Here is a 144179-nt window from a genome sequence, read left to right on the forward strand (position 1 = left end):
GAATTCAATAAAAGACCTTGTCCTGTTGCAAATTCCGAACTATCGGCTTCATTATCTTCCAGACGATATTTCAGGACCCGCGGTGCTCTCCGTTTGCCTTAACGAATTGCGTATCGTAGGTTCTAAGAAATGAGGACCAGGTCGAAGGAGTGAGATAAGATTTACATTGAGCGATGCAAGGTATCTTGTTACCTTTGAAATATCTATGCATTAATAGTGTGCAGTTGCCTTTTTGTTCAAAATTTGACAAGCATGGAATTAACTGTATTTCTTCTACGTCTTCGTCTGGACCAATTCAAGGCTGTTGTAGTCGCTTTCTTTTTCACCTATTTAATGCGTTACTCTTTCTATGCCAGGGGTAAGAGAGAGTTAATGCAGTAGGAATCGAACAGCAGCTCCTTACTTTAAGAAACTAAGACCTTTTTCTGTTTATAACTGCCAAAAGAAGGATGGGCCACGCAGTGCTCATTGGTGATCCAATACGGCGTATATCTGATTCACAGACACAAGCGTCCTTCCCCCAATGTCCTAACGAGGAAATTTCCTGCTTCAAACTGGAAACTGGAGGAATTGCAGAGCTCAGCCTAAAAGGCTGCCAATTTTGCTCTACGAGCAGCAGTAAGCAAGGTGTGTGCAAGACGTATGAATTTAGTTTAAACAGGAATATTTTGAATTTTCTTCTTTGATCTTGAATCAGCATGAATTTGTTTGCAGATATGACAACGACAATGCTTGAAGTAAGCAAGAAGTTTTTCTCAGATCCTTTACAAGGGTGGGACAACAGATCTAACAAAGTGAGTGATTTCAATAGAGGGCAAGCTTGGTAATTGTAGGATGTGATGCTTCAATCCGTAGAGTCATGAGAAGAGGTGATCACTGTACATTTAGGTGGTAGATTCAGGGCTCGGTAAGTCTTTTTCCACTGTTGTATTGCATGGTTATATGGTGTCATAAGGTGCATTCAAGGCTTTGTGCTAGGGCTAAGCATGTCTCACCTTGTTGCCAGTTCTTAGTCTAGATTGTGTGCTGCTGCAGAGGGATGCAGGGTTTCCAGAACTTTTGCATGGTACAACCAAGGATGCCTTATGGATTGATGACCGGGTTAGGGGTCAAGAGCACTTACCTGCTGTGAAAGAGAAAGAAGCACAACTTGGAAGGATACTAAGATCGTTTTATTTGGTAGAGTGTGATATGGACTGTAGTGCAAATGGAAGATGCGACAGGTTTACTCTTGAACAATTTCCGCAATGCTATTTTTAAACCTCCTGCATTGTCTTAAGTAATTTGCATGTATTTTTGCTGTAACACTCTACGTGACAAAATGATGCAGGGTTATAGCAAAAGATTATTCCGTACTATCTCAGGTTGTAAAAAATTTATGTGAGGAGGGGCGGCTGCATTCAGCAGTCTGTGCTGTTGATTTGATGGACCAGGAAGGGATATATGTTTCCAGTGACATCTTGTTATGTCTTCTGCAGAGATGCATCAACACAGAAGACGTTGTAGCAGGTAGGAAAGTGCATTGCCTAATTGTTAGATTTGGATATGACTCAGATGCCCATTTGGGGAGCCATCTTATCCGCATGTTTGCTTTATGTGGGAGTTTATTGGAAGCCAACCAAGTATTTAGCAAACTGCCTAAGCCAAATGTGTTCACATGGAGTGCAATAATTTTTGCACATGCTAAGCTTGGGGAAGATGAGCAGGCCATCAAATTGTTCATCCAAATGCGATGTTCAGGGGTGAAACCAGATGGGCATGTTTTGGCTGCAGTCTTGAAAGCGTGTTCCAACTCTGCAGCTCTAGATCAGGGCAAGTTCATCCATGACTATATTATCAGAAGAGGTTTGGATTTTGATGTCTTCATTGTTAGCACGTTAATCGACATGTACAGCAAGTGTGGGAGTATTGAAGATGCACGAAAAGTATTTGATAACATGCAAAAGTGGAATGTGGTAACATGGAATGCAATGATTGTAGGATATGCACACCATGGCTATGGTCTGGAAGCAGCCAGGGTTTTCCACCAAATGCAACTGGAAGGCATAAAACCAGATAGAATCACATATGTTGGCATTCTTAAAGCATGTTCCATTGCAGCAGTTCTAGATGAGGGGAAGCTGATACATCAGCAAGTCATTGAAAGAGGCCTTGATTTAGATCCATTTCTTGTTAGCAGGCTAATTGACATGTATGGAAAATGTGGTAACCTCAAGGATGCACGCAGGGTGTTTGATGAAGGGCCAAAGCGGAATGTTGCTACGTGGAATGCGGTGATTGCAGGATATACTGAGCATGGGCTTACTTCAGAAGCTCTCTACCTTCTCCAGCAAATGGCCCAGGAGGGTGTTGACTCAAATACGTCAACATTTGTCAGCATCCTCAAAGGAATTTCCCATGTAGTGGCCCTGGAGCAGGGAAAGCTTATCCATTGCCACATCGTTAAAAGAGGCTTTGACACTGATGTACTTGCTATGAACAGCCTGATCAACATGTATGCTAAGTCTGGAAGTCTAAAGGATGCACACAGGGTTTTTGATGACTCGTTACGGCGTGATCTGGTGACATGGAATGTAATGATCGCAGCATATTCCCAGCATGGGCTTTGTCAGGAGGCTCTTCATATTTTTTATCAGCTGGAAATGAATGGCTTGAAACCAAACAGGGCCACATATGTTAGTATCTTGAAAGCCTGTTCTCACACAGCAGCTCCAGATCAGGGCAAGCTGGCACATAACCTCATCGTTCAGAGAGGACTTGAGCTGGACGTGACTATTATCAACAGCCTACTCGACATGTACATGAAATGTGGGAGTTTCAATGATGCATGCCGGGTGTTTCATGATTCACCAAAGCGAGATGTGGTGACATGGACAACGACAATAGCAGGGTATGTTAATCATGGTCTTGGTGAGGAAGCTCTTCGACTTTTTCAGCAGATGAAACATGAGGGCACAGAGGCAAACCAGGTTACACTTGTAACCACCTTGAAAGCATGTTTGTGTGTAGCTGCCTTAGATTGGGGCAAGCTGATTCATGAATATATTATCAAGGGAGGTTTTGATTCTGATGTGTTGGTTATCAACACCCTGATTGACATGTATGCCAAGTGTGGGAGCCTTGAGGATGGGCACAGGGTGTTTGATGAATCATTGAACCGAGATGTGGTGACATGGACAACAATAATTGCAGCATACGTTCAACATGAGTGTGGTCAAGAGGCTCTCCATCTATTCCACAGAATGCAACAAGAAGGGATAGAGCCAGATCGAGTCACTTTCTTAAGCCTCCTGAAAGCGTGTTCCATTGTAGCAGCCCTTTCTCAAGGCAAAATGATCCACGATCACAGCATTGATAGAGGTCTTGGGTCAGATGGTCCAATAGTCAACACCCTAATTGACATGTATGTGAAATGTGGAAGCCTAGAGGATGCAAGCAGGGTGTTTGACGAGTCGTCAACTCGAGATGTGGTGACATGGAGTGCAATGATTGCAGGGTGTGCCCGGTATGGGGATTACCACTTGGCTCTACAATATTTTCATGGCATGCGCCAAGAGGGTTTAGAGCCAAACGATGTGACATTTCTGTCCCTTCTTTCTTCATGCAGTCACTTGGGTCTTGTGGATGAATGCTTTCTTCATCTGAACACAATGAAAGACTTTGGCATTGCACCAACTTTTGAGCATTTTACCTGTATCGCTGAAGTTCTTGGCCGTGCAGGACATTTGAGTGCAGCAGAAGATTTATTTGAAACAATACCATTACGGTCTGATATGGTAGGGTGGAAGTCTTTGCTTATTCACTGTAGGAGACATGCAGATGTTTGTTTGGGAAGACGATGCTTTGATCGTCTAGTCACAATGGATTGTGGAAATGGTGCAGCCTATGTGTTGATGTCAAATATTTATGCTGTTGCTGGTAGGTGGGAGGATGCAGTCAACATAGAAAAGCTAAGAAGGTGTGCAAATGCATGGAAGAAGCCAGGGCAGGCCTTCATTGAGGTTGATAACAAGGTTCATAATTTCACTGGGGGGGACAAATTCCATCCAGAAAGTGATATCATTGATGCAAAGATTAAAAAATTGAGTGTCCAAATGAAGGCAGAAGGATATAAGCCACATTTGGACCTTGTGCTGCAGTCCACATCAGAGAAGGAAAAGGAAGATGTATTGTGTGGACATTGTGAGAAGCAAGCCATAGTTTTTGGCCTTCTAAATATGCCACAAGGAACAACGATTCGTGTATCCAAAAACCTTCGCATGTGTACTGACTGTCACGATGTCACACAATTGATATCCCAAATTGAAAAGCGTGAGATCATTGTAGTGGATGAGCAGCGTATACACCTATTTAAAGACGGATTATGTTCTTGTAAGGATTACTACTGACAGAGAACTCTACACAGTTTTATAGTCATTGGGTAATGTATAACATGCCTATGAGCTGATTCTGTACCATTGCAGTCAAACTCCACCCAACATTAGCTACTTGCTGGCAGGAAGTCCAGTTGCCTGTCTGCAATACTATGGGGTTGGAGAAATTTTTCCCAAAGCATTGGATGAATGCTCAAGCCTCAATGCAAGATGCAGTAAATAATTCTGACCTTGCACAGGACTATAGTTCCTTTTGTACATTATTTTCCTTGACTAAAGGAAAAAGCTCTGTTGTAATTGATTTGACACAGTCATCAAAATGTTATACCAATTCTTCAAAAAAATCCATAGACATTTGCTGTTTACTTTTGTTTTCTTCCTGTCTCTCTAATGTCTCTTCTTCAAGTTGATTTTTCGGCAAGCATACAGATCCTGAAAAATCAAGTCTACATAAATGTTGCTTCAACTTACTGGAGATCCAGTTGGTTTAGTCTAGCTCGTTCTTCTGATAAGGGATAAGCACAATCTTCAGGATGATCTCTGAGGGTCAAATATGGTGTACCATACGATAGATTCATTCCACTTGATCAAAGTATAGTTGAATTTAGAGTTACAAACACCAGCTGGTTATCATCCCAAATCTAGTGCACTGGTCTCCATACTGAAATTGTGGACTAAGGTTAATTTAGCCACGCGTTACTTGTTTGACTAAAAGTTCTGTTTGGGTGATCAATACTACTCCGATTTTACTTTTTTTTTCACCCCTAGTTTTCTAGCAATTAGCTCTATTTAAAATGCTTCCATGTATGGATGGCATGAATTACAACCAACAACTCTTTCTCATAGATTTCCAGATATCTCTCTGCATCCCGGAGTCTTCTGCTCTCATAGGCCACCACATGACCATTTTGATGCAATGCAGCCTTAACACATTCCCCACAAGCATCACAGTCCACCTCGAATGACTGATACAAATTTGGAACTATTAAGATTGGCTCTATGGCCGAGAATAGTTTCCCCTCCATTCCTAGCAACTACACGATGTACTTTGCCCCTATGTACAAACTCTAGCACTCTTTCAGGAAGAGTCAACTTCATTGCCTTGCGATGAAACCAAGGCATACCCAAGACTACATTATGATGTTTCAATGGAGAAATGAAGAAGATTTCCTGATCCACATAACTCTCTACATGAAGATGGAGCTTCCCTATCAAGGGAGTGACTGGCACAGGGTTCCCACAGAACATCTGGTCAGCATTTAAAGCCCTACCCAACTCCACCGTCTTTATTCCCAGCCTCAGGGCTAAATCCTCTGATATAAAATTATTGGTAGCCCCTGGATCAAATAAAATCAGCGCTTGCTGGTCTCTGACTTTGCCCCATGATAGCAGCAATCTCGTTCCTCTGGTTTTGAAACATGACCCAGTATGTCAGGAATTCCTCCTACCATTAGCTTGTGCGGTTCCGTGGCTTCTCTGCCTCTTTTTCCTTCGGAGTTGAAGGCTTTTTTGGGCACTGGGCAACCACATGCCCCTCTTTGCCCCATCTGAAGCATTTACCCTCTTTACTAAAAGTTTCAATCTGTTCGAGGGTAAAAACTGTGGTCTTCCCTTATAGGACCTTTGTACCTAGTTTCCCTTCGGCTTCTGAGGCTGAAATCCCCTCTTCTGAGCCTTGGGATACTCTCTTGTTTCAATCTTGGGGGTCGTCGGCTTTTTCTCACAAGGTATCCCTACTTGTAGTAAAGGCACACTAGTAGGATCCTGCATGTACATGAGACTAGCCACATTGGCTGAATGCATAAAATCTGATATTTCTTTAATATCTTTAGTGTTCACTTGGGCATGTATCTTTGGAGTGAGTCCTGCCCGTACTTCCCGAGTTGAGTCTTGTCAGAGATTTTCTTGAAAGGTGAAACTTGCAAGTAGGAGTCCCAAAATTTATGGTTGTAAGACTCAACTATATATTGTGCTTCCATATGTATGCTCTCCCAACCAAGGAGGACATGATCCCGAAACTGTTTGGCAATAAACTGTTTATAGAAAGCTTTCTTGAAGTCCTTCCATTTCCTGGGGGCTACATAGTTGGCTGTTTTAGCTATCCACCATGCACTAGCTGTACCAGTCAACTGCAAACCAACCATTGGAAGCTTTGAGGACTCACTGAAATTTTCCAGGCTGAAGGCAGCATCAAACTGCCTTATCAACTGCATTGCCTTTTCAGCTTGGCCATACTGGCCATTGTAAGTGGCAAATCTTACTCACTTCCCACCATCTTTGAACTCTTTAGTCTCTGCCTTGTTGCCGTACTTCTTCTTCTTCTTATGCTTTGGCCCTGAAGATCCAGAAGAAGAAGATGATGTTGAGGATGAAGAGGTAGAGTTAGAAGAAGAAGACGAACTGGATGAACTGTGATGATGCTTAATCTTTTTCTTATTGGGAAGAGGACCTACTCTTTTCCTCTTTTTTGTCGTTCTTATGGCGAGACTTGTTACTCTTTGCCAATCTGTCATCTGTGGAAAGAGGAGTAGAACTCAAAGATCTCTTTTTGCCCACCACGTCTTCCTGATCTGCTCCAGAGGGAGGCTTCTCTAGCTTTTCCTCAAAAAGAGGTTGTACCATCCTGCGAAACAAGGGGTCGCTTGTTGCCTCTCGCAACTGAGTAATCAGCTCTTTGTAGGCATTCTCTTTATTTATCTGTATAGCGTCTGCCTGTTGTACCTGATCAGACTCTGCCATTCCCTCATGGGATGATTGGACATGCTGCTGGGAAGCCATCCCTGCAACTTGTATGAGATCTGCAAATTCTCGAACACACTGTGTATCCAACTGATGCACTCATCCTTTGTTTTTCAAAGAGAAAATACCTCAACAAGAGGTGTATTGCACCCACAACAACTTGTGCCAATACCGGGCTGTCAACTCAAAGCATAAACCCACAAGGTTGCTAAAGCATCAACAACTGTGTTGCCCCTTTCCTGGTTGCTGCAAAAAACACTCAGAATGCATCTGTTTTCCCTTCTCTGTGCACAAAGGCATGCAGTTCTTTACTTGTGCAAATCTTTGATTTTACTGATTTTATGCTATTTTTCTGACAGGAAAAGTCTGACAGGTAGGTGGAAACTGATGGCAGAAACTGTCTGTGCAACTGTCCTCTTTTTTTCTTTTTCTTTTTGGGAACAGTAACTAGATGAGTAACCTACTGGTTACACTAACCAGATCAATCCTGTTCTAGTCTGTTTAGATTGACAGACTAGTTGGTCTATAACTAGACCACTAATTGAACCAAACTGGTTAACTAGACTAGTCTAGTCCTAGTTAGTCAAACAGTCTCGTTAGTCTATGACTAAGGCTCTAACCAGAGTCCCTAACCGTGGTCAATTTAACAACTCAACCACAAGTTTGCGACGTGACTGCCACATCATCTGTGCACATGCATGTGCCATGTCAGTGCCACGTCAGCACAAGTTGCCACGTGTCTGCACCATCTCTGCACATGCATGTGCCATGTGCCATGTCTCACTGTTTCCCTGTCTGAACCTTCGCGGACGCCTCTGCGTGAAGGTCACCGGCGAGCCTTCCTCCACGACCAACATACGGCACCGTGTGAGCATCACCGGCCCAAATTATCTACGCAAGTGTGTATCTGTCAATTCCCTTGCTTATACAACTGGCGATGAGTACATTCGATCAAAAGGTATGCCTTATATCAGTGCGTCTGGTCGCTGGCATGAAGAAAATACAACAATCGATCATCTGCTCCCGAAAATCTATCAGCAATCCACCGCACCCTGCGTGGGTTCTCCGTTAGACACCTCTAGCCTCTTCATGGCATCGTCACGTGTAGATGCCTACATCTCCGTCAGAGCCATCAATGGCCTTTCTTCAGCGAATCACGTACAGCACCACGGGTGCACAGAGCCTTCAATTATGTTCATTAGCCAGAACTAGCAACCGATGGCCACGAACCAACATTTGCTTTCATCAAAGGTTCCGCTATCAGGCTCTTGCCAAAACCTTCCGTTGGCGGAACAATTCAGTTGCCTACGCTCGCGAATAGGCTTCTTTGCGCAGTTCCTTCTTGCATACGTGCATTCCCAATGGACCGTGCTCTTTTCAGAAACAGAGCAGGCCTTGGGCTCTAATACCAATGGAATTCGCTTGCTGTACAAATGACAATTCTCTCTATATCTCTCTTCTGCGTACCGTGGCATAACAGCAAACAACTCTCTCTCTCTCTCTCTCACAGCAAAACTCCTGAAGGTACTTTATTACTCGAAAGATTTTTAGTACACAGAGAGTTCAGCGTTGAAGCTGTCTTACAAAAATCCCAACATGAATCAAAATACGAAGGAGCTCAAGCTCATCTTCTGGCAAGTTGCCACTTGTCTATTTCCTAGCCTAATTCTAATCCCATGTCCATGGGTAAGGTCTTATGGGGTCTTCTTAGCACTTGGTCACATGAATAGCTCCTAATCTCTCACGAGGCTCCGCAATGCGCAAGTCTAGAACCTTTCTTATACCTGCAACAATTAAATAAAGTGCATGACCATGGCACCCATTAATTGTTAGCGCTGCGCATGCGAAAAATAAACTCTGGACTAAATCCTAGTCAGTGTGGGCATCCCCACTGAACACATGTGCACACGTAACATATATATATATATATATTTATTCTGTATATATATATATATTCTCTGGATGACCGGAGTCAACGCTCTAGTTCATAATGAAGGGGGCTTTGACCAACGGTCGGGGCACCTTAATTATGGCCAAGTCTCTCCAACCAAAGTTGGCACATCTCTCCAACCGAAGTTGGCACAACTCGATAAACTGTAGTTAACCCTCTTAGCGCATGTTGAGTCTCGTTGACCGAAGTCAACACTCTCTGACCGTATTCAGCTCTGGTTAATCGCAGTTAACCCTCTTGGTAATAAACCAAGTCTCCCCGATCGAAGTCAGGCTTACTTGACCAGAGTCAAGTATCTTTAATCATAGTCAATTCTTTGACCATTAAAGGAACTCTTTGACCATAATTAACACAAATGGAAACTCTTTAATTATGATCAAATAAATAGTCAACTCAATACTTTGACTTAGGATATTTACAGCTTGGTGACACTATCACTAGGTGTGACTCCTCTCTTTGGAATGCAAGCTTTTTTGAGCAATAAAAGGCCTCTTAGCAAGGAGTGGTAGATTCCTGATTCTAATTCCCTCTTTCCTCCTAGGCAAGAAATCCAATTGTTCTCTTAGATAAGAAAACCCATTCTCACACAATCTTCTTGAGTATATTGAGCTAGCATTTGTTCTCCATATGCTAAACTTAATTGTTAGAATGATGAATAGCACGGATTCTTTATAATGAAGGGGGGGAAAGGGCCAATTTAGAGGCCTTTTAGGTGGAACATGTGGAGGGACTATATAAGTACCCATCCACCCCTTTTTGTACACTTTTTGATGTGACATCTAATCCTATCTACTCCCACCTCCCTCCTACGTGTTGCCCACACTCTCTCGCAATCTCTCTCCCCTCACCCCTTTTCTCTCTCTTCCTCTCCCTCTACCCCTTCCCTCCTATCTCTCTATCTCCTCCTTCCTCTCCCCTATCCTCTTCCCCATTTCTGCCATCTCTAGCCCTCCACCAATTCTGCCCCTACCCCCTTCATTGCATTGGTACCAGAGCCCTTTCCTTGGGATTAGTACCTTTCTCTTCTATCGCTGGTGACTTTCACTAGTGTCAACACATCTATGTAACGAAAGATTGCTCAGATGCAATCGGGCAGCTCCACAATGTCAACACCCAGTTTGGAGAGCTCCTCAACTCGGGTTTCTTGCCCTTGTAGAAAACGCAAAGCACACTCAACGCCAAAGCACATTCAACACCTCTGCCAACACCAGCTCATAGGCACTCAAAGAAGTAATTAGAGCGTGGCACAAAAGGCAACACGAAGAATGAGCGTGGGGAAGAAGCCATCCCCAGCCATCATCTGCTCGCCATCGCCATTTATGCTTTCACCCCATGAGCCACCGTGAGCCGAGCCCTGTCTGCCACCGCAGCCCGTGCACTGAACCGAGCCTCTGCTTAGCTCGTGCACGACTGTCTACATCAACTAGTACCCACGTGCAGCAAATATGCCATTGTACAGAGGTCGTCGCCGCCCGTCGCCCCCCACCCGCGTCACCGTCATTCCGTCCGTCGCCTCGGGTCATGTCGTCGCCACTCTATCGCTTCCCTGCAATCCAAACCTTCATTAACTAGTTGTTAGGTTAGTGTGACTTGGGTTACTTGGATTAGTTGGCCAGGGTTAGCTCTAGCTAGGATAGGTTGGGTTGGTAGGTTTGGTTAGGTTCAATTAGTCGGTTTAAGTTACGTTAAGGTCAGTTAGGTTAACCTAACTAGGGCTCATTTAGTAGGTTAGGTTGGGCTAGACTAAGTCAGTGTCCTAAGTGTCATAGAGGTCTTAGGTTAGTGTTGTCCTAATAGTCCTAGGTGACATAGGGAACCCCCCCATGTCAGCCTAAACCTTTATTAATTAGTTGTTAGGTATGATCATCCTAAGGTCTTCTGCCCTCTCTTCAGGGCATGTGGGAAAGGGTGTGACTTGGGTTAATTGGATTAGTTGGTCAAGGTTAGCTAGCTAGGATAGGTTGGGTTGGTAGGTTTGGTTAGGTTCAGTTAGTGGTTTTAGGTTAGGTTAGTTGGTCAATTAACCTAACTAGGGTCCAATTAGTAGGTTAGGTTAGGTTAGACTAAGTCAGTGTCCTAACTGTAATAGATGTCTTAGGTTAGTATTGTCCTAACAGTCCTAGGTGACATATGGAAACCACCCCTCCCCTAAAAAAAGGTCAACTTTTCTAGCCTTTTTTAGGGGCCTCTCACAACCCCGTTTGGAGTCTATTTGGCTCTGTTTCGAAGCCTCTTCGACGACCTTCCTCTTGAGCTTCTCCATCAGCCTTTTTTATGGTTCTACACACTATATCAAGTGCTCATTATAGCATGGTTTTACTATCCACATCTCTAAGTCCACTTTATTTTCTTCTTGCATTTGAGCTTCTTGCTTCCATGATAGTCGCCATGGCAGCCAAGCGTGCCCCTCGTGATACATTGCATGACAGTGATGAGGTTGCTCAACATGAGCAATTGCCCTCCACAGTGGGTGCATCCACTAGTGGTACAAAGATCCCTACAACTCGGCCTCCCTCTCCTAAATCTCGAGAAGCGCAGGCACAATTTTCGGATGCCCTTGCTTCTATATTCAAGGGTGCTTTCTCCCAGATTGGACAAGAGTTCACCCAGTAGCTTACCACGGTGGCTATGCAAGATACATCATACGGCTCTTGTCCAAATGGTACAGCGGATTGGTCAAGGACTCAAATCTCCCATTGCTATGCAAGATAAGGGTAAACAACCCGCACCTTAGCATGGGGATCAATTCGATAACCATAATGAGTTTTCGAGGCCCCAGGGAGGGTTTATACTGATGCACACCGTGCATATGAGCACCTATTTTTTGGACCCTTGTCCCTTTTGGCTCACAGTTTTCTGCTTCTACGCAAGCCTATACGGGGCTGATCTACAGGTATGCGTTCGTTCAATATTACATTGGCGAGTATGCCTGGATCTGGTTTTGAGTTGCAGGGCAGTTCAAAGTGAGGTCATTCCTCTTCTCATGCTTTTACTACATATTTTGAGAGGGATGCCTTTGGGAGGCAAACTCAACCAGGGTTGCATGCTTTTATGGCTCTGACAGTAAACTCTTTTAGCCAGACACAGCTTGTGCATCAGGCAATTGTGGTTATTATATGCAACAAAATGCTTGAAATGGGCAGCAATTGACCACGGATGATATGCTTTCAGATGCCTTACACTCTTATAGGGCTTTGCTTGAGGATGTACGTGATGAGATGCCTTTTTCTCAGTATGTGAGCCTTAGCGTTAGGACGCTCCATATTCTGGTGGGTAAAACAAGACTACGCAGCCAAGGAGGATAAGCTCTCAGTCCATAAGTTTAAAGGGGACACTCACACTCCCAATGAGTTGGAGGAGTGGCTCATGAAGCTGGAAGACTATTTTTGCTTCTACCCTAAGATTGATGAGGAGCGCATCATCTTTGCAAGTATGCATATGGAGGACTATATAGGCTCACACGTGTGGTAGTATATGAGGGATTCAATTCAAAGGCCAACCACATGGAGGGGTTTTAAGAATCGATGGTCACTACCTTCGTATCCCCACTCATCTTAGATCAATACTTGCTTGAGTTCTACACATTGTGGCAGACCGATACGGTCCAAGAGTACTTGCAGCGCTTTCCTTATTTGTGATGGACGTATCTGTAAAAGGGAAGCTGCTGCCTTTCATCCATGGATTGAGTTCTTCCCTAGCTGCAGATGTGAAGGCACAGATTGAGAGGCAGCCCAGATTGCAGAAGTATTTGAGCCAAAATATTCTAGCAAGTATAAGAATGTAACGAGTAGCATGCATGGTGTTCCTTAGGAAACTGAGAAGAAGCCTAAGTTGGGTGATTGGAATGATAGGGAATGTGTAGCAACACGGGAGCAGCACCCTTTCCATGGTTTCCTACTGTTTCAAGGGAGTAAAATGTCCTATGCTAAGCCATACAGGCCATCAGATGCCAAGCCCAGGAACCAAGCCTACTGCTGGAAATGAAAAATCAGCAATTCAGCAATATACCAGGGCCATAATGGACAGCAAGAAGAAAGCAAACTTGTGCTTTAAGTGTGGTGAGAAATGGGCCCTGAGCATCGGGATGTGTATAAGATGCGGAACACTGGTTCAGCCAAGCTTAGCATGATCATTGAACTCTTTGATGATGAGGATTTAGTTGATGCCACAAAGTCCTTGGATGCCTCTCATGATGAGATGGCAAAACACATGATTCGGACGAGGCTCCAGACACTAGAGCTACAAAGGAAACTGATTTTCCTTTTGAGGTGGTGCTACTGATCATGATGTTCATGATATGCAATCACTTGACATTTAGCACACTCGTGGCATGGGAGGTCGTAGGCCAGGACATGTGAGTATCACTAAGACATGTGAAAAGGTCAAATAGAGCTTCATTTGGGATGGCATGTGGCGGGATGTGGTTCAATATGTCACTGAATGCTTGCTTTGCCAACAAAAAAAGGTGGACATCTAGCTACCCACAGCAGGTCTTTTATAGCCATTATCTATTCCAGAAGGCAAATGGACTTACGTAGCTATGGATTTCATCTTAGGGTTGCTGTCTATAGAGAGGGGATTGGATAACATGTATGTGGTGGTGGATAGAATGACAAAACAGACTTACTTCATACCCACTAAGACCCGGTATTCAGCATCACAGGTTGCTTGGCAATTTATTGAGCATGTCTTCATGGCTTCCCTTAGGAAATTGCCAGTGACAGAGATGCAAATTTTATGGGTCACTTTTGGCAAGAGTTATTCATAGCAGTGGGTACTCATACCTAACACGGCTTACCACCCTAAGACAAATGGACAGTCAAAAAGGGTGAACAAATGGGTGGAGGAATACTTGAGGCACTTTTGTCATGATACACAAAAGTCCTAGGATAAATGGTTCTCTTGCTGACTTTTGTTACAACAGTACTAAACACCTTTCCATTGGCATGAATCCTTTTGAAGCAATGTATGGATGCAAGGTTGGGATGCCACCTTTTATTTCAGACATGGCTGTGAAATTAGCACAAGCAAGAATGACTTGGAAAAAATGGATGTCCTTTTGCAATTTGCTAAGAAGAATATGCAGGATGCCCAAACCAAGTAAAGTATGCGGATGAACACAGAAGGAATCTGTCTTTTGAAGAAGGAGATTCTGTGCATTTACACCTCCATAAGAACTGTTATGCCTCATTGAAAGGTAACACCAACACGAAGCTTGCTCACAAGTATTATGGTCCCTACAAGATCATCTGCAAAGTTGGAGAGGTGGCATATGAGTGTGAAGAGAGTGGGAGAGAAGGAAGGAGTCTCACTTGCGGCTTTCTCACATACACAATGGGGGAATACACACAAAGGTGGAGGCTAAAAACAGTTTTCCTCTTCTTAGTTGTGAAAGCCAAAAGAACTCTAAGTACAAAAGAATAGGTGAACCCTATATGTGGCTCTCAAACCAAACTCAGCTAACTAAGGTGGCATACTAACTGAGCCACTAACTACAGTACATAAAGATAGCTATCATCCAGCTATTATTCATGGGCAGTGTACCAACCGCATCTGCAGCTAACAAGTCGATGACATAAATGGACAACGGTCACCCTGGCATATCATGAGTGGAGCTCAATATCTCAACACTCCCCCTCGAGCTCAATCCAATTCCTGCACACCAAGCAGGTCTCTGAACTTGCACAGCTTCTTTGCGCCCAATGCCTTCGTGAATATGTCAGCTACGTGGTCCTCTGTGCTAACATAAACTAGATCAATAAAACCTACTAGAACCTTCTCTCGCACATAGTGATAATGCACCTCAATGTGCTTTGTTCTAGCATAATAGACTGGGTTATTTGCCAAGTGTATACTGCTCATGTTGTCATAATAAATGACAACTGGCCCATCTGTAGACTGATGCATATCATAAAGTAGCTAATGCAACCAAGCTACCTCACATGCAACCATTGCTGCACCCCTATACTCTGCCTCTGTGCTCGACAAGGCAACTGTAGGCTGTTTCTTGCTGCTCCAAGTGACTGCAGCACTCCCAAGAGAACACATATCCACTGGTAGATCATCTATTAGAAATACTACCAGCCCAATCAGCATCAGTGTATCCATGCAACTGTATCTAAACCCCAATCTCATAAAATAGTCCATACTGCAATGTGGACTTCACATACCTCAGTATGTGTCTAGCCGTATCCAAATGTGGTTTCCTTGGAGCTTGCATAAACTGACTTACCAAACCAACAGCATAGCTCAAATCTGGCCTGGTAATAGTCATATAAATCAAACTTCCTACTATGCATCTGTACATAGTAGGGTCTTTCAGAAGCTCACCTGCATCTGCGCGCAACTTCACATTCTGCTCCAAAGGAACTGAAATAGGCTTATAGCCTGTCATCCCATATTTGGATAGCATGTCCAATCCATACTGCCTCTGTAAGAGCCATATCCCACTTGTGGATCTAATCACCTCAATGCCCAAGAAGTAACGCAACTCTCCCAAATCCTTCATCTCAAACTTCTACTTCAATAGCATTCTCACATGAAGGATATCTTCATCACTATCACCTGTGATGATCAAATCAATGACAAGCAGCATAATGCCTTTCTCTGTTTTTCTCACATAAAGTGAGAAATCTGCCTCGGAAATCTAAAAGCCAATAGTGACAAGATATTGTCCTATCTTGTCAAACCATGCTCTGGGTGCTTGCTTCAAGCCATACAAGGCTTTCTTCAACCTGCAAACAAACTCAGGATGAACAGCATGAACATAACCTGGTGGCTACTCCATATAGACCTCTTCTTGCAAATCACCATGCAAGAAAGAATTCTTTACATCCATCTGATGTAAAGACCATCCCTTTGATGCAGCCATAGCAATGACTACTCTTACGGTTGACATCCTTGCAACCGGACTAAATGTTTCTTCATAATCAATGCCATATGTCTGTGCATACCCCTTGACAACTAATCTTGCCTTGTATTTGTTCACAGAACCATCTGCATTGTGCTTCACCTTATAAACCCACTTGCAGCCAATTGCAGTCTTGTCTTTAGGCAAATGCACCAATTCCCACGTAGCATTTGCTTCCAAGGCATCCATTTCTTCATCCATGGATTTCTCCCATTTTTCTTTTCCCATGGCTTGCTCAAAAGAAGTGGGTTCTGGTTCATGTATCACTTTGACCATATAGGCATAGTGAATGGCTATAAATCCATCATATTTCAACCTATCTACAGGATACCTAGGTCTGGTAGACCTGTGCAAAATAGGCTCACTACCAGGTGCTCTCAAAACATCCCTTGTCTTCCTTACTCTAGTGGGATAGTAACAATTTAATACAAAGCTCAATCTCTTCAAGGGCCCTGTGAGTGAATGTTCTTGTCCATTTAAATCTATCACTAGGGGGAATCTCCTTGGAGTTGCCACCTAGATAGATTGTGGCTTCATGGCTCATCTCTTTGCAATCAAAGATTGAGTGTCTATAGGCCTCTCAAAGGGATTAGTAGATCCCTCATTCCCACAGGTTCCCTCTCCTCCTCCAAGATAAGAAGCATGATTGTCCTATTATGTTGGAGACCCAATACTCACACAGTCTTCTGAGCATCGGCTTAACTCTTTGAGCTAGCATTTGTTATTCTTATGATAACCTTAGATTATGAATATGCATACCAGGGATTCTTCAAGGGCTAAGCATATAGTGGCTCAAAAAACTAGTTTAGAAGATACTATCTGTCGTGACCTTATGCTCATTCACTACGTAGGCCCAATGTCTTCAGAAGGCAACGTTTTTTGCTAGTTTGCAAGCTTCCAAGCTTCATAAAAGATTTCCTCATGACCCCCTTAGTAGCTTGAAAGGGCCACTTTGCAAGGCATTCTTGTGAATTCTATAGTTTGTGAACCTTATCTCACACGAGGTAATCTAAACTTTAATATTGAAGGATTCTTCTAATGATTTTTTCAACCACAAGGACCCAAGTGGGACTTTATTAGCATTTTCTTCTTGGTTTCATTTTTTCTTACTATTCTTGAATTTGGGTGTAGTAACTTTGAAGTAAAAGACATGCACCTATAGAAATAGGGGCACACACTTGATGCAGGGGATGTTAAGAGGCTGAAATGCTAATGAAGAGTTTAGGGAGTCTAGATGTTCATATACATATAAATTTAGTGATATTGTTCATATACATAGAAATTGAGTGTATAGCTATGCTCTCACACAAATGAGTGTCTATTTGTAATTTGGTCATGGTTATGTCCTATTGAGATTTTTCATCAGGATGACTAGAGTTATATAAATCTACTTCCATGCAATTGGAAGATGTAGATGGGATTTGGATTAGGAGATGAGGACTTGGTTCCTATTTAATGGATGCTCAAATATAGCCTTCTATTTGTGAAGGTGAAAGTTAACATGATCTTGATATGTTGACTTTCTTCTTGTGGTCCATTCTCCATCTCTCCCGTGAGTTTCTCCTCCATTTTAGCACTCTTATAACAATTTTCTAATGGTATCACAGCCTTGGGCTCTCACATCCATTTTCTATCATGGTATCAAAGACTTGGGGCTCGCTTCCTCCATCTCTACTCTTTCCATAGTTGAGCACTCTCCTAGATTTCTTTTTTATTGAAGATTCATTTGGTTGCCTAAATTTCTCGAAGGCTTTACTTTCAAAGGCTTGAAACGTGAATAACAATTCTAACACATACAATAGCACCAAAAATCGAATATGCACGGAAACTCGTGAAAAGACAAGAGGCACAATCTCCCCCCTCGAGGTGTGTGGCTCATGATCCCACACCAAGAGTATTTATAATATTTCAATAAGAACATGAGCCATTGATACAAAGTCATGTATTCATCTCTTGAACAGTCATTTTCCATACTTTTCTCTTGAGCATCCTTTTACCTTACTTTTCCCTTTCACTCCTTTTCTCACATACTCATCCAAAATTACATGTCAAAAGTGGAAGGCTTTTAAGCACTCTCCCTTATCAAAATGTAATGACCCTTGGCCATCTAATACATTACATAATGCGAAGGCATTTAGCCTTTATTCCCTTAAGCGTGTTTACTCCCATCCATCCATGTCATTTCCTATACTCAATAAACCAATCCACCATCAGTCAAATACTTAGCGCAATGATATACATCAAGTGATAGCCAATCATGCTAAGTAATGGTCTTTACAAACTACCATCCATTAATGTGAGTATTTCTAAATGGCATCACCCATGATACTTATTAATGGCACATGTTTAGTTAGGCATCCCTGACTAAACCAAAGTATTAAATAGAGCCCACCACATTTGGTGCAGTCCTATAAATACTTTACATCATTTTAAACAAGAGCTTCGAGAAATACTTTCTCGTAACATTCCCTGTTGCTTAAGGTGCAAGTGACCTCAGTTATTTGCTTCCCATAGAGACAGTGCTCACAAAATTCAAAATCAGAGAAACTCAAATGTGGTACATAACCCAAACGGCATAAGAGTTTCATCCCATTTTGGCTCATATGGCCCAATCAGCAATGCCACAAAAAAATGCTTGGCTGCTCGGTTATTGCAACAACATGATCAAACACCCCTGATACATGTCAAGGATACAAAGTCCCACACTTGGCACCCCTGGCCAAAAGCATAGAGCCCTTCTGAATTTTCCAATTCCCAAAGCCAAAAATGGTCTGAAAACCAGCATCATCTAGCTGACTCGTTGAAATGAGACTCTTGGTCAGCTTAGGCACAGTCTCACATTTTTCAAAATGCAGACCCATTTGCAAAAGAAAACTTTATGTCACCTACTCCCACTATGTTACATGCATAGTCATTTCCAAGATGCACACCTGTCTTTCCACTATCATAAGTGGAGAACCATTCCCTATGGGGAGTAACTTGGAATGAAGCACCAGAATCCAAAATCCAATCCTGGGAATATGCATCATCTGAAGTGGTAAGCAACTCTGTAGATGAACTAGACATGAAGAGAATGTCATATGTGACTACATTGATCTCTTCAATCTTCACTTTCCCTTTGTCCTCCCTTGGACTCTCTTCCTTCTTATTTGCACCCCAATTTGCATTATTTTGCTTATTCTTTTGCTCTCTTTTCAGCTTGTAGCAATCCTTTTTGCTATTTCCCTTCTTGCCACAATGGTAACACTCAATGTTATGTGCCCTGGATTTGCTACGACACTTCCCTCTTTCTTGGGACTTCCCCCTGAACTGTGATTTCCCCTTTGCACATTTAAGGTTGCATCCTGCTTGTTGCCGTCCATAGACTTCCATCTAATCTCCTCGGCCAACAAGCTACCCACAGCATCATCAAACTTCAGTACTCCACCAGGTGCAGAGTTACTGACAGCTATATGGAAGGTATCCCATGAGGATGGCAATGAACATAAGAGAAATATTGCCTTAGTCTTTGCATCAAAATTCATCTTCTGAGCCTGAAGCTGGCTAAAAATAATATTGAATTCATTCAAGTGAGAGTAATGGAGACCCCTTCCTTCATCTGTAGCTCAAACAACCTCTTCATGAGGTAAACTTTATTAGAGGCAGTTTCCTTCTCATAAGTGGCACACAGTTTCTTCCACAAATCTTCCATAGTGTGCTCATTTACTACTGTGAAATAAACTGACTCTGCAAGATGAAGTCTAATAGTAGACTTTGCTAATGCATCCAACTCATTCCAATCATCCTCATACATATCTGTAGGCTTAGCTTCAATCCCTACCAAGGGTTTAATCTGCTTCTTTTGAATAAGCACATCCCTCGTCTGTTCTTTCCATAAAGAAAAGTTTGTCCCATCAAACTTTTTAATGCTGAAAAACTCCTTTTCAAACATGGAAGAGGATGCCATGATGCAAATGAAACAAAATCCCAAATGCTAGTACGTGCAAAAGAGAAATCACACCAAATACCAGGTGCACCCAAATGTGTATGCCACAATAGAGTGAAATATCACCAAAACTCAAAGCTCAAAGCATCAAAAGATGCAGCTGAGTCATGTGCATGTACTATGCATCCATATAAGCAAATCTGGCCCAAAAGAAAATGCCAACTACAATGGCAATCCAAAATGCCAATAAGTGCTAAATCGCTCAAGCATAAACACCATCCATGGGCATATGCATCAACAATATCTCATCCAAGAGAGCATAAAGCTATCAATGCATCACTTACAATGTGTCAAAGCTATCCCTCAGCATAAAATAGCATCTATGTGCAAAGCGTCCATAAAAAATAGCATCCCACAAGGCAATCTGGGCCTATCAGTGCATACAATAAGGATCGCAATGCATCTAAATGGCCTATAAATCATCCACTGCAACCTAATGCACACCACAAATGAGCGCACACGGCTCAAACTACAACCACAGTGATCTGCATAAGGTATGCTCAAGAAATCATGGTCCCATGGTAATGACTGCTACTGAAAATAGAACCTGAGATGCCTCAAAATATGGGGGCCATTGCATAATCAGACTCAGTAAGACAATCTACAAATATCTCTCTTCTGCTGGAACTCCAAAATCCCAATCGATAAGTGAGAAATGGGAGTCAACACTTATTGCACTAGGACCTCATTGCCTCATCTATGAGCACTGTCTATGGTGCAGACAGAGGTGCTTGAGTGGCTTGCAATGTATCATAGTTGGGTGGCCCTTGGGGTGGATTGTAGAAGTTTGTCGGTCGGATAGGAATTGGGTTCACTAGTCCTTGCCTTGTGGGACTTGGAGCCAACATGCATGGTGGGCTCAGGTCTACTGGCCTCACCAGTATGGGCATTGGCATAGGTACGTTTACAATAGGCACACTCCTATAAGATGGGGCTATGGGAAAAGTACCCTTTGGAGCTCCCCCCAAGTGGTGTACAGATTTGGACGAGGGACCGTTGGATGTGGTAAGGTGCTCTCTCCAAAGTCCATTTCATCATTCCCCTACTAGACTCTAGGTACCCAGGGCTCAGACGTCCTCGTGAAGGATGGCTCACCCTCATAGAACTGAACACGCAGCCTTGTAGGCTCCCCAATTGAGATGGGTATAGGATTGCTTTGAGCATTACCTGATATGGACGTTAGCGAGGGGTCTTGCTATCCTTCAGCCACTCCAGTTTGCCTAGCAAAGGGATTGACTAGGTTGGGGTCAAAAAGCCAAACCATCCCATGAGATTGGACAATGGCTCCCTCAAACAAGAGGCTATATTGGAAGGAGTAGGAGATTGGGGCCTTATAGAGCTGGAGTTAGGATCCATGGAGGCCCCAAAATTCGAGTTCAAGTTTTCTCCCATTTCAGCGTCGAAGCTCATAGAGTCCTCTAAGCTCGAGGACTCCGTGTGTGTGGTAGATAGACCAGCTAGGATATTATTTAAAGCGTTATCCTACGGTTTGGGCTCGACACCTTTCACCCTCCTAGACCTCAGGTGCATGTGTCACCTACTTCGCTCGGCTGCCCAGTCAGAATCAGTTGAGTGAGAGCCCTTCCACATAGGACTCCCGAATTAATATGGCCAACCTTCATCTCTGTTTGACTAGTAAGTCTTACAGTCAGGCAAGCTTATACCATTATGCTCACAAGCTGTCAAAATATTAGTTTGAGCGCTACCTACTGGCCCGAGATTTGGCTCTTCTGCCAAGAAGCTGTGGCTCCTAAGCTCTATCAATTTACTCCTTTCCAAACTTCTCTATAGAAGATCGCTGGTAGCACCCACTTGTTCACTGTGCAAGCATGTTCATGTGTGTGACCTTGCTCGCTTCATTGACTAAGACGTTACCACATCACATATATCAAATCCTCCAATCCAATGTCGATAAGTTTTGATTCAATTTTCCATCGGGCGGATTAGGAAGATGCCAATCTCTGTGCCTTTTTGGCCCTTAAAGGAGCAATCGATGCGTTAGCCTTAATGTAGCGACTCAAGGAGTCATTGCATTGCCAGTCATTGCTGTGTTGGCAATATAGCAATAGTCGCTATGCTAGCAATAGAGAAACAACTCTTAAAGCAGAGTGACAACTGAAGAATGCAACGTGCAATTAAAGCAACGACGAGTATAGAAACAATGATTGGTAAAGCAATGATTACTTAACGTAACGGGTCAAATATAGTAGCAGTGACTAATATAGCAACGGGTTGCAAGTTGCTACATTAACATTAAGGTAGGGGTTGACCTCTAAAGTGACAGTTGTGAGTTCATTAAATGCCATGAGGTTTTAGGTGAGGTGGGTAGGGGTGGGTGGGTGGCTAGTTGGCATCCACGTGTTAGTCACATTGAGTTATAAAGTAGGACTAATTGAGTCACTACGTTATTACTCTCTGAGGATTTCTGAGTTTTTGTGGAAGTTTTATGAGCACAATGGATACTATACTACCTATTCTTCCTCCTCAAACCAAAAAAGCACAAAAAGCATCAAACATGAGATTTTTGAAGGGGGTGGCTGAGAACTCACTCTTGTGTCAACTCAATCTAATTTGATCCAAACTCATTTTTGAGTGTTTTTAAGTGAGATGTGACACCACACACAATTTAGCAATCACTCCAACTAGCTATTCCTACTACAATAGTGTGACAACAAAAAACATTAAAAAACAAGCTCAAATGTGTGAATTACATTCTATGGGTAGAATTAATCGTTCATACTTTTCTTACTCCAAACTCTCACTTTCCTCCTTCAATCCCATCCTATACACCACTAACAACACGTCTAGATAAGCTAGGAGAATTGTGCAATGGTGGGTAATAAAAGAGGTCTTGTGTGATACGAAAGCATACCTTGAACTCCTCGAAAACGGTACCAAAAATGTGTAGTCTCCGAAGGTGACTCACGTGTTGTGGGGATCTTGGAAGAATGTTGTTGAAGCCTCTACTCCCAAACAACTCCTTGTGGGAGCTTCGCATGCACAAGCATCACGCTTGTGTCACCTAAGTGTCTACCAGATTATGTGGGAGTGATTCCACGAGGGGTAAGAGAGAGAGAGGGGAGTGGAAGAGGAGAAGGAAGAAAGGGAGGAAAGCAAGAGGGAGGAAAGAATGGGGAAGGGGGAGAGTGGAAATCACAAGACAACTTAGCAAGAGGAAGCAAGAAGACTCAATGCAAGAGAATGAAGAGAAAGAGAGAGCCTTTTCGCCTTATATATATTCCACCTTTTGAAGGGTGGGCTAACCCTTGTACTCTTATGTACCTCTCTCATTCTCATTTTACAACTGCTTGGGCCCTTTCAGCTCCAAGGCAAATGTCATATGCTAATCCTCATGCTCTCTCCTACATCTCTGCTTGCTTAATATAGTACATGAAATGTTAACTGTGGCGACGACGGTTAGCATTAAGGAGGAAGGATGGATCTATTGTTGTCCTTATCATAATTTTAAGTGCAGAAGTATGTACTCATATACAGCATTAATAACAAAGACCAACTCTCTCCAACACACACTCAACAATACCTTGAATATGAACAATATATAACAATGAAATATTGAAGATAGAACATCAAGTAAGAGCCTCCAAAAATCTTTATAGTATCATCCACATAGTGGGAATATAGAGCTCCAAATTAAACTCAGAACTCCAATGAAGGGCAACGTCAAATAGCAGCAAGGATGGCTATGCCAAATAGGGATAGAGTGGGACTAATGCTCAATATGCCTCTGTGAAGGAGGTCTTTCATTTGAACAAGAATAGTGAGGAGTAGCCTCGCCTTTTATAGGGAAAGGAAAACCCCAATTCAGGAAACCAAATCTACCAACCTTGTAACAAAACAAATTGGCCAATTAGATCAACCCTCAGTCTAGTCAAATTGATTGCTTGGTTGACCCAACGAATAGGTCTCTTTTTCTTTAGCTTTGCTACCATTTTTTTATGCCTATCCAAGAGCCTCTATTTAGACCAAAATTACTTCCAATTTATTCCCAGATTTGGTTGTAGATAGCAACCATGATCTATGCTAATATCGTCAATGTGAGCTCTATAAGTATCTCTAACGTACTATGCCTACCTTGGCTCACATGTGGGGTTAGTGATCTATAACACCCCCTCTCATGATGTGTGCCAATCCCCATGCATCAAATTAGATGCTCCATCTGCTTAGGACAAAGATCCCTTGTGAATAAATCAATATGATTGTCTTTTGTGAGGTAGCAAGTTAGCTAGATCAACTTTTCCATGAACATCTCCTTGATGAATTGGTAGTGAACCTCAATGTGCTTCATCAGAGCATGGAATACTAGGATTTGCGAGATTTCAATGTAAGTTTTGTTGTACTTATAGAACTTCTTACTCTCTTAGCATAGTTGGAACTCCTATTGAAGGATGGGAAATCAAGCATCCTATTAATACTTTCAATGTAAGGTGTAAGATGCTCCATCTTGCACATTTGGGGGGAGTTGTTGAAGGAAAACCAAACCCTTTGAATATAATTTAGATAACTAGCAAAATGTACTCACTTAATATATATTCTATTACCCAAGTGTACTCTCGCACATTTGGTTGGAGTGTTTTAGGGAAACTCAACCCTTTGAAATAGAGATCTTAGATATGCAAAGAATGCTGCACAATAAATTAGAGGACGCCATCTAAGCATAAATAATTCTTCTATTTCATAGAGCAATAGCCATTGAATTCTCATATTTGAGGAGGATTTCTCATAATAGAAGAGCAACACTCTAATGTATTCAAATGATCTTCAAAGATTCATACATAAAATCTTGAGTAACATGATTTTTTGAAGAACTTTTTGGAAAGCGTCAAGCTCTTTCTATTCTATGACTCTTCACATTCCAAATGTTTAGATTTTGACTACTAACTATTTAAAGACAGAAACAAGCTATAGCCCTAACACTTGGCACACCTGTTGGGTAGAATACAAAAATCTTCCACCTAAAACCCACAGTGTAAAAGAAGGAAACCCACAAATTGAAGTTGTATTCCTAGAAATAACTACGGAACATGATCAAGTTTTTCTACTATAAATGAGAAGGATTCCAGGAAAACATTAGGTTGCATATTGTCTGTCGCATGTTGCTCATGTTCATCTACATAGTAAACTAGTTTGAATGTTTTGTTCATTTTGGTGTTATCTCTTGCATCAACCCCGTCGACTTTTTCTGCTATCATCTCCAAAATTATTGCATTAAGGTCCTGCAATGTCTCTGTGATACTTTCATGTTATGTTGATGCATGTGTTGTGTGTCTTGAGAAACTAGAAATGTTTGTTGAAGCTATTGGACTTGAGACTATAACTGTTCAATTTTTGCACATTCCTTTGCATCAAATTCATGTGTGGCCTAAAATTCATAAGGACAGTTTGCAATTTGAAACATTCTATTCTTATATTATTCATACTTCTTATACAGTTTTCTATTTGCTTGAGTTGATCTTCCTTCTTTCTAATATTCCAAAGATGTTTAGCATTATTGAGAGAAGTGTAGGCCACCATAAACCTACTTGCATTATCTTTTTGCCAATTCTCTCTCCTAAAAAATGACCTGTAAAAATTCCTTGATGGCCTTTTGAAAAGACTATCTCTGTCTCAAATTCAAGAACACGTCTTATTATTACTTGATCAATACCTCATTTATACAAAGCACCAGCAAAATCATTAAAAAATATCCACTCCTCAAAGCTAGATTTTCCCTTTGATCCTTTATAGAGATTCTAGACATAAACCATCAGTTTAAAAAATAATATCTAATCATACTAGCTATTAAAATTGAGTGGTTGAATGTGAAAGAGAGATCCATCACGTAACTAATAAAAATGTCTTTAGGTGCTTTCCCTGATTCAAGTCTTCTCATACAATTTGTAATGGCATGTTATTTATCCAAGTTATGAATAACTATGTAATCAAATGTATGAATAATTGTGTAATCAAATTTTGCAATAAAGTATCCATATAGCCAATGTGCCGGATAACTGTTGTTTGTCGATCAAGTAAATCAAAGCTTGATGATCCACACGAAAAAATGATTTTGTTTCCCAACAAATAGTGTCCAAGTTTCTTCAATGAGTACACAATAACCAATGCTTCTCCTTTGATTACAAAATAATTTTGTTCTACTTTATTCATCAATCTACTTGGATAGCAGATTGGTCTATATTGATTCTTAGTCAATTCTCCAACAAGCTTTGTGAGGCACCCACAAAAATATGAATTGATAATTCCCAGCCCGAATACTATAGAATAGGAGCAAATATAAACATTTTCTCCAACAAATTAAAAGCCCTTTCTTACTTATCAATCCAGGCTAACACTATGCCATTTGATTTCCCCAAATAGATCTTCCTCGTTGCTTCAGATTTTTGGGTGCAGGGGCTTTTTCAATTGCCTTGAATTTTTGAGGATCAATAGGCATATCTCTTTTGAATTAATATGACTTAATAAGACTTCCCTTTTGAATCTCAAAGCACATTTATCAAGATTCAAACTCAATTTAACCATTTGACATTTGTCGAATAGAGCTTCACATGTTGAATATGATCTATATATTATTGCCAAAAACATTGAAATAATCTAAAAATACTCATAAAATTAGTTAGAAAAAGAGCAAAAACTTGCTGAATCCATTTATAGAAAGTATGTGGAGCATAAGTGATCACACTACTAGCAAATACTCGCCATTTAGTGATGAAAATTTTATTATTTTTACCTTACCAAGCTCTGGTTATATCTAATGAACCCATGAAGAAAATTGTACATTTCATGACTTGCCACTGCATCACATATTATCACAAATCAAAAGTGGGAATGATCTGTGCTTGTTGTAGCATTTATTTTGCTATAATTCACATAGATCCCAAGTTAACCTTTTTTTGGTGGGAACAATCACAATAGGTGATAGCCATGTTACCTCATTCAGCAGATAGATAAAGCCAACCTACAAAACTTGTCAAGCTCTTCCTCGAATTATTGGGCATAACTTGGATGCATCTTGTACCTTTGTTGAGCAATGGAAACTGCATCTTCTTTCAAATTGATCATTGGTCTTAAGCTGAAACAGTATTGGATCAACGTGCCATGCAAAAACATCTTTGTACTCTCATAATAAAGCCTTTAAATGCTCTTCAAACTCACTTTGAGTATGGACACTAATTTTTATCATATGTGGAGATTGTTATGATCCCAAATTCAACTCTTGAAACTCATCTTCCATGACTTTGGAACTCTTTCTCATATGTTCTACATAAGCTTTCTTTGCTTGAATGACTGCCTGACTTTTTATTTGTGACCAAATATGTGTTCATCTTTGTCTACATCTTCTGTCTTTTTTTTAATGGGTTTTATATCAATTCTAAACATAGGAACCAAAGGTGGACTACTATTAAGAAACCTGTCTTCTTCATCTTCTTCAACTTCAACAACCATCTTAACCCCTTCTAAATCTAGAGGTTTAACAGAATTGGGTATTTTTCTAAGTATCCGATCAGCATTGTCACCTTCTTCAAGCCGAAGAATCACAAAATTGATTACAAAAAAATAGTAAGCTGCAACCTCATACAACCCCCAAGGGTCGAACTCTTCTTCGATCTACCATTTTCAACTAAAATGATGCAGGCTTCATACCAGACAAATTAAATTGTTTGTACAAAGATTAAGGCAAGGTGTTAACCCCTTATCCTCCATTAAGAAGAACACCTCTAATACGTAGATCTTACAACTGAATATCAATTGTCAGAACCTTATCCTCAACATGATACTGATAAACATGCAAATCTTATATTTTTAGCACTGTATTAACTATGACGTTTCTACAAAGTCTTAATAGCACTGTATTAACTGACGTTTCTGCAAAGTCTTAAGATATTTATCCCTTATCCTCTATCAAGGACAACTCTAATTTTGATCTTTGAATGAACATCAATTGCCAAAATTTTATAATGCACATCCTCAACTTGAGAGTGATAAACATACAAATCTTTAATTTTTGGCAGCATATTGACTATCTATACTTCTCTCTTCGTGTAACATGCTCTTTGTTCCACCAACGTAGCAATTAATTGATCACAATAATTTGGAAATTGATTCAAAATATGATCTGACTTTTGAAAATGGTTTAAAATTCACTCAAGAAATATCAAAAATTATTTTTCCTAGTTGGTCTAAATTTTTAGCTGCACCTTTGAGACGAACCTCAACGGAGAAACACGTTAGAAGGACAGCCAGAATATAAATCCCCGACTTATCATCATAAACAGAGACAAAAACATGTTTTGTTTTGACTTAATGCACCATATTTGCAGAAAGTTGTATAGAGATTGAAAAGAAATTGCTTGCCGTTTTTGCCTTGAACTCCCTTTTCCTCCTACTCTCAAAACAAAATTGGACAGCCACAATCTCTCACATTATAAGAAAGCATCTCTGTTGATGTCACAAGGGCAATCCAACACTCAAGACAGCCCTTGCATTATTGGTAGGCTGACCAGTAACTTTAGTTTGATCTTGCATTATCATTGGCCACAAGACGCACAATTTTCCCCTCAACAATGAGCTTCCTATATGAACGAATCTGCACAGTTGGACATTTTCATTAGTACAGACTAAAAGCTAGCAGCTGACTTTATTTTTCAAAATAGAGAGACCATGGATATAACAATTGGTTCGAAAATCCACGTCCATATACAAGTATCATGCTTGCTTGCAGTGGTCAGACTATCCACAAAACAAAACATGCAGAGAGGCAGTTCTGCTCTTAAATGCAATTCTCAAATTCCTAACCAGACTTTACAAATTCGTATACATGCACGCACATGCGAGTAGAGCAACTCAACAACAGCCTACAATGGACACCTCTAATGCTCAAGCATGAATCGGTCACCCTCCACACACAATTACTTGAGTAATTTAAGGTTGTTCTGAGAGAACTGCTACAGGCTCATTAATATCACGCCAATGATGAGGGTATTAGGTGTCCCTAGCCATCCAAACCTGACAACAATGTATACAGCAGTGCCAGGCATTCTGCTGGTGAACAACTCGTAAGAATCCTCAAATGTACCAGAACACAAGAGCAAAATCCAACGAAGCAATCTACCTGGCTGTCTAACTCCTTCCGAAATGACTCTTTGTCTACTGAAAGTCCAGATGTCTCAACGGTCTTCATTACCAGAGGAAGGAGAAACTTGGAGAGCTTCTTCGTTGTCAACGAACCACCACAACCCTGCAGAACCAAAAAGAGTCAGATAACGAAAAAAATCATTACATAGCAACCCTTCATTTATACCTCCAATGACACACCGCAGCAGCGCAAAGATAAGAGCTATGCTGATGAAACTATATTCTTAAGTAAAACGGCATCGATGGAAAGTCATCATGAGAAAGCACAAACCATCTTAGCAAATCAAGTATGGTTCTATTTAGACACGTCTCTTCATCACCTCTGTTTTTTAGGTCTCTGCTAGACTTTAAGAAACCTATTAACTTACATTCAATGCTCTCTTGATAAGCTTTTTCCATTTCACCAATCTTGACCAGCTCTCACGTGAAGAATCCAATGTTTGTTTTCCGACCAAAAGTTGACCATGACCCACGGCTATGCTTCTCTCTTTCATATTCTGCATGACCCCTGAATCATCGTTAAGCTGTTCCCAAGAAACGTCGGACTGCTCATGCTCAGGGGGCTCGACGAGTCCATTGCTTTTTGTCTCCGCTATCTGCCTGCTGGAGACTCGGTGATTTTCAACCTTTCTGGTCATTTTTTGTTTTTGAAGATTTTCATCCAGAACGATTTCCGCTGGTCCTCCTTCCAATTTTTGGCCCTCACTGCCACACAATACTGCACACATATCCTTTGTCTTTTCCTCTCTGGTGTTACACTCCATACCTCTAAATTTTTCACCAATTATTTCCTTTTTCCTAAAAGAACTTTCATCGCCCTCCTCCGCAATCTGTCTCTTCCTTTTCCGCTTTGCTTCCTGGCCATATGAATCTCCACCTTTACTACAAACATGCGACAAAGTAGTACCATTAGGATCTAATTTGACACTGCTAGCCTTCGCCATATGATGTCCTTCAAAGTCATCAGCCTTCTTACTGTTTTCATTTTTGACCAGCTGCTGAACCTCAACACTATGATCAAGCCTGATTTGAAATTCAGTAGCTTTGTTGTCTCTCTTTGTCAAGTCCAATGACTTTTCCAGTAGAACAGATGCCACTGGCTCATTGAGTGCAGCTGTATCATGAGAAACAAGCTCCATTCCTAAAAGTGCTGGTGATTTATTTGACATCGCTCTGGCTTTGGATCGGTGCTTCTTGCCTTGTGAATGTAGAATTAAAGTTTCTTGACTAGTTGCTTTAACATTGCAGAGACTGCATGGATGAAGCGTTTCAAGCACACAAGTTAGCTGACATGTGAAAAGACACCACAAAACTCACATTGATTCAAAGATTCAGTTGCAATACAAAAAATACTCAAAATGTGCAATTCCACATAAAGAAGTATCTATAATACATCGAATCTAAAGCAATTTCAAGGACAGGAAATTTCAGTAAGCTGCAAAATGGGCAAAGAATGAAGAGCCAGCAGAACCCACCCACCTCCTCTGGTGTTTTTTAAGTGAAATGCCTCAACAGGCTGTCTGGCAAGTTTGAACATATCAAGTGCTTGCAGAAGACAGTGTAGTTACAGAGAAATTTTCCATAAACAGTACAAAAGGACTTCGGAATGATCCACAAATACCACTCTACATTCTGAGCCAGAAGGGTGCTCTTTTTGTTGCAAAGACAAATGTGAAGATAGTCCTCGAAGCCCTTGGATAGATCCAGGAACATGCCCAAACTCATCCTCTAAAAACACAACACAGTGTGCAGTTTCAATCTCATTATAGTCACTCCCAAGATTGAAAACCATAAACTCCATCACCCATAGTAGAATGATAGGGCAGAGGACACGGGGGGTGGGGGAGAGGGGCACTTAAACATGGGAAACAAGCATATCTCTCTTATGAGAGACGTGTGAATTTTGTGTCCCTCCTCTCCGCCGCCCCCCCCCCCGCCCCCAAAAAAAAAAAAGTTTCCTCTCCCCACAATACCAGGATTAGATTAAGCCCTATGCATACAGTTAGTTTGGATTGTAAACTGATCTTCACTTACACATTGTTCATCTTATTTCCTTCGCTTGATTTCTTGCAAGAGGTGTGCATTCTTTATGAGCTGCATGGGTTCGTTCTGATCATCTTGGAAATGCACTAGAAATCAAGGGATGTGAATTCTGTATGAGCTGCATGGGTTCGTCCTGACATTGCATGAATCGAAAGAAGAAATTTACACAATTGGGGGCAAACAGAACAATTAGATAATAACTTAGTTCACCCAACCTGTGCTTGTGAGAATGATACATTGTCTATACCCTCCATATGGCAATTGGAGTTGTCTCCCACAATGATAAATGATCTTGATCCATGAGTCTAAGAGAGTTGTATCATTCCCTTTTTCTGTTCCTGTGCTTGGTGGCACCACCATCCACATACCAAAAACATGCTTTGGCTCTCAAAGGCCTTTTTACCATCTCATGTTGATAAAAGGTGATCAAGTGACTCCAACAATACCCAGTGTTAGAGAATTGGGATGATGCCTATTTTGTAAAAGGCGAGGTGGCTACGCTCACTCCACTCTCTATCCTCCTCCCATTTCTGACATTTGGTATCAGGAGCAGATTGCCCTAGCCTCCCCTGCACCTCCCTGCTCTATTGCAGCACCTCGTTGCTTCATTCCAAGCCCAGGAAAAAAATTCTGTTGCATGAAATGCATGTTTTTTTTCAGCAGCCTGCTGTACGAGCTCTAAAACAAATTCCTGGCTGAGTCACCTGCTGTGCGGCACTTTTCAGCTCAGCCACCTGCTGTTTTGGAGTTTTCTAGGCAGGCTGCCTCAGATTTAGACCTGGACGCACATTTTGAAATGTTGAGCATCCTTTCGTCGCAAAGAAAGCAATTTGGCTGTCATTGTTTTGAGTTTTGGCTGCTGTTTTGATCCTCTCCTAACAGGCTGCCTATGTTTCAGTCAAAACGACCTCTTGGCCCTGCTTTTCAGACTGGGTCGAGCACATTTCTGGCTCAGCCAGTTCAAATTGTGCTCTGTTTGGTTCAACTACTGCTCAACCAGCTCTTGAAACCTTTGTTTTGTCCAAATTCTTCTACAAGCAGGAGTCCTTTTCAGAGTTGCTACATCTATTAACCAATTCCATCGGATTAAACCTGTAAGCTTCCACATTCAAGACTGCCCAGCGCATCTCAAAAGCAAACTTTTTCTCCAAACATGTGTTTGATATTCACCAATTGGTGCTTTAGAGCAGACACAAGCTAAGTATTAACACCAAGCCAACAAACATAGACATAGTGTTCACTATGAAGTGGGTGACATGGTTTACCTTCACCTTCAAAAATGAGGCTAAAAGACTCCTTTATTATAAAAGTTCAGCGCCTGAGATACAAACCTTTCACGATCTTCAGGCATGTCTCTGACAATGGCTATGCTTTACACCTCCAGCCGCCCTCTTCCTCCAACATGTTTTCTATTTCAAATTTCTCATCCTTACTATCCCCCTCTTCTTTCAAATGATCTCAGTCCCATTCTGCATTCTTTACTTCCTGTCTTTCAGCTCCCTTTTGAAAACGATACTTTGCTGAACTATAAGGTTGGGAACACCAGGACAGGACCAAGAGACTTCTGCTTTGTGTTTAGGCAAGACAAGCAGCTCAGATGGACATCGCACAGCATTAGCATTCATTCATTATGCATTGAGTTCTTGCATGCATTACCTTAGGTTGCTATGGCCATCAAGCCTAACTTGTGCAGCCAAAGAATAAACTATAGAATAATGAGCCATAATATAGCATTAAAGTACATCTGGTAGACTAGACTTAAACCTACTTGGGTGTTGCATCAATCATCACATTGTTGCATAATAACCATCCCTAATATTAGGGCTAGAAACCTAATGTACACAAGATAGGAGGACACATCCCAGTTAGCCTTGCCACGTGGACACCAAGATGACACATACCTATCCAAGCTTGCCTCAGGTCACGCATGGTATATCTATCAAAGGACTTGGCCAGTGGAGGAGATTCGCCTCATATTTCGAGCTTCCCCCTTTTATCCACTAAACAAGGTGAGAAAACTCATCCTGATGGAGGCAACCTTCTAAGAGATCCAACCGTTAACTCACCAAACTCCCTTTATATGAAATAAAGCTTACATAGAGTACATCATCTTTCATTAGAGTGATTTGATAGATGTGCTTCCCTTTGACTGTGATCAGCTAAAACCTAACACACATCATCTGTACTTTCCAACAGCAATCAAAGACAGCTACTCATTGTAGGTCTGAGTTCATCCTTGGCCTACTACAAGTTGTTCCGCCTCATCTAGGGCATCATGCAAGTTAAGGACATTGTGTTACAATTGCTGATTCACTCATGCCAACATCTTACTCATTTTAACTCAAGTTCTCCAGCCTCAACAATGAGGTCATGCCTCATTGTTGAGACTCTAGAGACTGTGCTTCTAGGCACACTTCCCACACAATGAACACGAGGTCCCTCCTTTTAGACTCTCTAGTGTGACCACCTCTCTATACTCAAAGGCCTTTAAGGCAATAGATCTTAGAGAGGATGAGTGGGGTGGCCTGAGAATTGCAGGTCATGATGCATGATTTGGGGAAAGAGATGTACCCCACATGACATTATCTTGGCCGAAATTGCAGCAAGACCCATCCACATACTCCAAATCATCACATAGCTGGACTGAGTCAAACAATATGACTTGACAAACAGGGATAGACAAAGATTACCTTGGAGAACTCATCATCATCTATGCAGCTTGCATCTGAGGAAGCATGTCAATCGATCATTTTACCTCCATACCAGGTCATCTGGGACGACCTATGGCATGTCTACATTTCAAATCATCACATACCTGGACCCAGTCAGACAGTATGAACGACATGACAAACATGGGCAAACTAAGAATCTACTAACACACGACTCATTAAGTCACCTTAGCAATCGTACAGCTTCTCACTAATACAAAAGTCCATGTCATTTGGGTCCAATACTCATTGATTGATTGAGAAACAATATGGCTTTCATATTTTAACATGAGCAACCTAAAGCTTGGCAGCAAGACAATGTCTTACAAAAAAACAAAACGATTTTCTCACGTCCTTCTTTGATTGACATGGTACACCAATACAAAAGCACATGGAGCATAAAGATTCTTTCAAAGATAGGCTCAAAAACATGACTTCAATATTTTTTTCGCACCTGCAATTCCATGGCACCCTTGTGGAAAGCCCTAAGCTGATGTCTACACCAGCTAGATTGAAATTTTGCTCCTTGGGGCAGACTTTGGGAGTTTCGGTGGCAGACCCAATGCCTTTTGGTCCATACTTCTCCTAAAATAAATGTCAACGATAAGCTTAAGGATTTACACACCCTACAATTTATGCAAAAAACTGAGCAATGAGAAATGATTAATACTTGCAATCCCACTATGGATAGTCACTAGAAGCACACCTTTCACATTTAAAGATGCAAGTTGCTAATAAAATTGCCCTACGTTTGGGCTGACACACAAAGACATACAACAATGAAATACCTGGGTTCATTCCCAAACCTAGCATCATAAACACAAAGACAATGTGTGCAGTCTAGACTAAATGAGAGTCAACTCACAAAGCCTCCACCCATCAGGTTATCTCATATGACATGCTTATATGCTATCCAATGCTTACATGGCTAGAAGTACGAGCTGATAGTTGTGTCCAATACAGTACTTTTATAAAGAAATAGTGACCCACAAGCCAAGTTTCTGGCACTTCTCCAAGGGCAAACCGAAGGCTTTGCCAAAACATTTTAAAAGCACATAACGATGTAATGTGCAGTATTGGTCACTAGTTTGAGATGATATGCTGGCTCTAATGAGGATCGTTAATGTCCATGTCTAATTCAAGTTCAACATAGATATGTGGTGGAGTGTCGCTCAATTTCAGACGATATGCTGGCTCTCAGAAGTATCATTAATGTGTCTATCTACTTCTAAGGCAGATGATTTTATGATTATATAACACTACCATACGTAGGATTAGTATCCCAAAAAAAGTACATAACCAAAGGATCATAGTTGAAGGAGCAAATCAACAAACCCATTCATCAGCCCAACTTAAGAACAAAAGAAGCAGATCAAAAAGTTGCATCAATGGCAACCGTACATCATGTTCCTATGAGCAGTGCAACGGAATCTGAACACAGTGAGAGAGAGAATAGAATAGAATAGAATGTTGTATTATCATCCTCTGGGGGCCGAAAAACGACCCATGGGACCTTATCTGATTAGAGAAGATACAAAAAAGGAAGTCTCTATCCTCCAAAGAGGAAGGGGTGATAAAGTAACACAGTATCACTGCTTTATAGCCTACGACATCGTGCATTGTTCTCTGTGCTTAAGAATCCTACCAATATATGTGCCCAAGATAGGAGGATGTACATGCGTGAGTAGGCTCACAAGATTTGAGTGTCTCTCTACCACATTCTGAAAATCTTTCCTTATGTGGGCATACTGTGGGCATGTCAATAAAACATGTGCTTCTGTCTTCACGCCCTGCAAATCACACATTTGGCAAATTCGTCGATCTCTTGAAGTATCTCCCCAGGGTCCTCTCTCCACCTCTAGCATATGAGAACGGGTACGCATACTTGCAATATTACACCTGACATTAATAGGTATGGGCATGCTTATGTATCTTTGAACATTGTCCTTTGCTTGGGCATATGTGCTCCAATAGCTCGGACTAATATGTTGGCAATAGTATTCAAACTTAGCTCTTTTCTTAGCTGATTGCCATTTGTGATGCAATGCTTCAAGGAGCACTTTTTGCAGTGCCTCCTCATCCATTTTGTCTGAGGGGCTATCTAAATATGAGGCAACTTCCCACCTTTGGAACCAGCCATGAATATCTAGCCACCATCCTGAGGATAGTATCTTACTCTTATTTGTTTTTTGAAGTCTTCTACTTGCTTCCCATGCCTTTCTTGGTAGTCTGTGTATGTCCATGGCCTTGACCTCCTTGATGTATTTGAAAACTCTTTCCAATGCCCTTATTTCAATTGGTTTGGTGCCACAGAGAGAGAGAGAGAGAGAGAGAGAGAGAGCACATTCACACACACAAACTGCTCACAAAGAGAGAAAAGGACAAGAGAATGCAAGAGATCTCAGGCCAAAACCCCACAGCTTGCTAAGAAAAACCTCTACTGAAGAAGACTACCCAAGAGCTCACAAGGCTGCTCAAAAGGCTCCAACTGAGATGAAAAATGAGGGAGGAGGGGGGTCTCTATATAGCCCCAGCCCCCCGCCTTGGTCGGTTAGTCTCGGTGGGGCCCACCAGCATGCCTAAGTGGGCCGACCCCACCTGTCGTAGGGCCGACCCCCTCCTATTGTCCATAGAGGCTGCTACATAGTGCTATAAAGGGGCTGGCCCCCCCTGCCCCTACTCCGACAGGAGGCCGAGTTGATAGGACCACAAGGGCCGACCCAACACCCTGGTACAAGGCCTCCATAGTACAGAGCAGAGGACACCTCCAGGCGCTGCTCACATATCACACACATAAGCCCAAGAGGTGCCCTGATTAGCAGGGATCTAACCTGCAACCCTAGGCGCCTCGAAAAACCGCCACACTGCACATAGGCTCACCAAGAGAGCCTATCCCCTGTCTGGAAACCTCTACCTGCAGTACGTTGATAGGTCAAAAAATGTAGTAAGCTCTTGTGCACTGTACATAATAAAGGGTAGGCACATAGATATGCACTTTTATGTTTTGGTCTAGGTTATGGGATACCAAAGTCTACTTCTGGAACTATGATGAATGGTTGTATATATTTCAAGATAAATAAAGAATGTTTTTTTTGCAAGGGCACATGGAAAATGATGAGAAGCAATGTGGGTACACCCATATCCAGAGCATTTGTGATATCCAATGTGTGACAAAGTTTTTTGTGTGTGACTTGATAAATGTTCTTTTATTACCTTGTGTCTTGGGTTTCCTTTGTTATGAGTGGTTTCCATTTGTTGGGGCTCATATGAGTATTCCGTGTGTCAAGGATGGGTTTATTATATGTGATAGATTGTGAGTAAGTGCTAGCTTGAAGGGAATGTGCATTAAATGTGAATGTGGGGCATTTTTTGCCTTGGTGTATGGGAAAGAGAGTGTTTTAATGCATGAGATGAGGTGGCCAGCAAATGTGGGAGTTTTGCATGGATGTGCACGCTGGCTACGTGATCAGGTGAAACGCTCAAAGGAAGTGGGGAGCTGCCATGTTACATGGTGGAAGATTTCTAGAGTTTCCAAAAAGGTGATGGATCCATGGCTGTCTCAAGGAGGGGGTTGGCATGCAAATGGGGGAGAGCCTAACATCGTAGAAGAGGAGAAGTGCGATGGGAGAAGGAAGGAGTGGTTGCAAAGAAACGCAGTTCAACGTGAAATGTTGGTCTTCTTCAACGATGGTGTTCTAAGGGAACTAGACTCATCGTGAGGGTAATGAAAGGCCAGTTGCTGATTGTGATTAGTTCTAAGGAAACTGAACAACTTCTTTGCGATACGTTCTTGTTGTTGTGATCATTTGTTGATTTGATTGTGGGATATTTCTTGAGAAGAAGGCTTGAGTGACAGGCTAGTTCACAACAATGGTTTCGCGATCGAAGGAAAAATGTTCTTGCTGTTGAATTGAAAGGTGATCCTACGTCATTCTCTAATTGACTCTGACTTCCTAATACTAAGAGAGAAGAATGACTTGCTGCTGGTGTCTTTCCTCCGTTGGTGTGGTGTGAGAACGATCAGTATGCCAAATAATTGATTGAATTGCGTTGAGTCAAGAGTTTATCAGGTTGCTAGCTGAATTACTAGATTTGAGAGTTCATCTGAGAGTCTCCTTGGCTGCTCTTCTGAAGTGACTGGATAGCCATAAGGCAGAGGCTATTTAATACAGGCGCTGATTTGTCTATGGATCTACCTACGACCACGTGATTGGTCGGTTGCTGAGTTGACGAGAAAGCTTGATCGCTGACTTGTGTACATCATTAAAAGAGTTTTCTTGCTGGCTCCATGTGCAATTTGTTCTGAGACAAGAAGACATCTGTGAAGCTGTACGTGGTTGGTTCCTGATGCAGATACAGAGAGACTTTTCCCAGTGAGTTGTGGGTTCATTTCCTATATTTTGCTGTTTATTGTGCTGTTAGAAGGTGCTTGTGGGTGTTACGTTATCATGAGATTGCTTTTTTTTTTTGGATTCATGGTTCGTGGGCTTTCTGCTTTGTGTCTGGAAAAGTTTACAATGAGATTGTGTCTGGCACGATTCCTGTAATTTTGGATCCATGCTCTAGATGGTGTGCTAAGCTATTGTCACTTGGAGCCAGATCACACTGCAATTCTGATTCCATGATTGCCCCAGCCTCAATATCTTCCAATCTGAAGATTATTTGTTGTTTTAAGCCGTGTTCCTCTTTTGTTTTATCATCTTTTTTGACGATCCTACTGCAGACACAAAAACACTGTGGGTCTTGGATTGAGATAGTGTGCACTCGAAACAAGACAGCCTGGAAGGGTTGGGTGAGATTTAATCTGTTTTTTGTGGATTGGTTGAAGATTCTCTTCTGAATCTTGGGTGTAATTTGATGAGCTATGAAGACAACGCCTCGCATGTGGGTGTTACATTGTTAGTTATGTAGTGGGTGTGGGCATAGAAGGCAGAATTGCATTGATCACAAGCTTCAAGTGATTCGTCTCCAAGCAATAATTAAGAAAGTTCTCAAGAAGATTGCCCTGAAGAAACAGAGATCTGAGTTAGCTGCAAGTCAGAGCACTACTGAGGAATAGAATGATTTGTTTTCATGTGATTGGTTGAGTTTTTTCCTGTGTACAAGATGGCTCATGAATTTCCCAGATTTTATGGGTTGCTCAATGAAGATCCTGAGAGGTTCATTGAGAGTATGGAATTTATTGCTTTAATCAAAGACAGAAATGCTCCTGAAGTGCTTTTGCAGTTTCTTTCCTTTTGCTTGATGGGAGAGGCTCGAAATTGGTTGCAAGAGTTCCAAGCTGGTTGCCAAGATGAGCAAAGGGTTCATAGAAATCCGAGTTATGCTGAGGTGAGGGCTGCCTTTTTGGCACGGTTCGCATGTGTGCGTGATGCTGATGGGTTGTGGAGAGAGCTGTGTACTTTGCAGCAGAACTCGCACCAATAAGTGGATGAATACTCAGGGAGGTTTACCATCTTGTGGAATAGATGGCAGACTGCTTTGCTGCCAGAGGTGCCTCCTCGGGTGATAAAGAAGGACAGATTCATAACTGGACTGAAGTCTGAAATTCGAATTAAGGGAATGTAAGGAATTGCCCACTTTTGAGGATGCTCTAAGAGTAGCCAGGGAAAAGGAAAGGAAACAAAAGAGATTGATACAGCTTAGTAGTGAGCTTCCTATAGTGCAGGCTAATCCTACTACTACATTTTCTTTGCCGGATGAGCCATTTAAGTCAGAACCTAAAAAGGAAGAATCCATAAAGGAAGAGATTCATGAAATGTTAGTACTTATGAAGAATCTTTCTCTGAATCTGATGAGTGGTAGGGGAAGAGGTAGGGCTCCAGCAGGGAGGGGCACACGTGGATTGCCTTTACCTGGTGGTTCAGCTCCATGGCAAGCGGGAAGAGGACGAGGGGTTTATGCTCCCAATGTTCAATGTTTTAAGTGTGGAGTTATGGGTCATTATAGTTCACAATGTGATAACCCACCATCACTGCTGAAGAAAAGGGCAAAGGAAAGCTTGTGAGTTTACTTGGAATAGAGGAGGATGATGCAGATGTTATGCCTACACGGAAAAGAACCCGTGAAGAAGAAGCAAGTCCGAGTGCAAGGCAAGAAGAGCATGCTGAAGAGGAAGAAGAGCAGAAGAGCTAAGAATCCCAGAAGAAAATACACGGTGTTTGATTATCCTATTGGAAGAGAACAAGGAGAATATGATCTTGTGGGAGATCTCTCCACGAGAAATCCTGATATTACTTTTGGGCAAATGATCAGCTTATGTCCCAAATTGAAGAAGGAATGGAGGCGAGCAGTGAATCCTTGCAATAGGGCTGCCTGAAAGAAAACAGTGAAGTTGATGTCTATGTCTGAGCTTTCAAATATTTTGCGCCGTCAGTGGAGGCCTGGCATAAAGGGAAGGGACTTGGTGAGGCATATATTGATGGGGGAGCCCAAATATGTGTGATGTGCTGAGAAATTAGGATTGAAGATCTCTTCTCCTTCAAGGTTTCGGATTCAGATGGCTAACCATGCAAAAGTCAAAACCTTGGGGATTGTGGCTGAATTGGATGTTGAGGCTTTTAAAGTGCATTGCAAGATGGATTTTCATGTGATGCCAGCTGGTTTAGGGGCTTATCCTCTTATTCTTGGAAGACCTTGGTTACGCAGGGTGGGGGCAATTCAAGATTGGAAAAATGGGGTGATTACTGTTCATGCTCTTTCAGGAAAGAGAATGAGATTTGATATGGTTAGTAGGGCAGAAATTTCTGATCCAGAAAAAGGGGAGGAATAGGGTAGTGAAAGTGATTCCAGCAGTGAAGAAGAAAGCAGCTTTACATCAGGAAGTGATATGTTGATGTGGCTTTTATTGGTGGAGTAGAAAATCTGCAGATAGAACATAATGAGATACCTGAAAGCAGTGAAGAAGGGGAGGTCATAGGTGAAGTAATGGAGAAGTTCATGCAGCCCAACAATTCTCAAGAATCAATGCAAGAAAAGGTGGAGCAGACTTTGAACCCCGATCTCACTATAGAGGAGAAAAGGGAGTATTCTACTATGCTCAGCAAATATCCAAATTTGTTCATTACTTCATATGAACAGATAAGAGGATTCAAAGGTAAGCCATTAAGGATTCAGCTTAAGGAGAATGCAAGGCCGATATTTCAAAAGATGAGAAGACTTAGTCCTGAGCAAACAGAAGTTCTGAGGCTGGAAATAATTAAGTTGTTGAGGGCCGATATCATTTATCCTGTAGAATTCTCTGATTGGGCCAGTCCTGTGGTGATAGTACCCAAAAAGAATGGCAAGTGGAGGGTGTGTGTGGACTTCAAGCCCTTGAATGCAGTAACGAAGAGGAATCATTATCCCTTGCCTCATTTAGATGATATACTTGATAGAGTGGCTGGGCATGAGATGTATAGTTCATGTGATGGCTACTCATGCTATTTTCAGATTGGTATTGCACCGGAGGATCAGGAGAAGACCACATTTATCACTCCATGGGGCTGTTTTAGATATAGAAGGATGTGTTTTGGCCTTTCAAATGCTCCCTCTCATTATCAAGAAAATTCAAATGCGGTAATTTTGTAAAAGTTTTTATTGATGATATATGTGTGTACAGTAAGCGTAGAGAGCATTGTGAAAAGCTGGACCAAGTACTTCAAAAGCTGGATGATAGTGGAGGGCAGCTCAATCCAAATAAGTGTTATCTGGCAAGGACAAGAATGAAAGTGTTGGGTCATATTGTTTCTGAGCAAGGGATCAAACCTGACCCAAAGTAAAATCAAGGTGTTGATTATGCTTGATGCTCCCGCAAACACTAAACAGTTACACACACTTTTGCAAAAGGTGAAATACTTGTCTCGTTTTGTTCATATGTTATCTCAGGTGTTATATCCTCTTCAACAGGTGGTGAAGCATGAGCCATTGAAATGGACTTGTGAATGTGAAGAGGTATTTGAAGCAGTGAAGGAAATGCTTGGTCATATTTCAAGTGTGAAGGTACCAGACTTCCAAAAAACTTTTTATGTGAATCCTTCGGTGGGTCCCGATGCTATTGGGGCTTTACTTTTACAACAAGGAGAGGGCTCAAGGTATATGAGGCCAGTTTATTATGCAAGCAGGGTAAAAAGTGAGGCTGAAAGAGAATTCACAGCAGCTCAATTGATTCTAGCCAGCTTGGTTAATGCTTGTAGAGGTTTCGTTCCTATCTATTGTCTCAAACTTTTGTGCTTCTCACTAATTCTTCTTTACTTCCTCATTTGTTGAATAGCAACCACCTCTCAAGAAGCATGATTAAGTGGATTACTGAACTTCAGGAGTTTTCATTTACTTTTCTTGTTGAAGACTCTACCAGGGCTACGCTGGCTGATTTGCTCACTTACAAAGACAGTACGATTCTGGTGAAGGAAGTTGAGGAGCATACTGCAAAGGAGGAAGAACAGCCATTAGATAATGCATATACCCTGTTTTTTGATGGGTCTTTTAAGAAGAGCTTGTTGTGCATGATCCAGATGGGAGGCAGATTCATAAATCGGGTATTCAGCTTAAAGCATGCAGTAATAATGAAGCTGAATATGCAGAATTATATGAAGGCTTGAAGGTATGTATCAGTTTGGGGATCAAGAGATTAATGATCAAGGGTGATGCCTTAATAGTTGTCAAGCAAATCTTGGGAGTCTGGAAGACAAAGCATTTGCATTTAAGGAGTTGGCTGAATGTCATTAGGAAGCAGTTGAAACAGCTTGAGGCCTAGAGCTTGCATCATGTAGAGAGGAGTCTAAACTTGGAGGCTCATAATGCTGCCCAAGAGTTGGCTGAGCCACATATACAAGCAATGAGAGTACAAGAACCTCTTTATAGGGGTCGAGAAAAGTTTCTGAAGAAGTTCCCAAACAAAAGAGATATAGGTTCGTGAAGACAAGTCAGCCTTATTGTTTGATTGGTGATGTTTTATTCATGAAGGGAGCTGACCTGATACTCAGAAGAGTACCTTGGCGTGAGGAGATCCAGCATATACTGGAAGCAAATCATGAAGGCATCTGTGGTGGCCATTTTGTGTTTAAGATCATGTTAAGGAAGATTTTGATAGAAGGCTATGTTTGGCCTTCCTCACAGAGAGAGATAAGACATTGGTGTATGTCTTGTTTTCAGTGTCAACAAATGGGAAAGAGGATCTTGCATCCAAACTAAAAAATGTAGTGATTGCTTTTAATATTTTTGAGAAGTGGGGAATCAATGCTGTTGGTCCACTACCAATGACAGCGAGAGGGAACTGTTACCTACTCACAGCTGTTGATTATTTGTCTCGATGGGCTGAAGCAAAAGTGGTACGAGCAGTAAATGCAAAATCAGTTTGCAAGTTTGTGTATGAGGATATCTGTTGTCGTTATTGCATGCCCTTAGAATTGGTGTCTGACAGAGGACCTGGCTTTAAGAGTGAATTAATGGATTTGCTTTGTGATAAACTAAAGATCAAGCACCAATATGCTACTCCTTATTACCCCCAATGTAATGCTATGAATGAGCATTTTAATGGGGAAGTTTCAAATGTCATGGCTAAGATGATGAGGACTAATGAGAAGAGTTATAATCTAACTTTACCTTCAGCTTTGCGGTCATACAGGATTGCAGTAAAAGAGGGAACTCAGTTTCACCTTTTCATTTCATTTATGGGAAGGAAGCACTATTGTCACTAGAGGTAGTGATTCCAGCTCTCCAAATGCTGATGAAGATGGAAGAAAAGCCAAGTACAGCATATCAGAATCGATTGCTTGACATGCAGGAAGCTCAGTTGGATAGGCAGAAAGCTATAGAACACTATGCGATGGCTCATGAGAAAAAGATCGAGGAAGGGGATTTAGTTCTGCGTTATGATAGTAAGCTGGACTTCACATTCAATACAAGGTTTGTGACGAAGTGGGAGGGACCGTACCGTGTGTTGAAGAGGTATTCCAATGGCTCGTATCAGCTTGAAGACTTGGATGGAAAGATGCATAAGAATCGGGTTAATGGTTTAAGATTGAAGAAATATGTTGTCAAGATCATGCAAGTAAGCTCGTGTGGACCAGTGGTGATGGCAGCAAACAAAACAGAAAGTCTTATGGATGGAAATGTTTCATTTGAATTGAAGCACATGTTCGACTCCGAGCTGCAAGACATGAATGTCTGCAGTCTTGGTGTGGGCGAATATGATAGGTCAAAAAATGTAGTAAGCTCTTGTGCACTATACATAATAAAGGGTAGGCACATAGATATGCACTTTTATGTTTTGGTCTGGGTTATGGGATACCAGAGACTACTTTTGGAACTATGATGAATGGCTGTATATATTTCAAGATAAATAAAAAATGTTTTTTTTGCACGGGCACATGGAAAATGATGAGAAGCAGTGTGGGTACACCCATATCCAGAGCATTTGTGGTATCCAATGTGTGACGGAGTTTTTTGTGTGTGACTTGATAAATGTTCTTTTATTACCTTGTGTCTTGGGTTTCCTTTGTTATGAGTGGTTTCCATTTGTTGGGGCTGAGTATCCCGTGTGTCAAGGATGGGTTCATTATATGTGATAGATTCTAGGTAAGTGCTGGCTTGAAGGGAATGTGCATTAAATGTGAATGTGGGGCATTTTTTGCCTTGGTGTATGGGAAAGAGAGTGGTTTAATGCATGAGATGAGATGGCCAACAAATGTGGGAGTTTTGCATGGATGTGCAAGCTGGCTACGTGATCACATGAAACGCTCAAAGGAAGTAGGGAGCTGCCATGTTACGTGGTGGAAGATTTCTAGAGTTTCCAAAAGGGTGATGGATCCATGGTTGTCTCAAGGAGGGGGTTGGCATGCAAATGGGGGAGAGCCTAACATCGTAGAAGAGGAGAAGTGCGATGGGAGAAGGAAGGAGTGTGGTTGCAAAGAAACGCAATTCAGCGTGACGTGCTGGTCTTTCTCAACGATGGTGTTCTAAGGGAATCGGACTCATCGTGAGGGTAATGAAAGGCCAGTTGTTGATTGTGATTCGTTTTAAGGGAACTAAATGACTTCTTTGCGATACGTTCTTGTTGTTATGATCATTTGTTGATTTGATCGTGGGATATTTCCTGAGAAGAAGGCTTGAGTGACGGGCTAGTTCACAACAATGGTTTCCCAATCGAAGGGAAAATGTTCTTGCTGTTGAATTGAAAGGTGCTCTTACGTCATTCTCTGATTGACTCAGACTTCCTGATAGTAAGAGAGAAGAATGACTTGCTGCTGGTGTCTTTCCTCCGTTGGTATGGCGTGAGAACGATCAGTATGCCAAATGATTGATCGAATTGCGTTGAGTCAAGAGTTTGTGAAGTTGCTGGCTGAATTACTAGATTTGAGAGTTCATTTGAGATTCTCCTTGGCTGCTCTTCTGAAGTGACTGGATGGCGATAAGGCAGAGGCAGTTTAATATAGGCGTTGATTTGTCTATGGATGTAGCTACGACCACGTGATTGGTGTATTGCTAAGTTGACGAGGAAGCTTGATTGCTGACTTGTGTATGTCATTAAAAGAGTTTTCTTGCTGGCTCCATGTGCAATTTGGTCTGAGACAAGAAGATATCTGTGAAGCTATACGTGGTTGGTTCCTGATGCAGATACAAAGAGACTTTTCCCAATGAGTTGTGGGTTCATTTCCTATATTTTTCTGTTTCTTGTGCTGCCAGAAGGTGCTTGTGGGTGTTACGTTATCCTAAGATTGCTATTTTTTTGGGGATTGGTGGTTCGTGGGCTTTCTGCTTTGTGTCTGGGAAAGTTTACAATGAGATTGTGTCTGGCACGATTCCTGTAATTTTGGATCCATGCTCTGGATGGTGTGCTAAGCTACTGTCACTTGGAGCCAAATCACACTGCAATTCTGATTCCATGATTGCCCCGGCCTCAATATCTTCCAGTCTTGTTTTTAGCCGTGTTCCTCTTTTGTTTTATCAACGTCTACACATGAGGCTGAAACGTGGTAGCACGTGGGCCCTATAGGACCTCTCTATCCTACTCTACCCTCACGGGGGGTAGGCACACCCACAAGAAGGCTCTCTCTCTGGACTAGCCTCACCTCATGGGGGGCGCTCTCTCTAGACTAAGATTAGGAGATGTTGACCTCCAGCACCCCCTCTCAGCCCCTGGATGGAATGTAGACGCTAGGGAGCTAGGTGTGCAGCTAGAACAATTGGAGAAATCTGTAGTGTGATACTCCATTGCTGAACCACCACAGCCCTTGTAAGTTGTCGAAGAAGCCCCCTCTTGGCCAAAACCACCTCAGCACAATCAATGGAAACCCAGTACTGTTGCTCCCAAGCCATCAGTGCTAGTTACACTCCTCTAGTGCAGTACTGGCACACTGGGTCATCTGGTCCAACTGCTGGTACTGTGTACATCACTCCAACAGAAGGTACTCAAACAATAATCCAACTAATACTGCCCCCAGTGCAACGTCTACTTCACTGCATGGGACCTATATCTCGGAGCTATACAACCCCCTCTTAGGTCCAAACTGGTACACTGACACCACGTCAATGAACCTTAGTGCTCCACTAGGCATATCACTAGTCACAAGGATCAATCAACTGTGTCTGGATTCCCGCACTGGCAATCTTCTGACCCATCCAGATCTTTAGCAGCTCATCAGACAATAGCTGTAGCAGAACACTAGGAGACCCCTTCTAGATCTGCCAGGTCATAATGTCCAAACAAAATAGATATTGGTAACATACTGGCACCTCAGTCAGCAGGAACAACTCCTCATAGCTCGAGGTCCTTCCTGAAAGCATGCCTCGCTGAAAGACTTCCTTCCCGCTGCACCTGTTTGGCAAGTACCACTGCCACAAACAAGCATGCAATCCTCCGGATGGATCCACAAAGCCTGCTGGCAACGCAGCTTGCCGTATGCTAGAAGGCTAGTGTATATGTCGTAGCGGCGGTCACACTGTCTAGCTAGTTACTGGTCCCCTCACCGTTCCTTTGAGGACACTGCTGCCAATAATGACCTTTCTGGCCATATCGGTTACATGTACGTGACGCCTTGATTGCTTCACTTTCCTCAACTATCAACTCCTTCATTCCTTTCTACTTAGCTGCCAAAGTTTGAAGCTAACTCTCATAGCAATCTAAACATCTCTCCTCCTAGTCAAGCATCATCGGGACCAATACCTCCCAGGTCGACGCATTCATCCTTCCACTGGTAATCAAGGAAGAATACAAGTCACCATTATGAGAGGACAACTGGGATAGTAGAGTTACCCTTGCACAATATCTACTTCCCCACCTGGAGGATCTCCTATTGAAGTTCTTGTAGCTTCTTGATGTGCTCCCGCATCGATGAAGACTTCTTGGGATCCAACAATCTCATCTAGACTTCCAGGGAAACCCTCTTCATGGGAGAGGTTCATGTGCTTCACGTGATTAATCACTTGAGGAGTATAGTTAAGATATGTAAATGACCTTACCCTTGCATTGACTCGGCCCTAGAGCTGAGACATGTTCTTGGCCTCCTTTTGCTCCAGGATGCCAAGGTTGGACGCAAGGGAATCAGGACTGGCAATGCCTACCAAAATGAAGTCTGCCAGATCATACGACTATAACACAGACTCCATCATGACCTGCCAGACTCTGTTATTGAGTCCATCCAATTGGCGGTCAATCGGGAACGTGGGCAAAACTGGAATTTTTCTCTGCAAGAAGCTTAGTACAGTCAATACGTATAAATCTCTCTCTCTCTCTCTCTCTCTCTCTCTCTCTCTCTCTCTCTCTCTCTCTCTCTCTCGTCGCTCAGCCCCCCACCGTCGCTCAGCCCCCTCCCTCGTCGCTCAGCCTCCCCCTCCCTCGTCGCTCGCAGCCTCCCCCTCACCGCCGCTCAGCCCCCCCCTCCCTCATCGCTTGCAGCCTCCCCCTCTCCGTCGCTCGCAGCCTCCCCCTCACCGTCGCTCAGCCCCCTCCCCCTCTCCGCCCCTCCCCCTCCCCGTCGCTCGCAGCCCCCCTCCCCCCGTCGCTCAGCCCCCCCCTCCCCGTCGGGAGCCCCCCCCCCTCCCCGTCGCTCGCAGCCCCCCCCTCTCCGTCGCTCAGCCCCCTCCCCCTCTCCGCCCCTCCCCCTCCCCGTCACTCGCAGCCCCCCTCCCCCCGTCGCTCAGCCCCCCCTCCCTGTCGCTCGCAGCCCCCCCCTCCCCGTCGCTCTCAGCCCCCTCCCCTCCCCGTCGCTCTCAGCCCCCTCCCCCTCTCCGTCGCTCTCAGCCCCCCCTCCCCGTCGGCAGCCCCCTCCCCCTCTCCATTGCTCAGCCCCCCCCCTCCCCGCCGGGCAGCCCCCCCCCTCACCGCCACTCAGCCCCCCCCCCCCCCCCCCCGCTCAGCCCCCCTTCCCCCTCCTCGCCGCTCAGCCCCCCCTCCACGTAGCCCTCCCCCTCCCCGCCGCTCAGCTATCCCCCTCCCCGCCGCTCAGCCCCTCCCCGCCACGCAGCCCTCCCCCTCCCCGCCTCTCAGCCCTCCCTCCATGTAGCCCTCCCCCTCCCTGCCGCTCAGCCCTCCCCCTCCCAGCCGCTCAGCCCCTCCCCACCACGCAGCCCTCCCCCTCCCCGCCGCTCAGCCACACTGTGCCCCCCCCCTCCCGTAGTTCTAGTGTGCCCCCCCTCTCCTGTAGCTCTACTCTGCCCCCCTCCCGTAGCTCTACTCTGCCCCCCCCCTCCCGTAGCTCCACTCTACTCCCCCCCCTCCCGCAGCCTCTGCACCACCTCCCCCTCCCGTAGCCTCTGACCCACCCCTTCCCACAGCCTTCCCGTGGTCTGAGGGCCCTTGTCTGCTGCAAGCCTTGGCTTGCCACTGGCCTTGCGCAGGCCTGCGCACCCCTACAACAATGCTGAACAAGATCTGCCTCCCCTGGAAATTGTGCACTTGAACAAGTCCTACAATGGCCCACAAACCCAAACAGTCTCCGAAGCCAATTGTGGGAGAGATCACAAAGCGCATCTCCAGGAGTGGATTAGCAATTGACAGCCAACCAGCCCTGAAAACATCGGGTGCAATGGACACCAATGCAGTTCTTTCTCCCCCAGCCATCATCTCTACTCCAATCACTGCCCCCCCCACCACTGTACCACTCAGCCTGCCCCCCACAGGAGAGGGTCACAGTTCCTCACCCCCCACACAGCTCCCTTCTGTCTCCACCACTCTTATGTCCCCCCTTCCCCTCACCCAGCAGCCTTTCTCCACTCCTCTGCCATATACAACCAGCCTATCGCCCACGCCCCCACAGCCATACGCCATGTCCCAGTTCGCACCCTCCCGGGTCCCACCTGAGACGATAGATTACATCTTTACGGAGCTACATCGACTACGGGATCATACCGTAGCACAAGACCAGCTTATTCAGAGCATGCGCCAGGAGATCACTCACCTCCGTCAGGAGGTTGTCTCTCTCATTGCTACAGTCACAGCGGCCCCGCGCACTACATTAGAGGTAGAGGAGCGGATCGCTACTATCCAGACTGCTATTGCGGAGACTACCAGATGGGTGGGCGTTGCGAGACAGGCACCCAAAGCAGCAGTCTCAGCCACCATCGTCGAGCAGGAATAGGGGGCCAATAAGGCTCTCAACATCCGAGTACGAGGTATCCCCCGCGCAGATTCACTCACCCCCTTAGCGGACGCGACTGCTTTTGTGACCTCTACCCTCGGCCTCGTCGAGCATGGGATCGAGCATGCATGGCGCACAGGATGGGACCCCACAGCCACTCATCATCCGATTCAGGGATACTCAGGCTCGACTTGCAGCACTCAGGCAGCGTGCTACACTACGGGACCACCCTACTATCTTCATGGATGAGGATCTCACACCTATGCAGGTGGAAGAGCAGCGCACCCTGCTTCAGCAGCGAGATGTAGCCCGTCAAGAGGGGAAGTGGGCTGTCGTCTGAGATGGCCGCCTGTTAGTTGGCCCCCGCCGCCAATCCCCACCAAGTACTCCAGACACGGTAGCAGACTCCCCCCCCAAATAGGGAGACATGGTCTATGAGACTCAGACTCAACACACAGTACCCTTGGCATGCACCGTATGGAACTGTAATGGTACCCTATGGTCTGACCCTGGGAACTTCTCAGAGTCATACACTGGACGTGACATCGTTTTCTATACAGAGACACATGAGAGCCCCGAGCGCCCTCTCCCCTCGGTCAATGGCTATACCTGGGAGTCAGTATTCCGTGAGGAGACCAGATATACTGGGGGGGTCCGAGGGTCAGGCGGAGTTGCAGTACTCCTTCGCTCAGCGCTCACGAGCTTGACATCCGTGGTTAGGCGGGATGTCCATGCCCGTTACCTATGGCTCCGATTCCGACGCCCCTCCACACGCGACCTCTTTATTGTAGTCTGCTACTTTCCTCCTGAGACGTCACATTTCGCACGGATGCTTCGTGAGGATACGGGGGTATCCCCCTATCTAGATCTCTACTCAGACATTGTAGAGTTCTCCAGACGCGGAGAGGTCCTCCTAGTTGGGGATTTCAACGCAAGGACAGGTGCACGTCAGACATCACTCCTGGACTTCCAGTCAGATCCGTTCCTATACCTGAGATGGACACAGAGGACTCGGGCTTCCCCCGCTCCTCGGCTGACAGTCGCGCTCCCGTCACTGGGTATGGGCAGGCTCTTTTGGACCTTGGACGTATACATGATCTCGTCATCTACAGTGGACTAGATCGGTGGCCTGCCTCCTCTGGTTTCACATGTTTCCCACATGGCGGAGGAGCCAGTGTCGTCGACTATATTCTGGGATCTCCTGCTTTAGCCCCACAGATCACTGACTTCCGCACTGCACCCTTACCCCTAGGAGCCGATCACACTTACCTTTTCTTTCATATACTTGCGTCCCGAGCCCCTCCCAGCCACACCCCGCACTACACTACCTATCATGATATACACTTCGATCATAACCTCTCACCTGATTACTCAGCCCACCTAGCCTCCCTCCTCAGACACATAGACACCATACCCTCTCTAGATCACCGAGCCACCCTTATCACCCACTCCCTTCACAATGCAGCCCGCCACATCTTTCCTTCCACTACTCGGTCCACCCGCCCTCCACCCGCTGGCTCCACCCCTTGCAACAGATGGTATGATGACGAGTGCAAAGCATTACACCGCACACTCCGACTCACGACCCAGCGAAACGCTAGGGCCAACCCACGTCTCACCAGGGATTATCGTCGACTAGTCCGTCGCAAGAAGCTAGCCTTCCTGCGCCAGAATGAGGATACGCTACTGAACATTCTGTTTAGTAGCAACTCCAAGGATTTCTGGAGGAAATTCCTAGAACGCCGATCCCCCTCCCCCCTCACGGACACTTCCCTCTGGCACACCTACGCACGCACACTCTATGATATCCCTGATCAGCCTCCTCCCGACCTCTCAACCACCCCCCGCCCCAATTCTTGTATCCTCTTCACAACCCAAGGAGTCACCCACGCAGCGCATAAGCTTCATAACGGTCGAGCTAAGGATCATGAGGGCCTATGCACAGAGTTTGTTGCCTATGGCATCAAAACTCTAGCCCCCATCCTGGCAACGCAGTTCAATGAAGCTGTCTGCCACGGGTTCCCCAGAGCCTAGACCCTGAACACTATCACACCCATCCACAAAACAGGAGATCCCATGGATCCAAGGAATTACAGGACCATCATGGTTGGACATGTTATGTCCAAGATCTATGCATCAGTGTTAGATGGCGAGGTCAGTGCTCGCGCAGAGGTACAGGGGCTCAGGGCATCCGGATAGGCTGGCTTCAGGACGGATCACTCGACTTACAATCACATTTTTACACTTAGAGGGATCATTGAGGAGGCCAGACACAGGAGACAGAGAGTATATTGTTGCTTTGTGGATTTCCGCAAGGCATTCGACACCGTTCCCCGCACCCAACTCATCAGACGTCTGTAGGAGTTAGGCTACGACTCGGCGATTATCTGAGCAGTAGTAGCTCTCTATGAGCTGGTGACGGGGCAGGTCAGGATTGGCACCAGCTGGACCCCAGAGATCACGAGCACTATCGGAGTCAAACAAGGATGTCCCTTGTCACCGACTCTATTTGGCCTCTACATCGACGAGCTCGAGACCACCATCAGGACACTCGGAGGTGCAAGCTGCTCTCTTGCGGAGACTGTCATCCAGATTCTCCTATACGCAGACGATGTAGTACTACTATCCTCTTCTGCTACTGGTCTTCAGCGACACTTGGATGGACTTCAGGTCTTCTGTGATACACATGACTTGAAGGTCAACCTTGGGAAAACCAAGGTGGATGATCTTCAACACTTCCAGACCCGCTATGCACCGAGAGCAGTTCCTCTTCGTCGGCGACCCTGTTGAGATAGTTGACTCCTACACATACTTGGGCGTTGTCTTCTCAGGCCCGATCTTCACGATGCGCCCGGCCATGCAGGCCAGGATCAGCCGAGGATATGCCGCTCTTGCCAGGCTGGAGCGACAGTGCTACCACTCCCACTTCCAGGACCCGCGGACCAAGTCTCTCCTTTTTTATTCTTTGGTCCGCCTAGCAGGCATGTACGGTAGCCCTTGGTGGGGAGTCGACCTTTCAGACACAGAGTGGGCTCGAGTTGAGCGCCTACAGATACTGATGTTTGCTCGGATGATCCGTAGCAAACCATCGGTACCACACCAGATCATTCTAGCAGAGTTCGGCGCCTCACCCCTACAACTTGATGCGGCTTTTCAGGCTATCACCTACCTCCACAGAGTCAGGGATTTTGGCTCCTCCGCTGACGGTCGCCTCAGCCTACCTTGGTTAGCCCTATCCTTCTCTATGGCCTTATCCGTTGATGGGGACCAGCGATGCTGGTATAGTCGTCTTTCCAGTTGGTTCACCCGACTGGGCCTCGACTTAGACCGGTTGCCTTCTTTTCAGTACAGCCTCGACGCTCCACCATCTCCTCTCTCCCCCACTGACCAGGAGGTCAACCGGCTCATTCGGGCGGATCTGCTCCAGCTCCACACCTGGCGGACATGGTTTCTTCACTCCGAGCTTCCTGTGAAGCTCGACTTCTACCGCCGACACTGCCTCCAGATCTCACAGGAGGGCTTCATCACACCTCCGGGTTACACACAACTTCATCTACCACATGCGCTCCGGATCTCCCTCGGTCAGTTTAGGGTCTCGTCACACCGATTACGGATCGAGAGTGGACGCGCAGAGGGTATCCCACGAGAGGACCGCCTTTGCCCACTTTGCGACTTGCAGGAGATCGAGTCGGAGGAGCACTTTGCTTTCAGATGTCCTATCTATTATGCCATTCGAGGCCGATACCACTGCCTCTTCTGCAACGGATTCCGCTGCCTCCCACACATGCTGCAATTCCCGGATCAGCGATGCCTAGCCGCTTTCTTACATGAGATGACCCGCCACCGAGATACTTCTCTCCGAGCACGGCGACACGAGCAGCACACACGACGTGAGGACACCCAGCGGCCTATCACTGACTTCTTTCAGTCACAGGATACCTCTTCTCAGTCTAGCCGACGACGCGAACGTGAGCGAGAGCCAGAGCCACGACAGCTGCGTCAACGGACAGACTCACACATCCAGGTCCATGACATCTCGTCTCTGCTCTCGGCCCGCCCCACTGGGGTTACCGTTGCCCTCATCCACAGGGCCACCCGCCGCCCCCGACGACCGACTAGGCCGCGTGACGTCAGAGGCCAATCATCTATCGCAGGGTTTTTTCCGACTTCCCATTTGACGGCCCCTCTATGATTGGTCTCTGACGATCACCACCTGCACATGTATACTGTATCTCCCCCCTCTGCCCCATTTTTGGTGCCCCCCCCTTCTTCTTCTTTGTATCATCTGGAGGTAGACACATATTTTTTGTATCAGGACTAGACACACAGTCCTTCATAACCTCTTTTTTGTAGAAACCGTTGGTTGGCCTGTTTTGAGACCACCACCGTTATGCTCATTGTATCAGTTATCTTTAGTCTCATAGACCTTCACGGTCTCCCGAAGACTTTAATAAACTTTCTTTCTTTCTTTCTCGTTCTCTACCATCTCGAATGAAGTCACCATGTCGGAGTGAAGAGGGAATGAAACTGAGAAGAGAGGGTGGATGGGATAGAAGGAGAGAAGGGGATGGACGAAAAGAAGGGGAGAGGGGGCTGGATATGGTGATGAGCCTACAAGACCTTCACTCCTCGCTGTCCCACCCTTCAGAAAACCTCCCTTCGAATCTGAAAACACCCTTCACAATTTGTGTACCTTCCTTGACTCCCAAACAGTCCACACCTCACACAATCCTCCTCACCAACACCTCCAAACAACAGCCCTATACCTCCTCTCTGTGTGCTAGCTCAACACTCTTTTTTTTTTTTGGGGTGAAATCTTTGATTGATTATATTATATGAGTAGCAACCTCAAAATAAGGTGCTACAATTACATCAACTGAAAATTTCAGTATATGCCAAAAAGACCTCATGGTCTATGCAGCGGGTCTGCAAGCAATCAAAGAAAGATTGCTGCAAAGAACACCTAAAAAAGCCAAACAGAGAGAAAGTAGGATCACCAAAGACTTTACAATTCCTATATGCCCATAAAGTCCATAGTGCCCAGTAGCGAACCCAAACGAAGAAAGATGAAACTCTGGTCTGGATGGATGAAACCCAAATAGCCAAAAGAACTTCCCAAACGGAACAAATGGGAATCTCGCGCGCAGGCACTGTCGAAGCAGATCAAAAAAGCCAAAACAAGTGAGGCACAGTCTCCGAAGAAGCAGAACATCTGTGGCAAAGTGTAGGAGCAATGTGTCGATGAGCTAATAGCTGTCTAGATGGAAACACTCCCAAAAGAACTCGCCAAAAGAAAACATGTTGCCAAAGCGGTACTTTATAGGCCCAAAGTTGCTGTAATCTTTTCCTCCACCACTTGGCTAGGCGATGCATTCGCCAAACAGAATCACCTCTCTCTGAAACCCAAGGTTGAGGCAAAAGGATTTTATACAATGCAGGTACAATAATCTGAGATAGCCTCAAAGGACGAGAAGAGGACCCTAGAGAAGTCAAAGTCCAATCTTCCAGTCGGTCCTGGAGTTCCAAAGGAGGAATCGGAACAAAAGGCGAAAGCATAGAAGTAATTTGTCACCACAAAGGACGATAATGAGAGCCCAATCCATATGTAATGGCTGCTAGAGAAAAGGGGAGCACAGTGCCAGCAGCATCTATAACATTAGCAACCAAGGTGATGCCTTTAAATGAGACAAAGTAGGAACGTCGAGGTTCCTATAAAGCCAAGGGAGGCTGAAAGACTTTCGACCAGTGAATGCTTTCAGCTCTTAAAAAATTCCCAAGCAATGATTGCCGTCCATTCCATTTCAAATGAGAAAGAACATGCTTCCAGTCAAGAAGCAAGCGGGAGATAAAAGGGCATCCAGGCAAAGTGCCATCAGTGCAGCCAAAAAAGAAATCCCAGTGATCGAGTTGCCAATGATCAAACGCAGAAATACTTATATGAGTGACCAGAGTCTGAATCATGAGAGCCCAAGGCTGATCACCTTGCAGAAATTGCAGCAACATTTTTCCCCTGTGGGCAAGAATATGCACATGAATATCCGTGATGTTCAATCCACCATGCATCTTGGGAGAACAAATGTGATGCATCGAAAGTAGCTTGAGACTTTTTCTGCCATGTTTGGATCGCCAGAAGATTTCCATAAAGACAGACATGAAAGATGTAAGATCTGCCTTAGTGAACATTATCAATGGCAAGTAAAATTGAATATATGCCACAAGGATGGACTGCACTATTCGAAGACGAACGTGCAAAGGCCAAGTTGCCAGTTTCCAATACTCAAGCTTTTTCCGAAGTTTAGCCAAAACCCAATCAATTTATTGTTGGCGAGTGAGTTCCCACCCCAAAGGATAACTGTTACGCTCTAGCCGAGGTAGCATGACCTCGGAAGAATCAGTCGACATTTCCCTTAAAGAATCTATCTTTGTAATATATGTGTTTGCGCTTCATGTAAATGATTGGGAGGGATTTAATGTCAAGGTCCTAGGTGAGGGTTGATAGCACCAGACTAGATAGATCTAAGACCAAGGGCCTAGTGCTAAGATTGTGCCTAGGGGCAAGGAATTAAATGCATCCCAAGAGAGGGGTGAAATGTTGCATTAGGAAGGCCCTATATAGATGACATGTGGCATCTAGATCTATCTAGGGATTTGGGGTTTGCTGAGGCTAGAGAGAGAAGAGAAGATAATGATTCATGGGATTTTGTAACGTAGATCTCTGTCTGGCTCGTGAGCTTTAGCAAAAGATGGCTGGGAGGAAATAAATGGTGCTACTCCCGTGATCTTAGAAGAGAGAAAAGTAGAGAGTGTATGACAATTGGTATCAGAGCTCAAGGCTATGATTAGGATGGGATTGACGAACAGCATGGTGATCATTTGACGCTGACCTACGAACGGGCTTACGCAAGCAAGTATTGGGAGATAGAAGGTCTTCGACGTAGAGAGTGGAGCTGTCGTGACGACGGACGATAGGCGGGAGCGTACGTGACGGGTCGACAGCCGATGATCTGCGAGGTGTTCCACAAACGAAAAGAGGACTATTGACGAACCATAGCTGGAACTCGAAATTAGGCAGGTCTTTCGACATGGGCAGTCCGTGATTGACCGCAGATCAACGGAAAGCCTGGCACGAGAAACGTGACGTGCGTGGAACGGGACACGCAGGTGTCTGTGCTGTTGCTGGAGCGGAGGGGTCTCGTAAGGTGACTCGACGAAACGAGGTAGATGAAGAGCGCAGGAGGGTCCTACTACTTGTGACCTCCATGCGACGGACTCATCCGACGAGTTACAGACAAGTGGATTGGACGATGCGTGGTTGACGAACGACATGCTCCAGTCAAGGCCATGCATGGTCGCGTATATAGTTCGTGGGCAGAGGCTTGTTGACTGTTTCGTGGAGCGTGGGGATCCCAGGTGACGCAGTGCAGGCTGGCTAGCCGTGGTCTGCTTCGTTGGCACACGTACGTGCAGCGATCTGCAACACCAGCAGTCTGTTCGTAACTAGTGATTGGGGCTACGATCCAACGACAGTCTGGGACACAAATAGGGCGCAGAAGCGCAGGACTTGACCAGGGAGCATTCTTTGATCTCCATTAGTTTCGTGTTGTTTTTTTCCCTGCTCGATTTAGTAGAGTGATGCGCTACTTTCATAGACAAGATAATGTGAATGATCAGCATGCATGAGGCTTCAATGTTGTAGCAAGGACAGATTATGCTTGTGCATATGCCTGTGTGCTTTAGTCAGAGTCAGATTGCAGGAATTTCCCTAGTATAGGGAAAAGCGCCATCTGAGATATATGCCTGTATTAAATGCCTGATCAGTGGGAATGTGGGATTGCAGGAATTCCCTAGTATAGGGAATTGTGCCAGACTGTTAGTACACTGAATTGTGTCAGAGTGTCAGTACCCTGAATCGTGTAAGCGTGTAAATACAGTGTTCTAGCGGTGTTTTTATAAAAAAAATAAAAATAAAAAAAATAAAACAAAACAAAACGCCCATTGAACGGAATGGAAGCAAAAGAAGGGGCTTCCAAGAGGGACCCTGGTGAATCAGGAGTCCGGCCGACCCAGCAGGGATCGCGCCCAGTAGCTCACACTTTATCTGGCAGGATTGCATTGCTGGAGGATGCCTTGCAACAATTGTTAGCGCAGCAATTACAAGCCAACGCAGGGCAATCTGAACTTAGGAGAGCGTTACAGAGTATGTCTGCCAGACCTTCTCGAGAAGAGAAGGGAAAGGCTCCAATGGAACTGGAGTCTAGTGTCCATACGGTCGAGCCTAGAAAGGCTAAAGTGCCAAATATTGCAAATTACAGACCGGAAAAGTATTCTGGTCGGATGAATGACCGTAGCTCCGATGTCATTGAGACCTGGTTACACAAATGGGACGAAGCGTTCGCCATTTGTGAAATCAGAAATGACATCAGAAAGATCCGCGAGGCCACCCACATGTTTAGTGAGGCAGCGGATCGGTGGTGGATTAAACAACAAAAGGATGGCATAGCATCCACTACCTGGGAGGGGTTTAAAAGAGAGTTCAGAAAACACTTCTTACCTCCTGACGAAGCATCCCGAGCTTGGGATCAATATAGGAACCTTCGTCAGAGAAATTTATCAGTGGCAGAATACACTGATAAGTTTCGAGAGAGTGTAATGAAGGTTGATGAACCCCTGCCTCAATCAATCCAAGTGAAAGATTTCATATTTGGATTGAATGATTGAATAAAAATGGAAGTTCGGGCTAAGTACGCGAACACGCTAGATGATGCAATAGCTGTAGCCCTGAACTACGAGGATGCCAAGGGCAGCAAGCCAAGTGGGTTTGCACAGCAGGCCGGAACCCATTATGGGTATCCGAAGAAATCTGGGTTTAAGAAGAAGTGGGCTAGTAGAGGGAGTGGTTCGCAGCCGAGCGGTCAAGCCAAGCAGGCGAGACCGGCTGAAACTCCTAAACCAAGTACCACCATTGGAGAGATTGTCCACGTAATAAAGATCGTCGGATGGCTGAGATGGTGAAAAAGCGAGGAGAGAAGGCTTGTGCTTTGGTTGCCTTCAACCTCATCAGTGGAGAGATTGTCCACGTAATAAAGATCGTCGGATGGCTGAGATGGTGATCTCAGAGTGCGACGTGGAGATGCAGGGAAGTCCCAGAGCGGAAGAGATGCAGATTCAGCTAGCGGGATCTTCTCAGAGGTTAGTACCTTGTTTGTTCTGTGTGTCTGTTGCTAAGTTAGTGACGAGTGCACCTGGTAACATCCTATCTAAGCCCGCAGCAACGGGGTATACGGCCTTCAATGATACGGAGTTAATTAAAATGAAAGGGCAAGTGGCCAGTCATGATGTCATTGTGTTGTTTGACTCGGCGTCAACTCACAATGTGATTAACTCCAAGCTCGTGAAGAGGCTGAAACTAAAGACAAGTCCATCTGACTATGCGTATACAGTCAGGATGGCCGATGGAAGTTCAACCGAAGTATGGGACCAAAGGGTTACCCAGTTGGAGCTTCCGATTTAGGACTATGCTGAGAAGCTTGATTTTGAAATAACCAAGCTTGCTCATGCGGATATAGCCCTGGGAATGGCGTGGCATTCTAGGAAGAATCCAGCCATTGATTGGAAAAAGCACGTATATCAATTCAAGATGAATGATGTGCTTTATGTCTTGCGAGGGGAAAGAGATATACCTCAGGGACCGTTGGTTTCCGTGATGGAAATCAGAAAGGCTCAAGTAGAGTTTTTGTACCTTTGCACAGCATCGGTAGAGTCGGTGGATGATTCTTCGACTAGCACTGATGTTACGCAAAGTGGTGAGATGGCCAAGCTGGCTAATCTTATAACAGAGGAGTTCTCTGAATGTTTTAGGGATGAACTACCTTATGGGTTACCTCCAGAGCGGAAAGTTCAACATAAGATTGAACTAATCCCGGGGGCAGAACCTGTAAATAGACCTCCTATAGAATGAGTTTTGCTGAAGAAGCGGAGGTGCGTAGACAACTGGAAGAATACCTCAAGTTGGGGCAGATTCAACCAAGTTTCTCACCTTTTGCTTTGCCAGTGATATTAAAGAGGAAAAAGGATGATACGTTTCGCCTCTGTATAGATTACAGAGCATTGAATAATATCACTGTTAAGCACAGGTATCCGATGGCTCGGATTGATGATTTGCTAGATGCATTACATGGAGCCGTGATTTTCAGCAAGATAGATCTTAAGTGCGGCTATCATCAGATCCGGATTAGAGCCGAGGATGTGCATAAAACTGCTTTCAGGAGCAGGTTTGGTCATTATGAGTTTTTGGTAATGCCCTTCGGACTTACCAATGCTCCAGCGACCTTCGTCATGCTTATGAACGATTTACTACGTCCGTATATCGGAAAGTTCGTAGTACATTTTATTGACGATATCTTGATATTCAGTAAGAGTGTTACTGAACATCGTGAACACTTAAGGATAGTGTTCAGTACTTTGAGGAAAGCCAGTCTTTATGTGAATAAAAAGAAAACTATACTGTGTATGGTTAGGCTTGAGTATTTAGGGTTCATAATTACTCCACAGGGGGTAGAAATGGATCCGAAGAAAGTGGCTGCGATACTAACTTGGCCAATCCCTCAGAGTCTGACCGCGTTGCGATCATTCTTGGGATTTGTCCAGTTTTATAGAAGACATATCAAAGGATATTCCGGAATAGTATCGCCATTGACTGATCTGACCTCAGATAAAGTACCTTTTGTTTGGGGACAGAATCAACAGGAAAGTTTTAACACCATAAAACAAGCTGTGGTCACAGGACCGGTGTTAAAAATAGTTGATCCCCAGAAACCGTTGTTCCTAGAAACCGATGCAAGTGGCATTGCGGTAGGAGCAGTCCTCCTTCAAGAGGGAAGGCCAGTAGCCTTTGAAAGCAAGAAGCTTTCTCCCTCTCAAAGGAATTGGCCAACTCATGAATTGGAGTTGTATGCAGTTATCCATGCTTTGAAATCATGGAGACATTACTTATATGGTTCAGAGTTTTATGTGGATGTGGATCATGATACTCTGAAACATTTTTGTAAACAGCCTGACTTGAGGGGCCGCCAAGCTAGGTGGGCAGAGCTCATGCAGGAGTTTAATCTAACGATTCGGTACCGAAGAGGAAAAGACAATAAGGTGGCTGATGCGTTGTCTCGCATTATGCACAACCTGAGTTTCACGGTGTTAGAGAGTGCTCTAATGACCGAGATAAGAGAAACTCAAAAAGTGGACGAGTTTGTCCAGAGCTTATGGCCTAAGGCTCATGTGTTAAAACCCGGGGAAAATGAAATGGATGACCTGGTATCCAGAAAAGGCCAAACTTATGCAAGATATGCCATAAGGGATGGTATGCTAGTTAGAAATGGCAAGGTTGTAGTACCTGGTCAGAATGATCTCAGGCAGAGAGTCATTCGACAATGCCATGATAGCCCGTGTGCGGGACATCCAGGTGTCGAGAAGACATATGATCTCGTGAGGCGAGATTTCTTTTGGCCAAAGATGAAAAAGCATATTCATGAGTATGTGACACGGTGTTTCTCGTGTCACGTAAGTAAGGCCGAGCGGGTGAAGCCACCCGGACTTTTACAGCCCTTGGAAATACCACTAAGTAAGTGGGAGAGCATTTCCATGGATTTTATTGTAGGGCTACCTGCAACACAAGGAGGGTATAATTCTATCCTTGTGGTGGTTGATCGTCTAACCAAGATGGCTCACTTCATTCCGACTAGAGAGTCTGTTAGTGCCACGCAAGTGGCGGACTTGTTCATTAAACATATATTTCGTCTGCATGGATTGCCTAGATCCATAGTGTCAGACCGAGATGTCAGATTTACCGGTCATTTCTGGACAGCGGTATTCGAGACACTGAGGACTGAGTTAGGAATGAGTAGTGGGGATCATCCTAAGACGGATGGTCAGACGGAGAGAGTCAACCAAACTTTAGAGGATATGCTGAGGGCATATGTGTCATTGAGGCAACATACATGGGACAAGTGGTTGCCATTGTTGGAGTTTGCCTACAATGATAGGAAGCATTCATCTACTGGGTTCAGTCCGTTTGAGCTGAACTATGGTTATAGGCCAACTAATCCAACTATAGTTGGAGTACCTCAAAAAGTGCCTAGTGCCGCGAACTTTGTAGTTCAGATGCGGGAGATGCTAGCACTTGCGAGAGCTAATATCCGCCAGGCTATGGATAGAGCCAAGGTGTATGCGGATGAAAATCGGTCTATAAGAGTATTTGAAGAAGGAGAAAAAGTTTTTCTCAGAATTCCTTCGCACTCGAAGTCGTTGACTTCAGGAGAGTGTGCTAAGTTATCACCTCGATACTGTGGGCCGTGGTTAATTCTAAAGAGAATAGGCAGTGTAGCCTATAAATTAGAATTGCCACAGGGGTGTAAGGTGCACCCGGTGTTTCATGTTTCACGCTTAAAGAAATTTTTACATACCGGTGACTCACTAATCGAAGGTGTGGTTTTGTTTCAGGAGATAGAGGATATTGCAAGGCGCAAACCAACAAGAATCCTGGACCGAGGAACAATGCAAATACGAAATCGAAAGATACCCACGGTGTTGGTTGCATGGCATGGTCAGCCTCTATCCGAAGCTACCTGGGAATCCGTATATCAGTTGCGGAGAGTGTTCCCAGACTTTATCATCGAGGACGCTGATGTCTGAAGAGGGAAGAAATGTTACGCTCTAGCCGAGGTAGCATGACCTCGGAAGAATCAGTCGACATTTCCCTTAAAGGATCTATCTCTGTAATATATGTGTTTGCGCTTCATGTAAATGATCGGGAGGGATTTAATGTCAAGGTCCTAGGTGAGGGCTGATAGCACCAGACTAGATAGATCTAAGACCAAGGGCCTAGTGCTAAGATTGTGCCTAGGGGCAAGGAATTAAATGCATCCCAAGAGAGGGGTGAAATGTTGCATTAGGAAGGCCCTATATAGATGACATGTGGCATCTAGATCTATCTAGGGATTTGGGGTTTGCTGAGGCTAGAGAGAGAAGAGAAGATAATGATTCATGGGATTTTGTAACGTAGATCTCTGTCTGGCTCGTGAGCTTTAGCAAAAGATGGCTGGGAGGAAATAAATGGTGCTACTCCCGTGATCTTAGAAGAGAGAAAAGTAGAGAGTGTATGACAGTAACCAAGATGACGAACAAACTGAGTAGATGGAATGATATCCCCGAGCCATAATAGACTATGCCAATCTTTGGAATGCAAAGGGAGCAGCTTAGACTTCTGAAAATTAACATGAAGACCAGCTGCCAAACCATAAACAGAGAGGGCCTGCATCAAGGCACCAAGATCATGGGGCGTATTCTTCGGGGTAAAGAAAGAATCATCAGCATAAGCTTGAGCAACCACGCTGCGATTAGCATCCAATTGCAAGCCATGAAGTGATCATGGAGCCACAAGATGATCAATATATTGCAGCATAGGATGAGTAGCAACGGCATACAGTAAAGCACTGAGAGGGCATCCCTGGCGGACCGAACAACGAAGAGTCCACTCATCAGAGATATCCCCAGAAAGAATACAAGGCTATCTCTGTAAAGCCAGTAAATAACCCTGCTGCATTTTTTGTCCAAACCCCAAAGCTCGCATAGTTTACGAGATGAAATCCCATTGAATTGTGTCAAAGGCTTTTGCAATATCTACCTGCAAGAGTAGAACATCCTGCTGCGTGTATTTGGCATATTCAATCCCAATATTAGAATTGGCAATGTTATCTATGATATGGCGATGTGGAACAAAGCCATATTGAGAGGGATGCAACCCATCATGCAAATAACCTTTAATCCAATCAGCCACCATTTTGGCAATGATTTTGTAAATGACTGGCATGAGCGTGATTGGCCTCCAATCACCAAGTTTCATCACATAGCTGCTTTTTTGGAATCAGCTTGAGAAGACCCTTTTTCCATGACACACGCATCTGCTGATTTTGCCATGCTATATTTACCATTTGGAGCAAGGTGAATTTAAGAAAATCCCAGAATGCAAGAAAAAATTCAACAGTGAGACCATCCCATCCTGGAGATTTCTATCTGCCACAGAATCTCAGTGCATTAGACAATTCCCTTTCAGTGAAGGAATGTTCAAGTTCCAAAGCCTCAGCATCAGACAGAATTGGATGAATATGCTGCAAAAGAAGCTAACGTGCAAACACGACCCGATGAGAAAGAGTATCCAAATGCCCAAAAGAGAAGTGCTGCACACATAAATCAACAAGCTCTGAACGAGATGTTGACCAAGAACCATCAGGCATCCGGATCCGACAGATATTGGCAACCTGTCTTTTGTAGTGTAAACACTTAAAACATTGCTTGGAAGAGCAACCTTTATCCAAGAATGCCCATTGTCTGGATCGAGTTTCCCATTTAGCAAGCCTTTGCGATCATTGGATTGAAGAGAGAATTGAGCCTGACATAAGAGCATGCTTTCCTCTGAAGACAAAGGGCAAAGATGAGCAAGCTCAGTCAAACTCTGACAAGTAAATTTAGCATGCGCTATAGTCTCCCTTGTGGCTTGCATATAGGATTTGCCATAATCTCGAATAACTGCTTACATCCGAGCAACAAAAGCCTGCCAGGCATAATCCAAACCAATGTGTATCTGACGAGAGAGAGGCTGAATAGCATCAGAGACCAAGGCTTTAAAGTCAGCATGCTCCAGATAACTATTATTAATCAGCAAAAGCCTTTGGCAAGGCAATCTATCAGTGGGAAATTCATGTAAGGAAAGCCTCAACCAAAGAGAAGCACGATTTGAATGTGCGAAAGCATGATCAACCCAAATTTGACAAGTAAAGGCATCACAATGATGTGGATCAATCTGATACCATCTGTCCAAGCGTGCCCAATAAGAAGGTTGAGCATTATGCTGAAAGGTATAACCCGGAAGCATGGGCTGTAATTCCAGAGATCAACCAGGCGCAACTGAAGCAAAAAATCAGACCATGCCTGTGTTTCAGAAGCCAACATATGAGTGTGGCTTGAGGTGTTGTCACCCGATTGAGGGGCATTATTAAAGTCACCACAAATGAAGGCATGTTGTCGCCATGGATAAGTATGCATGGCAGCCCAGATCAAAGCTCTATCACGAGAAGATTGGGAGGCATAAACCGATCCAAATTCAAAAATTTCCCCTTGAACAGGGCATTGAGCAATAATCCATCTACCATGGCGATCATTGAGAGCCACAATAGGTTGAAGGTCGTGCTTTACCAAAAAAGCCACACCTGAAAAGGACTGCTCTCTAGCATAGAAGATATCATAACCAGCAAAATGGCCTATTTGACCAGCATACATATGCTGATTATGCTCTTGCAAAGCAACTATATCAGGCTGCAATTGCCTGATATACATCCAGACCAGTTTCCATTTGCAACCATCACACATTCCCTGTACATTGAGAGTAACACACTTCAGATGATCAAGCATATTTACAGTTATGGGACAGGTATGTACAGTAACTAACGGGCTGTCTACGTCATCACACATTCCCTGTACGTTGAGAGTAACACACTTCAGATGATCAAGCATATTTACAGTTATGGGACAGGTATGTACAGTAACTAACGGACTGTCTACATCTGCATTTCCATCTCAATGTCCGGGCCTCTGCCCTGGGATGAAGCATCAACCTGAGAAGAGGACAAAAGTGCAGCAACTTCTTGTTCAGGAAACAAGGTCCGATTTGCAGTCACAGCAGCCCAGGTCAAGCCAACACTAGAGTTTTCAGCAAGTGTTTTCCCATGAGAGGATGCACCACTCCAAGTCCGAGAAGGCAAAGGTCGCCTGGGGGAGATCACTTTGCGAGGAGTTTGCCATCCATTAGTCAATTTTTTTTCCCCCTTCCCCTGAGGTGGAGAGGACAAAGGCACGGGAAAAGAAGCATTACCATTTGAGACAGCCGGGGCTTTGCCTTTGTCTTGAACAAAGAAAAACTGTTTGACCCCTTTGTTTTTTACCACAGAAGAGGCATTTGCATTCTTATTCAAAGGCTGAACCATTTCAGCTTGCACTAGCATCCGTGGAGCTCGGGAAGGGCATTGTGAAGCCATGTGCCCAAATTGCTTGCATTCAAAGCAAGTAGCTGCAAACAGCCCCCACTTGAGCTTGTAAAAGGCACTCCCTATGGAAACATTATTCACGGTAACCGAATATGAACCTGGAGTGGGATGATCCGTATCCCACAAAATGCAGAGGCGATACGAATTTCCATTCGATCACGATGGACATACCACCTTACCGAGGGAAGCTGCAATTTTAGGTAGAAGAGAAGACAAGCGTTGAGGAAAATCCACAACTTCTACCCAAACAGGGCAAAGATGCCAAATCAATGCCTGATAATCCACGGGTCTCTAACCAACCGTGGCTCTCATAGCATGTGAGAAGTGCAGCAGCGGAATCTGAACACAATGACAGAGAGAGAGAGAGAGAGAGAGCAATCACACACACAAACTGCTCACAAAGAGGAAAAAGGCAAGAGAATGCAAGAGATCTCAAGGCAACCCCCCACAGCCTGCTAGGGAAAATCTTTACTAAATAAGACTGCCCAAGAGCTCACAAGGCTGCTCAAAAGGCTCCAAACTGAGATGGAAAATGAGGGAGAAGGGGGCCTATATATAGCCCCAGCCTCCCCCCCTTGACCGAAGTCAAGTCTTTTAGCCGAAGCTAAGTCTCTGTGACCTTTAGTCAATGCTTTAACCAAAGTCAAATAGAGAAGTCTTTGACTCTTTGACCGTAGTCAAAATGAAGAGAATACTCATTTATTACTCGGGAAATTACAAATCGATGACATTCCCCTTGGCTTTTAAGCAGTTGATCTCAACTGAAAAAGGCTCTTTATAGAGATTCAAAACTTGCGGTGATCAAAGAGAGTCTCTCAATCCATCCACTTGGCATGCTTGACAAGATAGTTGTACATCACCTTGCCCATGGGTCCCTTCTTGACCATATGGTGTTGGGATATCTCAAGGTGTATGCCTCAGGCACACCTTATGTTTCTATGTGTGAGTGCTAGAGGCACAGTTAGGTGCCCACAAGCACAGTTAGGTGGTGGAAAAGCCACATAGGATGATTGAGTGAATCTAGGAGCAGATGGAGGAGATGATTGTGGAGCTTTGAGGTCATCAGTGATGTCAGTGACCTTGTATGAGGTGCCTACTTAAGGACCTCTTTCTTCTTCATTCTATAAGCAAGTATTCTGATTTTGTGTCCACTCTACTCTTTCCTTTCAGTATTCCAACATGGTATCAGAGCCATTTGATCCCCCTTGAGCCCATTTCTGCCACATCACCATCTTCTTCCTCTTCTTCTTCTTCACCATCTCTCCCTCTTCTTCCAAAAATTTGCTTAAGCTTGTTCTCCTCTGATTCTCACCCATTTCCCACGCCCTTTCTGCTGGAGATCCCTCTTGTTGGGGCGAGTTTCGGGCTGGAAGGAATTGAAGAATAAGACGCGCTGCTGGTCGCCATTGCACGAAAATCGTCGATTCTTCTTCCTGCAAGTTCTCTGCGCCTGCTCTGTCTTTGTCTAATTCCTTTCAGGGCAAGCTTCTCCATACCTAGAGCTACCTTGTGCTGAAATCTGAGCAGCAATGGCTGCATATTGAAGGAGAAAACAGAGAAAAACCAGTCGACTTTGTTCAAGAAGGTGAAGGCGACCTGACGCATATTTTCGCCTCTTCTTCCCAGAGGATCTACTGTGGTATACCAGCTTTCTTTTGCCTCAGAAAGCCCCCTTTCTTTTGCTTTGAAGAGTGTGATATGAGCCCTCCAAGTTCAGCTCTCTAGTTTTGACAGTTTTGACATACTTTTGAAAATGATGCTACATAAAATGCTACTCTAGCATTTCTGGTCTTTTGAAGTTTTCAATAACTTCACTACAAGTGTTGCTTCAGTTTTGTTTTGACTTGCTAGACCTGGTTGTGATTGGAAAGTGTTTATTTCATCCACTTCTATGAAGCATGCAAAAAGTAGCATCATTGTTTGAAAACTAGTCACTACTATTTGCTACATCAAGTGCCTATACTTTGGAAGTATTTCAGTTCTTTTTGCCTTGTAAGAGAGATAGACACTGCCCAATATCTGGGTTAGACCCTCTCATGGCTACCTTATATAATCTTGAGAAGTTCAATGGAAAGGGCTTCCATACATGGCAAATGAAGGTAAAATTTGAATTGATGCGGGAGAACTTATGGGGACTGGTCAAACCTACTCCTACCGCTTCTTCTACGGCCTCAAATGCTGGAGAATCTTCAGCTCCGACACGACCGGCAAGGGATCCAGCAAGAGAAGAAAAAGCATATGGTATAATTGCTTTAGCTTTGGGTGATGATTACATACATCATATATCTGACTTGGAGTCTCCATCGGAAGCATGGCAGAAGCTAGATTTGATTTTTGGTGCAAGCTCTCACATATCTAAACTATCACTTAAAATCTCTTTCTTTGAATTAAAGATGGCAAGTGATACTACTTTAGCTGCTCATGTCAACTATATGCGGAGTCTTATGACTCAGTTAGCTTCTATCAACTCTCCTATCACCCCTGATGATGCTATGGCAGTGCTACTTAAGAGTATGCCTGAAAGTTTTGATCACATTGTTAGCACTTTGAAGAATCTTCCCAATCCAAACCTTGAAGGCATTATCTCAGCTCTCCAAGAAGAAGAAAGACACGTGGAGCTAAGGAAAGGCAATGACACTGCTTATGTTATGAAATTCCAAAAGGGCAAGTATTCTCCTTGCAATCACTGTGGAAAGACATATCACCTTTCAAAGGACTGCTTCAAAGTTAATCCATGCAAGCACTGTGGCAAAAACAACCATAGTGAGAAGTTTTGCAGAGACAAAGCAAAGACAGAAAATGCAAATCTACTTACAGTGAATTTGCCTCCACAAGATGAGGCATTCCATGAAGATTATGCATTTTAAATCATCTCTATGTATGCTCCAGATCTCTCTTTTTATGTCAAGGTACTCAGCCTGAATAGTCCTCCAAAATGAATGAAAATAAACTATTGTGTTTTGTGTGTTTTGTAAACACCTCTGGTCACCTTATGATGTAGGCCATGTGTATGTTTTGTTCCATGGTACCTCCTACAGACATTGTGTGCATGTACATGTAGGGGAGATAACCATTGGAAGGTCTGTTTGTATCCCTTTCTGTTTACCTTACACCCAAGGGAACCCTTGCTAGCATGAGAACCTAGCCATAGATTTATCCTTGACCACCATGAGATGGCATGAGAAACTATGAGACTAGATGTATCCTTGACATAGCCTGAGGCATTTCCTTGAGGGGGGGTTTGTTGGGATATCTCAAGGTGTATGCCTCAGGCACACCTTATGTTTCTATGTGTGAGTGCTAGAGGCACAGTTAGGTGCCCACAAGCACAGTTAGGTGGTGGAAAAGCCACATAGGATGATTGAGTGAATCTAGGAGCAGATGGAGGAGATGATTGTGGAGCTTTGAGGTCATCAGTGATGTCAGTGACCTTGTATGAGGTGCCTACTTAAGGACCTCTTTCTTCTTCATTCTATAAGCAAGTATTCTGATTTTGTGTCCACTCTACTCTTTCCTTTCAGTATTCCAACATATGGTACAGAATCTGTTCTGCTTGTAGGATTTCCCCCAAGTCTTCCACCTCGGGTGGCTCTTCCAGGATATGATCAGTAGGATCTGGTCCTTGGTATCTTTTAAGAGGCTCACATGAAATGCATTATGAATCCTCCAGTGGTCCCTCCAGTGGTTTGACAAATCCAACCGCACTTAATTCAGCATGCACATTTTTCCCTGAAAACCATGTACGCAGAAATTGCTGATTTTATTGCTTTGCCCATGGAAACATCAGACACAATGGGGATGGTCTCCCCTTCTTTCTTTGTAACAATGTGATGCATTCTACCCCTACGAGTAAAATCTAAATGTCTCTGTGGCATAGACAAGTGTACTCCCCATAAATACCCAGAACTACATCATGATGCTTGAGAGGTGAAATATAAAAATCCTCTTGGTCTACATAATCCTGAACATGGATTTGGAGTTTCCCAATCAAGGCTGTTACTGGAGCTGGGTTTCCCTGGAACATCTTGTCTGCATCAAGTGCTCTGTCCAACTCCTCTCTTAAGCCCCAGCCGGAGAGCTAGATCCTCTTATATAAAATTATTTATGACCCCCGATCAAAGAGAATAAGATCCTGCTGATTCCTTACGTTGCCCTATGACAGTCATAAATCTCTGGCCTCTGGATCAGCCACTCATCCCAAAACATCTCGGAATCCTCCTGCCACTGGTTTGGGCCATTCCTGTGTCTTCCTCTACCCTTCAAAGCCCGAAGGCCTCTCAGGACACTGGGCAGCCATGTGTCCTCCATTGCCAAACCTGAAGCATTTCCCTTCCCTACGAAAGGCCTCAATCTGCTCGAGAGTATACCGGCATTTGCCTTTATAGGGTATCCACATCTAATTACCCCACGGCTTCTAAGGCTGAACCTATTTTCTCTCTGGATGAGATGTGGGCCGCAGCATCCTCTTTCATCTCAGTACGAGGTGGGGCAGAACTTTCCTTACTTGCTGTCCCTCCTTTAGGCTTCTGTGTAGACATGGGTTCCTCCATGTGCATGACTGCTGCGTATTTACAAAGGCTCTGAATTTTGGTGTCAAGCCAGCCATATGAGCGGAGTCTTCCTAGAGACTTCTTAAATGGAGCGCTTCCACTACTTCTCCGGGACCTCATCTCTGAACTGCTTAGACAAAACTGTTTATAAAACCTCTTTTTGAAGCCTTTCCAGTCCCGAAGAGCTGAGTTATCTGCTAACTGGGCACTCCACCAAGCACTAGCTGTTCCAATAAAATGCAGACTAACCATGCGCAATTTGGAGGACTCAACAAAATTGTATGTACCAAAAGCAACATCAAACTATCAGATAAATTGCGCCCCATCATAAGTATGAAAGCGGACAGCTTACCTCCCTCTTTGAATGTCTGTTATGGCAGATATCAATTGAGGATGAGGGTGAAGAGACATTGGAGCTAGAGGACGAATCTGAGCATAAGTGACTCCGCTTCCTCTTATCAAACTTTCCGCCTTTGTGCTTACGCTCAGCACAATCTCGCTTCGAAGCGGTATCCTTAGCAGAGAAATGAGGGGGAAACCTGGGATTGGGGCTTTGGCTGTGGAAAGGCCACAAGCGAATCCACCTCCTCCATGTGACCCTCATCGAAGAGGCTTCAAATGGGGATCCTTTTTTGTACTCCTCAAGCTTCTACATCTTGGAACGAACTGCATCCTCCAGGTCCGCTTGTGCTAGTTGCCTCCAGTGTCGAGCAATTGCCGATTCCAGGCTGTTGACTACCGCTCTGCTAGTTGCCGGTCAATCTCCACGCTGTGCCATCCCTACTAGGTGAATAGGCCGTACTATGCACGCCTAATAGCTATTGGACAGCTAAAGGTGATTGGGGGGGAAAAAGGAAAAAGCAGCAAAATTGCCAATCAAAATTCCATCAAGTACTCAGATAGCTACAGCTAATCTCTTGACCGCATCGGACTTTAATTAAATCTTGGAGGATGGTTGACCGCGTCAAACGTGACAATAATGAGCAGACTTTTCAAGATGGATTGATATCGGCCTTCTCTAATCGTCGCATGTGAGCATGATGAGCGATGGTGAATTCCCCAACGATTGTGTCTCTCCTCCAATCATCGCCTATGAATGTAATTTAGGTTCGAACAACCTTAGTAGCCTGCTGCTTCATAAAAATAAGAATCGTGCTACATCTCTACTTCTACCGGCCTAATGATTGCCAAAGCGCATGTACTTGTGGAGAGTCTCTCTCTGCCCCTCACTTTGCTATGTGTCTAGGATCGCCACAACCTCAAAAGGCACTGAACGAAGGCTCTGATACCAATGTAAACAATCCGATCCTAATCTCACGCTACATGGAGAATCTCGATAGCTACAGGGAGAGTGAAAGAGATGCGCGCCCACGAACACCACACTAGGGCCCAATACCAAATCGGGCGGACCCCTTCGAAGGTATTCCTATTGCTTGAGTAAAACTAAGTAAAACGTTGACCCAAGGTGGCTGACCAATCATGGAACTGTGTACAAAAACTGGGGAAGACCCTCTTACTTTGGCAACTGCTATTCAATGTAAACACCCAATAAGAACTAATTTTAGTTACATGTCATAATTAGGCAGCTTCTAGGGCCTTCCAAGCCTGCGGTCACACGCCAAGGTGAACATCTCAAAATGGCATAGCTCCTTAAATTTGGGGCTGTAACAATTAATTCGATGCACACAATCATGGCGCCCTTTAATTGTTAGCCTTTCGCATGGGAAATTACAAATGAGTGACACCTAGCAAGCAAAGCACTTATTCTATTCTGAATTTGGATAAAATCGTGTAATAGTGAGAGACTATAGTCAATCTCGCTCTCCCTATAAGCATGGCACACCAACAACCATTGTCTGGTTTATGTGATATCAATAACAATGCTATTGTATAGGCCATGACAGTCTACCAGGTGGCCTTAAGCCAAGAGACAGGGTATCATCAAAGGGAGGGTCGATCACCCTTTATGTTTGCCCATAAGAACTCATACTCAAAGCAGTTCCTAAATTTATAAACATTCTTGCCAAAAGTGCTCAAAGAACTTCGGATATCTGGTACTGATTATATCACAAGGCAACCCATATAGCCTGAACAATTGCTCAACAAGTTGATGAACCAGTTCATGGGCCCTTACAATTGTCTTTGTGGGTAGAAATCTAGCCACCTTTGTCAATCCATCCACCACAACTCAAATAGTATCATGGCCCCGCTGGGTTTGTGGTAATGCTACGATGACGTCCATGGACATATTTCCCATTTACTTCCAGGAATGTTTAGAAGATATAACAATAACAATCCTCCATCCCAAAGGCGTTCTACCTTATTTATTTGACACTGCTAGCATTTCACCACATAGTCAGTAATCTCGGCCTTCATCTTAGGCTAGTAAAACGTTCGGTCTATTAAGTCATAGGTTCGACGAATTCTCGGATGACTTGCAGCCGGAACATCATTCCGTAGCCCTCTCAAGGAATCATAAAGATCAACACCTATCTCCGAAAAAACTTTACCTCACCAATGCGACTCAAATCATCGGCAATCTTCCCATCAGTACCTAATTTCCATATAAAAAGTCTTCAATAAGTTCAGCCAACCGTGCCATTCTTCCCCTCAACTCAGGCCTCTCACATATGTATTTAATAGACACAACCATCCAAGGCTGGAGCAAGAACTATCAAAGGCTGCATGGGAAAATGGGGGGGCTGAGGCCCCTTTTATAGGGCCTGGCCATGCCGATCAACCAACCTAGTCAACCTAACTGGCTGACCTAGTCCAACCTAGTTCAATCAACCCAAGCTCGCCAAAATGGGCTGCCTACTAACCTAGCCTTATACCTAGCTGGCCTAGGCCTGAACCTAACTAACCTATGCAGTTCTCCATCGGTACAAGTGGACTGGGACTCTTGCTAAGGTTCAGTGAGACTGACCTACGAATCTCGTGCCTAACTCGTCCCTAAACTAGGGCTCACAATGCAGCCACGACATACGACAAAAAGTCCTAAATGGGTTCTACTTTTGTACATTTGTTGCACTTGATGATGAGTCAGTGCGTCACAATGCACCCAATACAAGGGCTCATGTGGTCTTCCCTCCCCCTTAGTTGGCTATAGATGCATGGCCTCCAAGTAGTCCGCCAATAATTGAGGAAACTCCTAAAAGAATACTTCATCACTTCGTCCGTACCTCGATTGCAAAACTTGGTGTAAAATTCCTCAATCCGTCATTCTAGCCGATGCTTCCAATCGTGGAGAAGAAATTTGTTCCGGCTCGATTACTTCAGCTTCATCAATCACATTGTTGCTCATCATGGACATCATTGAGTCCTCGTTTTGTAGATGGTGGTATCCGTCCTTCCACATCCTTGGCCAATAAAATAAACCCTCAAGCTTCTCCAAAGTGCTATTGATGCCTCTCTCGCCCCTATAAGAGAGTCATGTGCATCATGAAGAAGTGCATGTCTTTTATCCCGAAGTACTTATATCATGTTGTTGTAGAATAACCAACCATCTTGAACTGAATAATGGCTGGGATCAAGACTGGTACCCAATTGATGTTAGGTGTCGAACTCCTCAGAGTCCGCATACTGTGCCTTCATGCTATCAAGATCCTTCTCTTGGATCTCAAGCACAATAGCCCCTTGAATGGTCTGGATGGAAGTCTTGTGGCTAAGAGCAAGGGACATACTCAATGGCTTGCCCATCGCTCCACTGAGAACTAGGCATAGTCTGGTGCCACTTAAGGGTTTGATGATCACTTTTGACTATGAAGGTCCAACCATAAAGAAAGGGCTTCCAATGCTTTAATGCTTGAATAATACCGAGTAATTCATTGTCGTGGACTGAGTAGTTCTTCTCAGCAGCATGTGGCTGTAATAACCCACCGGCCGGCCTTCTTGCTGCAAAGCTGCACCAATCGATACATTGCTCGCCTCAATGATGACCAAAAATATTTAAGAAATGGTGCTCATGAGGACAAACGTTGCAAATCATGATAGGCCTGTAGAGCTGGTCCAGTAACTGAGATAATTTTCCGGTGGGTCTTCACTTCCTTAACTAAATCAGTGAGGTGTGCTGCAAATGTGGAAAAACTGTCCAGATGTGCACTATAAGCCTCGCAGAGGCCAACAAAGGATATGATATGTGTAGTCATGGGTATGGCCCAATCTCAAATGGCTTAAACCTTTTGAGGGTCCAAGCAAATACCTTTTGCGCATTGATGATGTATCCCAAATATTGTATTTCTAACAGCCCAGATTCACTTTTCTTTGCATTAATATAAAGCTGATTATCGTGCAAGACCTAAAGAGCTTTCATCACATTCTGCACATATTCTTTTACCGAAAAGGTTAAAATATCATACGAGAAGATGAATAGGCACACACCTATATACTTTGCAAAGATCCTCGACATGCACATTTTTTAGGCCGAAAGGCATCACTACAAACTCATAGGTGACCACATTTTGTCTGGAAAGCCATCTTGGAATGTCAGTGTCAAAGATGAGGACTTGGTAGTGGCCAATCTTCATATCAATCTTGGAGAAATACTTTGCACCATTAAGCCTTTCTAAATGTATTCGATACAAAGCATGGGAAACTTGTTGCTCACAGTCAACTTGTTCAAAGCACGATAGTCAACACAAAGACGTGCTGACTTACCTTCTTTTCGACGAAGAGGATAGGAGTTGCAAATAGTGAGGATGACAAGCGGATAAAACCTGCGCATAATAACTGAGATAACTGCCGCTCCAATTCACCCTCCATGGATTTTTAGAGCCTGTAGGGAGATTTATTGGGCGGAGCCGAGCCTAAGACTAATTCAATGCGGTAATCCTCATACCTACTAGGTGGGAGCTGGGGTGGGAGATTGTCTCGCAGCATGATTCTTTGAGAAGATCAACCATACTCTTGTTCCACAGGTGGAACCGTCTCTATAGCGGCCTCTAGCAACTAACATAATGAGGGCGCACATTGCACCTTTGTACATGGCACAATGAGCCTGCATATGTGAGATCAGTGGGATACCGGGAATGCTCCTATCTCCATGAATTATGGCCACCTTTGGAAGACCCTCAACGATAGTGAAGTATCCTACTAAAATATGAATAATCTCAAAACCACTGAATACCTAATATCATGTCACATTCTAGCAAAGGTGTAATAATAAAATCTCGCATAAAAGAGCCTTGTGTGTGATTTGAGTACGTATACCTAGTGTAAAACCGTCCACGGCCAACTAATGAGACACAAGTAAAAGCCATCTTCTTGGCCAGCTTGGAGAGATGGCGTCCTCGGAACTCCCCATGTCGAATAGGCCAATGATTGCTGCCCTTTAGCTGACACTTAAACCTGAATCAAAGCCTTCTTCTGGACCTCAATGTCGCTCTTACCTTCGACACCACTAGTGGAACGGGACGTGCGTGGCTGAAGTTGAAGTTGCCAGAGCTGCCACGGCCGATGCAACAGTAGAAGATGGTGATTTGGCAACCTTCTCAGCCTGCCAATTAGGACAATCCTTCTTTACATGCCCGCAAGTGCGCCAAAAGAAGCAATGATTCTCGGACTGGTACCGCTTCTGTTTGTCGGGGTAATGGTAACCCCCCGTAATCACCCCCTTCGACTTTTTATATATACATTTGTAAGACTAGAATATGTCCAATCATACAAATTAGATTTTTTGTTGTTCTAAAGACCAAAAATCTACACAAAAAATAAAAGAGGAAATGAAAGAGAGGTAAACAAAAACTTTTATGAAAAACAAAAGGAAGACATACTTAGCAAGCAAAGCAACACTTATGTCGTCATCACTACCCAAGCGTAAGCAGCTATATTGGGTTCCTAAAGACCAGCGGAGTCTCTTGGGCAAACCCAGTGCTTACTGAAATACGTCAAATAAACAAAAGAGAAAGAAAACAAGAATAAAGTGAAGGTGTGAAGTGAAGAGAGAGAGTGAGAGTGCAGGTACAAGACGAGTCGAGGAAGAAGTCACGTCAAACTTGCATTGATGGATAAGGTTCCTAAACACAAGTACAAAGTACTTGTATCTAGGCCTAGGACTAAGTGTCCTAGGTGTCACATAGGACTAAGTGTCCTAGGTGGCATAGAGGGCACTAACACTATAAGTGCCTACACTTATGCCTACAAGGCACATACCATGGCCTATAGGGCATCACTAGAACCACCAAAAGATGGCCTACAAACCCCCTCCATGGGATGGGCTGAAGTACTCTGGAAACGTCTCAGAATACCTGGTAGTTTCTGGTCATGGTGGCACATGTTCATCCAAAAGGATATAGCCACCTATGAATGTACAAGGAATGTCAGATCATGTAACAAAGGGAACCAAGTGTAAAGCCTGTCGGAAGACTTCGAACTTGGGACGAGGAAGTGCCTTTGTAAACATATCTGCGATGTTGTCCTCTGTGGGAAGATAGGACAACTCTATGTCTCCTGCTGACAGCCGCTCCCGAACATAATAATAGTGAACTTCAATATGCTTGGTACGCACATGAAACATTGGGTTACGCGCAATGGCCAAAGCACTCTGGCTGTCAGTGTAGACAATAGTGGAGGATGTCTGGCAAATACCAAGATCTGTAAGTAACTATCGAAGCCAAACACACTCTACTGTAGCAGTGAAGGCTGCCCTGTACTCAGCCTCACAACTAGACGTGGCAACTGTCGGTTGCTTCTTGCTGAGCCAAGAAATACATGAATTGCCAAGCAAAAAACAATTGCCAGTATGTGACACTCTGGTGTCGGAACATCCTGCCCAATCACTATCCGTGTAAGCATGCATGGTAAGTGAACCCTGATCACCATAGAAGAGGGCTAAATCCTGAGTGCCTCTGAGATATCTGAAGACTCTCTTCACTACCTGCCAATGCTATGAACTGGGCATGTGCATGAATCTGCTGAGCTGAGATACTGTATACTGCAAGTCAGGTCTGGTGTGACATAAATAAATAAGGCATCCAACAGCCTGCTGATAAAGAGTGATATCACATGGTGGGCTCCCATCATGAGCTGAGAATTTGAAGCCAGGGTCCACTAGAGTAGAGATTGGCTTGCAATCCTCAAACTGAAAACAATCAAGGAGCTGTCCAATATACTTGGACTGAGACATCATGATACCCCCCTCAACATGAGCAAACTGAATGCCCAAATAATAATGGAGCTGTCCCATGTCTGACATGTCAAAAATCTGCTGCAAATCAGCCTTGAAAGCTGCAATTTGCTGAGTATCTGGGTCCGTGAGAAGCATATCATCCACATATAAAATCAGCACTAAAAAATCAGATCCACTCCCACGGAAATAAAGAGTGGGTTCTGTAGGACAATTCTGAAAACCAAGGGATAGTAAGTGTGCATGAATTTTGGCATACCATGTCCTAGGTGCCTGCTTCAAACCATAGAGGGCTTTTCTAAGCCGGCATACCTTATTTTCAGAATTAACAACCTCAAAGCCAGGAGGTTGTGTGACATAGACTTCTTCCTGCAGATCCCCATGAAGAAAGGCAGTCTTGATGTCAAGTTGGTGCACTTGCCAATGATGATGGGCTGCAATGGCAATGACACATCAAATGGTAGTTATCCTGGATGTGGGAGCAAATGTCTCCTCAAAGTCAATGCCTTGTTGTTGGGCATACCCTTTTGCAACAAGACGGGCTTTGTATCAATCTATGCTGCCATCGGATTTCCTTTTTAATTTGTAGACCCACCGCGTTCCAATGGCATGCTTGCCAGGTGGGAGATCTACTAATTCCCAAGTGTCATTTTTGGCAATAGATTGTAACTCAGCTTTCATTGCATCCATCCACTCTTTGCTGTCAAAAGCATCTTTATGGCACAAAGGCTCTTCATTGCAAGCTGTAGCAAGGAGTGCAAACTCAAGAAAGTGACCATGCTGTCTATTCCCTGATATTGTCCGGGCAGCAAAAGGCTGATCTTGATTGCTGTCCCTCAATGTATCCAAAAGCCATCTGGGAACTTGCCTTTGTTGTCTATTAACAGCTCTTTCTTCAATGACTGCATCATGAGTAATGGGATCATTTTGTGCCGGAAGAGAAACCTGCAAATCAGCATGAGGTTGAGGCTGATTATTGCTTTGTGGAGGGCCTGCAGGAGGCGCATGTTGCTGCTCAAAATCCTCTTCTGATGATGGTAGAGGTAACCAAGATTCAAAGGCATCAAACATGTCAATATCTGGCTTTGCTTTGCATTCCACAAGAGGAGAAGCTGAATGTTCAGCAAAGATCACATCTCTACTGACAATAATCTTCCCAGTATTTGGTTGATATAACCGATAACCTCTGCTCTCCTGGCTGTAACCAATGAATATGCATTTGATTGCCTTGTCATCAAGCTTATGTCTCAGCTGAGATGGTACATGAACATATGCAAGAGACCCAAAAACTTTCATGTGTGAAAGTGAAGGCTTCCTGCCTTTCCATGCTTCATAAGGTGTAATAGTCTTTAATGCCCGTGTAGGTGATCTATTCAGCACATAGTTGGCACACATTACTGCATCAAGCCAAAATTTATTGGGCAAAGACTTGGCCTTAAGCATGTATCTAGCCATCTCCATGGTGGACCTGTTTTTCCTTTCAGAAACAGGATTCTGCTGAGGAGTGTAAGGAGTAGTGCATGAGTGAATAATGCCTCGTGAGGATAGAAATGCATCAAACTCCTTTGACATATACTCACCCCCCCTATCTGTGTTGAGGGTGACAAGCTTGCATCCTGATTCATTCTCAACTATATTCAGCCATCTCTGAAAGCATAAGAAAACTTCAGATTTGGCCTTTAAAGGATATACCCAGCAATACCTTGTGAAATCATCAATGAGAGTCATGAAAAACTTGTATCCTCCAATGGCATTTGTCCTCATTGGGCCACAGACATCGCTGTGTACTAGCTGCAATTTCCTTTGTGAGAGTTTTGGACAATTCTTTTGAAAAGGAAATCGATGCATCTTACCCAAAAGACAATCCTCACACACATGTTTAGAAACTGTGTGAGTCTGAGGTACATCATTTGCCATCTGCTGTGAATGTAGCTTTGCAAGAGCTCTATAATTGAGATGGCCCATTCTCTCATGCCAAAGATGAGTTTCAGCAAGCTGTGAATCTGAAATAGCTAATGCTTCAGTAGAAAGTGCAGCTGAATGATGATCAAGGTGATAAAGCCCTTTTTGCAAGGTGCCAGTGAGAACTATGGCATTGTCATCACGAAGATCATATACTAGGCATCTGTAGCCATTAAAAATTACTCTGAAACCTGAAGTAGCAATTGCAGAAATTGAAATCAAGTTGACTTCAATTCTAGGCACAAAAAGAACATTTGTCAGAGTGACAGGATGGCTGGAAATGGATGTGAGCTGCACATCTCCAACTCCTTTTACAGCATATGAAGCATCATTGGCACATGTAACAATCCCCCCTCGAGGTGCATCAGCTAAAGAATGAAACAACTGTCTGCAAGATGTGACATGCTTGGAAGCACCACTATCAAAGTACCAGGACTGAGCATCATTAGCAGTAAAAAGTGCATCAGCTTTGGAGGGATCAAATGAGCAATGGACAGCCAATGCCCAATCATCCTGAAGAGCATGTGCATGTGAAGCATTTGCTAGCTCATGGGATTCAATGGCATGTGAGGCATTAACTGTCAATCCTGCTTTCTTTTTCTCCGAAGCAATGCGCTTCCTGCATTCTGAAATGTCATGTCCAGGCTTGCGACAATAGTTGCATCTTTTCTTCTTTCCCTTATCTGTTGTATTTTTAGATGCATGGGAGGAATTGCAGCTGCTATGCGTAGAGGAATTGCAGCTGCTGTGCGCAGATTTTGGCTTGCCCATAGGCTTGGAAGCCTTGCCTCTTCCTGTCTGCTGTGAAGCAAATGCATGATCAGGAATAATGGCTTGTCTGTTAGCTCTACTTTGCTCTTCCTGCAAAAGCAAAGTAACTAGCTGATCAAAAGAATAGTGGTCTGGATTACCCATGGCCACTAATCGAAGGGTTGTAGCAAACCCTTGATATGTATCTGGTAGTCCATTCAATGTAGTACTGACAAGCTGTGAATTTGGCACCACCTCATCAATGTTGGCAAGCTGTTCCATGAGGTCCTTGACCTTTGTCAAATATGCATCCATTGACTCACCTTCATTCATATTCACTTCCTGTAATTGCCTTCTCAAATATGCAACACGAGCTTCATTGCGAATCTGATATAGAGAAGCCAAATTATCCCAAGCATCCTTTGCTGTCCTGCAGGACCGGATGTGTGGAATAACGATTCTCTTGCATGATAAAGCAATGCATGAATGTGCATTTGCATCTCTTGCATCCCATCTTGACTGTTCTTGAGTTGGAAGAGCAGCAGCAGGAGTGCTAGAGGAAGAGGCATCAGGAGGAGTACCACCTGCAGAAGGTGCAGCAGTAGAACCAACCACTGTCGCATTGGCTGGCCTCAGATCAGCCCCAGAAACAATATTCCACAAATGCTTTGCAACAAGAATATGTTTCATGAGATAAGACCACATCGGATAGTTGGTGCCATCCAACTTATCATCTTCACGAAGAACTCCAAATAAATCTTGATTGTTCCCAGCCATAGCAACTGTGATAACCTATAAAAGACCTGAAAACCCAAAAGCCTAATGGCTATCACTGCAAAAAAGCTGGCTGTCCCAAAAATGACAGCAAATATCTGCAAATCTATGACCCAAATCAAAGGGCAAATGCAGATCTGACCCAAATGTGACTGTGACAGGCAATGTTCACTTCAAAAACAGCAAATTTGGCAAAAGCCCCAAATTTATTGAGGGCAAATAGGCCAAAAAGAGGGCAAATTCAGAAAAGCCCCAAATTTTGCTGAAATTTTGCAAATGTGACCCAATCTATGCAAATCTGACTCAATGTCCTGCAAATGTAACTGAATGTCCTGCAATCTGACCCAATGTACTGCAATCTGATGCAAAAAACAGCAAATTTGGCAAAAGCCCCAAATTTATTTAGGGCAAATAGGCCAAAAAAGGAGGGCAAATGTGTGAAAGCCCCAAATTTTGCAATATCCTGCAAAAGCCCCAAATTTGTAGATGACTGCAGTGAGACCAAGGACCTTGTACAGCGAAGGTACGAAATGGCGTACGGTACAGTACGATGTACGGATGGAGTACAGCGCAGCCTAAAGTCACAGGTGGGACTTCACAGGCAAACTAGGTCATTCGGGGGAATCTCATAGAGCTACACACGTACGAGACCTTGTTAGCACCCAAAAAGCTTCCCGTGAAGCTTAGCTTCTACAAAGAAAGCAAGAAAGATATATTAACGTCCACGGGAGACCTCGCGGGCCTATGGGACAAAGTGCACAGAAAAGCGAACTCATACAAGCCTTAGTGGGCTGAAGCAAAGGGTACACTACGACCCTTGCTGAGTACTAATCTATCCTAACAGAATTGTAATCATAATCATATCATATCAATCAATCTATCTAGGCGCTAGGACGAAACCGAAGCCTGGTATAGGTATGGCTCTCTGATGGGCTGCAAAAATATCTCGTATCTGTGTTTGCCGAGCTGTCTCACGCTGCGGTGGAGGGTGCGGTCTCCTCGCTTCTGGACTCCCTGGGCTATGTCTAGAGTGACCCCTCGTCTCTGTCGCTCTCCCCTAAGGAAAGCTGTGAAAGGTCGGACCTCAATAGAGTGTACTCTGGGAGCTCTCTATCGCGCATGTGGCCTCTGCACCCCTCTCTCGGCGGTACTGTGCCGACTGCTCATCCAGACTGCTCTCATATCGGCTAGCTCCTCTACCTCCACTCCACTGTGTCCGGGGGCTTACTCAAATGTATAGAAGTCTGTGACGTGCCGCTGTGCCCGGTCACCCTCTATGTCTTGTAGTGGTCTAATCATCCCCTGCTACTCTCTGATCCATCGTAGAAGCGCCTCCCTATGTCACCACATCTCCATCAGATAGACCCCGATACAGACCTGGTCATGGAAATGGATCAGTCATGACAAAGGACCGAAGCCATTCCCCTCTAGGTACAGACAGTGATAGCGTCCCCGAATCTCGTAGTAGGCTGGGAAAACAAAAAGAAAATGCTCCTCTGTCTCAACTGTACAAAGCGTGCAAATCCGTTGCTCTCTAGGTATACCCGCTGCTCTCCCTACCTCAATCCTCATCTGACCAATGGCAATCCTCAGTGCATGAGATACTCCTCTATCCTCGAGATACTGGGGTCTGATAATAAATCCCTCCTCTAATACTCTCAGGAAGTGGTCGCGATAAAACTAAGTCTTGGTTGGAAGTTCCTTGTCCTCCCCCCAAGTCCGGGATGTGTGAAGCTAGAGGAGGTCTAACCGTATAATACGGTTGATCTCATCTCGCGGTATCAACTCAGGAGGTGCATCCATGCTGTACTGAAAGGGGGGAAGCCTATCCATCAGGATACCGTGCCTAGCAAGCCATGTAGATATGCGTGCATACCATGTGTCTGCCCCAATCTGCGAATCGTCTGGATGACTCTAGGGCTAACCTCAGAAGTCTCCAATGGGGTAAGTCCCACACCCTGTGGATGAAAGTCACTGTCTGAAAGATGGCATCAACCTAGAGAGGTGTCATGGCGAACTCTGCCTGTACTATCTCATGTGGAACTGAGGGCTTACATCGAATCATCATGGATCCCATCGTCACCTGTAGCCGCTCAAAGCTCCTCCAATCTGTCCTAGGAAGATCGCACCCCAATAAAGGTGCTGCATACATGGCAGTCGACCGCACTAGTGTGTCGAAAAGTCAGCCCTTCATTGGTGGATCCTGGAAGTGCGCTCGGAAACACTGCCGCTCTAGTCTAGCCAAAGCACTACGCCCTCGTGTGAGTCTACACATCTCAGAGGAGGGTGTCATCGACCGGCTTGGCACACCTCAATCCACCTCCCCCACACCTTGAGGATCTCAATGAGCATTCCCATGTTTCTTCTCCCCGATTACGCATTGGCACTGGATGGGCTAAGGGTGTCCCTCGGGAGGGCTACGTCTGCACTTTACGTGACCTGCAGAAGGTTGAGTCTAAGGAGCACTTTGCTTTCAAATGTTTTGTGTACTATGAGATCTGACGCCATCACCATTGTCTATTCAGAGATGGATTCGGACCACTCTCCAGCCTCCTAGTCCACTGGGATCAAAGGTGGGTAGTGATTTTCCTAAATGAGGCCATACGACACAGAGACCTACTCAGGATACAAACACGAGATTGTGAGGCCCAATCGGAGTCCAGCCAAAGGTGACTACTGATTTTTTTAATCAGACGACAAAGCTAAGACCTAGAGAGAGACACACACACAACAGACCCGCCAGCACATTGACCCACATTTGAGGCTTGGAAATCTTCCCTCTATGTTCGTCGGACCAGGGATACAATTGATAGTGGCACTTGTTTGATGGAACTTTATATCGCGACAACAACATCCTCTGCCGGAGCCACTGTCCATTGGGAACCTCATTTCCCTTCTCATCCAATTTGCTGCTAGTTCCAACACTGCTTTGGCAACCTGCCACTCATGAGAGCACTACGGTTGATTGACCTTCAGGGTCCTCTATGACCGCCTCGCAGTAACGTAAGGCAAGGTCTACACACGAACATGTTTAGGAGTTTTGTCTCTTGGAAGATACAGTCATCCACCTCCTACTTGTCACACATCCACCTCCTACTTGCCACACACATATCCAATCTGAACAACATCCTTGGAAGATACACTCATCCACCTCCTACTTGTCACACATATCCAATCTGAACAACCTCTCAAAAGACTAAGTATAATACCTAGAAAAAAATGTCAACACTAGCTCCCTTTTGCTACTGTCTGCCACTATTCACCCCTTTGTTTACATCCTTTACCGAAATTAGAACGTATTGCATCCTCGAGCAAGAGCAAGCTCCAATATGCCATAATTCTTAACCCATCATGACCTATATAGTCACTTCCCTTCTTGCAAAAGAAAAGATAGTCACTTTCCACTCTAATAGGCTAGCCAAGCATGCAACCAGGTGCTCATAGGCTAAAGGGAGGACCAAAGTTCGCTTGAGACGCCAAAGGATCAAGTAATATGCATGTCAGCAAGATCTTTATTATCACAATATCTCGAGTGCATTAAAGATCTGTGCAAGTGTTATTGGGAGGAAATATGGGTATATTCCTAAGAAGCAATACTTTCCATTACCGTGTTTCAAAATCACACAGAACCTCAGTTCACATGGCGTGCACAAAGTTTCTCACCAGTGTATTTGATTTTACCCCTCTAAGCCTCGCCCTTGAAATTGGTATATTTTTGCCAGTACATTACCATTTTTTGGTAAATTATAGATGCAACTGTTCACAATCGCCCACATCAATTAACTCAAATGACTGAACAAAGGAGGGAATACTGTCATTGTAGCTAATGAACCAGAACTTGCAGCGAACGTACTGCTTCCGAGACGCATTGAGTGTGGCTTTGCACGCTTTGCTGATTGAACACAACTCCACAATCAATGCATGACAACTGCAATGCCATTAAAACATGTAATATGGTCAGGAGCATACAACTACATACATTACGGCGTCAAATTCAAAAGATGGGCTGCAAGCGAGCAAATTTCTGTCAAAATCAGATCTACAGACAAATGGGCAGAGCTTGCAATAATTAGTTATGGAATCAGAAATCACTGAGAATCAAAGGTCAACGTTGCATTATTATTCAGCTAACTGGTTCACAAGTGCCAAAAAATCGTTACATCACTGCTTTTGACCCCACAACTAAAATAAGAAGGATTGCAATAAAGCCGCCATAATTATATCTATTCTGACATTTAAAATTGTCACCATACACTTTCCAAGTTGCAAATAATGGTGGGAGGGTACAGTCACACATCTCTTCGCGCTATGCAAATACATGAGGATTTGTATGAACAGGTCAAAGTACATGTCGTCTGCACTAGATATGCACATGAGTCTCTGGGTGTGTGTTAAAAAGCCCTCACCCACTCACCCTCTCTATTGCCACTATATGTCTAAACTACTAGGAGATTATCATTGCCTTATTCACAGCCATTGAAGCCTTCTCGATTAAAACCAATATATGTTGAAGTTCTCTTTTGGCACCTGCTTTAACATCTATTTCATTCCCAGGCAGCGTCTGGATCCTTCAAATCGACTCTGTCCCATGTCTTCAGATGCCCAGTGAGCTCATGCTGCTTCTCAAGTCAACCTAGAAAGTCAAGAACATACCAGGATCAAACTTCCAATCATGATCCATCGAATATTGAATTTGATCTTCAAATCCTATCAACGGTCAGCCCATTTTAGGCCTCTAATGGCTGCTTGAAGAAAATTGCTACTATTAATTGACATTTTCCCCTGGCAGTGATTTCTCACTTTTGCCTACAACCATGACGGACAGCTTTCACTGCTTTTTAAAGAGCACTCCCCCAAGTTACATTCTTCTAGCACCCCCAAATTACATTCTTCTAGCACCAGCTATTTCAACATTGGCACACCTCTTCCCCAGTCAATAGAGAGCAACATTGAGATCCTTGAGACATAAATTCCTAGCATTCCATGCAAAGAGCCATCCATGGTTGCTTTCTTGCCTCAGCGAATCCGAAACTAACATGGTCCACACTAGCATTTCATGAGTTAAATTTTTTCAGCTCTTAAGTTCTGAAAGGAGATGCTCTAGGAACTCTTTCCAAGAATAGGAGACATTAATGTGCTTATCTGCAAGTTAAATTTTTTCAGCTCTTAAGTTCTGAAAGGAGATGCTCTAGGAACTCTTTCCAAGAATAGGAGACATTAATGTGCTTATCTGCGGCACATAACATACGTGTTTTTTGTACATCTTAAATACAGATTTTTCTTCTCCAGTTTCATTTACGATTTATATTGGCAGGTCATTGTCAATTTGGAAGAACATAGAACAGGTTAACTACAGTATAGCCTTCTTCAACACATAGCATATGCAAAGCATAGTTACGCTGAAACACATTTCAGAGCCCAGCCAGGCCTGAAATGCCATTTCAGGGAAGCCTAGATTTTGAAATGCGTTTCAGGGTCTGAAACGTTTCAGGATCCTGAAACCCTGAAACAGCTGGCTGAAACCTTTCAGCCAGCCTAAAACGCATTTCAGAGCACAGAAACGGCCCGTTTCAGACAACAAAGCGTCTAGGGTTTCCAAATGCCGCGAAAAATCCGCCACCAGCCCGATTTTGGTCGTTTGGATTTCAATTTTGGCCTCCTCTGCAATGTTTCACTCCTTCAGCCTCATACTCTCTCCATCCTCAAGATTTTCCAGCCCTCCTTGAGCCCCATTCACTCCTTTGCACTCCTTTCTCTTCTATAGGCTGCTTCAGCCCTCCTGTCAGGGGGGCGTGAAATTCCAAGTACTTTAATGTACTACAAGACCGTGACAACTTTGGTTTTAAAAGTCCAAGCATGGGCTTAATAATGTGTAATTAAACGCGGCATGGTGCCTAGCACATAAGCGTAATTAATCCCTAGACCCAAAGGCATTCCAAGGAATTAAAAAAGTGGTTGTTGGGAAATGATGATGTGGTATTTTTAATGGGCCCCCCTAGAGGGCCATGTACCTTCAGTGGCCCCGCTAGAGTTCCAAGTGGCTCTAGTGCCTTCTACATGCTCCTTTGCCATTCCTGGACCTTCCTAGGCCTTCTAAACTTCACGTGTGGTTTTCTCTCTCATCTTCTCCCTTTGTTGAGATTTTGGACTGGTTTTTCAACCTCCTTCAGCTGAATTCCGTTTTTCTTTATAACTCCTCACCCGTTTGGATTCCTCGACTTCCGTTTGGCCCGATGGCTTCCCCTCTACCTCCCCTTCGTAGTGATATGCTTTTCCCTCCGTGCGTTTGGTAGAATGGGCAGAGCTGAGCACTTATTTTGCTGGTCGAATTTGCAAAAGTGGCTTTTTCTGGACCTTTTTGCTTCTACAACCTCCTGGGCCTCTCCTCTTGCAAAGCTACAGCTTTCTGTTGAATTTCGAGTGGTCCCACGCGTTGGTTGACTAGTTTTTCTCGGTTTTGGAGGACTTTCCGGCAATGAAACTTCTCCAAAACCTTCTCAATGCATTCCTCTCTCAAGCACGCTTCTTTTGAGCCCAAAAACTCCCATTTCTTCGCGACAGAAGTGCTTCTTTTCGCATTTTTCAGTGGAATTCTTGCTGGTCGGCTCTTGTAAATGCTCTTTGTTCATGCCTTTGCACTCCTCTTTGGCTGAGAATGCAACTGGGCATTGGCTACTATGTCCTCTTGGCGATTGAGGACTTGGTTCGAGTTTTCAGGACTTGGTAAGTTGTGATTTTGCTACTGCAATTCTTTTTGCCATAAGCTATTGGTTGGCCTCGTGTGCCGCCTCTTTCTTGGCTCACAGTTGCCCAGGCAGTGCTACATGAGTCATTCTTTGATGGGGTACTTTGCTGATTTTATTTTGGAGCTTTGAAAAGCTTTGTGAATACCATCTGGAAACCACTCAAAGAGAGTGCAACTGGGGTGCAGTGTGATTGCATCTGGACAGCCAATGGAATTGCACTCGAAAAAGAGAATGCCTTTGGGCTGAGTCTATGGGTTAAGTGCACTTATGTGATGGTGTTCTATGCTTGAAAGCCTTGCGAAGGCTTAGTGAATTGGGGCTGCATGCTCAGAGTTGCAGGGAAGGTCTCCCAGATGCAACTTGTAATCATTTCACTGTGAAATATAAAGAAATACCGAAAGGGGCGCCACGGTGTTTGGGGCCAATCGGGTGCACTTGTCTATGTTTGTTGAGCAGAGGCATTCTAGCCTCCATCCCTTTTTCAGTGGTTTTGTTTGTGAACAAATGGGTAAATGCCAAATGGTGATCATGCAATGGTTAATGGTTGTGATATATGCTTTGTGAGCTGTAAATAAGTGATGAAGTGATTAAAGGTTTAGTTCCACTGCCCTCTGAGTGATTAGAGGCCGGTTTCATTGGTTTCATTGCCGGGATACCACACACTCTTTCTCAAGAGGTGGGCCTCGGTAGTTTGGTGGAAGGATATCTTTGCTGAACTTTTTGACAACTGAATATTACAACCATAAACATGGTGAGTACCCATGAGCAAGAGAGCTCCAAAACTCCTCAAAGGAGAAGGCAAGAAAAACTTAATGATCCAGCTAGTGTACAGCTTCAAGGAGCACAACAAATGCCTTTTGAGCAGGCCACATATGAAGCTACAACTGAGCTCAACGGTGATACTAGTTCTAGCAGTGAGTCAGATGATGCTACTATGTTGAATGCACAGCTTGCAAGTGCAGTGACTGCTTTGACTTAGCTGGCTCAAAATTTGGCTCAGATTGTGCAAACAAATGCCAAGAAGAAGAAGAAATCAACAAAGCACAAGCACGGAAAGAGTGAGTACACACATGCATCAGCTTCTTATGGCGGACCGCACACTCATGCATCAGTTTCCCATGAGGGACAGCCATCAAAAATGACTCAGAAAGTGACTTCCAAGAGAGAGGGATCGCCCAAAAGAGCACTTGAGAAAGAGGTACAAAAAGTACAGCCAGTGCAACAGTATGAGCAGCCATCACAAGGCCTTGGTTTGGGTACTTCTACCTTCCTATGAGGAAGAAACAAGTATTGTGGATGGTTTGTTCAGCTCTCTTGCCTTCCTACCTTACATATTTAAAGTCATCACCAAATCCATAATGCTGAGTATGTTTCTATTTCCTTTGAGCTCTACTTCTGTTTGCCTACTTCTGCATTCAAATGATGATAGACAAACAAAAAAACAAGCATGCGTTTTGGTGCTTGGGGAGACAGGTGTATTGGTGGCAATTGGCAGTCATCTTGACTGCAGCATATACCTTTGTAAGACTAGAATATGTCCAATCATACAAATTTAGATTTTTTATTGTTCTAAAGACCAAAAATCTACACAGAGATTAAAAGAGAAAACGAGAGAGAGAGGTTAACAAAAACTTTAATGAAAAACAAAAGGAAGACATACTTGGCAAGCAAAGCAACACTTATGTCATCATCAGTGCCCAAGCATAAGCAGCTATACTGGGTTTCTAAAGACCCGCGAAGTCTCTTGGGCAAATCCAGTGCTTACTAAAACACATCAAAAAAACAAAACAGAAACAAAACAAAAGAGAAAGACGACAAGAAATAAAGAAGAAAGGAAGAAGGTGACTAAGCAAAAGTAAAGAAGCAAGTCAAGAAACAAAATCTTCCAAAAAACAGGAATAAAAACAGGCAGCAATGATGCAACAGCAACAAGAGTTAAGGAGTCTAGCACTAAAATGCCAAGATCTAGAGCATAAAAATGCTCAATTAGATCAAGTTGTGAGCACACAAGCTGAGATGATTGGTAACCTGCAACAGAGAATACATGACTTGGAAGAAAATAAGACCATACAACAGCAAGGGATGCATTCTGTTACTTGGGCTGAGATAGCCAAGGGTGCAAATACAGAGGGGCATGGAAGCAATCAGGAAATTAGTAACAAAGAGGTGCATATTGAGCAAGGGATAGATACAAAAGAATGCATTGAAAGGGAGAAAAGAGCACAAAATACAGTCATACGAGGTATGACAGAAAGGATGCAGAAACACCCCTGTCACTAGCCAAGGAAATTACAGATTTCTTTCAGGAGCATTTTGCTATGCAGGATGTGACTGTTTTTGGAGCACACAGGGTCGGCAAGAAAAAGGAAGAGAAAGACTATCACCGGGCAATTGTATGCACGATGATGGATGCAAGGAAAAGAACAATTATACTAGATAACAGCAGGATATACCTACGAGGAACCTCTTACTTCATCACTGAAGATAGAACGCCCAAGCAACAAGCCGAAAGATGCCAATCCTACGAAGCACTCAAGAAGAGACAAGAGGCAAAAGAGGACACCACCCTCTAGGGATACGCGGCTCATGGGACCCAGAAGGAAATCAAAGTAATGTTTCGGAATTGCAGAGGTTTCCCCTGGCAGAAGGGGGCAGGCCTTAATGATGTGCTTGAGGATGCAGATGTAGCCTTTCTTGCAGAGACATGGGAGAGGGATACGCACAGACTACCTCCAATCAATGGATACGTAACACATTCAATATGCCAAACACACACTAGTACAAGAGGGCAAGGAGGAGTTGCATGCCTATACAAAGAACACTTACGAGATAATATAAGCATATGCAAAAATGACCCTCATAAACGGTTCATCTGGATCATGGTGAAAGCAAAGCCCCTACCACTTTACATAGTTGGGTGCTACATACCGCACTTAGGGTCAATGTACTATCAACGCTATGATAGAGATGCATCAGATCCATACGGAGACTTGCGCTCAGATTTGGTGGAATTCAATGCCAAAGGGAGAGTATTGATTCTAGGAGACATGAATGCATGCATTGGGGACACCCAGTTTCAATCACTTACAGGGCATGAATATGACAAAGACAAAGAAATTGAGATAGACCCCAAGTGGCACAGACACTCGGAAGACAAGGAAGTAAATGCACATGGAGAGGCATTGACAAGCCTAGTGAATGGGCTTCATATGATTGTGCTGAATGGATCAGACCTCTTTCCACATACAAGAGTTCCCACATGCTTTCCAGCTAGTGGAGGATCAAGTGTGGTAGACTATGCTTTAATTTCACTTGATGCAGTAAATTTGGTACATGATTATATAATTGGCCCAAAGTATTCAGAATCAGATCATACTCCCCTTTATCTCAAAATGCACATACCCCATTTGGCAGAAACTCCACTCCATGCAGCAAAGAATTGGTCTTTTCGTATGGACATAGACAAGAGGGAGAAGTATGCGGACACTACCGATGCTCTTATTAAGGAGGTTTGCAGGCTGAACTGGAGCGAGATGAAAGAGACTTTACTCTCAGCTGCACATACAGTCATGGGTCAAAAAAAGATCAAGAGAGTATGCACGAAGGGCTTACCACAAAACAAATGGTTTGATGATGAATGCATAAAAGCCAGGCTGAAAATTAAACAGATGCCAAATGACATGCAACGTAAAGAGGCTGAAAAACACTTCCATGCACTCACTCGGAGAAAAAGAGGAAATATCAGCTAGACAAAGAGTGGAAAGATGCCATTGAGTTTGCTAAGAACCCGAGAGGAACGTGGAGGCAAACTAAAGGGAGATCAAAAGAAATCATGGGAGATTTCACAGATGAAGAAATGCTCCAATATGCCAAGCAACTCTACATCCACCCACATGCCTTACCTATGTCCACAGACATAGCTCACTACAATGGCCCACATATTTTCTCTGTGGACGATGTGAATGAGGGCCTGAAGAAAATGGCCAATGGAAAAACAGATGACACATTGCATATTAAGGCTGAGCTACTGAAATGGGCAGGTGACTACACACGAATTTGCCTAGTTTCTTTGCTTAATGATGCAATTGCTAATGGTTTCCCCCCAGAGTGGCAAGAAAATTGGGTGAAACCAATATATAAAGGTGGGGATCGTAACCAGCTTTCCAACTATAGAACCATTATGGTGGGATCCACCATGGCCAAGCTCTTTAGCACAATCATTGAGACAGAACTTAGTCTATGGGCAGAACTGAATGGAAAGAGGGCCATTGGACAAGCTGGTTTTTGAAGAAACCATAGCACAGTGGATCACTTGGTCACATTACAGGTTCTAATGGAAGAGAGCCGGCTACAAGGAAAGCCTCTCTATTGCTGCTTCATAGATTTTAAGAAGGCATTTGACACAGTGCCTAGAAACAATTTGTGGGAAAGAATGGGCTACTTAAGAGTGCCAAATCACTTGAAAATAGCAGTCTTCAGATTATATGAGAGAGTAACTTGCCAACTCAAAGGTAGAAACGGATTGTCAACTACATTCCATAGTAATGTGGGGGTTAAACAGGGTTTCCCTCTGTCACCAACATTATTTGGACTATGTATTGACAGATTGGAGGAGTTGGTCAAAGAAATGATGCAAGAGCAGCAACTAGAGAGCCCCCAAATCTGTGCATGCACCGTACTACTGTTGTTATATGCAGATGATGTTGTCTTTTTCTCATACACGGCAGAAAATATGCAGCGGATGATGCACATTCTACACAAGTTTTGTGCAGAGAGCAGCCTCATGGTAAATGTCACCAAAACTAAAATGATGATAGTAAAAACAAAGCAACCTGCAAACACCCCAAGTATGATGTACAATGAGAAGGAAATCGAGAGAGTAAACACATTCAAATACCTGGGAATAGATGTGCCAGCAAATCATAGATGGAATGATTGTGTCCACAGAAGGATTGATGCCGGGTGGGGAAAATATTATCATTTTGAAAATGATTGCAGAAATAGTGACACTAAGAGATGGAGCATCAGACGGATTTTATTTGATGCTTATGTGGTGCAAACAGTCCTATATGCAGTAGAAGTATGGGGAGGTACCATCTCAGCATCAAAATGGAATGATATTGAAAAAATACAGAAATCATTTCTAAGACGGCATCTAGGAGTTAAAATTACTACACCATACTCAATCATGCTTATTAAGACTGGTACAAGGCCCATTGAACTGAGAGCACTACGAAGGGTTTTCAAATACATAAAGAAGGTCAAGTCCATGGGGTCGCAGAGATTACCAATGAAAGCATGGGAAGCAAGTAAAAGGCCTCAAAAGACAAACAAAAGCAAGACGCTATCATCTGGTTGGTGGCAAGACATTCAGAGATGGTTCCAAAGATGGAGAGTAACATCCTACCTGAAGATGTCATCCGGGGAAATGGATGAGAAGGCATTTCATAAAGCTTTGTTGGGAATATTGCAGCAAGAATGGCAATCAGCTGAAAAAAGGGCTAAGTATGAGTACTATTGTACGCATGTCAATCCCATTTATTGAGACACCTACTCCAAGGAGGAAGAAAATGCTACAAAAATACATAACTATGCCCATACCTGCAAATGCAAGGAGAAGCATTGCACTCATCCGCACCCGATCACACACTCTGGGGATAGAGAAAGGTGCTTGGGGAGATGTCTCAAGGGAACAAAGATTTTGCAAGCTGTGTGACCAAGAACAAGTAGAGACAGAAGCACATGTCCTCCTTACATGCACACGGTATGCCTGCATAAGGAGGGACTTTAACAATATTACAGAGGAACACGACACCCTAGCAAGCTTGCTCTCACATAGCCATATAGCCACTCTGGGTAACTATATTGCCAAGGTTCTTAGATATCGTGAATGTTGTATTACTCAATGTATTTCAAAATAATTGTTCTCCCCCCCTTCCATACAAGGAAGGAGACACTTGTATTGTGACTTTTATGGGTCCCATGGGTCGATATTTCGGCCCCTAGAGGACGGTAATACATTCTTCTTCTTCTTCTTCTTCTTCTTCTTCTTCTTCTCTCTTATTTAAAACATAAAAAGGTAAATGGACTCTTTACACTTATGTATCGCTTCCTACAAAGAGGCAAAATCACATTCCTAACTTAGAAAGCACAAGCATACTTAATCAAACTCTCTTTTGAAACTAAAAGAAAAACGGGCTATTCTGCTACCCGCTTTTTGTTTTCAGCTTATGATATCAATCATTCTAAACCTACCTAAGGCTGATACACCATAGATAAAAGACTTCATATCTAAGAATGTGGGTACTTTTTTCATTATTTTTCTTGGATTATACCTCTTGTGTAATAGTAAAGTGATCAAATTACTACATTGAGTGATAAAAGACTCCTTAGTTATACAAAGAAGGAAAAATCTATGGAATTGGGAAGGAAATGACTCCATATTTTGCCAAATCAAAAATGTTTGAGTTAATGTGAGGCATTTTTATAATGTGTAAACCACTATATTCAGGTTGTTCACGTTTATCATATATATCAACCTCTAATCCTATGGTAGATTGAGAAGGTATTGATAGAAAAAAGACGTTGCATAAACTCAAATTCATAAGTGAAAAGATAAAAGTTTGCTAAAAAGACAGCACAATTAGTGCCCATGGGGATTCCTATAATTTGTTGAAACAAAGAATCACCTATGGTGATGTAAAGATTATCTAAAAGGAAATCTATCCAAGAGCAAACATCTTCAACACTTACTACCTTTGTGTATCTTTTCTTTTTAGAACTGATGTCATGATCTTTATTTTTTAGCCACAAAAAGTCAACATCAAGCTGTTTTCTCAACTTTTTGCACTTTGCATCTATCTTCGTCAAATCTTAGCTTGAAAACTTCAGCCACTAGCTTTTTGATTCTAAACTTCAAGTCTTCCAGCTCGATCTTTGTATAAAGCGTGGTAAAATCATAGGTTTGAAGAAGAATAGGAGACTCTTTTTCCTGAATGTTTCGAGAGGAATTAAAAAAATTTACAACAAAAATCACTCCTACAGAGTCATTTAAAATCTAGCTTGAGTGCGAAGGGACATCTACCTCCTTTAATAAGTCCCTCCAAAGTTCATGGACAGTAGGCAACATGGCTTTGAAGCAATAGCTTAGCCATTTATAGACATCCGTCAAAGTAGTCTCACAAGCAGCTGCAATAAATCTTGGCTTTTTTAAAGTTTTGTAAAACTTCGAAGCAGCACAAAGAAAAGGGATACTTGGATTGCAAACAAACCCAGAAGACTTGCAAAAACTCTGGTGTTTTGAGATCAAATCCTTTTGGAGGGGTGTAACTTTTGGCAAACAAGTTCACTTCGCTCAAAAGACATTCAAAGTAAAACTTTTTGCAAATAAAAACAAAGTTATTGGAACATTTGTCCATATGAGAAATGACAAAATTCCTATGGAATTTTCGAAGAAGAGTTTCATCTTCTTTAGAAAGATGGTTACTTTGCTTTGAGCAATTAACGGAAGGGACTTCTTCTAGTTTCAAAGCAACTTTCTTCAAAATCTTCCCTTTCCATTCTGATAGGATATTTTGAACAAACTTTGAGATTTCCTTATCAAGGGCTTTTAAAAGGCAAGACTCTTTAAAAGAGTACAATTAAAATTTCATGCCTTTAATGAAAAGGTCTCTTAAGTTACTAGAAAGAAAAATTGAGGTATCAGCTATGAGTACATGTCCTAAATCAGCATCAATAAAGCTTTGGAATCTCTTACTTTTACAACAAGAAGGTTCTGTAAGGATAGAAGATTTTAAATGCTCTAAAAGCCTTTTACCTATCTCTCCATAGTTGAAAGCCTTTGTCCTAAAGTTTTTACATACTTCCAAGCTACTACTGGATGCTTCCAAATTCTTCTCACAAAATGCGAGAGAGAATCTATTACTTCAGGAGACTTCAAAATTGAGTTTAAGCCTACCTTGTCAAGAGAGGGAGAAATAAAAATACAAATCAAGAGTTCCTTATTTAGATAGACTTCTTTGCTTTGAAAGGAAGCTTTTACTTTTAAGAAGCGATCCAATGAAGTTTTAAGTTGTATATAATGGAGCGTATTTAGATTCAAATCCTCAAAAGAGAAGTTTTCCAAGGCGTATTGATGTTTAAAAAGAGCTTTGACATTATATTTTTCACAAAATTTTATTGAAAAAAGACCCAGAGACATTAATCTATCTAGGTAAAGAGATCTTCTTTTATAGTCTCAAGAATCAGAAAACTCTTGGAACTGAGGAAGTTAAAGGAACTGAAGGAGGAGGAAGTGGAGGAAGAGGAAGTAAGGGATGCAACTCACGAATAACATGTGAGATTGGAGGCAGAGGAAGTGAGGGATGCAACTCACGAATAACAAGGAGAGCTAGGACAACCCCGTAACATAACTTTAGGTTTCCATACAAAGTTAGGTGAATGACTATGTTGATAAAGGCGAATGTTAAAGGACTTGATATAAGTTCTCCACATCAAAGGGTTCTTTTTAGAGGTTCTCTTATTCTTATGATGAGTTGACTTTCCTTCCAAATTAAAACCTCTCTTGGGAAGAAAGTGTGTAAAGTTCTCATCTAAAACAATTCACGAGGACGAGCTATCACGATCTGTGACGTATTCCTTTCTCTATTTCTAGACTTATGGATGGACGACGACGAGTTGTCACGATCTGTGACGTATTCCTTTCTCTATTTCTAGACTTATCGATGGTTTGATGAATGGACACTTGTGAAAGGGTATGCCCTTTCGACGGGACACTTCCTATGAGGCACAACCCTTCACAAGAGACATTCTATTGAAGAGACATTCCTATTGTAATGTACCCTCTCATCAAGGGCCACACCCTTCACAAGGGATACACACCTCTTCATGCACATACACTTTGGAGTACACACCTTTTCATGTGTGACTCTTCACTCTCTATATAAAAGAGGCCCAATTGTATGGATGACACAACAGCTACACTAAAGACACTCAAGCAATACAATTACTCCATGTTCTCTACTATTTCAATCTCCTTTCTGTTCCTTAGCACATTTCTAAATATAGTAAATCTAGGATTTCTTACAGTGGTATCAGAGCAAATTTCGCTCCTGCCTGTAGGAAATGCCCCCCACCTTCTAGCAACTATCTAATACATCTCTTTCCGCTAGAAGGATATCCGTGCACAGTGTGCATGGAAGAGATGGAGAGAATGAGCGTAAAAATTTTTAGCACCAACCTTGCCTAAAGTCATCAATGGCCTCTCCATCTCCCACACATCACGAGTTGATGTGAATGGACACGATAAAAATCGTGTCTTTTCATGTGCTTGGGCTGTCCCAAAACCAAGGGACGCACCTTTTCCACCATCGGACACACCTTTTGATGAAGAGTCTTGACTCCTCACCCAAGGGGCACACCCCATCGTGGCAAAAAGGACACACCTATTCATGTGGGGACACCCCTTTTAAAAACAGGGACACACCCCTTCATGAAAAGGTGCACCTATTCCAAGGGACACACCCCTTCGAATAGGCACACCTTTTGGCACCAAGCACTTATAAAAAGGGTACCTAGAGGGGTTAAAAAGGAAAACCCAGCCCCAAACTTTAGGTCTACCCTAGGTTACCCAAGGGTCAAATAAACCCACCTTTTAAATCTTTTTTTTTGGGCAACTACGCAACGTAGGCAGCACAAACGAAAAAAGGGCGCACCTTTTCAACGCCCGTACAGATTTTCGTCAAACAGGTTGGCCTCACTGCACAGCCCCTACCCTCGCCATTTCACTGCCAGCCCCTAGCCTCGCCATTTCGCTGCCCTGCTCCCCTCGCCATATGCAGCCCCTAGCCTCGCCAGTCTTTCAGCCCTGGTTCCCTGCTTGCAGCGCCAGATCAGCGATAGCCTCACCAGCCTGCAGCACTAGATTCAGCGTCAGCCTGCCATTTCGGTTGCAAATCAGCCTTGGACGCCTGCAGCCTGGTTTTGCCATTGACAGCCTGGTTTCGCCAGTGACAGCCTGCAGCCTGGTTTCGCCATTGACAGCCTGGTTTCGCCAGTGACAGCCTGCAGCCTGGTTTCGCCATCAACCTGTTTCGCCATTGACAGCCTCCCGCCCCCTTGTTTCGCCACCTTTTCCTGCCATTTCAGCAGCGGTTCAGCCCTCCTATCACGATGCATACAGCCTGTTAAATGCGCCCTGTTCCTGTTTTCCAATCCGGACCAGCCAAGCCCCGATTCTGCTCCTCGCAACCCACTGCAACATGGACCTCGGGACAAAAATCTGCAGGCCTTTTCTACGCAACAAATTGGCAGATTAAATCATTGCCAGGTGGATTCTTTCCATTCTACTTCTAAGGATTCTCTTGTCATTATCAAATTACAGCAAATGAAAGACGCTCCCTTAAAGCATGGAAACCCCTGGTAATTCACCCGGCATTTCAAGGACACCTCAGGCATTATCTACCACACAATATCGTGTTCAGATTGCACAACCAGCCCATTTCGGAGCTTTGGCATCATGGGTCTTCTGTGTCACGTGCCCTCCTAGTATTTTGGACCACATCCTATATCTTCTGCGTGAGGCACCTTAGTTACATTACTTCCTCAGCACAGTCCAGGTTGTGTTCCACGAGACACGAAGATACCCAGAACCCGATATTCCTCAAGAGTTTGCTGTCCATCTTTGGAGAGAATTTTACCCCTCACCTTCGGCATCTCCAAGGTACTCTCCACCTCCTTCAGCTCCCAGATATCCTCCTATACAGGTTGTACCTTCCCCAAGACAGTATTTACACTCTGAAGGCACTCCTCCTCCTGGATATCCTCCATTTCCGACAGCAGCTCCTTATCCCTTCTCAGATCCGTGGACTCTGCAACCTATTCCTGTACTCTCACGAGCAGTAACACCCATTTCGGCATCACCAGTGTTACCTCAGATAGGACCTCCTTTACCAGATTTCCACGGGTGGTTCCATCCTGCCTCGCCTGCCCCCTCCAACATGAGCAACCTCAGGGAGCAGCCCGAATCCTCTTCCAGGAATGGTACAAACTAGAGCGCAGGTTCGTGCTTTTCTCATGGGGACCTCAGATATGTCGCAACGCTCGTGTGCAGCCTCTCCAGAGATCAAAGACTCAAGTCCAAAAAAGATCCCTGAAGTCAACGTACAAGGCGAAACACTAATGCAACTTCAAATTTCCCAGCTTCAAGACAGCATCTCCGACTTGGTCCAGAAAGTCCAACAACTTCAAGATTCTCGCAGTACCACCCATACAGAGGATGACGTGACGCAACCAAACGACTATGCGGATTCATTCCCACCTGAGGTAGAAAACACTGAACTACGTGCCCTCTACTGTTTACTTCAAGCTTCCAAAACTAAAAGACTTGACATCAAACTTCCGGAAGCCTACACTGGTCAACGCAATCGCCAAACAGTTGACCAATGGCTCGCAAAAATGCGCATGTATTTTGATACTGTTGACCTCACTGAAGGCAAAAAGATCGCCTTGGCAGCCTCCCTCCTCAAGGATACAGCTTTTCTATGGGGACTTCCAAGCACGATCAAAACTCCGACAGTTGGAGCAAACAGGCTCCCTGTCTTCCTACATCTCTTAGTTCACTACATTGGTGCTGGAGATTGATGGTTTAACTGAGGATGATCGCCTTCATGCTTTCATCTCAGGCCTAAATCCCTCATTACGCATTGATGTCCTTAAAGCAAACATCACTTCCACAGCTGGCGCTATTGCTTACGCAGAGCGCATTACAGATTTCCAAAACACAAGGAAGCAGAGCGCTAATCGCACACAGAACTCTACTATGGCCAAAGGTGCTCGCCCTCAAGATAACCGCAGGTTTCGAAAAAACTCGGGTCATCAAGGTCAGCGACAATCTCAAGATCCCCAGAAGTCTCAGAAATCGTATGCTGGATTCCAACAGAAGCACTCCTCTAAGGATCGCACCTCTTCTTCTTCACAAAGTCATTACCGACATCCCCAACATAAAGGTGCGGCCACTGACAAGAAGAACAACTCCAACACAAAAGGACTTTGTACCATCTGCACAGGCGACCATAGATGGTTCGATTGTCCCAAGCGACCAAAGCGAAATTCCAATATGGAACCTAGCACTTCCCAAACCGAAGATGCTACCCCACCACAAGACAAGAAAGGCAAAGCTGTTCGAATGGCAAATACCATCCACCTGAGCCTTGCCAGCAACCCCGAACCTTTCCTGGCCACTCAAGTACTTTGTGTTCAAGGATTGATTCGTGGAACAACGGTCACTATCCTCATCAACAGTGGTTGCTCTCATAACTTCCTAGCTAGTTCTATGGTCGACAAACTTCGGTTAACCACCAGTCCTAGTCTCATGGACTATCAGATTGAACTCGCAAATGGAACTACCTTCTTGTGCAACACCAGGATCAAAAACTTGTCTTTTCGCATCCAACATTATACGGACAAGTTAAGCTTTGACATCATGCCTCCTTCTCAGTACGATGTCATACTTGGACAACAGTGGCTCTACGACTAAGATCCATCAATCAGTTTTCGCAGCCATACTATCCAGTTTGTCCACCAGGGAAAACTTATTGAGCTAATTGGTTCTAGGGACTCTCCTTCAACCCCAGTTGCCTCTGCCCTACAAGTAAAGAAGTGGGTTCATAAACGTCGAGTAATGACTTCACTTCTGTTGGTTACAACAGTAGAGGAGACACCAACAAAGTATCCTCTTGAATACCTCAACCAACCGTTTTTCCAGCCCTACCTGGATATTTTTCCACAGGAATTGCCAAAGCAGTTACCACCTCGACGACCAGTGGATCACCCAATCGAACTTATTCCCGGAAGTAATCCACCGTCGAAACCTCCTTATCGGGTTTCTTACACTCCAAATGAAGAAATCCAAAGACAGGTTACCGAACTACTCGACAAAGGTCACATTCGGCCCAGTTGCAGCCCTTTTGGATCTCTTGTACTACTTGTGAAGAAAAAGAATAAGTCAATGCGTCTCTGCATCGACTACCGAGCCCTCAACAAGCTCACTATCAAAAACAAGTATCCATTGCCTCGCATCAATGACCTCTTCGATCAACTTCTACACGCAACACAATTCTCAAAGATTGATCTTCGTTCAGGTTATCATCAAATTCGCATACGAGAAGGCGATGAGTACAAGACAGCTTTTCGAACAAAGTATGGACACTATGAATGTTTGGTCATGCCTTTTGGGTTAAACAATGCCCCGGCCACATTCATGACACTCATGAACGACATCTTCAGACCTTTCCTCGATAAGTTCGTCATCGTTTACCTCGATGACATCCTCGTTTTCAGCAGATCCCTACATGAGCACAAACAACATCTTCATCAAGTTTTTGAAGTTCTCCGCGCAAATTCTCTATACATCAACATTGAGAAGAGTGAGTTCTTCAAGACCCAACTCGAATATTTGGGACATGTTATTTCAGCAGCATCTCTGTAGATCCCAAGAAGGTCGAGGTAATCCGAAACTGGCCTACTCCTAAGAATGTTCATGATGTCCGCACTTTTCTCGGATTGGCAAACTTCTACCATACAAAGGTCTATCAGTTTTCCAAAATCGCAGCTCCTATGTCCGAATTATTGAAAAGCACAACAGTTTTTCAGTGGCTTCCCGAAACAGAGTATAGTTTCCAACAACTCAAGCAAGCACTCACTACCACACCAGTTATGGCTATTGCTGACCCAAACCTTCCGTTTGAGGTCATGACCGACACTTCCGACATTGCTACAGGAGCAGTCTTGATGCAAGAAGACAGAGTTATTGCTTTTGACAGCCATAAACATTCTGATATCCAAACCCGATACCCGGTTTATGATAAGGAGTTTCTTGCTGTTGTACATGCTTATCGCTCTTGGAAACATTATCTCATGGGAGCCGACTCTGTGGTCAAGACAGACCATCACTCTCTAAAGTATATCTTTACTCAGCCAGTCATGAATGCTCGACAAGCACGCTGGGTTGAGTTTCTGGCCAACTTTCACATGACCATTGAGTACATTCCAAGACTACGCAATGTAGTTGCAGATGCTCTCAGTAGGTTAACTCTAGCATCAGCTATGGTAATCTCTACATTATCTGTGGATGTTCCGAATTCATTCAAAGGGAAGTATTTCAATGATAAAGACTTCGGCACAGCAGTACAAGTTCTTTCAAAAAATCAACCTTTGACTTCCGAACAGAAGATTTTCTCATCCTATTCTTATACGGACGACCTTCTGTATTATCAAGATCGCGTCTGTGTACCACATGACAAGGATGTTCGACGTCTTTTGTTAAAAGAGCATCATGTAGTTCCTTATGCTGCCCATCCAGGCATCAACAAGACTTATAGGTTACTCAGTGCAACATACTACTGGCCTCAGATGAAAAGCGACATCATCAAAATGGTTACATCTTGCTTATCTTGTCAACAAATGAAAGCAAGCCGACGACTTCCAACAGAACTTCTTCAGCCTCTTCCAGTTCCAACTGAAAGGTGGGAAAGTATTTCCATGGATTTCATTACAAACACTACCACGATCCTCCAGAGGTAACACTCAAATTATGGTAATTGTTGATCGATTGTCCAAAATGGCACACTTTGTTGCTTGCAAAAGCAGTGCACAGGCTCCGGACATAGCCAAACTCTTCATACAACACATCTTCCGACACCATGGATTGCCCAAGAATATCATATCCGACAGAGATCCTAAGTTTACCAGTCACTTTTGGATTTCACTGTTCAAATCTTTGGGTACAACTCTACTGTTCAGTTCAGCCTACCACCCAGAATCAGATGGCCAGACTGAAAGAGTCAACCGAGTTCTGGAAGAAATGCTTCGACATTATATTCAGTCACGCCTAGCAGCTTGGGAAGAGTATCTACCACTCCTTGAGTTTGCTTATAATACCTCTTTCCATAGTGCCATCAGCATGACTCCATTTCAAGCAGCTTATGGACACACTCCGATCGTACCAACGAATGTTGTACTTCAACATCAAGTGGCCCTAGCTGATCAACTGGTTCAAGAAATGCAAGACATTCTACTCCAAGTCAGGGATCATATGCGAAAAGCGCAAGAGCGGTATCAACGGTCTGCCAACAAACATAGACGTCACCTGGAATTTAACACTGGTGACCTGGTGCTATTATTTGTAGCCCCACATCGCTATAAGACGGTTAAGTCTGTGTTTCCTAAGTTGCGACCAAGATACTATGGACCTTTCCGGATCGTCAAGAAAAATTCACCTTTAAGTTACAAATTGGAATTACCACCATCATGGGGTAAAATCCATCCGACATTTCATATTTCTTGGCTAAAGACGTACATTCCAGGCGATGAAGCAGTTCCTCCTGCAGGTGATTATGTCCCAGAAATCGAAGACGATTATGTTCTCCTTATTCCTGAGCGTATTCTGGACCATCGACAGCGAGAGACTCGACATCGACTTATCACAGAATTCCTTGTTCTTTGGCGAGATTTGGACGACTCCGACGCTAGTTGGCAATCTGATGAAGACTTACAGCAGTACCCTGACATTTTACAGCAGTCTTTTCAGAATTTACCATGATATTTTCTGCATCAGATCATTATCTCCACCAGGGTCTTATTTTGAGTGGGAGGGGATGTCATGATCTGTGACGTATTCCTTTCTCTATTTCTAGACTGATGGATGGTTTGATGAATGGACACTTGTGGAAGGGTATGCCCTTTCGACGAGACACTTCCTATGAGGCACAACCCTTCACAAGAGACATTCTATTGAAGAGACATTTACCTAGATGAATCCGGGAACATTCCCAAACTCATCCTCTAAAAACACAACATAGTGCAGTTTCAATCTCATGATAGTCACTCACAAGGTTGAAAAGCATAAACTCCATCATGCATAGTAGGGACTAGCTACTATGACATCCCCACTGACGTCATCAGCGCCCAACAGTGGGTGTAGACCATAGTATAAAAATATGCTCTCACACATACAAATCCACACACCCACACATACTTGAGCATCCATTTATACAAAGTCTTCGTACTGAGTTTCTGTCGGCACTCCGGAGGTGAAGGGCAGACTCAGCCATGATGAAGGCTAGCACTAAAGGAGAAGGCTAATCAAAAGGTAGTCCAAAATCTCTTCATTCAAGCTACAATTGCTTGTGAAGTCTAAGCATTTTCATTTTAGTCTCTCCCCAACGAGCATCTAAATCTATATCTAGCTGATAGGGCAACGCACCATTTAAGATAGAAAGAATTATCACAATACCAGCAGGCCGCAACTTGGACGAAAACTTCACAAGGTGAAATTTGCATGTCCGCTAATACGACAGAAGCATATACCAAGATGAATCCGGGAACATTTTCAAACTCATCCTCTAAAAACACAACATAGTGCAGTTTCAATCTCATGATAGTCACTCACAAGGTTGAAAACCATAAACTCCATCATGCATAGCAGGGACTAGCTACTATGACATCCCCACTGACATCATCAGCGCCCAACAGTGGGTGTAGACCATAGTATAAAAATATGCTCTCACACATACAAATCCACACACCCACACATACTTGAGCATCCATTTATACAAAGTCTTCGTACTGAGTTTCTGTCGGCACTCTGGAGGTGAAGGGCAGACTCAGCCATGATGAAGGCTAGCACTAAAGGAGACATTCCTATTGAAGAGACATTCCTATTGTAATGTACCCTCTCATCAAGGGTCACACCCTTCACAAGGGGTACACACCTCTTCATGCACATACACTTTGGAGTACACACCTTTTCATATGTGACTCTTCACTCTCTATATAAGAGAGGCCCAATTGTATAGATGACACAACAGCTACACTACAGACACTCAAGCAATACAATTATTCCTTGTTCTCTGCTATTTCAGTCTCCTTTCTGTTCCTTAGCACATTTCTAAATATAGTAAATCTAGGATTTCTTACACGAGCAGCCTTGTAAAAATCCTTGGCATTATTAAAATGGCCCTCTATATGCACTATAGGAAAGCAACGAAAAGATTCGAAACCAAACTTTGCCATTGCAGCATATAAGGGTTTTGAATTCTCAATCAACGAATTCTTCCTATGAACTTTTCTAGCTTCCCTAACATGTTCTTGAAAACGAATAAAAGCCGTCTTATAGGTTTGTCCTACATAGAGCATATTACTACTATGTATGTTATATACAACATAAATTACTTGTGTGGCATGAATAGGACTAATAGAAACAGAAGTCTTGAGATGCTTGTTTCTAAGACGTCTTAGTTTATTAAGAATTCTTATGTTATTATTTGCATAATGAGTGCTAACTAATAAAAGTTAGACCAATTAATGTTGCCTTCCCCAAAATCATGAAGATTATTCATGTTTGACCTAGCTAAAAAGTTAAACCTTTCTCTATATATGTTTCTTCTAACTTTTTTATTTTGATTTACCAAACCAGACCCAACTTAATCACCTACCAAAGAGACAAGACCATCACTAGTATTTCCAATGTTGTGACTAGAATTTAGGGGAGGGCTTGCTTGCACAGTCGTTACTCGTCCCAAGGTAACTCCTCCCTTACTACTACAAGGGAATGTCACAGGAGCCAGATCACGTCCCAGGAGATCGCCCTTTTGGTTTCCAAAAGGCAAATTCATCATAGCATGTATCGCTAAGCCAATATACCCCCACCCTAGAAAAGAATCATTTTGGTAGAGGAATGCTCACTTACTAATTTTTACAAATAGGATAATTCTTCATCAAAACATCATTTCCAAAAAAGACAAGCACCGTCAAGAAATAATTGAAGAATTTTGAGTTCTAGATGGTTGACAGATGGCTATCCCGACATATTATTTTTAGTCAGTGGTCAAAGGATAAGGTTTTTGGACATACACGCTCCCTTGGGATCAAATAAGGAAACCATTCAAGCTGCTCATAGCTTGGGTGATGCATCAAGGATCATTTTGGTTCTAAAGTCCCTGTTACTATTTTTACTAAAGGGAGTAATAGATTTAATTTGAGCTTTTGGAACCGAAGACATGTATGATGTAGTGGAGCTCAAAAAATGAACATTCCATTCCAAAGGAGCATTAGAAGGTTCTAAGAGATTAAAGGGTGAAGCCCTAACCCTCTTCATAAGCAGTACCCTTGCAGAGGTGGGGGCGCTCACCCATGGGATTTAGGTGGGCTTAGGAGGCACCACACGCACATGTCCCACATTCACACACATGGGATCGGTTGTCCTTTACGAACGCCCAAAGCCCCTCCTCTCATTCCAAATCTTCACACTGAAGGTACTGCTCTCTCCTTGGGCCGCGAGATCTCTATGCCAGCTTGATCTCCTCTTCCCTTCTGCTTCCTTCAGTACGTCGCTAGCCCAACCAAAGTTCCTCGTAATATTCCCCACGCAACTACTCCTTCCACATTGAAGTTTTCCCTTTCCACAATGTAGTTACTCTTTCTCCATTCTGCTCTCTGCCTTTCCAGCCTGACAACAAGCCATCCCATGAACTATCTCTGTTGAATAGAATGGTCACCTCCCCACCTGTGAGCCGCCATATAAGGACATGGAGGAGGATGGCAAACAACATAGGATGGGATAGATGGTGATGGATTAGGGCTGGGGCTACCACTTGGATTAGTTTGAAGGCAGCATCGACTAACTGTCAGCTCACATCTAGGGCTGCCTATGGGGCAGGGACAGGCCCAGGCATGTTCCAAAAGGTGGGAGTCTCGGTGCACTGTAAGTTGCACATGGTTCACAGTGATGTGTGTGGACCGATATGGAACAGCATCTGTTGGGGGCTCTTTTACTTTGTTACCTTTGTGGGATGATTTCACCGAGCATACTTGGGTTTACCCCCTTGAAATCAAAGTTAGATGTCTTTGCCTGTTTTAAGCATTTTCTTGCCATGGTTGAGAATGACAGCTGACACAAGCTACTTACACTCCCAACTGACAGTGGGATGACACATCCCATGAGTTTGCTGATTTTTTAGCATCTCGCAGGATATACCTAGATGAATCCAGGAACATTCCCAAACTCATCCTCTAAAAACACAACATAGTGCAGTTTCAATCTCATGATAGTCACTCACAAGGTTGAAAACCATAAACTCCATCATGCATAGCAGGGACTAGATCCCCACTGACGTCATCAGCGCCCAACAGTGGGTGTAGACCATAGTATAAAAATATGCTCCCACACATACAAATCCACACACCCACACATACTTGAGCATCCATTTATACAAAGTCTTCGTATTGAGTTTTTGTCGACACTCCGGAGGTGAAGGGCAGACTCAGCCATGACGAAGGCTAGCACTAAAGGAGAAGGCTAATCAAAAGGTAGTCCAAAATCTCTTCATTCAAGCGACAACTGCTTGTGAAGTCTAAACGTTTTCATTTTAGTCTCTCCCCAACGAGCATCTAAGTCTCACAGGATCATACATCAGTGTACAATACCATATACACCACAGCAAAATGGCGTTGCGGAATAAAAGAATAGAGCTTGATAGAGAATGCATGCTTGTATGATGAAAGGGAAGTCCTTACCAAATAAATTTTGGTTGGATGTTGTTACGTGTGCGAATTATGTCTTAAGCAAGTCCCCAATCAGGGCACTAAACACTATCACACTTTATGAGGCATGGACAAGTCATAAGCCGGTTGTTTCACACACTATAATGCTCGGATGCCTAGCATTGGCACATGTTCAATCTTGACATAAGCTTGAAGACAATGCCAGCAAATGCATTTCATTGGATATAGCTCAGAAAGCAAAGGGCACAAGATATATAGCCTAGTACAGGCAAGGTTATCATTAGCAGAGACGTCTTTCCTGAAACTCTATCATGCCATTGTTGGACAGTCAAAAACAGCCAACTATTGTTGCTTCTGACCATAGTTACCAGGGAACGGTGTTCGGTCTTCCTGGAACGTGGGAACGCCGTTCCCACGTGGAGCGCCTACCGGGAATGCCCGGGAACGTTCCCAGTTTTGGGAACGCGACCGGAACAGCTAGGGCTTGGCGTTCCCAGTTTGGGGCTGCGCGGGGAACGTCTTTAGCCACCGACGGGGGGTTTTCCCACACTCCTTCCCACTCCCTGTACTCCCTCTCCTTCCACTCAGCCCCCTCCCCTTCCACTCCCTTCTCCGCCCCCTTCCACTCAGCCACTCAGCCCCCTATCCTTCCACTCAGCCCCTTCTCCTTCCACTCAGCCCCCTATCCTTCCACTCAGCCCCTTCTCCTTCCACTCAGCCTCCTCTCCTTCTACTCCCTTCTCCACTCGGCCCCCTCTCCTTCCACTCAGCCACTCCCCCCCCCTCTCCTTCCACTGAGCTTGAGGATGAGCATGAGGATGATGACCCCCAGATCGAGGATGATGATGAGGCTCAGCAGGATGAGGGAGAGTCCTCTGTTCCTGTAGACCATTAGGCGGCAAGCCTGACTCTCTATTTTCCAATATACCATGTACTTGACTCGAGAGTCTCGAGTCCTTTTTTGTATTTACTATTTGGTATTGAGGCCTTCTGTTTAGGCTTGAGGCATGGCCTCCTTTTCTTGTATTTTGTATATTATATGCTCGAGCTTCTATGATCTGCAATTCTAAAACTTAAAGCTTTAAACTTTAAAGTTTATGCACATTGCACATTACACAATGCACATTGCAATTTGCATTGATGTATATTTCAGTTTTTTTAGGATTTTGTGTCTTTAAAAATTCAAATATCAAATGGAAAGCTTAAAGCTACTACATCTAGTTATTCTTAGCATATTTTGGTATCTTTCCATGTGATTTGATGACGTGTCATATGATGTGGCGTTCCCGTTCCCGTCATTGTTAGGGAAAACGAAAATGGGAAAACGGGGAATGAAAACGAAAACGGAAACGTTTCGGGATTTCTGGGAGGGTTGAAATGGGGAAATGCCACGTCAGCAAGGGGGGTTTTAGAAAAGGGGGTTTTGAGATGAGAACACACACATTTAGAATGCTACAGCCTACTTGTAACTTAAAATATAGTGCAAAATACTTACCACAATGTCAATTAGAAGTTAGAACTTATAACAAGTTACAAATTAGAACTTAGAAGTTAGCTTAGAAGGCTGAAAGAGGGGGGTTGAAAGAGGGCTCAAGCCTGAAAGAGGGCTGAAGGAGTGGAGTTTGAGCTTTGAAGGAGGGCTGAAGGGGAGTAAATGATGATGGAGGGCTGAAGCAGCCTGTAGGAGAGAAAGGAGTGCAAAGGAGTGAATGGGGCTCAAGGAGGACTGGAAAATCTTGAGGATGGAGAGAGTATGAGGCTGAAGGAGTGAAACATTGCAGAGGAGGCCAAAATCGAAATCAAAACGACCAAAATCGGGCTGGCAGCGGATTTTCGCAACATTTGGAGACCCTAGACGCTTTGTTGTCTGAAACAAGCCGTTTCTGTGCCCTGAAACACGATTTAGGCTGGCTGAAACGTTTCAGCCAGCCGTTTCAGGGTCCTGAAACGTTTCAAACTCTGAAACGTGGTTCAGGATCTAGGCTTCCCTGAAATGGTGTTTCAGGCCTGGCTGGGCTCTGAAATGCATTTCAGCGTAGCTATGGTTCCTGTTCCGACCCCCCCCTTCCCTGGTAACGATGCTTCTAACGTAATCGATTCATTGTTGACTTTGTTCAAGTCTGCATCAGATTTTGATGAGCCCACAGAGGCTTCAACTCAGCCACAAGCAGGGGCTTTACAGCCAGATATTGAACCTGATTTATAGTCTGATATGTCTCCCATTGAACAAGCCACCACGGACCAAGCAGTCACTGAAGAGAGGGTTGTCATAAGACAACACAAAACAATCCCTAGATGGCTGTTGGATACCTTAAAGGACAGCAAACAAACTGATCCTCTGCCTAGCAGCACAGGGCTGCCTCTCATCACATAACAGGGACGCTTAGTGGAAGTTGCACTGATTGCTACCACATGCCATGAAGAGCCATTGTGTCACCAAGAAGGTTTTTTAGCGCAAGGATTGGATGAATGCTAGTTGGATTCAATACAATAGAATGGCTTGTGTGACTTGCCTAAAGGCAATCATGCTATAGGCACTAAGTGGGTTTAAAAATTCAAAAGGAAGGCTGATGGCAGCGTCATAAGATATAAGGCCCGCCTTGTTGCGAAAGGTCATGCTCAGCAGCTTGGTATTGACTTTGAGAAAACTTTTGCACCACATCACATGTTATGACCATTAGGTGTGTCATTGCCATAGCACCCCATCATTATTGGCAAGTGCATTAGCTTCACATCAAAATCACCTTCCTTCGCGGAGAGGACGTCTATGTCCCTCAGCCTCCTCGTTTTGAAGTCAAAGGGTCTAAAAATGTAATTTGCACAAGGATCTTGAAAATTCCAGAGGACACCCACAAGCGACTCAAAGCAATAAAGGCTACACCCTGCACACTGAGTTGGGGTATTTCTTCGGGCTCTGCTAAGAGTGGGCTGTTTACTTCACCTAAAATTTAAGGGCATTGGGAAGAATATATACCTAGATGAATCTAGGAAAATTCCCAAACTCATCCTCTAAAAACACAACATAGTGCAGTTTCAATCTCACGATAGTCACTCGTAAGATTCAAAACCATAAACTCCATCACGCATAGCAAGGACTAGCTACTATGACATCCCCACTGACCGAGCAGAGATTGAACCGAGCAGGCCACCCAGGAAGCACCAAAAGGGGAGGACATGACACCATAGTATGTGCTACCATGTTATTTTGGGGAGTTTATATCACTACGTTCGTGAAGCTATAGATGGTTTGAAGCAACTAAGACAATGGCTGAGATGACGAGTTTGTTAGCTCGCCATGTTTCTTTTGTGCCGGACTATATAGCTTGTTCAAAGGCGTGAGTCGCAAGGTTGTTAAAAGCTGCGGTCTGTTCATTCAGCCATTTTTTCATTTGCCCTCTACACTTTTTAAGACTTCAGCTCATCCCATACTGCATTAGGGTAGATGGACCACAACATGTATTAAATCGTGTTTTGTCTCATTCGAGGCACACGCGTATCTTGGCACATGACTCCGTCGAATCCAATCGGATTTCAACTTTTCCCTGATACTGAAATTCCTTTGTTAGTCCAAAGTTTTTTAGGGGAAGTAGCTTCAAGTTTAGTTTAAATTATCAAAATGTGATACTTGCGTGTGACCTCGTTGGTGCCACTCAGCTCGATAACGGGAAAGGCACCTTTCCCTTGATGTGAGGGGGGGGTCAATGCTGCGGTTTGGTTTATATGACTATCTTGAAAAAGGGGGACCGACCTAGGAAACAAACAAACTGTGATGTAGCAATGAAGTCGATTCGACCTGAGAAATAATGTCTACAACTTGAATACATTGGCCAAAACAGGAGACGAACGACGCAGACAACCAGAGATGCTGTCCAGATGACACTTCAAGCTTCATAAATCGTGTCTTCAAAATAGGAAACACTTGGGATGAAGTAAGTAAGCGTGTTAAACCTTTAGTGCCGAACAAATGCGGAAATGATTTTGGAGCTTGGGCTTCTTAAGATTTTCGCCACAATCTTCGCATTGAAACCACACCATGTTGCCGGAGGGCACGAGCACACGGCAATGCTACAAGATCTTTTCCAAAGTAATCCTCCCATGGGAATCAATATTCACCCAAATACACGTTTATATTAACTAGAATATTGTAGTGGACTAGTAGACCAAGACACGCATTGGGGTCAAGAAAAATTAATGGAGGGACAAAGACACAGAGGCAATAAGATGGACAAGTGTGGAGTAGCGGGCGGATATGCCTTTATGACATGGGCGGATACACTTCTGTAAGGATGTGCACAATTGAGTTGGGGTGGTTGGAACTATGGTATTAGCCCATATGGATGTGGAGTGTATAGCTAGTGTGGATCAACCCGCCATACTACTATGGTTGGAACTATAGTATTAGCCCATATGGATGTGGAGTGTATAGCTAGTGTGGATCATACTAGTCCCCTCAAAGAAGCTTAAGTGGCAAGTCAATTGGGAAGAATGTCTTAATTCGTGAGGAGTAAGCTACGGTAAATTTCCCATCTAAAGCACGAATGCATCCCTTGTGATATTGTGGATGATCCTACATGGTTTGAGCCACCTATGCATGAAGCTCTCCAATTGGTTCCCTTTTTCAGATCGAGACTATGTCTGTCTTTTTTTTACCCCTAAGAGTTCTATAGATTTCTAAGGGTTGTTGAACATAGCATTAGGATTAAAGATGTTTCATCCATTGTTTTGTGTCACCATGTTTTGAAGCAAGTAGGTTGTTGGTGGCGGTCAGTGGAAGAATTAGATCCCATACAAAAAGACTTTTGAAGGAGCTTGTTCTTGTTGATGTTTGTGCAATTGTCTTCTCTCCATGAACAATCAATGCTAAAATTGTGTCCTAAATTCAAACAAGGATAAGACCTCTATAGATTCTAGCTTTCCCTTTCTTATTTTTGAACGAAGCTTATATGCTTGATAGGTTTAACATGCATGGATATACTCGGAGACACGATTGTACATTTTAGCCAATTGTAGTAGGAGTAAAATGTATATAGTAAAGTGTGAAAGCCATGATGACTATGCAATATATAAACATGGTGATACCTAATGTAGTTTCTTTGAAGCAATTGCGGAATGCATAGCTTTCATTTTTGTTGTGCTTAGATTTTGTAAAGGAACCCATTGATTTCTTATTGTTGCTTGGGATGGAAAATGTGACCTTAGATGCTTATTTTACCAATACAAAGAAAGGGATATTGGACCTCATATTGTGTGCATCACAAATGTGCATTGAACTTGTGATGTTTATCACTCCCTTGTTGTTGTGCATGCATTCGAGATAATGCATCTACCACTTGGTTGATTTCCCTAGGTCTATATTAACGTACAAAATCGTTGTTGAAGTGCTAGCACTCACCTTCCTTAATGTGTTTCTTCATCATCAAACTTGCAGTTAGTCTACACCCCTACTTTCATGCCATGTAGGTATGCATAGAGTTTATCAAAAGACCAAACAATAGCTAATATTTCTTTTTTTGTGTTCCTCTTCTCATGAAACAAATAGGTCTTACTCCTTGACTATTGTGCACCATTAAAGGAGAACAACTTCAATTCCTACATATTATGAGCGATACCTAGGTGATGTAGACATACTGTTTCTATTTGATCTTGAAAAAAACTACTCTTTTTAGTATTAAGATATAATTGGTTTTCCTTCATGACTATAAACAATCACTCTAGATGCTTCTTATGTCCAATATATGTTTGTGTTCGATGGGTATAAGGTATAGGGTTCAAGGTTTAGGGTATAAGGTTTAGGGTTTTGGGTTTAGGATATAACTTACAAGGTTTAGGATATAAGTCTTTACTAAACACCAAATATCATCAAAGAATACCACTACATAGTCTTGGTGTTTAAGAAAGATCCAACTCATCATTCTATTAAAAGTAGTTGGAGCATTTGTTAGCCCAAAAAGCATAGCTAAGAAATCATAATGCCCCATTTGAGTTCTAAAGGCCGTCTTGTTTATGTCTTCTTATGCCATACGAATTTGAAGATAATTGGATTTAAGATAGATTTTGGTAATGACCTTAACTCCTCTCAATTAATCTAAAAGGTCATCTACCCTACAAATTGGGTACTTGTTTTTTACTATGATTTGCTTAGTGCATGCACATTTAATAAGTGTCGAGTAAGTGCCATTATTCTTTTTAACCAATAAAATCGGTGCTAAAGGAGAATTGGCAAAAGGACTTGGAGCATGAGTGTTCCACAACTCTCTTCGCACGCATCTTTGGTTCACACCCCTCCAGATCACAGGCTAGAGATTGGATGCTTGCGGCGCTTCCCCAGGAGCTCACCCACCACCTTAAGGATGTTCGTTTGTTGGGACAAGGTTTCTTTCAAGTGTGCCTAAGTGTCATCAACCTCCTTGGTACGAGACTTCTGATCTCCGAGAAAAGGATCTGGAGTGATTTTCCGACCTAACAGTGAAGCCATGGCATCCACATGCGTGAGCCCTTGAATAGTGCTAGTCAAAAGTGTGAGTGTAGTCTGTATCCCTTGGAGTTGTTGTGTCAACCCCATTTGATTCATGTTAACCTACTCAAACTTTTCATCAAGAGCAGTGGTGAATTCACTGAAGGCTGTCTTCATAATCAAATCATCGTAGAGACCCTGGTCATCCTCCGCATGGTAGTTCATATCCTCGTCTTGCATCACAAGCTCAGGGTCTACAGAATCAGCCATAATTGAATCGGATCTGATGAGAAGATAGGCTAGAGAAGAGAAGCAATCAGGTGGCCTCGGAGCTAGGAGGTAGAATCGAAGTGAAAGCTGGCCAAGAAGGAGGCGATGGAAGAAGAGAAAGCTGGTCGATGGAGAAGGTAAGCTGGCTGTGCTGAGCTGATGCGGCAGCTCGAATTCTTGGACCTGGGATTCCGCTCCTGGCTATCCGTACGAAGTGCTGCAGCAGGCCGTACACGTAGTCTGGCTCCCGTGCGTGAAGGTGTAGAGGGGCTGGGATGCTACGCAATTTACAGGCTATGGGAGAAGGCAAATCAGCCAAACTAATAGCGGGAGAGCAGGCTTTAAGTAAATCCCTGCTTTTCCAAAAGCTCACCCTCCAAAAACGGAGGGATAGTGCTTTTCTAAGCCTCTAGGCCCCCCCGAAAAGCAACTGGCCTAGATTGCGATCTAGCCCTATCCTGCTGCGCACCTTCCTGATAAGAAGGGCCCAAAAAGCCATGGGATTGTGTATTCCCAAGTCTCCTTTTCAAAGGCTTGTTAGTCAAGTTTGTGATAATATGAGCTTTGTGGGCCTTGGATACTGGTGGCAAAGAACAGCTATTTGGGCATTGCAGGTGGCTACCGAGGACTTTTTCATAGAGTTTTTTCAGGATACATTTCTTCTTGCAGCCCATAGCCATAGGGTGACAATCATGGAAAAATATATCACCACTTTAGAGATGGTTAGATGGAGATATGACAAACTCCTAAAGGCTACAGATATGACAAACATGAAGATGAGAGACATTTTGCTTATACCACTGGCTCGAATGCCAAAACAAGATGAGGTGGCTATAGAGGAAGCCACTCAAGTGACTCATGGAATAAAAACAAGAGCAAAAATAGCCTTTGAGGAGGTGCAAAGGATGAAATATAAGGACACCAAGTGTCTTCATACCTCGTCCACTAATCTAGATACTACAAAGCTAGAGCTACATGTTCTCGAGCGTCTAAATACACTGGGACCTACTGTAAGGATAAGTTTGCTGATGCAGAGTCAATGAAAGAGTTTATCCTAAGAAAAGATTGTCTCAAAGCAATCACAAACAGAGCAGGACAAGTTACTGATACAATTATCCTTGTAAGACTCAGGTAGGTTTTTCTTTTTATATATCGATTTAGACAACCACTTATTTTGAATGCTATTCTAAATTCCTTTGTTGATTTGCAGCTTACTCCAAATAAAAATACATGAGGAGATTCAAGGTATGGTTCATATTGTGGACCTAGCTATCTCCTTCAAAATGAGGGATCCCAGGGAGCCGGCGGACTAGCTTGTGAAGTGGTTCACATTTTGCAATTTTGAATCTGTGACTCTAATTGTCATCCCTTACCATTTAGAGTAAGTGAATAGTAAGTACATTGCATAAGGAGCTATATTGGTATTTTCAATCCACAAATGGTAATCTTTATAGCATTTGTCAAATGAAGTTGACATTGGAGTTTAGCTATAATACATCTGCCATTAAAAGGATGCTTTTTCTTCAATTCAGTTACACATACTCATCGAGAGATCAATTTGTAAGTGAATTTGCAATGCATAAAATAAGTATCGCAATTTTTTAAAATAATAAATTATTTATTTTGTAGAAAGTTGTTTACACTCACATATGCAACTTGCAGTGGTCTGAAGAGAGGTCCTGTAAGTACCATTGTTGATGCATTTAAAATTTATACATAACATAAATCTTAACACAACTTGAAACTAAAGTTTTGTTTGCATTTCTGTAGATTGCAGAACAAAGCTATGATGATCAATTTGTGTTAAACTTTAGAGCTAGGATGATCATAGATCTCCTTCAATGTGCCTCCTTGTTACCACAAGAGAAAAGCACGGAGGAGGAAAGCTCTAAGAAATTAGATGAGGGACAGAGCTCAAAATTGATGGAGGACCTCACTCTAGAGCAGGATGAGGACCCTTTGACAGGACTAAAGGACCCTAAGGCCCAACCTCAGATGCCTCCACAATCCACTGAATGAGGCCCCTCATCCAGCCCCTCAAACTATTGAGCCTAGACCTGAGGATCGTGAGCCCCTTCCCCATCCATTTACTGATGTTGGACCTTAGAATACTTTACAAACTTCAAAGCCTCCTAGTTGAATTGAGGCACATTGTACTCTTGGAAGTTTGTAATGCATAATGACGTTTATATACGAGACTCTAGTTTGTAATCCATAGAGCAAGAGAGAGAGAGAGAGAGAGAGAGAGAGAGAGAGAGAGAGACTTGTCTCATGAATATGGATGTATCTATTACAAACTTTTAATGACAAATTATTATAGTACCAAAGAAACTGATTCCCCATTGTTGTTTGTAAATAATATAAATATAGTTACAATGCTGATTATGGCTGTAACTTTAGAGCCAAAACTATAGTATAGCTTCTCTGATTCTAACAACATGAGCCTAGAAAGGTTCAACTACTAGAGCAAAGGTGAGATCAGAACATGGAAGAGAAGTTGGTGTACGAGGAAAAGGCACAACAGAAGCTCCTTGGTCAACCTTCTTCATAGGATCGCCTGAACGGCACTGATTGTGTCTAAGATTCATAGCATCCACCATCACCTAAATGGCACCAATTTTTTGAGAATCATCAATTTGTTTGACAATATAATGTATAATTTTTATCCGTTGTCTCACAATTGTATACTATGAAAATAATCATTTCGTACCTGTAATCATGAATTTTGAATTATCTCAATAATTCCATTTGGGATATCTTTACACAAAATTCTCCTTTCCCTTCGCTACAATACCTGTCAACATGTAGTGTTAATCAATGATTCGTTCAAGAATAAATAAAAAACATTGAGTCATATTCAACTCTTTGGTCATATCCAATGCTTCATTCTCAGGACCAAAAGAGTTCAAATCTTGATCCATTGGAACCAATAGGTTCCCAATCATTCTACTGCATTTATAGTAAAATGTTAATATGAAATTTTGAGTAGCAATCATGTACTTAAGTTTAATGGAGTTGTGCACAACCTCATAGTATACTTGGTTGGATGTTATCATGTCCCAACCATAATCCAAAAAGTCAAGAATTCTTTCAGCACCATTTGCATTATAAGTGAGCATTGTCTTACAAATCTTGATAGAAATTTTATTGAATAGACCTACAAAGACTATTATTGGCATGCAACTAGTTATTTTGTGGATTCTACTAGCAATCCCTAGCCATAAGGATCGTTGCACTTTTGAAAACAACTTGGCTCTATATGACTCTGTTACAACACCATGAGGAATTGGCCAATCAATGGCATTCCATGCTGGAAGAGGTAGTTCCTTCAACACACCATCTGTGTTGGCTTTATCTGATAGTTGGTAAAAATGATCATAGGAAAAGACTCTTGATTGAGCTAACTATGTTGCTGATCTACCTTGATATTGCAACTCTCCTATGGACTCATGTAGCACATCCATGAATCCTAAAATGCATTTGGTAGGCTACCACTGCTCATAAGATGAAGGATGTATATCTAAAAATAAAAATAAAGACATTGAGGTTCAAGAAATTCTTTGATTATGAAAAATAAATTTTCAATGAAGTCACTTACAATTTGGCCTGTGTTGTGGAAGATAAGTTGGATAATTCTCTCGTAACACAAGCTCTCTATGCATGTACACATGTTGAACCAATATTTTCTTTATTGATTTCATCCCCTCCTTAGATCTAGAACCTTTCACCCTACCCTTGCAAGATGCCAAAAAGAGATTACTTGAACGTGGCTTCTTCCTTCTGTTTGGTTGCATGAGCACCCAACTTCCTTTTGATAAAGTCATTCTTTGCCAAGAGCCATCCACAGTAACCTTGTTGGCAACATCGATGGAAGATATAGAGGAAAGAGGTTGACGAGCGAGGGAGCTCACATCTATAGCTTCATCCTCAACAGTCTGATCAACACAAAGTTTGGCACAAGAAGGGTTCTAATTATCGATGTATGCCATTGAGACTAGTATCCAAACTTTTACTCGAACACCTAAAACTCAATGGACATATAAAAGAACACACATTATGCTCTAGTCTTGCATAAGCACAATCTTCTTATACAAAACTTTAAGAATATTATCAATGAGAGAGATTAATAAAGCAATGGATCGTGCTTGCACCTTGCGCTTCAATATTATGATCAACATAGCTTCCTGAAAAACTAAGACCAGTCATTGTGTTGTCGTCCCCATGAAAAACTTTCAAAAGTTATATTCCATTCTATAGCATCTTTATAAATACACTCTTATTGACCAAAAACTAAAAGAATATTATCCAACTTAACACTTTCACATCTTAAATCTCAAAAAGAGAGATTGAAAAAACAAAGAGCTCATCGTTGTACATGCTCCCTGATATTTTGATTAAGAAATCTTTTCAAAGAGCGAGGTCCTATCAATGGTTTGCTGTACCCACGAAAAACTTGCAAAAGTTATATTTTAGTTTGCAACATTTTGATAAACACACAGTTTTGCACAAGGATAGATTAGATTCAAAGAGAGAGATTGACAAGGAAAAGAGCTCTCTTGTACCTTGGTCCTAGAGATACTTGGAGTTTTGGTTTGCCGTCACCATGCAAAACTCGTGGAAAGAATCCCAATCTACAGGTTGAAGGAATGTATACTAGGAGGCAACCGAGAGAGAGAGAGAGAGAGAGAGAGAGAGAGAGAGAGAGAGAGAGAGAGAGAGAGAGAGAGAGGGGGGGGGAGAGGGAGAGAGAGAGAGAGAGAGAGAGAGAGAGAGAGAGAGAGAGAGAGAGAGAGAGAGAGAGAGAGGGGGGGGGCACAGGAGAAAGAGAGGGAGAGGGAGCAGGAAGAGTAATTTGGGAGGGAAGAATAGTTTGGGGGGAAAGCACATTTCAGTTCGTGATGTATTTTGAATGAGACATTGTCAAGTAGTAGAATCGTGTTAGCTCGACCAAATTTTTTATTTGTTATTGATAGTTGTACATGAATAAAATATTCTTTCTTGCTCCGACAATCCAAATACAATTCAAATTTTTTATAATTTCCCCACGTTACGTTGGCTCTATAGCCATTGGTTGAGAGCTATTTTTCATTTTTGCATAAAGGCCCCAAAATGAGCTCCCTTTTTTCCTAATGGTTTTCCTTGAGCTACATTTTCCCGCAGAGTCTTCATGTAATTCTTACCATAGGTCCTGATTTATAGATTGCATGTGAGCAACGAAAGCATCCCAAGCATAACCTATATTAATAAGACTTTGACGGGAAAGAGGCTGACATGCATCAGAAACCATGTCTTTGTAGGCATTATACTACGAGTAACTATTGTTTACAATGAGCACCCTTCTATGAAATAATCGATTATTTGGTATATCATGCAAAGATTTCTCAGCCAGACACGAGCATGATCCGAATGTACAAAGGTATAATCCAACCACATTTTTTAAGTAATATTGTCATCATGATGTGGATTAACCCTATAGCAATGATCCAGGCATGCCTGATACGGGGAAACTGCATTGTGCTGAAATGTGAAACCTGGCATAAAAGGTAGAGATTATTTCCATAAGTCAGTCAAACGGATCTAAGAAATCTGAGCCCATTGCCATAATGAAAGGTGTGATGAGACATCATTATGATGATCCTTTGGAGACTTATGAAAAGTGGGCAAGCTCACAAGAAGTAGGCTCAAGGAGAGCCCAACAATGAATGAGGATGTCTAGTCACCGTGTGTGTGACTTGTTGTGGTCTCCTAGCAATGGCCTTGCGGACAAGTGCCATTATAACCCCTATCAACTATGCCCATAGTCGGTGAAGATGGAGGGGAGATCTCCAAGCATGATTTGTGCATCACTGTCAAGTCTGTCATGTCACCGACTAAGATCTCAGCCTCATTGTGACCACTCAAGATCTGCTGATCTATCTGGAAATACTTCATTATAATGCTTTGAGTAGAGTCAGGTTATGTGCCCTAATTGTGCCTATATATATTGAGAAACTCTCTCTATTCTTGATGGCCTCATGGATGAAATCAACTGGGCATCGCAGATCTACATAAGAAAGGAAGCTAGAGAGTGATTCGAGACCATTCCTGAAGGGACATTGATAACATACCTTGGATCTCATAAGATAAAGGGCTCCTCTGACTCAATCCCCTATCGACTACATAAGGTGAAGATGCAGCTCTCCCTATGTATGATGATGTGAGCCCATCCACTCTTAATATGGAGTCAGTACAATGAGACACGGAACTACCCGATCGATATTTTTTCAATGAATGTGGGAGGTGGATCAATGAAGCCCTCCTCTGAGATTAGTAACAAATGGTCCCTATAGAAGCTAAGCTTCACCAAAAGCTCGTTGGACCAAGTCTTGAATGTGTGTAGCTATAAAAGGTCCCCTTGAATTGACTTAGTAAAGGTATGCAATAACTTGGAATGTTGCATCAAACTATCATGGAGATGTACCTGAACTCAGCCATAGTCCATGGATCCTAGAAGTGAGAATGGATGCATTGCCACTCTAATCAAGCAAGTATGGCATATCCCTTTCTCAATTGGGCCTACATCACCAAATGCATGATGAGAATTAGGTTAGAGAAAATAACCCTCAACTATGTGTATGACTCATGACCTCCATTGGTAACCCATCCATACTCTCTGTGCATGGATTCTTGGGATGTGTTGAAGATGACATGGTTTTACCAAGGTTGACCTTCAAGTTGTGTAACTTACAAAAGGTGCAATAGATCCAAGTGTCTTTGGAGGCAAATGAGAGCAAGACCATGTCATCTATATAGAAGAGAATGTGAATCAAAGAGCCCCCATGAAAGTCTTAAGCTCATCCATGTAGAGGCCAAACAAGGTAGGTGATAATGGACAAGCTTGCTTGACTCCAATAGTGCTCATGGTCTCATCAGTCTCTACCATGTGCTTGTTTGAACCCTGACTAAACCCCTCTCATAGATTGCCATAATAGACTAGATGATCTCTTAATCATAACCCAATCTTGTAAGTGTTTGAGAAGGTGAGCTCTTGGCACTATAATAAATGCTTTGTGAAAATCCACGAAGCAGCAATAGACCCTCTGTATTTGTGCCATCGCCTCCTCAATGCCACCCTAGAGTGTGAGTATGTAATGTAGAGCTATGTGATAATGCCAAAACCCTTCTTGTCCCTTAGCCATGAGTCCCAACATCTCTACAAATTGGTTGACCTCTGTGTTGATACTAATGAATAGAGGACATGATGTGTCCAACCATAATGGTCCTATAGTTTTTTGGGCTCATGGGGTCCCCTACCTTGTAAATAGAAATGATGGTGTTAAGTGTCCATGTGTGAGAAAAGCCTAAGTAAACTTCTCATTATAGAGCTTTCCTGACTTGGAAGCTGCCTCTCTGTGATGTTCCAAGATGGTGGCCAAAACAATGCCCTTTGCAACTTCTCTATTCCCTACTACACTGCTCAAGGCCATCTTTGCTAAGGCTGCCATCTTGGGCCTGCTTCTCGATGTGCATGCATGCACATGCGCGCGCATCAATGATATCACTTTCTGGATGGAATTTGTCCCCCCAATGAAATCATGGACCTTCTTATCAACCTTGGTGAAGGCCTTCCTGGCTTCTTCCATGCATTTGCACACATTCTTAGCTTTTCTAAGTTGACTGCACACTCCCACCTACTAGTAACAACATAAATACAAATGGCTTTCACCCATAGAAAAAATGTGTGTGTGCACATGTGTGTGTGTGTGTGTGTGATGTGTGTGTTGTGTGTGTGTGTGTGTGTGTGTGTGTGAGAGAGAGAGAGAGAGAGAGAGAGAGAGAGAGAGGGAGAGAGGGAGAGAGAGAGAGAGAGAGAGAGAGAGAGTGCTCTCAACGGAAGTAAGAATGGAAGAGGGAGAGAGAGAAATAGAGAGCTACACAAGTTTTGGTGGGTGCAAAACCACCCTAATCTTCTTTTTCATTCATTTATATATGTGTTTGATTATTGTACATAACTAGGGTAAAGGCACAATGACCTTTAACCCCCACAACCTCCCACTTAAAGGACAATGTGCCTTTAAGGGAGAACAACCAGTGAGCATACTATCGAGTGCCCATCAATACATGACAATACTCAAACCACTGACTAGGTAGACTCTTCGTCAGCATATCTGTAGGGTTATCATCTGTATGAACCTTGACAAGCTCTATGTGCTTGTCCTCAAGTACCTCCCTGATGAAATGGCACCTAACCTCAATGTGTTTGGTCTTTGCATGAAAGACCGGATTTCGTGCTAGCTAAATAGCACTCATGGAATCACTATGCAATGTCGGTACACCTGTATGAATCCCCAAATCTCCCACTAGCCGATCAAGTCATATAGCCTCCTTGCAACCCTCTGTGGCTGCAAACATACTCAGCCTCTGTGGTAGACAAAGCAATGCACTTCTGTGCACGAGACATCCATGACACTGCACCACCTGCAAAGGTGAACACATAACCAGAAGTGGATCTCCTACTATCCACATGCCCTGCATAGTCTGAATCTGTGTACCCAAGTACATGCATGTCTCCTTTATGAAAGCAGATGCACATCTCCTTGCTACCCTTCATGTACCTCATGATGCACTTAACTGCCTCCCAATGCCTCTTTCCTGGATTAGCCATATATCGGCTAACAACTCCCACTGCAAATGCAATGTCTGGTCTAGTAGCTATCATAGCATACATAAGACTCCCAACCGCTGATGCATAAGGAACCTTGGCCATCATGGCCCTTTCCTCATCTGATTTGGGACTATTTGTATGACTCAGTTTCACATATGGAGGCAATGGAATACTCACTGTCTTCCCCTCCTCCATATTGAAACGCTGCAATACTTTTGTAACATACTCCTTTTGTGAAAGCCAAAGGAGTTTCCTACTCCGATCACGCGTGATGTGCATACCAAGAATATGACCTGCAAGTCCCAAATCCTTCATATCAAAGGCCTCATGCAACTTGGCCTTTAAGGCATCTAGCTCATAAGTATTCTTGCTAGCCAATAGCATATCATCCACATATAGTGCCAGGATTATCAGACTATTATCCTTAGCCCTTTTAGTGTAGAGGCAGTGATCAATTTCACTCCTTCTAAAACCCTGGGATTGAATGAAAGCATCAAACTTCTGATACCATTCTCTAGGTGCTTGCTTAAGACCATAGAGACTCTTCTTCAGCTTGCAAACTAAATGCTCTTTGCCCTTTTCTTCAAAGCCTTCCAGCTGCACCATGTAAATTTCCTCATGCAAATCCCCATGCAAAAAAGTTGTCTTGACATCCATCTGCATAAGCTCCATATCCTCTGCTACCACTAGTCCAAGCATGCATCTAAGTGTGGTCATCTTCACAACTAGAGAGGATATCTCATCAAAGTCCAGGCCCTTCTCTTGCTTGAACCCTTTAGCGACCAAACGGTCCTTGTACCTAGGCACATCATCACCTGTGACCTTCATCTTGTAGAACGATTTACATGGCAATGCTTTCTTTCCAAGTGGCAAAGAAACCAAGTCCCAAGTCTTATTCTTCATAAGTGAACTCATCTCTCATTGCATAGCAAGCATACTCCCACTTGTGTTGATCCTCACGCATCATAGCCTCTCTGTAGCAAGAAGGCTCCCCACAATCACTAAGCATCATATAGTCTACTCCTAGAACAAACCTATCAGGCGGTCTAGACACTCTAGATGATTTTCTCAAGATCATTTCAGCTTGCTGTCCCACCTGCATATTAGCCACATTTGGCTCATCATTTCCACCAATAGATGATCCATCATCTACCCTTGATTGTGTACCTGTGGGAGTACTTGCTGGTACCATTTCTTGCACATTTGGTGCATGGACAACTTGCTGTCTATCAACATATGTAGGTGGATTCACATCCTGGAAAGTGATTCTCCTCATTTCCACATCCCTCATGGGTGTCTTATGCATCTTCTTTTCATTAAAGACTACATCATGGTTGCGTATGATCTTCTTTTCTTCTGGATCCCAGAGACGATAGCCCATCTCTCCACTTTCACCATAACCCAAAAAGATGCATTTCCTAGACTTAGGATCTAGCTTCTTTCGAAGCTCTTTCGGCACATGTGCATATGCCTCACACCCAAATATACGCAAATGAGAGTAAGAGAGCTTCTTGCCACTCCATGCCTCTTCAGGAATACCGCCATCCAAACTCTTACTAGGTGATCTATTAATCACATGCATTGTAGTATTCATTGCCTCAGCCCAAAAACCACCAGAAAGACTTGCATTGGAAAGCATGCATTGCAAGCTTTCTTGAATGGTACGATTCATCTTTTCTGCAACTAGATTTTGCTTTGGAGTATGAGGCGATGTGAGCTCCCTCTTAGTCCCACGTGTATCACACAAATGCTGAAAGTCATGAGAGAGATACTCTCCACCATTGTCAGTCCATAGGCATTTAAGCGTTCTACCTGACTGATTCTCAACCAAGGCCAGCCATTTCTAAAATACCTGGAACACATCACTCTTCCGAGCTATAGCATAAGCCCACACTTTCCTAGTTGCATCATCAATGAATGTCACATAGTATTCAGCCCCACCTAATGATCGTGTAGGCATGGGACCACATACGTCTGAATGCACCAAATCAAGCTTTTCAAACTCTTTCTTTCCCCTTCTTTTATGGGCTGATTTAGTATATTTCCCATAGAGACAATGCTCACAAAATTCAAAATCAGAGAAACTCAAATGCGATACATAACCCAAATGGCATAAGAGTTTCATCCCATTTTGGCTCATATGGCCCAATTGGCAATGCCATAAAGAAGTGCTTGGCTGCTCGGTTATTGCAACAACATGATCAATCACCCCTGATACATGTAAGGAATACAAAGTCCCACACTTGGCACCCCTGGCCAAAAGCATAGAGCCCTTTTGAATTTTCCAAGTCTGAAAGCCAAAAGTGGTGTGAAAACCAGCATCATCTAGCTCACCCATTAAAATAAGACTCTTGGTCAACTTAGGCACACGTCTCACATGTTTCAAAACAAATGCAGACCCATTTGCAAAAGAAAACTTTATGTCACCTGCTCCCACTATGCCACATGCATAGTCATTTCCAAGATGCACACAACCTGTCTTTCAATTGTCATAAGTGGAGAACCATTCCCTATGGGGAGTAACGTGGAATGAAGCACCAGAATCCAAAATCCAATCCTAGGAATATGCATCATCTGAAGTGGTAAGAAACTCTACAGATAAACTAGACATGAAAAGAACATCATTGTCACTATCATGTGTGACTGCATTGATCTCCTTGATCTTCACTTTTCCTTTGTCCTCCCTTGGACTCTCTTCCTTCTGATTTGCACCCTAATTTGCGTTCTTTTTCTTATCCTTTTGCTCTCTTTTCAGCTTGTAGCAATCCTTTTTCATATGGCCCTTCTTGCCATAGTGGTAACACTCAATGTTCTGTGCCCTGGATTTGCTATGAGACTTCCTTCTTTCTTGGGATTTCCCCCTGAATTGTGATCTGCCCCTTTGCACATTTAAGGCTGCAACCTGCTTATTGCCATCCATAGACTTTCGTCTAATCTCCTCGGCCAATAAGCTACCCACAACATCATCAAATTTTAGTACTCCACCAGGTGCAGAGTTATTGACAGCTATACGGAAGGTATCCCATGAGGATGGCAATGAACATAAGAGAAATATTGCCTTAGTCTCCGCATCAAAATTCATCTTCTGAGCCTGAAGCTGGCTGAAAATAATATTTAATTCATTCAAGTGAGAAGCAATGGAGACCCCTTCCTTCATCTGTAGCTCAAACAACCTCTTCATGAGGTAAACTTTATTAGAGGCAGTTTCCTTTTCATAAGTGGCACACAGTTTCTTCCACAAATCTTCCGTAGTCTGCTCATTTACTAATGTGAAATAAACTGACTATGCAAGATGAAGTCTAATAGTAGATTTTGCTAATGCATCCAACTCATTCCAATCATCCTCAAACATATTTGTAGGCTTAGCTTCAATCCCTACCAAGGGTTTAATCTGCTTCTTTTGAATAAGCACATCCCTTATTTGTTCTTTCCACAAAGAAAAGTTTGTCCCATCAAACTTTTTAATGCTAAAAAACTCCTTTTCAGACATGGAAGAGGATCCCATGATGCAAATGAAGCAAAATTCCCAAATGCTAGTGCCTACAAGAGAGAATCACACCAAATACCAGGTGCACCCAAATGTGTATACCACAATAGAATGAAATATCACCAAAACTCAAAAGCATCAAAAGATGTAGCTGACTCATGTGCATGTACTATGAATCCATATGAGCAAATCTAGCCCAAAAGAAAATGCCAACTGTAATGGCAATCCAAAATGCCAATAAGTGCCAAATGGCTCAAGCATAAACACTGTCCATGGGCATATGCATTACCAATGGCCTATAAATCATCCATTGCAACCCAATGCACACCACGAATGAGTGCACACTGCTCAAACTACAACCAGAGTGATCTGCATAAGGTATGCTCAAGAAATCATGGTCCCACGGTAATGACCACTATTGAAAATAGTACCTGAGATGCCTCAAAACATGGGTGCCATTGCATAATCGGACTCAGCAAGAAAATCTGCAAATATCTCTCTTCTACTAGAACTCCAAAATCCCAACCGATGAGTGAGAAATGGGAGTCAACACTTATCCACTGCCATGTGGCATAAATCTAAGGTTTTAAAACCTTAGAATGAAAAAATGCATAACAGAGAGATGAAATCGAATACACAGAGATTTATAACTTTGAAAATCCTCCACTGAATCACATAAGAACTGACAGGTAGGGGTTTTCAGGTGTCCGAAATGCAATGGGACAGGCGGTTTTGGAAACCGTGGTCTCAATCACTGGGTCCAACACACGGATTGAAAAACGTTTTTGGAAATAGAGCTATTTGTAAACTCCACCAGAGTGCAAATGATGAGCAACGTAGAAGTTTTAGGACCTCCTGAGTCCACTGGAACTGACATATTTGCAAATGGTTGCTCCAAACTTGAGTTCCAACACCCAGGCAAAAAAACGCAGAAACTGACACAGTGAGTCAGAAATCTAATGAAATGATTCTAGATTCAAGAATGAAGGTGTTTCCAAGCTCCTGAAGTGAAGTGGACACCAAAAGCAAGCAATAGTTGCCTCTACAAGTCAATATGGAGTCTCTGTCATCGAACGGAACAAGAAAAAGCTCAAAAAATGACTTTTTCTTTGAAAACACTTAACAAGCTCTCAAAACCACTTCGTAAAGCCAAAGTGACTTTTCCAAAGGTTCCTCCGAGGTCTCTATACACTCGGATGCAAGTAAAGTCACCCACAAAACTTCCCACAGAGCTTCTCCTTCCTCCCACAGAGCTGCTGAGCTTCCAAGCATTCACACACGCTCAGCTAAATCACCCAGGCTCTGATACCAGTTGAGAGTGCTCTCAACGGAAGCAATAATGGAAGAGGGAGAGAGAGAAACAGAGAGCTATACAAGTTTTGGTGGGTACAGAACCACCCTAATCTTCTTTTTCATTCATTTATATATGTGTTTGAGTATTGTACATAATTGGGGTAAAGGCACAATGACCTTTAACCCCCACAGAGAGTGATGCATGTGTGCATGTGCGTGTGTGTGTGTGTGTGTGATATTTTCTATGCTAGACAACATTTTTTTCAGTTGTTTTTTTGGTGAGACATGAATTGCATCTTGCAGTGGCTTTTAATGATATTTATGGAAGATGAATTGATTCAGGGAGAGATTTTTGAATTTGCTTCAATTTATGCTCCACAATCATCTCATGCTAGAGGAAAAATTTGGGAGGACATGCAGACCTATCCTTGGCATTATCTTGCCTTCATATGTGGAGATTTTAATAATGCTGCCCCTAGTAGCCATTATTTCATCATGACTATAATCACATTTATGTTAACGCTTAAGGGTGCAACAAAGAGAATCACTAAGCAAGAAGAATTCTATCTAATTACTCTAGCTACATTTCTAATCAAGAATCCAAGAGAGTAATTTTTAGCTGCATCTCTAATCAAGAATTCAAGAGAACAACTCCTCAATTTCCGCAATGTTAAAAACCATAACATAGTTTCTACATTCAACAAGTTACAAGGTAGTTCAATTTTCAGTTCTCATTGCTAACAAATACATTTTTGTAAGTGTGCATGATAGGGTCAAGAGTACTATATCTCTCATCATAAGTGTCCCGAGCATGGCAGCATAGATAGTAAAAGGAAAATTGACAGGCTTTTAGGGCCTATTGAACTCTATTGCATAGAATATGTATTATTGCAAAAGACCTTGTGCACAAGCTATTTTTTGAATCTCTCCCAGAAGGTTTGAACTTTGCCACAAAGGAAAAAAGTATTGATTGTAGGGCCATTGTAGCTTTATAGGGAGCATGAAATTTAATGCTCTTGCAATTTGCAGACTACTTCTCGTCCTAGATATTATGTTTTGCTAGCTAAAATTTTGCTATGGAGGTAGAACTATGGCTCTAAGGTGCAGTTGATTTAATGCCAGGGACAAGATGGTGTAGAATTCAAGGGCACTTGTGATGTACAATTTATTGTAGGTCTGAACATGTCTGGTTTTTATGGCATGATTTCTTTATGTAGACCTTTTGAAATTTGAACCTTCTTTGCAAAGCCTTTGGACAAGCCCCTTCTTTAATTACTGATTTTGACTTTCTTTTGGTTTCTTTCTCTCTTTTGAGAATTATACCATACATACTTAGAACTTTTGGTTCTCTCTCTTGGAACCTTCACATGAGGGACTTCTCCTTCCTAATAGGCCTAAAGTGTAGCCTTTCTTTGATACCAATATAACTACGATCAAGAATTCTCACACATACACAAGGCATCGCTTGAAGAATTGAAGAAAGAATCAAAGGCATAAGGAGAGAGCAACAACCACTGGGTGCAATCCCCCTCCCCCCTCCTAGATAAGTGACTCATGCTTCCTCATCTAGAGTATTTGAAATATATAACTGAAGCATAAGGAGTAAAATTATCTCTTTCATCCACCTAAACAAGGGATGCTTTTACATAGTCTCCTTGGGCATGATTTAATAATAACAAAGGATTTATGTATCAAAGTAATACAAAATTGGCCTATGGCCATATAACATGTGCCATGTAACACCTTAATCGGTACCCTCACATAACTCTAATCCTCATCATTAGTTCCATCAACTATACTCAAGCCACCACAATCACATAGTTGTTAACAATCAATTGAATGAATCACCCTAATCAATCCCAATATAATTGTGATGAATGTATAATAAGAAAACAAAACACCAGTAACAGTAGTGATATTAGTGATGCCATTGAAGCAAGCACATTATTGACCATCTAGCATAGCAAAAACACATGTCTAGTTAGGCATCCCCAACCAAATCATGCATGGCATCCACTATAAACTCCACCACATCCGATGCGGTTGTATGGTATAATTTGCCATAGTCAGCATGACTATAATATAAAATGGTATGCCTAGAAAATCATGTAAGAAATATAATTTTCGTAACAAAACTAGATACATTTTCCACTAAAAGGATTCTAGAGGTGTGGCCTTGCATAAGTGGCTTTGTTTAGGAAAATCACAAACTTATATTTAGTTCGATCGCTTTCACATGATTACTAGATGCAAAGACTAAAAGACACTACAAGATGGGAACTACAAAAGAAAAAATTGATTAATACAAGAACGTCCCACATTATATTATTAAAAGTATTAGATGCAAGATCATTACCTAAATACCTATAAGGAGAAACATATGGTATAATGGCAATATTGTCATGGTAGATTCCAAAAAGCATAAGGCCAAGGATTGTGACCATAATATTAAAATGTGAGATGGTCAAGTACCTACAAATATGATAGTCATAGATTGCAATAATATTAACAAGAGCATAGACCATGGAAATCATACAAAATGGAGGATGGGGGCTCAAGGAGGATATGGAACTTTTAATCTAGATATGAATAATAGGTTGTTTCCCCCATGGAGTTAGCTGTTAGATGGGTTGTGGAGGGTCTTTAGTTGTACTCATGATTTTTGCACCCTACTCAACTCCATTGCACCTTAGATCCCATTACATTATGTCTGCAACTTGTCCGCTATCCCCTATGATGAAAGCTATGAAAAGTGCACAAGTGGAGATAAGATGGCAACTCCTAAAGACACACAACCTTTCAAAGACCATTGAAAAAATTACATTATTTGTCTAGAGGAGTTGCCACAATGCTATGGATATTTCTATTTTCTTGGTATCATATATTTCTTTTTGTATTTTGTGAGTCTAGTTGGGCTAGGGGGGTCTTCTGTTAATATGATGGTCTAGATGTCTTCGAATGTGATGCATAGAAATTCAACAATAGCGTTTGAGTTAATTTTCTCATTCTCATAGTCTATTGTAATAGCTTATTCAATGAGAGTTGCTATTTGTATTTTATCAAGGTTGATTTGCATTGTTAGCTCTTGATTTGTTCTTCAAGCATGATAAGGAAGCTACTTTACTTGAAGATTCTCATTAGACCTTTTTGTAGCTTCTACAAGAAGCTTTTATTTTTCAAATGGTGGGATACAACACATGGTCTATGCTATTTTTTGGTCTCTAGCTCTCACATTTCCTTCAATGATGGTTGTTAGCATGTTATGGGATTCTTTTGTTGGTTGGTGTTTTAGCTTGTGTGTAGTTGTGGAGGCTAGCCATTGTAGTGGTCCTTGTAGTGGGAGATTAGTCTTGAGCATCACCAACAAGCACTCTTTCAAGAGCTTCAAAGACCCTAGGAGCATCCGTGAATGAGTAGTCACAAGTAGAGGTCCATTTGCTAGCTACATTTTAGTGCCTAAGACTTTAGAGGTGTAAGTGCGTGATTGTGCTTCTGTGTCTTACATAGCCAGTAGCTCTCTATTATTGCCTTGCTAACCTTGGCATTCCTTGTGGCCTTTCATGATAGTAGCATGGCAAGCTTGATAAGCTTGCATGGTGCTTTTTTTTAACGTCACAGCCCATTTCGTAGTTTACTCATCCCTTTTTTTGTGTGCCATGCTGTATTTTATAATGTTATGTTTCCATTGCTAGCATTTTTTGCTTGGTTCATTTTGCCTCTCTTTGTTTACTTTGGATTTTGTGAGCCTTTCTTATTAAATGTTGGTTAGTTTGATTAGCATGTACTCTTAATTGATTAGTTTACTTGGCATGTACTTTTTTTTTTGGCCTTTAGTAATATCATTTTAAGCATCCATTCTTTAGTTGGTAGCCTTAGAGCTATCATTTTCTTAGAACTAACTCTTTCATTTGTTTAAGTTTTACTTGTAGATTTAAGGGTAGATATATAATTGTATGTTTGTGTGTTTTTTTGATAGTGGGAAGCAAGAGGGGGGGAGCATAAAACCAAACTAGACTACTCCCCAAGCCTAATAATGCTAATTCAAGAGCTCTTCATACAACTCAATGATCAATCACTAGGAAAGTGGCAAGCCTTAAACTATATATACTAAGGAAATAAAGACAACACCTACTCCATCATTTGTTATCAACATCACATGAGACTTGAGATAACAATTCATATTCTAAAAGAATTCATTTCCAACAAGGGATCCAGTGGACCATGATCTTATGTCCACCATCCATAAAGTATATTAACAAATACAATAGTCTTCATGGTTTTTTTGTGAGATCTTTTAGAGACTAACAAAGTTTTCCCAACTGACCAACCCCTCTGCTATGCCTACAAAGTACAGTAGGGTAGATATAGCTTGTATCTAAATTTACTCACTTGATAAGAGATTTCTCCAAAACTTGATGATATGGAAGCCTCAAGGGTTTCTCTACATCTCTATTAGTCCCACATCAAGATCAAGGTCCTCATTATCCCATCGACATCGACTCTAGTTCAATCATGGATTTTCAGCTATATGTTAAATATTCAAGATGCAAACAAGACATACAGTCATGTTTCCAATACTCATACGAATAAGCCTATCAAGTTTGACCTTCAAGTCGAGTTGAGGGCTACAAATCCTCAGGCAATCCATATTTCAGTAGAAGGCCACCACAATGCCTTCATTAGAAGGCCAACATGATACCCTTACACCTGAACAAGATATGGTGGACTAGTTCCATCTAGGTCAAGATTTTGTTCGATATAAGGCCAATATGCTCCACCTTCAGCAAGCTTATCTTCTATGAGATAATAAGGCTGCAATAAAGCATGTTGCCAATAGTGAAAATCCAAAGGTTCACAATGTATTAAATTGTAACTAGTCTCCAAATTAAATTTCACAATCATTAAGCTTGTAGCTACTTTCCAATCCGAATTTGTGTTGACATGTGTAGGACGTAAAACCTTCAAGACACTATTGTACACCATGGCCATTTGACTTGGATCCATCCCATCTAATCCCAACCCACGACAAGTGAGAAGGCACATGCACATGGTTGGTAGACATAGATACATTCAATCATCTAATTTTCTAGAGCATGTCATACTTCCATACAACAAAAAATAGGAAGGAAATTTGAATCAGGTAACCATTAAATTTGTTACACTTATATGAACAAATGAGAAAATGTAATAGGTAAATCCTTTGTGATACCAAAGTCCAGATTTTAGAACCATATAGAGGAGCATCCTCCTAGTATGAAGAGGCTATCCATCTTTCACGAGCTTCTTTATTGGGGTCAGTTACAAATCGATCATCTCTTGGATCCCATGTATATCTTCAAGAATGTGGGGGCTACTATTTGGGCACACTTGGTTGGTGACAAAAACTCGAGAAGAGTGCGAGAAGACTTGCACACTATGGATAGGATGTCTCATTTGTGGCCCCAAGTGCGTGTTCATAAAGTTGTCCTCCCAAAAGCAACATGGATCCTCTCCAAGAGAGAGGACGTAGTGGTCAAGGTGGACATTTCCTCTTTTTGAACACCGACAAGGTACATGCATTGCTTGAAAGGAGCATTTTCAAAGGACAATAAGCTTAGTGGGCTCAAGTCCCATAATTGGCACAAGGTCTTACAGGTATTCTAAGCTGTAGGATTAAAGTACCGATAATCATGATGCGTTAGTGTAATTATGATTATGTTATATTATTGACATGACTTCTTTGTTGCTTGGATAGTTCACCCTCCCAATTACAGTGAAAGGGTGCTCACAAGAAGATGTTAGAAATGCTATATTCAAGGTCAGTGGTATTGTGAGGTATGCTTACTATCAACTCACATTGATTACATTTTCTTCAATTTAAATTGAATAATCTGTAGAAAGATTACGAATCTTACATGGGCACGTGAAATAGGTGGATATCTCAAAAAGAGATCTCCATATTGAGCATCGAGAAGGCTAGGGTGGACTTCATTGAAGCCGTGTGCTTGCTTGAGAAGCACTTACCCTTGAGCATTATGACAACTAAAGTGCACTTGCTTGGGCACATAGTTGATGAGGTGGCCATTGCAAGTACCGTTCATAGTCGGATGTTTTTTCTCAAATGGTTTATGAAAACTTTGAAGGGATTTGTAAGGCAAAGAGTAAGACTGGAAGCAAGCATGGCAGAGGGATGGCTTGTGCAAGAGTCATTAGTATATATCACGAAGTTTCTTGCATCCATGGATGCCGATATGCCGTAGGCTAGGCATAACAAGGATGATGATCACATCGTTGGCGAGGTTCCCCAAGGAAAAGGGATTGAAAGAAAGATGAGCGAAGAGCAAATGGAGAAATTCAATAAGTATTGTATCCTCAATAGCAAGGAGATGCAAAAGTGGATTGAGAGATATGAAGCGGCCAAAGCAGAAAGAATAAATGCAAGGATGAGATTTAGAGTCATGCAAAGGAGAGGGCAACCATATCCATGGGATCTCGCCCTTCTCCCCACTCACATGTCACTTGATTGGCTACAATTGGCTCTACGTAAAGCCGAACACAATGGAGAGACAATAAATGCGCGTGAGCGAGAGTTATTATCTAGATGTATGATGCATGTAAGTTTCTTACCTCTTGACGTAATTAAGTTATTTGTGGCATGCTATAAAATAGATGCATCCTCATTGTTTCAATGGTCTCTTTTGCAGTACAAAAAGTACAGTGCATTATGATCATATGGATGACATTTTCATGTGGAACGCATTGATTCAAAGAGAGCCACATATGATTGTGGAGTCATGGCTAACTTCACACAAGATAGCCGAGCAAGTGCTTTAGATACCAATCTTCTCTCCTCGCAGTTTAATTATTGTGGGACCATACACGAAATCTATGAAATTGATTCCATGCAATTTAGTATTTTCATTCTTGATGTAAAATGGTTTAGAACTATTTACAAGGTCCCCATGCTATAGTCAAGAAAGATAGTAGTGGTTTCTTTATGATAGACTCCACCCAATGACGGATCCAATTGACCCAAATGGATCTAGCGAAGAAGATGAAGATCGCAATATGAGCCAAGAAGAAGATGCACATAATGACATCGTACGAGAGGAAGATGAAGATCACGATATTGAGAGGAAGAAGATGATGATCAAGAATCACCCGACTTTATTGAAGAAAGGGAATTACAAGATCAAGTCTTAGGTGAATGTACGATGCCAAAGTACGATGATGATATAGGAGATCAACTCAGTATAGAGTTGGAGATAGAATTGTTTGGCGCGGACTTGGCTCAGGATGAAGCCATTGATGTAAATGCTCTTGATTGATTTTTTTCATCTCAAACTTGGACATGAATATATGAGCTTCAAACTTGATTTACATGCTCTTGTATTTTTATTCTTCAAAGGATCAAACATGTATGAAAATAAAATTTTTTGTCATTAGGAAACACTCTCTATGAAACATCGGTATAGAAAAAAACACTCTCTGTAAAAGGTCGGTAAAGGAAAGCATCTCAAAGTTGGTATATATCGACCTTTACACTTTTGTCAAATGTCGGTATATACTGACCATTAACAAGTCTGTAAAAGGTTGGTATATACCGACCTTTTTAATCCCATCATATGTACCGATGATTAGCGCACCATGCACGCTAAACAGTGGCACTTAATCATTGAAACAGGGCATGTGTGTAGTAGTGATTTTGTTAATTAGTGAAGGTATTTTTCATTTACCCCATGAATCCTTTGCATTGCCTCCTTGAGCCCTTGGTTTTAAATTTCAATTAGGCTAAAAGATGATAATGTTTCATGCTTCATAGAGGCTTGGATCTAAAGTGTTTTTAATGCAAGTATATCTCAATCATTTCTACTCCTTGGAATTGTAATTAAATGGTTTTAAAATTTGTATTCTTGATTTTGCAATTTGGCAAGCTTTGCAATAGATAGGTAAGTTTTTACTCTCTCTATTAGGGGAGTAATGGTGTGAACAGCTACTGTTGATTCATCCCCTTCCTAAGAAACATGGATTTCTCTCATCCTCCTCCTTCGTAGGCATGTTGTGCTTGCCTCAATTTTCTCCTTCGACTTCTGTTGTTTGTTTCAGCGAGGGCCGTTGAACTATGGAGCTCATTGTCTATCATTTTCACTAGCATTGGCGACACGAATAGTTTTCTTAGCTGCCACAGCTAAGCACCTATTACCAGTGGGTATTTTTTTCATTAATGATGCATTGGCTACTCAAGGAAAGTTCTCGCTTGTCTACCCAATGAAAGTCCTCTCCTAGCCTCCAATGGGTGTTTTTTTGATTGGCGATTGATTGGCTGCTCAAGGAAAGTTTTCTCCTAGCCTCTAGTTCTGGTTCGTGGTGCTATCGCTTGGTTCTTGTTTTTCTCAACTAAGTCTCAAGAGTGCATCGGCTTAGTGGTCATCTTTGCTTGCCATCATATTGGACTGGTTTTTTTAAAGGAGCTTCCTTCTACTCCTTCGTTGGTGACCATGCTTTGGAGAGTTGGGTTGACTAAGTGGTTCACACAAGTCTCTTTGGATGTCTCGATCAAGGTCTAAGCCCAAAATCTTCGAAGTGATCATGATAAATCCTATCTTCATTTGTTTTCCCTAGGTCTATTGCTACTTGTACTCGAGGAGCGCATTTCGATCCCTTCCTTCCTCTCGTGATTTTCTGAGAAGATGTACTTGCCTTTTTAAGCTGGTGCAGTAGAGTTGTCCTTTCTTTGGTGATAAGTGGGTGTTTCTTACTCAATGTGGATGAGATTGTTTCTCTTTTCTGAGTTGGTGTTCTGTCAAGGAGCATGAAGTTTCTTCAATGGTTCATAGCAACATGCATGTTCTGAGTACATGAGCATGTTCTTGATACAAGTTCTTAGTCAGTTCTTATGTTCCCTGGCACCTTACGTGTGCTTCTAAAAAACTATTTGTGCCTTCCTATCTAGGTGCTGAAAGTGTTGCCGTGCCTGGGTGTTCCTTGCACTTCTCTTTTCTTGATTCAGGCTAGCTTATGACTGGCTTTCATACTGATCTTCTTTCTCTGAGCATGAAGTGTCTTCTTAATGGCGTGCATGGTGGATCTAGTCGAGCTTTTCTAAAGTTCATTGATACATTGAGTTTAGGATTTGAGTACATGTTCTTGCCAGCCTTTTTGTCATCATAGTTCACTTTTATGCTAGTCTCCATCATTCTCAGAGTTTCTACGCTAGCCATTAAGGTTGCCTTGAAGTTTGGCTAGGGTGTTGGCCTTTGCCTGAGTGCATTTTTGAGCTTCGACATGCCTTTCCTTTGGGTCGAGCTCATTTACCCCTCAAGCTAACCTACATCCTCCTCGACACACTCATTCTTCTATCACTTCGCCTATGCTCTACCAGCAGTAAGCCTTTAGTCTTCATTTTGATTTTCATTTCATGCTTCCTACTTTGGTTGCTATAGCCGAGATCGTGAAGAGTACTGAGGATTGGTCTAGAATAGTTTAGATAGATTGTGTGTGTGTGTGTGTGTGTGTGCGTTTAAAAAATAAAACCTTTTAACAACACAGCACACGATGCTCAAATAAGGGTGGATAATAACTTTCTCATCTTATGGGTGTACATAAAATATGTATACGATTTGTCACAAAAAGTGTCGAATCCGTCAGGTAGTCCAGGCTCTAAGGTCAGAGTCCACTTACCTGCCACCATCCAAGAAAAACTAGGTGTTAGAGCATCATAGTCTCAATTGGGTAGACAGGTAATGCATGTATTCCCTGGCGTGTTATTGCTTTACTTAGGAACATAGACAACCGTCTAGTTTCACAAGTAAATTTTTAAAAATACCATGCCATACATACAATTGGTGTCACAGATCTAGCATAAAAGGGATACATCTGCGACTAAAGTGTGTGAGATAATAAGAGGGGTAGTCCTCATCCTTTCAAAAAATAATTAAATGGGGGGTACTCCACACCCTTAGGTTAGACCATCTTAACATTTAAAATGGATGATAAACCAATAGGAAAAAGAACTAAACAAATAAGTCTAAAACTAAATGGATGTGAGGGGTATAAAAGTGTTAGGTATAGTCAATTAAGAACTAAAAGAGAAATAATTTACATATACATCACCAAATTCATATGACAAAAGAAACTAATTACATAACTTTCATCAAAACTTGAATGCACGCCTAAGAAGTAATAGGTAAAAAAATCAAACAAATAACCAAATAGATTTACCTAAAAGTCAATATTAACGAAAAGAAGTATTGGTGCAGTAAGACCAAAAGGAAGCAATTATTTTAGTACAAGATTACCTAAAGAGTAAAAACATGTACGTAATCTAAATAGAAAACTTTAAAAGAAATTAACTAGGAAATCATAAAGGAAAGTTTTTAAGGGGCACCTTTAAAGGGTTATTTTAGAAAAAAATACATGACTAAAAGCTTTATTATATATATATATATATATATATATAAAAGCTTAAAGAAATGGACAAAATGTGAATACTATATATATATATCATATATAATTGTATGTATAGTCAATCATTCTATATATCAAGAGGAACAACAATTTCATAAATAGGGGGAAAGGGTCTAAATCACTTTATACATATATATATATATATATATAACTAGAAAATAAAAACAAAAAATAGAAAGATATGTAGGGGAGAGGGGGAAAAAAGGGCGAAGAGTGAGCGAGAACCAAGTCCTAAGAAACTTTAAACCCTAAACCGAACTATATAAACTAGCTAACTAACACTAAACTAACTAAGCTAACAAACACTAGCTATCTAATAGTAACCTAACCTCTAAACCGAACAAACTACCTAATCCTAACCAACTAACAAACACTGGCCGACCAAAACACAAACAGTGCTAACTAACTAAAAAGCAAGCCAACTAAAAACTACAGAAGTAAAGAAAACCATGGCCACATACTGAGAAAAGGCGACCATGAGCAAAGGCCCGCATGCAGAGGAGTCGTCGTTGTGGCGAAAATAAATGACTAGAAAAGGGTGTGTTAAGTGTAATTACCGAGTCCATCTTGGCTTTTTAAGGAGTGGCAGACCTCGCGGAACGTGTGGAAGATGAACGCGCAACGGCGCACGAGGTGACCTTTACGTGCGGATTCACTGCGGAATGCAGAGCCCGATGTTTGGGCAGCGAGGTGCAGCGCAGTAGTAGACTAACAGCTACGCAATAGCAGTAGCAGACGAGGAGGGCCCGCGAGGGTCGCTGGTTTGCACTATGCAGAGCCAATAAGTAGGGAGTGCTAGCACATGAAAGATCCGCACGGGAGGGTTCGGTTGTACTAGATAGTGCACAGTAGCTATCAACGATTAGGGAGGTAGGGAGGGGAGGTTGCTATGAGCGCAACCCGTACCAGTAGCTAGAGGCGAGGCGCAACCCATAGCAGTAGCTAGAGGCGCAACTCGTAGCAGTAAGAGAGAGGGAGGCAGACCATAGAGCCAGTGCGCAGATTTTAGGCAAGGCAGGCTTTAGCTTAGGGGAGAGAAGGGGGTCGGGACAGAGAGTCGCACGTAGGTTAGGGAGTAGTTAATTAGTTTTAGTCTAGTTAGGGACGTTTAGTTTAAGTTTTAGAGAATTTAAAAAAAGGGGGGGAAAATATATAGCGTAAAAAATAATTAGGGGAAATTTATATATAGCGTATATATATCAAAGAAGACAAGAATTAATTAGGAAAAAATAAGGAAAAATAAAGGGGGATTTAAAGACAAAGGTGATAGAAGAAATTGAGAAAAGAATTTAGCAAAATGTAACAAATAGTTCAAAAAACAGGGGGGCAATTTAATAAGAAAATTTTTAAAGTAAGAGAATATCATAGGAAAAACATTTTTTCTTTTTTTATTAAAAAATAATGCAAGTTACGAAAAAATCAAGGAGAATACAGAACCTAAGGAAAAAAGAAGAGAAAAATTAGGAAAATTGAAGACGGGCGGGGAGGGGGGAAAGGAAAGGGGGGGGGGGGGGGGGGGAAACAGAAAAAAAGTAAGAAGGGGTAGAATGTGTGTGTGTGTGGTGGTGGTGGGGGGGGGTACTAAGAGGTACTGAGTGAGTCCAAGATAAGAGTGTGTGTGTTTGTGGAGGGGTGGGAAAGTGGGGGTAATGTAAGTGTCAATACCTACATGAATGTGTGTACGAGTGTAGAACATGTGTGTGTGTGTGTGTGTGTGTGTGTGTATTGTTTTTGTGGTTGCATGTCTTGTAGGGTTTTGTGGTTGCATGTCTTGTAGGGTTTTTAAGCATATAGATTATATATATATATATATATATATATATATAAGTAGTGGAAAATATGTTTTTTAATGTTACTCATCTTTGCCAAAGGTTTTAACTTTAATTTTTTGGTTGAATTGTGATTGCTCTTTATGGCTTTATTTGGGATATGTGAGCATTTTCTTTATTTATACGTTGATTTTTATGTATACATATAGTTTGAGAATATGTGTGTATCTTATGGTATGTTTATAGGTGTGCACTTTTATATATATTATCGAATATTTTTAGCAAACAAGAATTTATACCGTTGTTTCTGCTTCTCTAAAGTTTGCAATGTTAAATAATGATTAGGTAGAAGTATTATTCATTATTTTACTTATTATTATATATATTTATTTATTTTTATTTTTTTAAAATTTATATTTATATATTTATATGAGTAGTTGTGTAATATTTAAGTTCATGCCTTATAGAGTTGGCCGTCCTCAGTTTGATTGGTAATATAAGGTTTTCTCTAGATTTATTTACATAAGCTATATATATATATACATATATGTACTTATATGGTTATGTATTTCATTTATAGAGGTATACATTTATTTATGTATTTGTTTTGATTGAATGATTTAGAATCTTTCCTTTTTTTGGTTTCTTCTTCTTTTAGTTTTTTGATTATAGATGTATTTATTTCTAGATATTATGTTAAAGGGTTACTTATATGTATTTACATATAGATGTATCTATTCGTGATTGTCTGCGATTACTCAAATATATCTAGATGTTTTTTTATACACGTTTTTTTACCATCATTGGGATCTTCTTAATTTCTTTGCTTTACCTGTGGTAATTGACAATTTATCTAGCATTGTAGTCATGTTTTTTAGACATGTAGTATTTTTTTATTCCTTTAATCTTTCATTTTAATCTTCTCGTTTGCTAGTCAAGGGTAGTTATGGTGTGTTCGGTTACCTGACTTATTACGTGGTCTTACAGGCACCTTTCCTAGAGTTATGTCTAAATGAAAGTGGATTAGTAGAATTTTTCATTGAATTTGCTTGATTAAGTGTAGGATTTGGTTAAGAGTGCCATATTTATAGATTTGTTTACTTCTTCTTTTGTAACAATATTTCTCTTTATTTAGATAAACATTTAAATAAATAAATGTATAGATGTAGATTTATGAATGTGTGTGTGTGTGTGTATTTATAAATATGCATAGTCATGATTAAACATGACTATTTAACATATTGGACATGCAAACACTTACTAAACAAAATCGGTTTGGTCATATTGGAAAATACATCTTATCTAGTGACGACATTACATACATTAACAACTTTTACATCAACTTTAAACAACAAAATGGCATTGGTCAAGGTACATTCGATGACTCATAGAATAGGGCATTTCTAATAATATGTAATTGCAATGTCGAATCACATGACAAAGACAAAAAAACAAAATAGATGTACCTAGACATAACAACATTAAATTGTGATTTTTGTTTTACTTAATTGTGACATGGATTACAAGTGGAGAGATGTGTTTTAAACCTTCCTTCCCAATGTAACATATATTGTTCCAACAAAATGTTATGTTGGATGGTGGCAGATTAGTATCTCTCCTTCAATTGAACCTTCAATTGAATATGACAACTTTCACAAAATTCGCCAATGATTATTTAGATTTTTTGAGATTTCTATAAAGATAGTACTAGAGAAAGAAATTTACCATTCGATTGAAATACCGCATGACAATTTGAAGCATTGTATTATTATACAAAGTAATGCTTATAATATGATTTTTATTGAATCAGAAAGTTGAATTAAAGTTCAACGGTGTAGAGAATTGTTTTGCATATGTCTTGTAAAAATACACACACACACACACATTGTTTTGGGTGAAACACACACAGATGCACACATGTGGAAGAGTATGCTACCTACATCCATATCATATATGTAGTTCAAACTTCGTCTTGGTGTGAGTGAGTAAGTGGTTTCGTTTCCATTTATTTTATTTCATACACCTAGTATAGTTCACCATCAATCTCTTTATCATAAGCGCAAAGTGTGAAAAATCCCTTCATTTGCAAATATTTTCATACACTTAAGTAGTGTTATTTCCTTCATCCCACTGTTCTTTTATTTAATGAACATCATGGGAGATCAACCACATGCACCCATGCTCCAAGAGGAATTAGACGCACTTCAAGCACAATTTACACATGAGCGTGAGCACTGGAGGAATAGGGGACAAAAGTTAAGAGCAAGAAAAGAAAGAGACATTCATCTGATGATGAGTCATCCAATTTTCGTAGGATGGTGAGAGGCTTCTGGACTAGTAGAGCTATAATCTCTGGCTGCTGTTGCTCCTTGCCTACAGTGCTACCCTCTACCTCCCTTCCCCGCCCATCTCTTCCCTCCCTTCGGCCCCCTCGCTACCTTCCCTTCTCTGCCTCCCTCATCCCCCTCCCCGCCTCTCTATCCTCGCCCCTTTCCTTGCCTTCACCCCTGCCTATCCCCGCCCCTACCCTGCCTATCCCTACCCCTTCCCCCGCCCCTATCCTTGTCCCTTGTCTCGCCCCTACTCTACCTTTACTCCCTCCATGGCCCCCTCTCTCAGCCCCTACCCCTGGAATACCCTCTCCTCTACCCTCAGCCCTTTCTCCTCTCCTCTACCCTTAGCCCTTTCTATGATGGGAAATGCTCGTGAAACCCACAAATCCTTGAAAAACACAACAACACTCTTTGAAAATACGCACAAACTCTCAAAACTCACAAACGAAAGAGACAGAACAAGCGTGCTGGGTACAATCTTCCCCCATAGGAGTGGTGCTCTCCTTCCACCTCATATGTATTTATGTATATTCCTCCAAAAAGCTTCCAAGCGCCTCTGTGCTTTCCTCTATGCACCCTTTTACAAAAAGCCCATCCACCTTCTAGAATAGCTGGCTTAAAAATAAAGCTTTTTCTAACTTTACTTTATTCACTTAGCCAAGCTACTAATATTCCAAAATTCAAATATGTACATAAGCTTTTGTAATATCAAAAATTAGGCATAAGCCTTATTCATCCCCGCATCACTGGAGTTGCGCCTATGTGTTAAAAATATGGCGGATCATGCTTGCCAAATGCCATCGCCCGATTAATTACTCTTCCCCTGGATTCATACAATCAATAGTAATGAAATATTTCAAGCATAAGATAACCTTGGAATTAATCACCACAATCAATCAACCTTTCAGTATTATAGCAACGCAAAATCAATAAATCACAGATGAATGGTGCACACATGCGACACATACCATCTCATGGTGCACCTGATGCTACACATGAATAAAATCATACGGATGTTGCACTCCTGAACATACCATCATCGCGTAAGTGGTGCACACAATGCTACACACTCATACAACTACAGCCGTATATCCAGCCATGTAGGAGCACACATGCATCACTATGGAACAGCGAGCACACATGCATCAGCTGCGCGACAAAAATGCTGGATCTCACTAAACTAAATACTGAAGGATTAAATTAATGGGATAATTCCAATTCTCGTAACACTTTCTCCTCTCCCCTACCCCCGCCTACCCTCTCCTCTACCCTTAGCCATTTCTCCTCTCCCCTACCCCCACCCCCTCCCCTTCCCCCTTCAGTCCCTCTTTTGTCTCCTTTCCCCCACCCCTATCCTCACCCCTCCACGCCTCCTTCAACCCCTCTCCTCCCCTCAGCCTCTCCCTTCCTACCTCAGCTCCCTTCCTTTACCCCTCTCTAGCCTCTCTCCTCCTCTCCCCTTGTCCTCCCTCTCTCAGCCTCTCCCCCCCTCCTCCTCTCTTTCTCAATCCTAGTCTCCCTCCCCTCAGCCTTCTCCCTCTCCTTCCTAGTAGCATTTTAGTCGGACGGAGTTCAACTGTGTTCGAGTCGGCCTTTCCACCTGGATTGACAATGGCTCAGCCTTCAACTCCTCGCTCGCTTCCATTAACTACAAAAACCATCACATTCTCAAAAGACAAGTTGCAGTAGCTTAGAAAAGATACAGAGCAGGAGAGCTCGACATTGCTCTTTGCTCGCATCCATGGGTCCCACCCTTCTAAATTACAAGTGAGGGATTGGATGCTCGCCACTTTACCTAGAGACCTCGCAGGGCACCTCACAGATGTTTATCTGCTTGGTCAAGGTTTCTTTCAGGTTGTTTTTTTTCCTTGGATGCAGTAGGTACAATGCTTGAGGCCAATCCTTTGGCACTAAGCTCCAGGAGGATCATCTTGACACCTTTCTTGTTGGGCTTGCTTTGACCCTGTGGAGGGGGATGGTCGGACATTTTCACTCTTTCTTAGATTCCCCGGCCTTCCTCAGGTGTACCATCGACTCTTATCTTCCATTGGAGCCACTTTCAAAATGGTCACCAAGATCCCCCCCCTTCCTAGGATGCCTTCTTCAGCAACAGAGGTAGTCAAATCGAATGAGGTACCACATGTTAGGTTCATTGTCTCTGCCCTATCCTTACGGATGACCACATCATGCTCTAGCGTCCATATGGCTCCTTCTTCAGGCAGAGAGTCGAGATCAGTGGGAGACAGGATCAGCGTAGGATCTGCAAGACCCCTGGGCACTTTGGCATAGATTTCCCAAGGAAGAAAAAAAAGAAGAAAAGGCCTAAAAGGTCCACGGGTGTAGCGCCTCCTAGCACCACCTTGGCCGGACCTACTTCATGTTCTAGCGCACATCCTACCTCTTTTTGCAGAGATGGACATTCAACCTCTCACCTAGGACCATCACCTATAGCCTCTCATCCTGGACCTTTGTTTATAGCGTGCACTGGACCTTTAGCACGTCATGTTCTAATCG

The 144179-nt window shown here is 42.8% G+C and overlaps 2 protein-coding genes across 5 annotated transcripts in view; one reads left to right on the forward strand and one right to left on the reverse strand.

Moving 5' to 3' along the window:
• LOC147892481 (pentatricopeptide repeat-containing protein At3g03580-like) overlaps positions 1-4688 on the forward strand; it is a 4978-nt gene extending 290 nt beyond the window's left edge. Inside the window, exons 1-5 of one of the 3 annotated variants that reach the window (XM_087387387.1) lie at positions 1-180; positions 357-627; positions 715-794; positions 1036-1223; positions 1331-4688. The exon at positions 1-180 is cut by the window's left edge and continues 290 nt beyond it. In XM_087387387.1, the coding sequence (XP_087243513.1) occupies positions 450-627; positions 715-794; positions 1036-1223; positions 1331-4388 (3504 nt within the window). In that variant the 5' untranslated portion in view covers positions 1-180; positions 357-449 and the 3' untranslated portion in view covers positions 4389-4688. The remainder of the gene's footprint in view (positions 181-356; positions 628-714; positions 795-1035; positions 1224-1330) is intronic. The other 2 variants (XM_087387385.1, XM_087387388.1) reach the window with 2 other exon arrangements.
• Positions 4689-28119: 23431 nt separating this feature from the next.
• Positions 28120-111074, reverse strand: LOC147892482 (uncharacterized). 2 transcript variants are annotated; one of them, XM_087387420.1, is made up of 6 exons: positions 110918-111074; positions 84517-84591; positions 34311-34441; positions 29474-30356; positions 29083-29208; positions 28121-28557 (listed from the first exon to the last, which is right to left on the reverse strand). In XM_087387420.1, the coding sequence occupies exons 1-6, from the start codon at positions 111002-111004 to the stop codon at positions 28480-28482; spliced, it is 1380 nt and encodes a 459-aa protein (XP_087243546.1). In that variant the 5' UTR covers positions 111005-111074; the 3' UTR covers positions 28121-28479. The 2 variants fall into 2 exon arrangements, with proteins under 2 accessions (XP_087243545.1, XP_087243546.1); XM_087387419.1 differs by lacking the exons at positions 84517-84591; positions 110918-111074 and adding an exon at positions 70407-70887 and having other exon boundaries at positions 28120-28557.
• Between the last annotated feature and the right edge of the window lie 33105 nt (positions 111075-144179).

The sequence above is a fragment of the Dipteris shenzhenensis genome, chromosome 16, assembly GCF_047967505.1.
Source record: "Dipteris shenzhenensis isolate YYH24624 ecotype China chromosome 16, Dip_SZ_1.0, whole genome shotgun sequence".
NCBI lineage: Eukaryota > Viridiplantae > Streptophyta > Polypodiopsida > Gleicheniales > Dipteridaceae > Dipteris > Dipteris shenzhenensis.

Excerpts from the sequence above, each read along its gene's own strand:
- LOC147892482 (XM_087387419.1), bottom strand. The coding sequence starts at position 70,658 with ATGAGGGTCACATGGAGGAGGTGGATTCGCTTGTGGCCTTTCCACAGC. Across the intron at positions 34,442-70,406 it reads ACAGACATTCAAAGAGGGAG|GAGAAGTATGGACCAAAAGG; the intron begins GTAAGCTGTCCG and ends CATTTATTTTAG. Across the intron at positions 28,558-29,082 it reads GGAAGGAGTTAGACAGCCAG|ATTCGTTCATATAGGAAGCT; the intron begins GTAGATTGCTTC and ends CCAACTGTGCAG.